Source organism: Salmo trutta, chromosome 6, assembly GCF_901001165.1.
Source record: "Salmo trutta chromosome 6, fSalTru1.1, whole genome shotgun sequence".
NCBI classification, from domain to species: Eukaryota; Metazoa; Chordata; class Actinopteri; order Salmoniformes; family Salmonidae; genus Salmo; species Salmo trutta.
The window spans coordinates 40,877,555-41,021,733 of NC_042962.1; the positions used below are offsets into that span (position 1 = coordinate 40,877,555).

General features: G+C 43.6%; 6 protein-coding genes, 1 long non-coding RNA gene and 1 other non-coding gene across 11 annotated transcripts in view; 6 read left to right on the forward strand and 2 right to left on the reverse strand.

Moving 5' to 3' along the window:
• The first annotated feature begins 812 nt into the window (after positions 1–812).
• On the forward strand, positions 813–30,523 carry LOC115195912 (A disintegrin and metalloproteinase with thrombospondin motifs 5-like). Its single transcript, XM_029756258.1, has 8 exons — positions 813–2,815; positions 15,101–15,233; positions 15,890–16,057; positions 16,456–16,739; positions 23,746–23,929; positions 24,149–24,324; positions 26,231–26,406; positions 29,163–30,523. The coding sequence occupies exons 1-8, from the start codon at positions 1,721–1,723 to the stop codon at positions 29,830–29,832; spliced, it is 2,886 nt and encodes a 961-aa protein (XP_029612118.1). The 5' UTR covers positions 813–1,720; the 3' UTR covers positions 29,833–30,523.
• Positions 30,524–38,477: 7,954 nt separating this feature from the next.
• On the forward strand, positions 38,478–45,982 carry LOC115195914 (A disintegrin and metalloproteinase with thrombospondin motifs 1). The gene is made up of 8 exons (XM_029756259.1): positions 38,478–39,645; positions 40,746–41,089; positions 41,341–41,473; positions 41,625–42,082; positions 42,584–42,770; positions 43,090–43,268; positions 43,600–43,775; positions 44,030–45,982. Exons 1-8 carry the CDS (start codon positions 39,009–39,011, stop codon positions 44,766–44,768), a joined length of 2,853 nt encoding a protein of 950 aa, XP_029612119.1. The 5' UTR covers positions 38,478–39,008; the 3' UTR covers positions 44,769–45,982.
• A 2,076-nt stretch (positions 45,983–48,058) lies between these two features.
• LOC115195915 (cysteine and tyrosine-rich protein 1) lies at positions 48,059–63,362 on the forward strand. Its single transcript, XM_029756260.1, has 4 exons — positions 48,059–48,629; positions 52,003–52,102; positions 53,417–53,577; positions 62,814–63,362. Exons 1-4 carry the CDS (start codon positions 48,548–48,550, stop codon positions 62,945–62,947), a joined length of 477 nt encoding a protein of 158 aa, XP_029612120.1. The 5' UTR covers positions 48,059–48,547; the 3' UTR covers positions 62,948–63,362.
• A 7,570-nt stretch (positions 63,363–70,932) lies between these two features.
• On the forward strand, positions 70,933–71,004 carry trnae-uuc (transfer RNA glutamic acid (anticodon UUC)). Its single transcript has one exon. It is a non-coding gene; the product is annotated as a tRNA-Glu (tRNA).
• Positions 71,005–71,697: 693 nt separating this feature from the next.
• LOC115195917 (uncharacterized) lies at positions 71,698–74,362 on the reverse strand. Of its 2 annotated transcripts, none has more exons than XR_003878777.1 (2): positions 74,120–74,362; positions 71,698–72,458 (listed from the first exon to the last, which is right to left on the reverse strand). It is a non-coding gene; the product is annotated as an uncharacterized LOC115195917 (long non-coding RNA). The 2 variants fall into 2 exon arrangements; XR_003878776.1 differs by having other exon boundaries at positions 73,889–74,362.
• Positions 74,363–76,192: 1,830 nt separating this feature from the next.
• Positions 76,193–118,887, forward strand: LOC115195916 (amyloid-beta A4 protein). 3 transcript variants are annotated; one of them, XM_029756262.1, is made up of 16 exons: positions 76,193–76,374; positions 100,658–100,825; positions 103,402–103,531; positions 103,686–103,798; positions 105,441–105,625; positions 106,709–106,989; positions 107,412–107,579; positions 110,191–110,324; positions 110,653–110,727; positions 110,926–111,075; positions 111,349–111,477; positions 111,888–111,987; positions 114,854–115,078; positions 115,332–115,477; positions 116,004–116,150; positions 116,843–118,887. In XM_029756262.1, exons 1-16 carry the CDS (start codon positions 76,315–76,317, stop codon positions 116,942–116,944), a joined length of 2,313 nt encoding a protein of 770 aa, XP_029612122.1. In that variant the 5' UTR covers positions 76,193–76,314; the 3' UTR covers positions 116,945–118,887. The 3 variants fall into 3 exon arrangements, with proteins under 3 accessions (XP_029612122.1, XP_029612121.1, XP_029612124.1); XM_029756261.1 differs by having other exon boundaries at positions 76,194–76,374; positions 110,917–111,075; XM_029756264.1 differs by lacking the exon at positions 107,412–107,579 and having other exon boundaries at positions 76,194–76,374; positions 110,917–111,075.
• A 15,621-nt stretch (positions 118,888–134,508) lies between these two features.
• Positions 134,509–141,356, forward strand: LOC115195919 (ATP synthase-coupling factor 6, mitochondrial). The gene is made up of 4 exons (XM_029756266.1): positions 134,509–134,610; positions 135,068–135,238; positions 140,400–140,527; positions 141,233–141,356. Exons 2-4 carry the CDS (start codon positions 135,069–135,071, stop codon positions 141,259–141,261), a joined length of 327 nt encoding a protein of 108 aa, XP_029612126.1. The 5' UTR covers positions 134,509–134,610; position 135,068; the 3' UTR covers positions 141,262–141,356.
• A 189-nt stretch (positions 141,357–141,545) lies between these two features.
• Positions 141,546–144,179, reverse strand: part of LOC115195918 (junctional adhesion molecule B) — a 25,531-nt gene continuing 22,897 nt past the window's right edge. The window contains exons 6-10 of the mRNA XM_029756265.1: positions 143,705–143,812; positions 143,533–143,545; positions 142,950–143,021; positions 142,632–142,665; positions 141,546–142,375 (exon numbers count right to left, since the gene is read on the reverse strand). Of these exons, the coding sequence (XP_029612125.1) occupies positions 142,337–142,375; positions 142,632–142,665; positions 142,950–143,021; positions 143,533–143,545; positions 143,705–143,812 (266 nt within the window). The 3' untranslated portion in view covers positions 141,546–142,336. The remainder of the gene's footprint in view (positions 142,376–142,631; positions 142,666–142,949; positions 143,022–143,532; positions 143,546–143,704; positions 143,813–144,179) is intronic.

Genomic DNA, 144,179 nt, shown 5'->3' on the forward strand with positions numbered 1-144,179 from the left:
TCCTGTACTCCTTGTATACCCATGACTGCGTGGCCTTACACAGTTCCCACTCCATTATCAAGTTCGCTGACGACACGAGAGTAGTAGGCCTGATTACAAGCAACCACACGAGAGTAGTAGGCCTGATTGCCAACAACGAGACGGCTTACAGGGAGGAGGTAGGCACTCTGATGGCGTGGTGCCAGGTAAATCACCTCTCCCTCAACATCAGTAAAACAAAGGAACTGATTGTGAACGTGAGGAACCAGGCTGGGCACGCCCCCATCCTCATGAATGGGGCCGCCAAGGCGGTCAAAAACGTCAAGTTCCTCAGCGTACACATCTCAGAGGAGCGGAAATGGTCAAACCACCTGGACACCGTGGTGAAGAAGACACAACAGTGACTCTTCAACTTCAGGATGCTGAAGAAATTCCTCCCGCACACAAAGAGAAAGATGTGTTGTCAGCATTGTGAATATAGGACAGGACATACACACACACTTTTTCAGACAGTTGAACTGTGAAAACTTCTATTCTGAAAATGCCATAAATTATCCATCTCTACAGTTGTATAATTCTGACTTCAGACACTCTACAGCCCACTGTTACAATTGCCCCTTCAATTATTAAAAGAGACACACTTAGGAAGTTTAAAAATAACAGATAAGTGTTTAATACACCCATTCAAATGCTGAGATAAAGTCATTTTTCTATTTGGCCTACTATAACAAGAGCAGAAGCTTATGAGTTGTGGTGGTGGCTGGTGTTGTTGTTATAGTTGACATTGTGTGGCTGGTAGTAGTGATGATGAAATGAGCTCCAATAGACCCACACATCACCAGAGTGAATGCCCCTGCTCCCATCGCACAATAGCCGTTATTCTGTACAGTGAGTAGGCTAAACCCGCGGGCGACTGGGGTAGCTGGAGCGTTGTTTTATAGCGCTGGTTTTCCATAGCAGTACATAGAGTGACTGTAAATAACATAGCACTCCCTGTGACTGTAAATGACGGCACATTTTTTTTATATCGCCTTCCAAAACACGAGTGTATTTTTTTATATCTCACAAAGGAAGAAGATTTTGAGGGATGACCCCTTTGACGGATGACCCCCGAATTGTGCCCTTGCGCGCGCTGATATCTAGACTACACACACACGCTCGCGCACTTAAAAACGCACACAGATAGACTGCCACGCGCTTGCTGTCCCCACTAGTGGGAATGCTGAAGATATGGGTGACATTATTGAAAAATGCTTTGTTATAGTGCTCATTTACTCTTGTGTTTGCGTCTCGGCGCCGGGGATAGGACCAAAAAATGGAGTTGAGTGGGACGGCAGACTTGGAAGCCTCCAGCACTTGACTTTGCTTTGATTTTGGCAGACAAGAGAACGCAGCAGAGAGAGAGAAGAGGGGGGTAGAGTGGCGAGTGAGTGCAAAGGGGCAGGACTTTTTTTCTCTCCTCTATTAAGAGGAAACTTTTGTGTTTTGTTCTCCAAGTTCAGCTCGGTCCTCAAGCCCTGTTCTCCGCTGCTCCTTTCTTACATCTCCGCGGCGTCTTTTCTTCCATTCCCTCCGATGCCTTCATTTTTCTGAGTTTTTACACTTTTCATGGGAATTCTGGATATCGAGACCATGCGCATTCAAACGGGACCTGTTCTGAAAATTGTTTGTTCTTCGTTTCCATTACTGTTTTAGTTGGAATATAAATGTTTCGCCGTGCACTGCTTGTTTTGGGGTAAAGATGACCCGTGTATTTTGTGCTTTTGCTGGAGTCATGTTGGTGTTTCGGATTCTTTTGCTGTGCATCGTGGAGTTGCATACGGGCTGCGATGCGGTGCTCGCCGCCGGTCTCACCACTTTCAGGGCTTTCGCTCCACCTGCAAAAGAGGGTGTTGTGCGGACCGTCGATCGGATTTACCATGGAGGTGGGAAGGTTGGTTACCTACTCTACATGGACGGGAGAAGGTTTCAGTTAGATATGGAGAGGGATGAGTCAATTCTGTCACATCACTTCAGTCCGAAATATGTGATGGCCCTGATGGGAGCGGGAGAAAGCGCCGCGCCTCTGCACCGGGAGTGTGTGTACCGGGGAACCGTGGACTCCAACCCCAAGTCCCTGGCGGTTTTTAGCCTCTGTGGTGGGGGTCTACAGGGCTTTTTCGCTTTGAAACACGCACGCTACACAATCACACCCCTCATCCGAGCCATGGGACACGATAGCGACTTGCGTTCGCTGGATGACAAGGATGCAGAGAGCGCTCTCCACTACTTCACGCAGGAGAGTTTCAGCTTCGAAGCCATGCCTGTGAGCGAGAGCTGTGGGACCAAGGAAGGGCGCGGGCGCATGGATGCATCGAGGAAACACCGGCGTAAGGGCAGAGAGAACGGGAAACGCGACCCGCACGGTGTCACCCTGGACAGGGGCAAGGAGCGAAGCAGAGTGCACGGCAGAAGATGGTGGAAGCAATTCTCCAAACCTGCCTCTCCGCCCTCACTGGGAAGTCGGCGCAAGAGGTCAGTTTCGCGCGCCAGGCACGTGGAGCTTCTGCTGGTTGCTGACGAGTCCATGTCCAAGAAGTACGGCAAGGACCTGCACCACTACCTGCTCACGCTGGCCTCCATCGCTTCTAAGTTGTACGGCCATGCCAGCATCGAGAACCCCATCCGTCTGTCCGTTGTGAAGGTGACCATGGTCACGGAGAAGGAGAAGGGGTTGGAGGTGTCCAAGAACGCTGCCGCCACGCTCAAGAGCTTCTGCAAGTGGCAGAACCAGCAGAACCCACTGGACGACGACAACCAGCACCACCACGACGCCGCCATCTTCTTCACCAGGCAGGTAAACAAACAAACAACACCACAGAGTTCGACTCCCCCCCCCCCTGTCTCTCTATTTCTCTCTGTCTGTCTTGCACATCCTCCCTCCTCTGTGTGGGCTCTCACGCGTGTCTTTTAAAAACCCTAAAAAAGAGCGTTTCCTCCGCTTGTGTTTTTATGGGCAGTCTCCTCTGTCTCAGACTCTCCCAGTCCCCTGACAACCAATGTCTCGAGCCCGTGTGATCTCACGCACCCGCTGCGCACGCACATTCTTCCAGGGTTGAAGGGATGTACTTGAAATCAGCTGAAGGTTAGACTTCAGAATGTTTCTCTCACCCAGAAACTGCAGCCAAACTTCAGCCCTATGGTTTTTTAACTTCCAGTTCTCTTTTTTCCCCCTCCTACATTTTTTTTTCTGAGCAGAGCTGGGACTGTCAAAAACTCAAACACATATATCAAATCAAATTTTATTAGTCAAAGGTGTAGACCTTACAGTTAAATGCTTACTTACAAGCCCCTAACCAACAATGCAGTTTACAAAAAATGAATAAGAAATCAAATAAGTAGTTTTAAAGAGCAGCAGTAAAATAACAATAGCGAGACTAAACTCAGCAAAAAAATAAACATCCTCTCACTGTCAACTGTGTTTATTTTTAGCAAACTTAACATGTTATGTTCATACACAGACATGTGACTAACAGAAATTGAATAATGTGTCCCTGAACAAAGGGGGTCAAAATCGAATTGAACAGTTAGTATCTGGTGTGGCCACCAGCAGCATTAAGTACTGCAGTGCATCTCCTCCTCATGGACTGCACAAGATTTGCCAGTTCTTGCTGTGAGGTGTTACTCCACTCTTCCACCAAGGCACCTGCAAGTTCCCTTACATTTCTGGGGGGAATGGCCCTAGCCCTCACCCTCCGATCCAATAGGTCCCAGACGTGCTCAATGGGATTGAGATCCGGGCTCTTAGCTGGCCATGGCAGAACACTGGCATTCCTGTCCTGCAGGAAATCACGCACAGAACGAGCAGTATGGCTGGAGGCATTGTCATGCTAGAGGGTCATTTCAGGATGAGCCTGCAGGAAGGTTACCACATGAGGGAGGAGGATGTCTTCCCTGTAACGCACAGCGTTGAGATTGCCTGCAATGACAACAAGATCAGTCCGGTGATGCTGTGACACACCGCCCCAGACCATGACGGACCCTCCACCTCCAAATCAATCCTGCTCCAGAGTGCAGGCCTCGGTGTAACGCCCAATCCTTCGACAATAAACGCGAATCCGACCATCACCCCAGGGGAGACAAAACCGCAACTCGTCAGTGAAGAGCACTTTTTGCCAGTCCTGTCTGGTCCAGGGATGGTGGGTTTGTGCACATAGGTAACGTTGTTGCCGGTGATGTCTGGTGAGGACCTGCCTTACAACAGGCCTACAAGCCCTCAGTCCAGCCTCTCTCAGCCTATTGCAGACAGTCTGAACACTGATGGAGGGATTGTGCGTTCCTGGTGTAACTCAGGCAGTTGTTGTTGCCATCCTGTACCTGTCCCGCAGGTGTGATCCTGTGCAGGTGTTGTTACACGTGGTTTGCCACTTCGAGGACGATCAGCTGTCCGTCCTGTCTCCCTGTAGCGCTGTCTTAGGCGTCTCACTGTACGGACATTGCAATTTCTTGCCCTGGCCACATCTGCAGTCCTCATGCCTCCTTGCAGTATGCCTAAGGCACGTTCACGCAGTTGAGCAGGGACCCTGGGCATCTTTCTGTTGGTGTTTTTCAGAGAGTAGAAAACCCTCTTTAGTGTCCTAAGTTTTCATAACTGTGACCTTAATTGCCTACCGTCTGTAAGCTGTTAGTGTCTTAATGACCGTTCCGCAGGTGCATGTTCATTAATTGTTTATGTTTCATTGAACAAGCATGGAAAACAGTGTTTAAACCCTTTACAATAAAGATCTCTGAAGTTATTTGGATTTTTACGAACTATCATTGAAAGACAGGGTCAATGGGGCTTCTTGATTTGATTTTTGATTGTAAAATGATGGTCCGATTTGTCAAATGGAGGGCGAGGGAGAGCGAGGGAGAGATCTCTGTGTGTGGAGTAAAGGTGGTCTTGAGTTTTTTTTACCACTGCTTGCACATTTATCATGCTGATACAAGTTTGGTAAAACAGATTTAAGTTTCCCTGCATTAAGTCCCCGGCCACTAGGAGTGCCGCCTCTGGATGAGCGTTTTCCTGTTTGCTTATGGCAGAATACAGCTCATTGAGTGCGGTCTTAGTGCCAACATCGGTCTGTGGTGGTATGTAGACAGCTACGAAAATACAGATGAAAACTCTCAAGGTAGATAAGTGTGGTCTACATCTTATCATGAGATACTCTACCTCAGGCGAGCAAAACCTTGAGACTTCCTTAGATATCATGCACCAGCTGTTGTTTACATATATGCATAGTCCGCCACCCCTTGTCTTACCAGACGCCGCTGTTCTATCCTGCCGATACAGCGTATAACCAGCCAGCTGTATGTTGATAATGTCGTCATTCAGCCACGACTCCGTGAAGCATAAGATATTACAGTTTTTATTGTCCTGTTGGTAGTTTAATCTTCCTCATAGGTCGTCGATTTTATTTTCCAATGATTGCACGTTAGCTAGTAGAACTGAAGGCGGGGGTTTATTTGATCGCCTACGAATTCTCAGATGGCAGCCCAACCTCCGTCCTCTTTTTCTCCGTCGTCTCTTCACACAAATGACGGGGATTTGGGCCTGTTCCCGGGAAAACAGTATGTCGTTCAAGTCGGGCTCGTCGGACTCGTTAAAGGAAAAAAAAGGCTTCTGCCAGTTTGTGGTGAATAATCGCTGTTCTGATGTCCAGAAGTTATTTCTGGTCATAAGAGACGGTAGCAGCAACATTATGTACAAAATAAGTAAAAAATTAAGTTCGGCATGGCCAATTTCAAGTTTTCATAACAATCGGTAATCTTCCTTTTTGGACGTCGATTATGGCCGATTACAGGATGACCACCTGTTACGCGAGAGCAGCATCAAAAGGACCTTGTGGCTGCAAGGAGCCAAGCTTAGTTGCTATCTAGCATTAAACTTATAAAAAACAATCAATCTTCACATAATCACTAGTTAAGTACACATGGTTGATGATATTACTAGGTTAACTAGCTTGTCCTGCGTTGCATATAATCAAAGCGGTGCCTGTTAATTCATCATCGAATCACAGCCTACTTCAACTTCGCCAAACGGGTGATGATTTAACAAAAGCACATTCGCGAAAAAAAGCACAATTGTTGCACAAATGGTCCTATCCATAAACATCAATGCCTTTCTTAAAATCAATACACCGAAGTATATCTTTTTTTAACCTGCATATTTAGTTAAAATAAATGCATGTTAGCAGGAAATGTTAACTAGGGAATTTCTCTTGCGTTCAGTGCAAGCAGAGTCAGCGTATATGCAGTAGTTTGGGCCTCCTGGCTCGTTGCGAACTGTGTGAAGATTTCTTCCTAACATAGACCGTAATTAATGTGCCAGAATTTTACATAGTTATGACATAACATTGAAGGTTGTGCAATGTAACAGCAATATTTAGACTCTGTATTTCACTGAAAGAATAAACGTTTTGTTTTCGAAATGATAGTTTCCATATTTGACCACATTAATGACCAAAGGCTCATATTTCTTTGTTTATTATAATTAAATCTATTATTTCATATTTGATAGAGCAGTCTGACTGAGCGATGGTAGGCAGCAGCAGACTCGTAAGCATTCATTCAAACAGCACTTTACTGCGTTTGCCAGCAGCTCTTAGCAATGCTTGAAGCACAGCGCTGTTTATAACTTCAAGCCTATCAACTCCCGAGATTAGCCTGGCAATACTAAAGTGCCTATAAGAACATCCAATAGTCAAAGGTATTAGAAATACAAATGGTATAGAGAGAAATAGTCGACTGGTCATAATTCCTATAATAACTTTAACCTAAAACTTCTTAATTGGGAATATTGAAGACGCATGTTAAAAGGAACCACCAGCTTTCATATGTAAACATGTTCTGAGCAAGGAACTTAAACGTTAGCTTTTTTACATGGCACATCTTGCACTTTTACTATCTTCTCCAACACAGAGTTTTTGCATTATTTAAACCAAATTGAACATGTTTTGTTTTTTATTTGAGACTAAATTGATTTTATTTATGCATTATATTAAGTTAAAATAAGCGTTCATTGTTCATTCAGTATTGTTGTAATTGTCATTATTACAAATGAATGTAAAGAAAATTGGCAGATTAATCGGTATCGTCTTTTTTGGTCCTCCAATAATCGGTATTGGTATCGGTGATGAAAAATCATAATCGGTCGAACTCTAATTATGATGGTAATTGTGCTCACTGTTGCCCCTAGTGGCCGGTTGTGAAGGCATTTCCGGACATCCTCAGGACAAGGACAAACCTCCAATTTCTAAGTCAATCTTGTGCGGTCTGCCTGCGTTTATAGCACACACATTTCAAACCCACTAAGCTCTCTGCATTTTTCAGCCCTCTGGTGTGGTTTCTTGGTCTGTCGGCTGTGGTGTCAGGATTGTGGTGCATGTAACTAAGTCATGCAAGGTCTTGTTGTGCTGGAGACGGCAGCTAATACCAGGGAATACCGAGGTAACTTTTTTTGGCACCGGCGCCCAGGTGGATGCTGTTGGCAGAGCCACGTGAGCATACCTGGGCTTGGCAAGTTGGCGGAGCACGGTGTGCCAACTATTACCACCACCTCCTACATGGGCATGGACTTTCCACCCACTTGGCAGTGGTTTCCCTCTGTGTTACCGGCAGGGGGTAGGGTGACATGGTTGGTACAGTGGTTGGAACAACGGGCACGGAGATACCTGGCGCTGGCACTACCCAGGGGCAAGTGACAGGTCATAACAACAGTAACAACTCCATAGAATAACAACATTATAACACCTGCAAGGTGTTTGGAGTGGACCATGACTTATCAAAAGGTCAAAGGTCAGTGAATCCCCTCAGCCAATAGGATTTGAACTCTGATTCCATGATTGGCAGTAGTGTTAGATCACTGTATCTTTAAAACACAACCCTTCCATTCAGTTGTCTCTCATTGCTGTAGCTTGTCATCAAAGAAGTAAGTGTCGTAGCTTGGGTGAGTCACGCTCATTCAATAGAAGTCAAATCCATCATCAGACTGCATTCTCGCAGTCAGAGACAAGACCCATCCATTCTTTGGAGATGTAGAGGGGGGGGGAGTTTATTGGAACATGAGGTTATTCATGCATGGGTCCAATTACTCCGGTCCCAACACCCCCATGTCCTGAGTGAGCTGACCCGTGTGCCTGTGTCACCGGGCTCTGTGCATGCCGCACCAGGACAGAACAAGAGACACATTGAGGGGACTGTAATTTGTATGTGTGTGCATTTGTGTGATTGCGTGTGTGGGCATGCGCGTGTGTATGTGCGTGCCTGTGTGTGATTATTAGGGGTTACGTCACAGTGTGACCCGACGCATGACTGCTCTTGCCAGGGACCGGGACATTAAACAAAGCCTTACTGTGAGGAGAAGAGCTCTCTACTGACAGAACATAGAGCAGGGATCGTCGACTAGATTCAGCCACAGGCCTATTTTTTTTCTTGAGCAGATGATCAGGGGGCCGGCACATAATTATATATAATTTTTAGACTGCAATTTAACCGCAAGAAGCCCAAACAAATATTTGACTAAAACATAATCCTTTCAAGCATTGCTTACATTTGTATATGATCACATATATCTCTCTATTATGTGTGAGAATACTTTGAAACAGATTTCCAAAATTAAAATCACTTGGAGTTGATTTGTTGGTGTTTTTACGGTCTATGTCCAACAATAACAAAAGTAATTAAAAAAAACACTTTCGATTTTTTGCTCAGAAAACTTGCGGGACCAAATAAAATTGGGCCTCCAGTTAAGGAACCCTGACATAGAGAGAGACAAAGAGCCCAGAAATAATCAACTTGAAATAACCAAGAAAACATAATTAATTACATGAATATGCAGCATGGAAATATTCACCATAAATATTACATCCTCAATCAAATCAATCAATCAAATGTATTTATAACGCTCTTTTTACCTCAGCCGATGTCACAAAGTACGGTACAGAAACCCAGCCTAAAACCCCAAACAGCAAGCAATACAGACCTAGAAAGGCCAGAACCTAGGAAGAAACCTAGAGAGGAACCAGGCTCTGAGGGGTGGCCAGTCCTCTTCTGGCTGTGCCGGGTGGAGATTATAACAGAACATGGCCAAGATGTTCAAACGTTCATAGATGACCAGCAGGGTCAGATAATAATAATCACAGTGGTTGTAGAGGGTGCAACAGGTCAGCACCTCAGGAGTAAATGTCAGTTGTCTTTTCATAGCCAAACAGTGATTCATAACTAGGTCAATATCACCTTCTCTCATTACACTGTACTGTATGTCAATTGAGATGATCATGTTTATTGTAGTCTCTTTGATTGTTCCCTCGTGCACTAGGACATACGTGTTTAAGGTTTCCTTGTTGCCAGAGAGAGGTAGAGAGAGAAAGATAGAGGGGGCTAGAGTGATAGAGAGAGGATGCAGAGAAAGAGAGAAGAAGCGAGAGTGTGTGTGGACTCTGAGAAAGAGACGGGGAGAGAGAGAGGGACAGAGGGAGAACTCTGAGAACGAGAGGGTGTGTATGCAGAGAGCAAAGAAAGCATAGAAATGTTAGGCTACATCTCCTTTTTGTTGAAGGTTATGTATCTGTTGAAGGTTACGTATCTGTTGACGGTTAAGGGCACGTATTCGCGAAACGTCCCAAAGTAGGACTACTGATCTAGGATCAGATCCTCCCTCTTATTCATAATGAGAATTATTGTTGTTTCCATGTTAAAGTACAGTACCCTGCAGATGTCCCTGTTAGTTTCACCAGACTGACAGACATGTCACCCCAGTGAAGCGCAGGCCGATAGCTTTGCTCAAACCAATAACACCTAGGCCATTGTCACTTTATACACAAAACACACAATCACCTTATGCAGGTGCCGGGTCTGTGATGCAGAGTAGCCTATCACACACTCTTACTAGGCAGCTATGGCATATAACAAGATGTTCCTGACCAATCACATGGACCGAGTGATAGGTCGAAAGTTGAATGGCAGAGTTTATATAGGCATGAAATATAGGACCTGTGAAATACCCCAGTCTTATAACGAACAGAGGAGATATAGGCCTACCTATAGGAGGAGAGGACCGGGAAACTCACACACCTTAAACACATGCGCACATGTTCGCACACACACACACACACACACACACACACACACACACACACACACACACACACTATAAGCAGAAACACTGTACACCGACACATACTCACACATACACACTCAAAACAAATTTGAGCGAGGAGGAGAAGAGACAGGAGAGCACATAGGACACACTCTGTTCAAGTCAAATAATACACTTGCGTACATACTCAATTCTCCACGGCTCATATGATAGAGTGTGTGCATGTGCACTGGGGTTGGAATGATAGAGTATGGACATATGGATGTTTTGGAAGGGGGTCTGTCTGTTGCTATCTGATTTGTTTAGTAGACAAAACAATGCCATGAAGTTAAATGATCAACTGGCAGTTAAGGTCTGGGAGGATATTCACAAAGCATCTCAGAGTAGAACCGCTGCTCTAGGATTTTGCCTTTTTATATCCTACCTCTGGAATGACAATCACAGTCTCTCTGATAGTATCCTTCATATTCAATCATATCAGCCTATCATGTTATTGGACGAAGGTGTCATAGGCGTCGTAAGGATTGGACCAAGGCGCAGCGGGTAAAGTGCTCATCTTCTCAATTTATTTAAAGTAACGTGGACACTTAAACAAAACGACGAAACAGTTCCGTAAGGCACACAGGCTATACAGAAAAGAACCACCCACAAAACACAAGTGAAAACAAACCCAACTAAATATGGCCTCCAATTAGAGACAATGACAACCAGCTGCCTCTAATTGGAGGTCATTGCCAAAAACCCAACATAGAAATAGAAAACTAGATATACACATAGAAATAGAAAATATAGAACATAAACCAAAAACACACAAAACAAACACCCCCTGCCACGCTCTGACCAAACTACAATGACAAACAACTCCTTTTACTGGTCAGGACATGACAGTACAAAGGTGCAGACATCGAATGCACCTCAAAAACAAAAAACCCCACAAAAACAATCCCAAACTTAAAGGGAGGGAAGGGAAGGTGGCCACTGTCAACAACAGTCCCTGTGCTACACCCCCCCTTCCCAATCCTCCCACTACGGAGGTGGCTCTGGCTCTGGGCGTAACTCCCATTCAGAAGACTCTAGGCTGGGGAGCGTCGCCGGAGGCTCGGGGCTGAGGAGCGTCGCCGGAGGCTCCGGGCTAAGGAGCGTCGCCGGAGGCTGCAGACTGGAGAGCATCGGCGGAGGCTGCAGACTGGAGAGCGTCGCCGGAGGTTGCAGACTGGAGAGCGTCGCTGGAGGCCGAGTGCTCACAGCAGGCACTGGCTGTACCAGGTTATGGAGGCGCACTGGAGGATTAGTGTGGGGGCCAGGAACAGGACGTACTAATGGCAGAGTGCTCACAGCAGGCACTGGCTGTACCGGGTTATGGAGGCACACTGGAGGGTGAGTGCGCGGAGCAGGAACAGGACGTACTGGACTGGGCAGGCGCACTGGAAGCCTGGTGCGTGGGGCTGGCTTTGGAGGTGCCAGACTAGTAACACGCACCTCAGGGCGAGTGCAGGGAGCAGGAACAGGACATACTGGACTGGGCAGGCGCACTAGAGGCCTGGTGCGTGGGGCTGGCTTTGGAGGCGCCAGACTAGTAACGCACCTCAGGGCTAGTGCGGGGAGCATGAACAGGGTAAACTGGACCGAGGAGATGCACTGGTGGCCAGATGCGCTGCGCCTGCGCACTTCTCCCTGGCTGCCGGCCAACTCTCGCCCGGCAACGCTGTGGAGGCCTTATTGACCGCACCGGACTGTGCGTGCGTATGGGCGACACAGTGCGTATCTCCGCATAACAAGGTGCTTGCTTGATCCATCGCTCCCCATAATAAGCACGGGGAGTTGGCTCAGGTCTCCATCCTGACTCTGCAAAACTCCCCGTGTGCCCCCCCTAAAAAACTTTTTGGGGATGCCTCTCGGCCTCATGTAGCTCCCTTAATTCCCTCTCCCAGAAACATCGTTCTGCCCTTGCTACCTCCACTTCTTCCCATGGACGGCGATTCAATCCCTTCTGGATCTCCTCCCATGTCCAGGATCCCTTGCAGTCCAATATTTGCTCCCATGTCCATTCTTGCTGCTCCTTCTTCTGCTGCTTGGTCCTCTTTTGGTGGGTGGTTCTGTCGTAGGCGTCGTAAGGATTGGACCAAGGTGCAGCGGGTAAAGTGCTCATCTTCTTAATTTATTTAAAGTAACGTGAACACTTAAACAAAATAAACAAAACGACGAAACAGTTCCGTAAGGCACACAGGCTATACAGAAAATAACCACCCACAAAACACAAGTGAAAACAAACCCAACTAAATATGGCCTCCAATTAGAGACAACGACAACCAGCTGCCTCTAATTGGAGGTCATTGCCAAAAACCCAACATAGAAATAGAAAACTAGATATACACATAGAAATAGAAAAAATAGAACATAAACCAAAAACACCGAAACACACAAAACAAACACGCCCTGCCATGCCCTGACCAAACTACAATGACAAATAACCCCTTTTACTGGTCAGGACGTGACAGAAGGTAGCCGCTTAGATGTGTGTCATAGGTCACTGGGCCAGGAGTTTTGTCAGGGCCTGACCAGGAAAAGCTTTGAAGGGGCGGGCTCTAGCCTAGTACAATTGCCATTTAATAGGCTAATGTCACTCTCACCGATGATTGGCAGGCCATTCATTTCACGGTTAGTTGACGATTACATTGCTGACACTGATTTTTGAGTGACAAGTTGTTGTGGTGTTTGTGTGTGTGTGCATGCGCGCTAACGCCACCAACTGACTGTGTGTGTGTGTTGGTGTGTGTGTGTTTTTCGAACGAAGCTAGGGTGTGTTCCCCAGTTGACCCGAGACTCACACACCACACACACACACACACACACCACACACACACACACACACACACACACACACACACACACACACACACACACACACACACACACACGGGTCAACCGGGGAACACACCCTAGCTTTGTTCGAAAAACACAGTTCCACTCTGAGTAAAGGAGAGTGTCAATCACAGACACACACACACACACACACACACACACACACACACACACACACACACACTGTCAATTGGTGGTGTTAGCGCGCATGCACACACACACACACACACTCACACACACATACACATGTACACATACACATACACATGTACATGTACATGCAAACACAAACACAAACACACCCTAACTCTCTTTCTCACACACACCCTCAGCCTTCTTATATGATTGTCTACTGACCTAAATACCTTACCACTGGTGCTGAGGTTGTTTTTCTCAATGTTTCCATAACTGCCCATTCCCTCCATTCTTTCCTCCCCTCTTTTCATTTCCTCCATCCTCCCATCCCTTTCCCCAGGTGTCTGATTCCATAACTTTATTTCTCTTGCTCTCTCTTTCTCACCCTCCCTCTTTCTTTCTCTCGTTCACCCTCTCATATGTCTGTGAAAGCCCCTTAGGATAAAAAGGAAAATACCAAGCTGGAAAGACACTGAAGAGAGGGAGGGAGAGGAGAAGAAAAGAGAGACAGAGTGAAAGTGAGAAAGACACAGAGGGAACATGAGAGAGACAGGGACCGAATGTAAGGGGGAGTGGTAGGCAGAGCGAGTTGGGGACAACAAGTTCAAGTGAACAAGAGAGTGAAAACCAACACATCTATGGTGAACATGTTGGTTTCTACAATGTCCCTCCCGATTGGCTAGGGAGATTAAAACCGTTTCCACAATGTCCTCCCAATTGGCTAGTTCATCTGATAGTGACAACAAGGAGTTCAAAACATGTCATGTCTATTCTCTCCATCTACACACACATCAGCGGGCAAAATCTGAACAATGACCAACACAACGCATTTAGTGAAATGGAATTGGACTGGACTGTATTTGACTTTGTTTTTATTTCTCCTTTAGTAAGTAGGAGACTTTCTCTTTTAAGAGTTTCTGTCTAAAGCAAGAGTGTGTCCGAAATGGCACCCTATTCACTACATAGTGCATTACTTTTGACCAGAGCCCTAAGATGTTCACTATATAGGGTAAATGGGATACCACACTAGGGCTACGGCCGAAATGGCACTAATGGCCCTATGGACCCTGGTCAAAAGTAGTGCACTATGTAGGGAATTGGATGCCATTTCGGACAGAGCCAGAGTTTGTGTCTAGAGTAAGTGTATGAGGCGTTCCACCCTGTTGGTCATGTGTTGGAGAGCCCAGAACAGAACATAGACGGGTTTGTTCCTGAAGTGTTCCATCTGAGACAAGTAAATACACACCCCAGAGTCTCTCACAAATGGCACAGCGAGCCTGTCAACACCTCTTAACAAGGGTTTCATCCTGTCCCCAGGATGTGTGTGGGAGGGGGGCCTCGGGTGGCAGGGGGAGTGGAGTGTGTGTCTGTGCCCTTATCTCATTCATACATGACACATGCACTTTTACAGTTAATAATGCACACACTGTATGTATACTGTGAGAGTGTGTGTGTTTATGTGTGTGCATGCCTATGTGTGTCTGTGTGTGCATGCATACTTGTGTCTCCATGTGTGTGTCCGTGTGCGTGCATGTGTGTATGTGTTTCGGACAACGAGACAGTCGATTGCATAGGGACACAGTGTTTGATTGACTGATTGATTCCTCTACACAGCAGAGTAGCTTCAAGCCCTCTGGGCATCATCTGTATCGATCTGTGTGGGAGCTGGAACACTGGTCAATACACAGTTCCCTATGAGTGACTGAGTGACTGAGTGAATATAGTGAACTCAATAGCATCAACAATTATGGGTCAAATAAGGTCTATTGACATATGATCTTCTTTCATTTCTCATCTGTAATCTATCCGGCTTGTCCTTGCATTGTCTGTGTTTTGGTGTGAGTGTGTGAGTCCTGCAGTATATATGTGTGCCCTAACTTTACACTAACTTAAAATCAATCTCAGGTGATGGACAAAGTAAAGCAATATGTAAAGCAATGTGCAGGCATGTATTTTTATGTAATATCACCCTTTCCACCAACCCATTTGCTTGTGCCCCCTGTATAGGACCTGTGTGGGCACCACTCGTGTGACACACTGGGTATGGCCGACGTTGGCACCATCTGCTCACCAGAGAGGAGCTGTGCCGTCATAGAGGACGACGGACTCCATGCCGCCTTCACCGTGGCACACGAGATAGGTGGGCACCGCTCACACACCTGCATACAAACATACACACACACACACTCAATTACCTGCCAATACATACATTCACACTCACATTCCCACACATTTTTTTATGTACGCAAGCACATGCAAACACACATCCAAACTCTATTGCTATCACTGTCACCAGGGGTCTCTTCATAGTCCCCAAATCCAGAACAGACTCTGGAAAACACACAGTACTACATAGACCCATGATTACATGGAACTCTATTCCACATCAAGTAACTCAAGCGAGCAGTAAAATCTGATGAAAAAAACAGATGCAATTACAGGTTATGGAATGAAGCGGACTGTGAAGAGACACAAACACAGGCACACACACGCATTCGCAGACACACGCTAACACACGTACTTTGTAATGTTGCAATATTGTTGTATTGCGGTATTATACATTTTGTATTGTCAATATGTAATGGTAGAGTAGTGGTGTAATAATGTGTTGTATGTTGTACTGTTTTTTATTTATTTTGCCTTAATCTTGTTTGGACTCCAGGAAGAGTAAATACATTATCTTAATAAATACAAATACACACTTTCAAGAACACAATGCTCACTGTGTAACAAACACCCACCAAAAATAATTTGAATTTCTGTCTGCCTGTCCGTCTCTCTGTCTGTGAACCAAAGGTCACTTGCTGGGCCTGTCCCACGACGACTCCAAGTTCTGCGAAGAGCGTTTCGGAGCCAGCGCGGACAAGCGTCTCATGTCGTCCATCCTGACCTCCATCGACGCCTCCAAACCCTGGAGCCGCTGCACCTCAGCTACCATCACTGACTTCTTTGACGATGGCAATGGTAAGACATGAAGAGGGAGATGAGTGGAGGAGAGCAGGGAAGAATGGCAGGATAGGATAGAGGGGGGATGAGAAGAGGAGAGAGGAGAGGAGAGAATGAAATCCAGAAGTATTTTGGCACTCCAGGCCTAGAGTTGACTAGCCATGAACTAACAGTAAGGGAGGTAACCAAGCCTTTATTGTAAATGTCAGGAGAATACCTCAATGACTTACTTGGTTAAACAATGAGGGTTGGGCTCACCTACTGTACATAGTTAATGTGCTGTTGTCTTTGCCAAATTGAATCCAATGTCCCTTCACACCTATCGAGTGGCAGAGTAGAATGATCGGAGCTTTGACAAACCAGACACACAAACAGCCTTTGGCATTGGACACCATGTCCACCTTTCTCCTCTACAGCCGAGTGTCTCCTGGACCCTCCTCGCCAGCCCATGCTCGGCTCAGAGGAGCTGCCCGGCCAGAGCTACGACGCCGTGCGCCAGTGCCGCCTGGCATTTGGGCCTGAGTACACGGTCTGCCCGGGCATGGACGTGTGTGCCCGCCTGTGGTGTGCAGTGATACGCCAGGGCCAGATGGTGTGCCTTACCAAGAAGCTGCCCGCCGTGGAGGGCACGCCGTGTGGCAAGGGCCGCATCTGCCTCCAGGGCAAGTGCGTGGACAAGACCCGCAAGAGACACTACTCGGTAAGGACAGGGCGGAGGGAGAGAGGGAGGGAGGGGAGGAGAGGGAATTGGGAAGCAACAACGCAATAGGCTGACAGCATAGACAGAGTCGAAGATAGTGAAAGAGCGGAGTACTACTTTATTATGATGTATTATTCTCTAGAGAGGGAAGGAGGGGGGAAGGAAAGGAGGGGATGGGAAGGAGAGGAAGAGTGCTGAGAGAGGGAACGGGAAGCAACAATGCAAAAATGATAAATAAAATGTATTGTCACAAACACCAGATAGGTGCAGTGAAATGTGTTGTTTTACAGGATCAGCCATAGTAGTATGGCACCCCTGGAGCACATTAGGATTAAGTACCTTGCTCAAGGGCACATCAACAGATTTTCACCTTGCCGGCTCGGGTATTCAAACCAGCGACCTTTCGATTACTCACCCAACGCTATAACCGCTAGGCTACCTCCTGCCCAATAGGGTGACAACATCTCAAATTATACTACTTGGTGAGAGGAATGGAAGGTGGGAGAGAGGGAGGAGTGTAGGGAGAGTGGTAGTAGAGGGGGGCGGGTGGACTGTGGAGTAGGGTGAGTAGGGTGAGAGTGCCAACAATCACATTGAGAGACACTATAAAACAAGGAGAGGAGGAATGAGGGAGGGAGTATAGAGAGAGGGAGAGAGAGAATGAGAGGCAGGGATGGAGTTAGGGAAAGTGTGGACAAGAGCCACAGGAAATATACACTGAGTGTACAAAACATTAAGGACACCTGCTCTTTCAATGACATCGGTTGACCAGGTGAAAGCTATGATCCCTTATGTATGTCACTTGTTAAATCCACTTCAATCAGTGTAGATGAAGGGGGGGAGACAGGTTAAAGAAGGATTTTTAAGCCTTGAGACAGTTGAGACGTGGATTGTGTACATGTGTCATTCAGAGGGTGAATGGGTAAGACGAACGGGGTATGTTATGATGGGCCAGGTGTAGGGCTGTGGCGGTCATAAAATTTTGTCAGCCGGTGATTGTCAAGCAAATAACTGCCAGTCTCACGGTAATTGACCCTAATTACCATAAACACATTTATCATCTCCTAGCTTCCACGCATAGCCTACAAGCCACTGATGCAGACCTTTGGAACATCTACATTTTAAGTCTAATAAATCCATAGGCTACACCATCACAGTAAATCCATTATTTATTTTAGACAGGTCTAAGGAAACATGATTTGAAGAAAATGTAGTCTATTTCCGAAGAACAGAATAGCATACTCTGAGTTGTCCTTATGTTAGGTCCTGATGTGGCTATGCCATATGGCTGTGGGCTACACTAGTTCATTTAGTAGACAAGATTTGCTTAGAATTCCATGGCAGTATTTTATATTATTTTATAGTATGAAGAATAGAATTGAAAATAACTGAATATAGTAGAAAGGATATTCTGCGGCTAGTCTCTGTTGAGCGGGTAACAAACACAGTACTCCTATATGCTTAATTTAGAGATATTTATGTAACTTTAGTTGTGATATAAATGTTGGGCTATATGTTTTGATTTTTAATACATTCTAAGGCTTCATGATGTGACTCTAATGATGATTTGAAAAAAGTTGCATGAAAGGCATGAGCGCTGCTTTGTTTTTTAGAGCAGGCTGTACACACTTCATCAGTCTCTCATTCACAATTTGACAAGCACATGATATTGCCTCGAATTTCCCAGCTCCATCCCTTTTGTGTGGCCGTAATGCCCCCTAAAAAAGTCCATGCCAGTGGCCATTGTGCCCTTGGGCTGAATATAATCATTATAATTCCCTTCTCCCGGCTGCGTGACGAAGCATCTCTCATGGCTCTCCGTCATGTGATTGGGTCTTTCTCACAGGCTAGAAGTGAAGACAGACACATCGGGGATGCAACTGCATATGTCCTTATCCAATTCTGAGGTGCATATTGAAGATATTAGAAGAACTGTCCACATTTACTTTTTGTCAGCCAACAAGATGATTAGGCCTAACAAACAGCAAAAGCACTAGCCTACATCAATCTACTATCCCCCATAGTACAAAAGTTGACCTATTCTGAGCAAGAAATAAATATTCCAAACATAGTCTGGGACAATTGTGGGATCCCAAATTAATACAACCACTAGCATCAAAAAACCTGTTTAAGCAATGAGCCTGACACAACAGATTAGAACGTTTAGCTTGAAATGTTGATAAACTATTAGGCTATTTCTTCACATTATAAGCTCGGCAATGTGCACACAGCAGTAGGAATGAATGTTAACAAACACAGTACGTGTAAGTATGAATGTTCCATTAGCTGGAAATCACCATTTTCAATAGTGACCGCAAGTGCGATTATGCATGTAATGCTTATATTATAAAGGTGCATTTTTATGGTGAAAAAGTTCTTCCCCAAACTTGAAACTCACGCTCTGAGTATGTATGCCAGTTAGGTTGTACACCCGTTGTAAAGCGGATTAATGTGCTTAATTTTAAGAAGTTATTTGGCCACTTTAATGTCTTGACACAAACCTTGTCAAAATATATCGGCCTATGGGCTAGCCTACATGAGGTGTGTAAGTATGATTTAAAAAAGTATCCAAAAAAAGCAGCCACTGTTTCTTGCCTTAAACTGGGCATCATTCACAAGTGATAATATATCATTCACAAGTGGTAGGCTAATATTGTCACCCATCAGACTATTCTTGATTTAATCTAGTCTTTACATGTACAAGGTGTTCTTAATGTTTTGTACACTCAGTGTAGCGGTAGAGGTAGGGTAGGAGAGAGTTGGAAAGAATTAGAAGGTTTCCGTAACGTTTACTGCACATTGTAATTTATTTAGGCTTTACTGTCACAGACTCTCAATTCATCTAATTCCATTGAATTTGATTTGGAACAAGATTACCAGAGGAGTGACTGGGTGTGTTTTTGGCAGGTCGGAGAAGGAGGGAAAGAATGTTTCTTTTGTATGTGGGCATGCCTGTGTGTTTACTATGTCTCCCTCCTCTCAGACTGTTCTCTTAGCAGGCTGTTTCTATAGAGTCTTTTCAACTTCTGAGTCACTGAGTTTTCAGTCAGTCTTATGACAAGCAGCACAGAACTCACTACACTTTAATCGTCACCACCATTTTGGTTGTCTTTGTGTTGAAACATTACGTTCAAAAATGTTTCTTCTATTAGAGTTACGGTGTGAGTGTCACTTAATTTTGAATTATTAAAAGAGACATCCCACCAGAATCACTGTCAACTGTCATACAAAGCCTACTATATATGCTTTGGGCATTCATATTTTGACTTGAGGCTATTGACACTAATGATATGTCAGGCTATAGTCACCTAACTAGAATATAGTTCTAGACCAACTAGATATCTATATTCAGTGTTGGGGAGTAGGGAACTACATGTAGTGCAACTAGTAATTTAACTACATTTTACAGAAGCTTGTTTGTGTTTTCAGTAGTTAATTACTTTTTTGCCATGTAGTGGTGTAGCTAATTACTGGAAATATACACTACTTTGAAAAAAATATATGGTTGTTGGCAAGAATTCCCTTTCTTTTTCAGCAGCAAACCTGCCTAATTCTCACTTGAAACATTAGTTTGACTCGAGTGATCTGTTCTTGCAATTTCAGATTTAGTAACTTTAGTTAAGTAAACTATATTTTTCTTAAGGGTAGATTTAGTGTAGTTTAACTTCTTCCTGTTTGCAGTATTTGGTAGCTTGGTAAACTATATATTCAGAGTAGATTCCCAAACACTGTCTATATTGTATATCTAGACCAACTTGCTAGACATCTAACTAGAGTATACAGAAGATCTATCTAGACCAATGATCTATTTCAAAGTAATCACAAACAAAATGTTAAATGAAAATATGCATGTTTATTTTGGATGGGAAGAGGAGAGGGGAGGTGATGGGATGGGAGGATAGGTGAGGAGAGCATGGGAGAGGGCAGGAGGTTTCACACCTGCTAGAGGGGGGTCCCCCTAGGGGGCCTAAGGGTGAAGTGGAGGGGGGTACAACAACCCATTGAGAGCTGCAACAAAATAAAAACAGGACATAGGGGGGTTAGGTTAATCCTAGGATCAAAGGTGAGGGGTTACAGTACATTGTTAGTTTATTTATTATGTGTTGGGTTAGGGCTCTAAAATGTTCTACTCCTGACCTTAATGCTACATAGCAACTGTCCCTGTAGGATTTCATCTCTCTTTCATTCTCGACCATCCTACTCACCAGCCTCTGTCTCTCATTCACCAACGCCTCTCGCTCCTTCTTCCTCCTCTCCAACTCCTTCTTCATCCACTCCTTGTCTGCGATGTCCTTTTCTCTCTTCTCTATCTCTCCGTTCTTTATGTCCAGGATTTTGGCTTTATTTGCCAGAGTCCTCCTCTCTCCATCTCTTCAACATTGACTCCTGTCCCAGTCTATTCATTTTCATCCTCTCTCTCTCCATCTACACTCCGTTTCTTTCCACCTCCTCTCTTTCCTTCATCAGCCTCTCCTTCTCCATCTTCCTTGTCTTTCCCTCTGCCAACTCTTTCTCTTTCTCCAGCTGCGCTCTCAACCTCTCTACCTCCTCCACCTTCACCTTCACATCCTCTGCCCAGTTCTGAACATTCTCCTTCTCCTCCCTGACAGCCATCCTCTCTTCCATCAGCCACTTGCTTTTCAGAACAATCTGCCGCTTCTCTCTTTTCAGAATCTTCTCTTCTCTCCCTGCAGTCTTCTCCATCTTCTCCACCTGCATCTCCCTCTTCTCCACCTCCCTCCTTGCCACCTTGACCTCTTTTCTCTCTTCCACCACTTTCTTTCTCTCCTCTGCCACCTCCTTCCTCTCCTCCGCCACCTCCTTCCTTCTGCTCCGCCACCTCCTTCCTCTGCTCTGCCACCTCCTTCCTCTCCTCCGCCACCTCCTTCCTTCTGCTCCGCCACCTCCTTCCTCTGCTCCGCCACCTCCTTCCTCTCCTCCACCACCTCCTTCTTCTCCTCCACCACCTCCTTCTTCTCCTCTGCTACCTCCCTCCTTTCCACCATCACCTGCCCCTCCCTCTTCTCCACCTGCAGCTCCCTCTTCTCCACCTCCACCTCCCTCTTCTCCACCTCCTTCCTCTCCACCCGCCACTCCCTCTTCTCCATTACCTCCTCCCTCCTATTAAACTCCTCCTCCATCCTCCTTAACTCCTCCTCCTTCTTCTTCTGGTTGGACTCTGACCTTTTCTTATCCTCCTCCATGGCTTTGAGCTGAAGGACAGTCTGTAAGAATGATAATGATGTTAATTTTACAGCCTATTTCAGCCCAACAGTCAGTCGCTGGTCATGATGACCCACTCAGACCTGGGTTCAAATACTATATGAAATCTTTCAAATACTTTGAGCGTTGCTCTATTCTGCTTGGAGTGCCAGATGGGGGGGTTTACCGTTTTGGAACTATTCTATGGGTCCATTGAGCCAGGAAAGCTCAATCGACGACAAGGTCCTGAACCCAGGTCTGAACCCACTACAACTAACAACCCATAGAATAAGAATAAATAGAACCCATATAATAAACCAATAGAATGAAGTGTAGTGTGATAGAATATAGAATTATAATTAATTATTGTAATTATATAGGTTGTTAGTTGTAGTGGGATAGAATTAGAATGAATAGAACCCATAGAATGAATCATTCTAGTTCTTTGGGTTGATAGTTGTAGAAAGACAGAATTCAGAATTAGAATGAATAGAACCTGTAGAATGAATCCTTCTTATTCTATCTAACTACTGAACCTGAGTTTAAATCTGTGCTTGATTGAGCTTGCCTGGCGCATTGGAACCAATGGAATACTCCCAAAAGTGTGAACCCTGCCCATCTGGCACCTCAGACAGGCTTAAGCAATGCTCAAAGTATTACATATTTCCTTTGAAAATTTAGAATACTAGGCCTATTTGAACCCAGATCTACTAACAACATATCTTTCCATGATGAGGAACTTGTTACCATTAGTCTAATAATATCATGGATTAGTTTTTACTAACAGTTTATATACAGTCAAATACACAAAGTACATAAAATACATCAAGTAAAATACAGAAACTTGACACTCAATTTAGAGACTTGCAGCCTTCGTGACCTCCCCTTCATCGTCAAGACCAAAAATAATACAAAATACTATACAAATATATACAAAAAAAGCAAGAAAATCAACAAAGTCAAAGCAACAAATAAAACAAATAATATGAGGAAATATATAATGTACAAAAAATAGAGTACAAGAAAATAGAATTAGAGTAGGCTAAATAGTATGTTGAATATTTCGCAGGTGTTTGCAGCTAGTAGCAGATAGTGTTGGTACCAGTCCAAAAATAAATGGAATCCGATTTGTGCCTGGATGGCGTAACATTGGAATGTTTACACCATCCGTTTCCATGGTAAATGGTCATGTCATAGAGGTAAATCAGGATAGATGTATCTCTGGGATAAGAACAAACAAACAAAGAAGAATAGAGACAAATCGTAAAAAATCAAGACAGTTCAGATCAGCTTTCTCTCCCCCAATCCTAACCTTAACCATTAGTTGGGAAAATGCTAAACTAACCCAAGATCAGCATCTAGGGGCAACTTCACCCTATACCCTCAAGATGTTGTAGGCTAGCATGTGAGCTAGCATAGCACAATGCAACAGTCTGACTTTGCCTTGAAGTACTGGGTCGCCTTCGAACATTACTTTCATTTCTATCATCATGCCGCCCCACAACCCTCTCAATGTATTCAACTTGCACAGACAATCACGTGCATGCAGATACACAAATGGATCACACACACACACATAAACACATGCATCACACATGCAGAGACAAATGCATCACACACACACACAGACACACATTTTACATGTGGCTTGGCTGCCGGCCAATCCAACTTTTAACGTGCTCACTAGGCAACTGTAACAGTACTCGCTATCTCTCTCTCAATCTCTTTCCTATCACCTCCATCTCTCCTGTCTCCTCTTTCTCTTTCATCTTCCCACTCTCCTCTCCTCATTCTCCTCTCCAAGGCATCTAACCATGGTAGTTGGAGTTCGTGGGGTCCATGGGGGGCATGTTCGAGGACGTGTGGTGGAGGGGTGCAGTTTGCCCAGCGTCTATGTAACAACCCGCCGCCCCGAAACAATGGGCGCTACTGCACCGGCAAGCGAGCCATCTACAGGTCCTGCAGTGCCAACCCGTGCCCCTCGCCCAGTGAGTGTAGTACTGCAGATTGACTAGCTGACGTGTGTGATCACATAGTGGTATAGACACGCATAAGCACACACAAGTATACATTTGCTCAGGTAAATACACAGGCTTACAATAGATCAATGAATGGTAAATATTTTGACTCTCGCTCTCTCACAAACACACACAGTCTGAAATTCTAATGTTCCCACTCTAACATGTGGTGTAACTTTCCTCCTCTAGGTAAGAGTTTCCGCCAGGAGCAGTGTGAGGTGCGGAACGGCCCCCAGACAGACCCTAAGGGGATGAAGACCTTTGTGGAGTGGGTACCCAAGTTCGCAGGAGTGCTCCCCAAAGATGTGTGCAAGCTGACATGCCGGGCCAAGGGCACAGGCTACTATGTGGTGTTCTTGCAGAGGGTGAGTGAATAAGAGAAGGGCACTGGGGAGTGAAAGAGTGTGAGTGAGGGTACAGTACTTTGGAGTGCTGTCTTCCACTACCACTAGTCCACTACCTATGTTAGCAAGACTTGTAGTGTCCGTTATGCTAGTATGATAATGATGATGATGATATTGATATAGCCATGATAATGATATATACGTACAGTGCCTTCAGAAAGTATTCACACCCCTTGACTTTTCCCACATTTTGTTGTGTTACAAAGTGGGATTGAAATTGACTTAATTGTCATTTTTGGTCAACAATCTACACAAAATAGTCTGTAATGTCAAAGTGGAAGAAAAATTTTAACATGTATAAAATATAACAATAAAAAAAACACTAATATATCTTGATTAGATAAGTATTCACTACCTTGAGACAGAACATGTTAGAAACACCTTTGGCAGCGATTACAGCTGAGGCTTTTTGGGTTAGTCTCTCTCTGAGCTTTGCACACCTGAATTGTACAATATTTGCAAATGTTTCTTATTCTTCAAGCGCTGTCAAAACTGTAACTAGACCACACAGGAACATTCAATGTCGTCTTGGAAAGCAACTCCAGTGTAGATTTGGCCTTGTGTTTTAGGTTATTGTCCTGCTCAATTGTGAATTCGTCTCCTAGTGTCTGTTGGAAAGAAGACTGAACCAGGTTTTCCTCTAGGATTTTGCCTGTGCTTAGCTGTATTCCATTTCTTTTTATCCTAAAAAACTCCCTGGTCCTTGCCGATGACAAGCACACCCATAACATGATGCAGCCACCACCATGCTTGAAAATATGAAGAGTGGTACTAAGTGATGTGTTGTGTTGGTTTACCCCATACATAACGCTTTGTATTCAGGACAAAAAGTAAAGCCACATTTTTTGGAGGATTACTTAAGTGCCTTGTTGCAAACAGGATGCATGTTTTGGAATATGTTTTATTCAGTACATGCTTGGTGTACAGGCATGGTGAAATCCTTCCTCTCCAGCAACTGAGTTGGGAAGGACGCCTGTATCTTTGTAGTGACTGGGTGTATTGATACACCATCTAAAGTGTAATTAATAACTTCACCATGCTCAAAAGGCTATTCCACATCTGCTTTTTTTTGTTTTTGCACGTCTATCAATCGGTGCCCTTCTTTTGCTTGAAATTCATTACTCGATTGAGGGACCTTAACAGATAATTGTATGTTTGGGGTACAGTGATGGGGTAGTCATTCAAAAGTCATGTTAACCACTATGCAACGTATTATGTGTTTTAAGCAATTTTTTACTCCTGAACTTATTTCGGCTTGCCATAACAAAGTGGTTGAATACTTATAGACCCAAGACATTTCAGCTTTTAATTTTATTAATTTCAAAAATGTTCTACTAACAAAATTCCACTTTGACATTATGGGGTATTGTGTGTGATCAGGCTGTAACACAACAAAACATTTAAAAAGTCAAGGGGTGTGAATACTTTCTGAAGGCACTGTATATGATAATATACCCATGATGATGATGAATATGATAGATTTATTTTATGTACCGCAGAATCTCAAAGGCGTTTTAAAAATATATATTTTAGGGAGATGGTCTTCCACAGATAAATAATGATGCAGTTCAGTAAAGTAGAGTTGAGTGCAGGTGGCGTCGGTAGTTCATCATACAGCCAGCGAGAAAAATAACAGTCAGACGGTCAGACTCTTCATCAGGCACCTCTGTCATTGAAGTTCACAGCTACTCCTCCTTTGTAGGTAGGCTAGAACATCTACCACCAAATCTGTAGCACCCACCCGGGTAATGCTTCGGCAGAGACCACCGCACCTCGGCAGTAATCAGCAACAATCTCCTACGAGGCATAGCCTCTATGATGATGAAGACTACAACAACAACAAATATGATAATATCTCCTTCTCCAGGTGGTGGACGGGACAGAATGTCGGCCGTACAGCAGCTCAGTGTGTGTGAAGGGCAAGTGTGTGCGTACCGGCTGTGACGGCATCATCGGCTCCAAGCTGCAGTTTGACAAGTGTGGCATCTGTGGAGGGGACAGCACTGGCTGCATCAGAGTGATAGGCAACTTCACCAAGAAGAGGTAAGGGAACCCACATACACACACTGAAATTTAAAAAACATTTGGTGTTTACATGTGCATTTGTCCGATGCACAGCACCAAGAAAAGACAAATCAAAACTGAGCTTTTTCACATCAAAGTCAAAAAATAGATCTATAGATTGTCTTCCTCTCCAGCTTTCATTCGACACATTCTTCTTAAAGATATCAATTTCTCACACTCACTCTTTCACTCCCTCTCACATTCACCCTTCTCCCTCATCTCTCTATACAGTGGCAAGAAAAAGTATTAACCCTTTGGAAATACCTGGATTTCTGTATACCATTTGTCAAAATATGATCTGATCTTCATCTAGGTCACAACAATAGACAAACACAGTCTGCTTCAACTAATAATACACAAACAATTATATGGCTTCATGTCTTTATTGAACACACCGTGTAAACATTCACAGTGCAGGGAGGGAAAAGTATGTGAACCCTTGGATTTAATAACTGGTTGACCCTCCTTTGGCAGCAATAACCTCAACCAAACGTTTTCTGTAGTTGCGGATCAGACCTGCACAACGGTCAGGAGGAATTTTGGACCATTCCTCTTTACAAAACTGTTTCAGTTCAGCAATATTCTTGGGATGTCTGGTGTGAACTGTTCTCTTGAGGTCATGCCACAGCATCTCAATCGGGTTGAGGTCAGGACTCTGACTGGGCCGCTCCAGAAGGCGTATTTTCTTCTGTTGAAGCCATTCTGTTGTTGATTTATTTCTGTGTTTTGGGTCATTGTCCTGTTGCAACTTCTGTCGAGCTTCAATTGGCGGACAGATAGGCTAACATTGTCCTGCAAAATGTCTTGATAAACTTTGGAATTAATTTTTAGCAAGCTGTCCAGGCCCTGAGGCAGCAAAGCAGCCCCAAACCATGATGCTCCCTCCACCATACTTTACAGCTGGGATGAGGTTTTGATGTTGGTGTGCTGTGCCTTTTTTCTCCACACATAGTGGTGTGTGTTCCTTCCAAGCAATTCAACTATAGTTTCATCTGCACACAGAATATTTTGCCAGTAGCGCTGTGGAACATCCAGGTGCACATTTTGCAAACTTCAGACGTGCAGTAATGTTTTTTTTAGGACAGCAGTGGCTTCATTTACATTTACATTTAAGTCATTTAGCAGACGCTCTTATCCAGAGCGACTTACAAATTGGTGCATTCACCTTATGATATCCAGTGGAACAACCACTTTACAATAGTGCATCTAAATCTTTTAGGGGGGGGGGGTTAGGATTACTTTATCCTATCCCAGGTATTCCTTAAAGAGGTGGGGTTTCAGGTGTCTCCGGAAGGTGGTGATTGACTCCGCTGTCCTGGCGTCGTGAGGGAGCTTGTTCCACCATTGGGGTGCCAGAGCAGCGAACAGTTTTGACTGGGCTGAGCGGGAACTGTGCTTCCTCAGAGGTAGGGAGGTGAGCAGGCCAGAGGTAGATGAACGCAGTGCCCTTGTTTGGGTGTAGGGCCTGATCAGAGCCTGAAGGTACGGAGGTGCCGTTCCCCTCACAGCTCCGTAGGCAAGCACCATGGACTTGTAGCGGATGCGAGCTTCAACTGGAAGCCAGTGGAGAGAGCGGAGGAGCAGGGTGACGTGAGAGAACTTGGGAAGGTTGAACACCAGACGGGCTGCGGCGTTCTGGATGAGTTGTAGGGGTTTAATGGCACAGGCAGGGAGCCCAGCCAACAGCGAGTTGCAGTAATCCAGACGGGAGATGACAAGTGCCTGGACTTCTTCCGTGGTGTCCTCCCATGAGCACCATTCTTGTTTAGTGTTATACGTATCATAGACGTCAACAGAGATGTTAGCATGTTCCAGAGGTTTCTGTAAGTATTTAGCTGACACTAGGATTCTTCTTAACCTTACTGAGCATTTTGCGTTGTGCTCTTGCAGTCATCTTTGCAGGACGGCCACTCCTAGGGAGAGTAGCAACAGTGCTGAACTTTGTCCATTTATAGACAATTTGACTTAACGTAGACTGATGAACATCAAGGCTTTTAGAGAAACTTTTGTAACCCTTTCCAGCTTTATGAAAGTCAACAATTCGTAATCTGAGGTCTTCTGAGATCTCTTTTGTTTGAGGCATGGTTCATATCAGGCAAAACTCAAATTTTGTGAGTGTTTTTTATAGGGCAAGGCAGCTCTAACCAACATCTCCAATCTCGTCTCATTGATTGGACTCCAGGTTAGCGCACTCCTGACTCCAATTAGCTTTTGGAGAAGTCATTAGCCTAGGGGTTCACATACTTTTTCCAACCTACACTGTGAATGTTTAAATTATGTATACAATATAGACAATAAAAACACAATCATTTGTGTCTTATTAGTTTAAGCACACTATGTTTGTCTATTGTTGTGACTTAGATGAAGTTCAGATCAAATTTAATTCCAAAGGGTTCTCATACTTTTTCTTTCCACTGTACGTCATGAGTTTGTAATTCTAAATCACACCTTCTAATGGTGAAGATAGACATACACTATATATACACCCCTTCAAATGAGTGGATTCTGCTATTTCAACCACACCCGTTGCTGACAAGTTTATAAAATTGAGCACACCGCTATGCAATCTCCATAGACAAACATTGGCAGTAGAATGGCCATACTGAAGAGTTCAGTGACTTTCAACGTGGCACCATCATAGGATGCCACCTTTCCAACAAGTCAAGTTTGTAAAATTCTCTCCTGTAAACGCTCTCCTGTAACTGCTTTCTCCCCTCTCTCCCTCCCCCATGCAGTAAGGGCTACACAGATGTTGTGAAGATCCCAGTGGGCTCCACCCACATCAAGGTTCGCCAGCACAAGCCCAAGGATCAGCCCCAGTACACAGCCTACCTGGCCTTGCGTCGTCCCGGTGGCGACTACCTCCTCAACGGCAAGTTCATGATCTCTACCTCAGAGACAGTCATCCCCCTCAATGGCTCAGTGCTCAACTACAGTGGCTGGAGCCAGCGGGATGAGTGGCTACACAGCATGGGCCCTGGGGCCCTCAGAGAGGCCCTTACAGTTCAGATTCTGGCCACGGACGCCAAGAGGCCCCTGGATATCCGCTACAGCTTCTTCATGCCCCGTCGGGTTTCGGCTCCACCACCTCCATCTCCCCCTCACACCTCCACAACCACATCCACCACCACTACTACTACAACAACCACCTCTACAAGATCAAGCAGTAGAACCACATCGGCCCCGTTTTCGGCCATGGCTCTCTCTACAGCCCCAGGGGTGTTGACAGCGGCCTCTGGGCCCCAGTGGGTGACTGGCCCCTGGATGATCTGCTCCAGGACTTGTGACATGGGCTGGCAGAGCCGCACGGTGCAGTGCAAGGACCCGCAGGCCAAGCTGGTCAAGGGTTGCCCTCTGGGGGACCGCCCCTCCGCCTTCAAACAATGCCTAGTGAAAAAGTGTTGAAAGGACCAGAAACTAGACTCCCCTGAAAGTAGGAGGTACACACAGACAGAGACACTGGTTATTGACAGTCAACCCCTCCTCTTCCTTACCCCCCAACCTACTATGCCAGGCCCTGCTTGGCACAGCTACAGACATACGAGGGATACATGTGGACACTTCCGAATAGTGCAGCCGCCCAATCAACAACCACCCACTTGCCAAATCCCTCCTCTATCTGAAGGTTTCGTTTGTATTCCTCTGTTAATGACACATTTTGTTTGCTTTTCTGTATGTTCTTGCTACTGTGGGTTTTTCATGATTGTCCGCTTTGTCTCTTTGTCTTGTGTGACTGCACACCTCTGGACAATGGGCCTCCGTACTAGTCTGATGAGTGGCACTTTTTCTCCACTTCCCTTCGGGGTCCCCTTTTTCTTCTTGCTCCTCCCACGGCCGATTCTCCACATACGATTGGTCTATCCAACTGCCTGTTTGGATTGCGGACCAGGAAGTAGGCTGGGGGCACAAGCAAGAGCAACCAATCCGTACTGTAACCAGTCCAGAAATGGGATGGAAATGCACTGCAAACATCCTAGGTCAGAAAATGGACATACAGTGATGGAGTGAGTTGGGGCAGAGTTGTGTCTTACAGCTAGTGCTGAGCGATTAACCTAAATTGTGTTTATTATTTTGGTTTTTAAACAACTAATTGACAGACTTCGTTTCAATTATTTGAATTTCATTTAGTTATGGTTTTTTCTGTGAACTCAATGCGCACATTAGTTTCTCTAGAAATAAATCAACTGAATCCCGAACTGTGCGATGTAGTTGTAGGGAGTTGTAGTTTCCAACAGGCCAATATTCAAAATAATTTAGTGCAGAAAACATGCTAATTAACTACAATGATCATAATCGATTGCGTGCGTACTTGTCAAGGTCTGTGTCTTTCTTTTATGCCTGCTACATTAGGTTAGTACAGAAGAATGCGCGATCAAATCAAATCAAAGTTTATTTGTCACGTGCGCCGAATACAACATGTGTAGACCTTACAGTGAAATGGTTACTTACAGGCTCTAACCAATAGTGCGAAAAAAAGGTGTGTGTGTGTGTGTGTGTGTGTGTGTGTGTGTGTGTGTGTGTGTGTGTGTGTGTGTGTGTGTGTGTGTGTGTGTGTGTAGGTAAGTAAAGAAATAGAACAACAGTAAAAAGACATTTGAAAATAAGAGTAGCAAGGCTATATACAGACACCGGTTAGTCAGGCTTATTGAGTTAGTATGTACATGTAGGTATGGTTAAAGTGACTATGCATATATGATGAACAGAGAGTAGCAATAGCGTAAAAAGAGGGGTTGGCGGGTGGTGGGACACAATGCAGATAGCCCGGTTAGCCAATGTGCGGGAGCACTGGTTGGTCGGGCCAATTGAGGTAGTATGTACATGAATGTATAGTTAAAGTGACTATGCATATAAGATAAACAGAGAGTAGCAGCAGCGTAGAAGAGAGGTTGGGGGGGGCACACAATGCAAATAGTCTGGGTAACCATTTGGTTACCTGTTCGGGAATCTACTGCCTTGGGGGTAAAAACTTTTGAGAAGCCTGTTTGTCCTAGACTTGGCACTCTGGTACCGCTTGCCATGCGGTAGTAGAGAGAACAGTCTATGACTGGGGTGGCTGGGGTCTTTGACCATTTTTAGGGCCTTCCTCTGACACCGCCTGGTGTAGAGGTCCTGAATGGCAGGCATCTTAGCCCCAGGGATGTACTGGGCCGTACGCACTACCCTCTGAAGTGCCTTGCGGTCGGAGGCCGAGCAATTGCCGTACCAGGCAGTGATGCAATCGGTCAGGATGCTCTTGATGTTGCAGCTGTAGAACCTTTTGAGGATCTCAGGACCCAAGCCAAATCTTTTTAGTTTCCTGAGGGGGAATAGGCTTTGTCGTGCCCTCTTCACGACTGTCTTGGTGTGTTTGGACCATTCTAGTTTGTAGTTGATGTGGACACCAAGGAATTTGAAGCTCTCAACCTGCTCCACTACAGCCCCGTCGATGAGAATGGGGACATGCTCGGTGCTCCTTTTCCTGTAGTCCACAATCATCTCCTTAGTCTTGGTTACGTTGAGGGATAGGTTGTTATTCTGGCACCACCTGGCCAGGTCTCTGACCTCGTCCCTATAGGCTGTCTCGTCGTTGTCGGTGATCAGGCCTACCACTGTTGTGTCGTCAGCAAACTTAATGATGGTGTTGGAGTCGTGCCTGGCCATGCAGTCGTGGGTGAACAGGGAGTACAGGAGGGGACTGAGCACGCACCCCTGGGGAGCTCCAGTGTTGAGGATCAGCATGGCAGATGTGTTGCTACCTACCCTCACCACCTGGGGGCGGCCCGTCAGGAAGTCCAGGATCCAGTTGCAGAGGGAGGTGTTTAGTCCCACGTTCCTTAGCTTAGTGATGAGCTTTGAGGCTACTATGGTGTTGAATGCTGAGCAGTAGTCAATGAGTAGCATTCTCACATAGGTGTTCCTTTTGTCCAGGTGGGAAAGGGCAGTGTGGAGTGCAATAGAGATTGCATCATCTGTGGATCTGTTTTGGCGGTAAGCAAATTGGAGTGGGTCTAGGGTTTCTGGGATAATGGTGTTGATGTGAGCCATTACCAGCCTTTCAAAGCACTTCATGGCTACGGACATTAGTGCTACTGGTCTGTAGTCATTTAGGCAGGTTGCTTTTGTGTTCTTGGGCACAGGGACTATGGTGGTCTGCTTGAAGCATGTTGGTATTACAGACTCAATCAAGGACATGTCAGTGAAGACACCTGTCAGTTGATCAGCACATGCCCGGAACACACGCCCTGGTAATCCATCTGGCCCCGCAGCCTTGTGTATGTTGACCTGTTTAAAGGTCTCACTCATGTCGGCTACGGAGAGCGTGATCACACAGTCGTCTGGAACAGCTGATGCTCTCATGCATGCCTCAGTGTTGCTTGCCTCGAAGCGAGCATAGAAGTGATTTAGCTCGTCTGGTAGGCTCGTGTCACTGGGCAGCTCGCGGCTGTGCTTCCCTTTGTAGTTTGTAATAGTTTGCAAGCCCTGCCACGTCCGACGAGCGTCGGAGCCGGTGTAGTATGATTCAATCTTAGCCCTGTATTGATGCTTTGCCTATTTGATGGTTCGTCGCAGGGCATAGCGGGATTTCTTGTAAGCTTCCGGGTTAGAGTCCCGCACCTTGAAAGCGGCATCTCTACCCTTTAGCTCAGGGTTGGGGTATGTACGTACAGTCACTGTGTGGACGACGTCCTCAATGCACTTATTGATAAAGCCAGTGACTGATGTGGTGTATTCCTCAATGTCATCGGAAGAATCCCGGAACATGTTCCAGTCTGTGATAGCAAAACAGTCCTGTAGTTTAGCATCTGCTTCATCTGAAAATGTTTTTATAGACCAATGGAGAGGGATAGAGAGCAGTTACTTTGTGAAGTACCTCTACCTGAAAATGCGTAATCTTAGTGGTTGATAGTTGGTATTCAGCAGCCTATTTTACTTTTAATAACTTTTGTCAGACAGCATAGGTAGCAGCTCAATAAAAATAACTTGGAATTAAATAATAAAATCATCAATTTAAACAAATGTAATATACACAACAGAAATATTTTATTAAAGTAATGTGAATAAATGTTCTTACAACATTCAACCCACATAATGCATAGTGCATTTAATATATTTTTTTTTAATATTGATATTTTAATAATCGAACCGAAACCGAACCGACCTCAAAAAGCACTAATCGCTCAGCACTACCAACTGCCAATGCCCAGTGGCCCATATAGAGTGACTCTGGGCCAAAAGACCATGGTGACCCTTCAACTCTGACCTTTGTGGAGGTTAAAGGTTGTAATGTTATGGGATTACATAATGTGTGGGGCTAAGCTTGACGTGTGTGTGTGTGTGTGTGTGTGTGTGTGTGTGTGTGTGTGTGTGTGTGTGTGTGTGTGTGTGTGTGTGTGTGTGTGTGTGTGTGTGTGTGTGTGTGTGTGTATTGTGAACATACAAGTATGAACATATAGTGTTTTTGTCATACTCAGTGTCCTAAACTCTTTTAATGGACTTTAACCCTCAGTTCCATTTGTATCACTATGCGGGTGCTAGAGGGTCGCTACCATTATGTCACTGTGTTTCTTTGGCTCTGTCTGTCTGTCTGTCTGTCTGTCTGTCTGTCTGTCTGTCTGTCTGTCTGTCTGTCTGTCTGTCTGTCTGTCTGTCTCTGTCTGTCTGTCTGTCTGTCTGTCTGTCTGACTGACTGACTGACTGACTGACTGACTGACTGACTGACTGACTGACTGACTGACTGACTGACTGACTGACTGACTGACTGACTGACTAGGAAAAAAGCAATTATTGCTAGTATGACAATGTGCGCACTGGATACTCGCAAATACAGCAAGAGGGAAACTAACCCAGTCATACCTGACCAAATACACTCCTACGGCTCGCTCGCTCTTTCTCTCTCTGACTCGCTCACCCTCTCCCTCCCTCCATCTCTCATTCAACATATTGACACATTCTTGTTTAAGCTATCCATTTCTCACACTCAGTCTTTCACTCACTCTCACATCCACTACCATCCATTCTCCGTCATCCCTCTGTCCCTCATGAGCTTGTATTGCTAAACCACACACCTTTTCAAGGGTGATGATAGACATGCATTATACTGGATACATATGGGCTCTTGCCACATCGGCACAAGTCACTATTTCTCATACACAGACACACATTCACATAAAGAATACACAACACCCCCAAATTACTTAATTACGAGTATTTTCACTGTATTAGGCTCACATTAACGCATAATACACACATATGTATACACACATTTTAACTCACACACTACAATACACATTTAGATATAAACACCAATATCACATATGTACAGAATACATTTTGCACACACACATAAATATGTAAAGAAAATTAAACCACACGCATACAAACACACACACAAATATACTGTATATGTATTACTGTTTGACTCTTCCCATGGGAAAAGACCCTTTCGTTGAACGACAGAAACACAGCACTGAACTTGTAATTTATTGTTTGTACAACTGGTATGTGAAAAAAAGTTATGAATGTATTTATTATTATGGCAATGTTGTATCATATTTACTATTTAACTAAGAATATGACTGTGCAGAATAATTCATTTTTAATAAGATTGTTTTTTCTAGTCATCTACATGAATATATGTACATTAAATGTATATATTTAAAAGCTCTGTCTGTTTCATTCATTTGTTGGACGTGTTCAGAACTTTTTTTTATTTTACTAGGAAAGACCCTTGGGGTACGAAACCTCTTTTGAAAGGGCGACTTGAATTAAAGTAGCAAAGTATTCTCTCTATCTCGCGCTCTCTCTCTCTCTCGCTCTCGCTCTCTCTCGCTCTCTCTCGCTCTCTCTCTCAGCCTTTTTACATTACATACAAGAGGATAAAGCCTTGTTGCCAGATCTTATTAGATTGTGGTCATGAAACCATGCATACAGCTGTTACAGTGAAAGTTGTGCCCCATCACAATGTGATCAAAACTACTCCTGTTAGAGCATGTGACAATGGACTCAGGTCAAATGGAACGTACGGTAATCAGTCCATTCAGGAATTTATTTAAAATCCCAGTTCAATCATTAAAAAATCTTAATTGGCAATGAATGGCATTTTAATTTTGTGAATTGGAATTTTGAGCACGATGGAGACGGACAGCCAGACTACACCGATCTACAACAGTATAACAGCTAGGAGAGAAAACCTCAAAGGCCATTTCCACTCTTTGTGAAGAAGAGAGAAAACAATTGATTCACAGCAAAAGTCACAGTTAAGAAAGGCAACATAAAAACCTAGTTGGCTATTGTTTAGTGTCACCCTCACCTCATGGAGTTCAGGGAAGACCATACCCTTGCTCTTCCCTTCTCATTATTCAATGGCTGTACCTCATATACCTGCATTTACTAAGGCGTTGTCTTTAACTTGTTCACTACACGATTGATGATGATTACGATGATGATAGATCATTGTACCACAATCCCAGGTCAGATGAGAGTAGTAGTCTGTGCGTGTGTGCAGTGCTGGCATGCATGCGTGCGTTTACCCTGTTGCTATTAGGAAGACATCAAAAGGGCACAGGGACTACTGTATGAACTACTCCACGATGAGTAGCAGCGGATGGAGTTTGATATGCAAAAGTGCAAACGTCCGATTTGACGCACACACCACTACACACACACTAGAATGTAGTAACATTCATTCCTTTTTATAGCATATGGATATGTAGTGTACTTAACCTTCACGCCCTCATGTAAATGAATATGTGTGCTAAATGTTGTGTAGTAGACTCCAGCTCTCCGTATGACATGTCCGCTAAGATAGCGTAATAACTGTTACTCCCTTAAGAAACTGATATGTGTACAAGAATCATGGTGTAGCTGCATATGCTATTATGTAATAGCCCTAACTCCCTTTACAGAGGCAATATGGGGTTCAGTGATCACTCATTTAAAAGTTGAAGAATTGATGTAGCAATCCCAGATTGCCCCTTTAAGGGCTGATATGTTCACTAAGTTCTAGTGTAATTTATTGCTCCTTTCTAGGGACTAGTAAGAATGCTGTAGAGTCACTGTAAGTCCCTATGTGGCCTGTAGAGTATGAATTGATGGAAGTTGCAGTCCTGTGGTACTGAAGTCAGAACATTGAGGTCAAATGTGATGTTGTGCTGCCATCTGCAGGCTATAGGGCTTTTGTAACCAATAAATTATCTCCACATACACAATAATACTACATGACTACGCCTTGCAAACCCTTTTCTGTGCCTAAATGTAATACCCAATAAAAACAAAAGCAACAACAACAACCTATTGCCTTCACTTGTGTTCCCAAAATAACATTGGACCTCAGAATAAGTCATTTGGAGACAGCAGAGGCGTCCATTGAAATATATGCCATTGAGCAGACACTTTTATCCTTAGCAGTTTATAGTTAGTTATGTATGCATACATTTTTCATATGGGTGGCCCTGGGAATTGAACCCAAAATCCTGCTGTTGCAAGTGCCATGCTCTACCAACTGAGCCATACAGGACAAGATGTTATTCATAATACATAATTAATTCAAAGATATTGGATTTAGGCAATCAATAACCCTTCAACAAAAAAATGGGACTAAATGCCCTTCTATGCCACAGAAGTGTACAGTTGAGGCTGGTATCATGGCCCTGTTCATTTTGTGGCCCTTTTGGACATGATTTAGAATCCCTAATGCCTCCATACCTGGGTTAATATAGATAGAAGTTATGATCTTACATACAGCCAATTAATATTTTCGTCCCTTACATGTGTGACATGCAATGCACACAAATAGCATGTCCCATGTATTGGATTTATGGCAGTAGTAGAGCCATAGCCATGGTCCTTTGATACTTTTTCCACGGTCCATGTCTGACATCTGTTGGAGAACTATGTCACTACAACTATTCCCTCTCCCCGACCTGTTGCGCTTAAGGTGGCCCATCACAATTCTCCCCTCGAAATGGTAAGTTAAATTCGCACGATGGACTCCAACTAAATGCGTTAAAAACGCATTTAGTGAATTGATTATAAATGCTTCCCTCATATACTCTACTTGCCAGGCCATATTCATAACAGACTCGCAGTTCACTAAGAGGTTGAGAACACCGTGTATGGCACTTTATCCATCTTATCTCTTGATCTTTATCTCTTGGCTATTGGTGTTCCTGCACTGTACATGTGACGTCTCGTTTTGTTCCCATACCACTTGTCTGTCCTGTCATCTGGGTGAATAGACTAGAATGTACATGTAAATAAACTTACCATACAAAGACACGGTTGGGTTTTGTATTTTATTGGTGTGTCATGTATCATTATTCAAACGTGATATATAATACTTAGAAAATAAATACTCGGTCACCAGTGGCGGTTCTAGACCATTTCAACTGGGGTTGTCCCCTCCCACCCGCTAATGTCGGTCACTAGGAGGGGGCGAGTAATCGCCATACTGATTTTGGGAAGGTTCCAGAGTACTGGATTTACACAAGTGATGCGGTTTGCACCGTATGTTTGAGAAGATGAGCTGAAAAGACGAGCGCGGGGAGGGGGTGTCCGCCCAAGGAGAGGGGCCACGGCATCGGAGAGCTGAGTGGAGAAGGAGATGCTTCCAAGGGACTATTCCACCTTAAGAACTCACCGGCCCCTCTGCGCTCCCTCTCCCCGAAGAGCTACGGAATCCCACCAGGCCGCCACGGCGCACAGCTCGCTTGACACTGCAGCTATGCAAACGACTCCTAGCTCCGGGTCTCGAGCCCCGGTGCGATGGATGCCATGTCTGACCTGCTATCCCCAGATCTCCAGTTTGACAGACACCACAACCCTGCCACAGATAAACCACTGCCACCCTCATGAAGTATAATTTACATTCAACGTGTGGGTATAGCCTATAGGCTATATGAGCACAGCGTTAAAGTAGCCGGGGCGAAAAGTATGAGTTTTTTGTGTAAATGATGAGAACATTTAGGGTGAGGACGGGGTATTGGGAGAGGAGTGAGGGCTATAGTCCCGCCTACAAGCGGAGCAGGGGAAAAAAAGTTTCCTGGGCCAAACGCGTCCCACTCCACATTGATTGATTATTATGGCACGTCTCTATGTCTGCGTTTTGTTGCGCACGAGATTTCGCCTCTAAAAGATCAAAGCGGCTTCAGGAAGGGGTGGTCCCGAGTTTGGGGGTATATAGGGAGCCGGGGTCTGTCCGTCTTTAAGGCGAAATCTGAGCAGAAACTAGACGGCCCAGTAGAAAAAAAACCTGCCCCGAAGTCACTTAGAAACTCAAACAGCTGTTGAGTATTCAAGAGAGGGCTGAAAGAAACACCAACGTTCCGAATAGTTGGAATTGATCTATTTCTGAGCTTTTTTGAGTAAGAGAATATAAGAAGACTCGAGCTTGAAGCAACAAGATATGAAGTCTGAGCTGTAGCATATTTTGAATCGGTTTTGCACTGGATTTGTTTGCGTTTTAGTTGTTTTTTTTACACTTCATTTCTGGAAGTGTTTTAGTTCTTGGACTGATGTTTTTTAGTTATTAGTGGAGTCTTTTACGGATTTTACTTGCTTCCGCCAGACACTTCAATATAATTGTCTCTTTGAGTTAGAAGGGTATGACACGGAATATGATGTCGTTCGTTTGCGTCTCGTTCAGTTTGATTACGGCTCTGTGCGTGAGAGCGGCGCACGGCACATGGGAGGAAAGTACAGTTGTACCGGTCAGACTCGACCCGGTTTGGCCCGAGAGGGAAGCCGAGCAGGGCCGGACCCTTTCGGTAGAGGAGCGAGAAAAGGAGTCGGAGATGCGGGTCTACCGGTTGGACGTATTTGGCAAACGACTGGTCTTGAAGCTAGAGCCGGATCAGACCTTCCTGGCACCTGGGTTTGTGTTCCATGTGGTGGGGAGCCCCGAGTCGCAGGGGCAGCGGGAATCTGACAGCAGCGCAGCCGAGACTCAGTGCTTCTTCTCGGGCACGGTGAACCGGGAGGAGGACTCCGCAGCTGCTCTCAACCTGTGCCACGGACTACGGGGCGGCTTCTACCTCCAAGGTGAAGAGTACTTCATTCATCCCAATAATTCGAGTGATGCACAGCCTGTGGATGGGGACCTCCACCTCATTCGCCGGAGAGGTCGGGAATATTTTGCAGAGGAGAGCAGCTCAAAGTGCGGGGTCAACGAGGACGAGGACAGGTTGCCAGAGAATCAGGAGACAAAAGTAAACCATGGAACCATTAACCCCGACCACCCAGGTATGCATCAACACTTGTAAAACCTTTGACTTGAATCCATTTAGGAATATGCTTACTTTAAATCATATGCATAGGCCTACGTCTTTTAGTAAGAAAAACAATAAGCTAAGCTGTTCCACATAGTCACTTAGTTGTGTTATGTGTCTACATCATGTATGGAAAACGAAATGGACTCTGGCCCATTTCCTGTACCAGCGGTGGAACGGAGGATTTGTCTATCCAAACTACCTCAACTTCTGTCTTGGAGTGATCCGTAAAATACCCCTTTTACGCAAACATCTGAGCCTCTAATAATTACACAGCGCAGGCTATATATTTAAATGTTGAGGTAAGAGTGGATAAGTCGATAATTTGACCGGTGCACAGCGAGTGTTAACGGGGAATGGGCTCAGCTTTGACAGTATACTCAGGCAAGAAGGGGGAGGGTAAGGCTCGGAGGAAGTGAGCGGGGAGTGACGGAGGGAGGGAGGTACGGGACGGCGGCTGGTGGGGGTGAGACGTGGAAACTAGTCTCGCCGCCTCCTGGTACTGCACGTTACAGGTCAGCACTGTCAGACATTTTCCCAGATTTTTTTTTCTTCCCCCTCACACATAATTTCCGCCCAGTGAAGGTCAATTTGGGAATGTAGTCATTAGGAAGAGGGCCTCTGATGGTAAGACACCCGTGAAATTTCACATGTGAACTCATGTAAAAACATGTGTTTTTGGAACACTTCACATGTAATAATCACATGTGAAATGCATGTGGTTTTTCGTAAGGGGCTGCTGAGTCACCAAGTGAGAGCCGCTGGAGCTGCTCCAGACACATCTGGAGAGGTCGATCTGCTCCGTGCTCAGTAACTCTTCATCTGCCCTAGAAAATACACATTTGTAACCTACAAAACCCGTGATTGGCCTGTAGTATCACATGGTACAACTCACATAAAATCTCTTGTGACTACTCAGATATTTGCAATAAGCAATTTGACATTTCATATTTAAGTCTAACAGTTCATCAATTTAAACCAGAGAAACCAGGCTCTCACAAGAGAGCTGTATTAAAAGTCTGATTCTAGGCCAGTTTGTCTGACCTCTCTCCCTTCTTCTCTCTTTCCATCCAGCCCACCACCAGCGGTCCAAGCGCTTCGTGTCCACGCCTCGCTTCGTGGAGATCATGATCGTGGCCGATCAGTCCATGGCCGAGTTCCACGGTGCCGGCCTCAAGCCCTACCTGCTGACCATCATGGCGGTGGCATCGCGCCTCTACCGCCACCCCACCATCCACAACTCCATCAGCCTAGCCGTGGTCAAGCTCCTGGTGGTTTACGAGGAGGAGAGTGGCCCCCAGGTGTCGTCTAACGCTGCCCTGACCCTCCGCAACTTCTGCCAGTGGCAGCGACAGCACAACCCGCCCAGCGACCGCCACCCAGAGCACTACGACACGGCCGTGCTCTTCACACGAACGGTATGTTGCTTTTGCATTTTAGCACTGTTTTCACAATGTTTTTACACCAGTGTTTACTGTGGTAACAGGCAACACCTTCACAACTACTAGGGTTGATTCTGCTTTCCAAATGGCACCCTATTCACTATGTAGTGCACTACTTTTGATTTGAAACAGAGTTCTGCTATATGATATGGGTTTTGTGTCTGTGACTGTATGTGGGAAAGCAGTGAGTTTGACAGATGTGTTTTGTCCCTTCTCACCCCATGTAGGACCTGTGCGGCGCCCACTCCTGTGACACGCTAGGCATGGCGGATGTGGGCACGGTGTGCGATCCGGAGAGGAGCTGCTCCATCATCGAGGACGACGGGCTGCAGGCGGCATTCACTGTGGCACACGAACTCGGTAAGATGCCACCATGATGCCAAGCTGACACATATCCACCATACATTCCCATCTCTGTCACTAGCCACACACAGTACACATCTCCTCTCTCAGTCCCAAACCAACCCCTTGTCTCCCCTCTCTCCATTCCCCCCTCTCTTTTGCGCTCTAGGCCATGTGTTCAACATGCCCCACGACGATTCCAAGCAGTGTGCCAGCATCAACGGCGACCATTGGGGCTCGCACATGATGGCGTCCACCCTGTCCAACCTGGACCAACTCCAGCCCTGGTCGCCTTGCTCCGCCCTCATGGTCACCTCCTTCATGGACAACGGACACGGCCAGTGCCTATTGGACAAGCCCCACAAGCCCCAGTCGCTCCCTGCCACGCTACCCGGAAACGTGTACGATGCCGACCGCCAATGTCGCCTGACGTTCGGGGAGGAGTCACAGCACTGTCCCGACCTGAGTACCAGATGTGTGGCACTCTGGTGCACAGTGACCACAACCAACGGACTTCTGGTCTGTCAGACCAAGAACTTCCCGTGGGCGGATGGGACACTGTGTGGCCATGACAGCTTCTGCCTGGCGGGACAGTGTCTGAGCAAGACGGAGGCCGCTCGTCACCAGGTGGGTGTTAACACTGTTATAACACAGCCCTATGACAAAGTCTTAAAGTCAGTGGGAGTGATGGGATTGGTCCATTGGGGGGAAAGGAAGTATAATACAGCTTTGGGATTGGCTAGTGTTAGCTACATTGGATTAGGATTAGGTCCAATGTTATGTCTTTTTTAATATCAGGCTAGCTATTGGAGTGTTGAAATGGTATAGGGCCCTCAAACTCAAATCTGGACTTTGAAGCCAGTTCCACTGCATTTTTTCATTGTTCCCTTATTATCAGAGACTGATTTAGACCAGGGACACCAGATGTGTGCAATTCATTATCAGGTAGAACATAAAACCAGCAAGCTCCTTACCTCATAGGGTAAGAGTTGAGGACCCCTGCTATAGGGGCTAAAGTGTGTGTAACTATTAGCTTTTTAGCTATAGGACTACCTATAGGACTATTGAAATGTTATATGGGCTAGTGTGTGTGACTATGAATAACGATGATGTCCTCTCCTGTTGCAGACTCCAGTCAATGGTGCCTGGGGTGTATGGGGACCATGGGGTGACTGCTCCCGTACCTGCAGCGGAGGAGTGCAGTACTCCTTCAGGGACTGTGATAGCCCCCTGCCCAAAAACGGGGGCAAGTACTGCGAGGGCAAGAGGATCCAATATCGCTCCTGTAACACAGAGATCTGCCCTGAGAGCAACGGTAAGAGCCTCTACTAGCCTCACTTATTACATACTTAGTTCATGCTTATTGAATAGCTAATACACTAATTACTCTTATTACACACATATATGTATATATTTATACTTTGATATTATACATCCTTATTTAGGCACATAGGCCACTGACTTGCATATTGTACCCATACTTATACTTTCTACACATTCGAGAATAGCCATATTTGAATATCACAGCCTACTGTAAAGTAAACATAAGGCTCAAGCTAAACTAACAGCGAATATCACCTCTCTCTCTCTCTCTCTCTCTCTCTCTCTCTCTCTTCATCCCTCTTTCTCTAAAGGTCTGTCGTTCCGCGAGGAGCAGTGTCTGGCCCACAACGATATTTCATCACAGGTGTCGTTCGGTTCGGGAGAGGGCGTGGAGTGGGTTCCCAAATATGCCGGCGTCTCACCCAAAGACCGCTGCAAGCTGGTGTGCCAGGCCAAGGGCACGGGCTACTACTTCATTCTGAAACCAAAGGTTAGTCAGGTCACACCACAGACACTTTGTCTACATTACGGAAAAATGTAGACAAACACTATCTAGGCTACCTAGACTAGCTAACACTTTCTAGGCTAACTAGGCTAATACTGTCTAGGCTAACTAGGCTAACACTGTCTCTAGGCTAACTAGGCTAAGCTAATGCTGTCTAGGCAAACAAGGCTAACATTTTCTAGGATAACTAGGCTATCACTGTCTAGGCTAACTAGGCTAACACTGTCTAGGCTAACTAGGCTAACACTGTCTAGGCTAACTAGGCTAACACTGTCTAGGCTAACTAAGCTAACATCTGTTTCTCTGCAACTGTCAGGTGGCTGACGGTACTCCCTGCAGCCCGGACTCCACCTCAGTGTGTGTGCAGGGTCAGTGTGTGAAGGCGGGCTGTGACCGAATCATCGGCTCCAGCCGTCGCTTCGACAAGTGCAGCGTGTGCGGAGGCAACGGCTCCACCTGCAAGAAAGTGTCGGGTGCCCTGGAGCATGCCAGGTGAGAACAATGACCTATGACCTCAAAACAGCCATCTTTGACTTGAAATTACTGTTTTCTAGTTGAACCCATTTACTATCTTTTACTACAGTCTGTAGAATCCTATTTTTCTCTAATGAATCTATCTCTATCACACCTCTTAGCACTGCCACATATTTTTTACTCAGTCTCTTACTCTTAGACTTAACTCTTACACTCATGCATAACTTTTTACCCTTGGCTATGTTTGACCCTTGTGTGTTTCTGTCCCTCAGGCCTGGTTACCAGAACGTTGTGACCATCCCCGCTGGCGCCACTCACCTGGACGTGAAGCAACGTGCCCCCGGCGGGGGTCGCCATGACAACAGCTACCTGGCAGTGTTGCGCCAGGACGGCACCTACCTCCTGAACGGCGACTACAAGCTGAGTACTCTCGAATCAGACATCGCCCTCAAGGGGGCGTTGCTACGATACAGCGGTAGCTCCGCCTCCCTGGAGCGTCTACGCAGCTTCTCGCCCCTCCCCGAGGCCCTGACCATCCAGGTGTTGTCTGTAGGCGACTCACCCCGCCCCCGTGTCAAATACAGCTACTTTGCGCCGAGACCCGTTTTGACGTCACCTAGTGGCGGAACGGTGGCACGCCGCCAGTCCATCAATGCCATCCGGGAGCTGGGGGAAGCTGAGTGGACCCTGCGGGAGTGGGGCCCATGCTCTCAGAGCTGTGGGGGCGGTACTCAACAGAGGGAGGTGCTGTGTCTGGATCCCCAGGGGAGGCCATCGCGAGAGTGCCCAGAGGAGCTGCGCCCGTTGGCTTCGTGCCCCTGCGCCCCACACCCCTGTCCTTCGTGGTTCCTGGGGGAGTGGTCGGTGTGCTCCAAGAGCTGTGGCCGCGGGTTCCGCAAGCGGCCGCTACGCTGCGTGGGACACAACGGGCGTACACTCGCCCACGAGAGCTGCGACCACAAAGACAGGCCTCGACCACTGCTGGACTTGTGCAACCAGAGCGCCTGCTAAGTTTGTCAGCTCACCTCATTATTACATCCCTAAAGAACAACTCATGAAAGAAAGAAACTAAAACAACCATATCGTCATGAGCTTTGCGTCTGAAAACACATTGACCTATCATGAGAATGTTTACATCCCAAGCAGAGTGCTTTCGTGGGTGTTTTCTGGGGTCCAAGGGGTCCAAAGTGGCCGACTGATTGACTGACACTGCAGAGCCAACAACATCTCTCTCAACTCCCTCCAGCCACTTTGAGGGTAGACTTTAGTGTTGTTTGGGTCTGCTCCGTGGCCCTGCCACCCCTAGAACACCGCATAGACTTGGTGCAGCTGCCTGCTGGGCTGGCACGGGGGCACATTGCAGGCACTCTGCGCCCTTCTCCCTCCCTCCACCCCCCACCCATGTCAGTTTAAATTGACACTTCCCTTTCGAAAAAGCATGCTGCTTTAGGTGCCAATGACATGCTTGTGTGTGTGTGTGTGTGTGTGTGTGTGTGTGTGTGTGTGTGGGCTGTCTGTCCTAGCTGGACTGGACAGACATCTTGGGGGGACTATATGTATCACTGTACAGAATTGGTTACCTTGGGGTGAGGATGTATGTATATGTATTAGAAACAAATTAATGGTCTCACTGCCACACATTCCACTCCCTGTATCGGTTGGAGGCACTTCCTGTTTCAAAGGGTGCGGAACAAAAGACAATCCGGCTTGTCCCTTCTAATCCATACGACTTTGTATGCAACCAAACTAACTCAATACAGTTCATTTCAATCAACTTTGCTCATTCCTGAACAAGTTGATATGTGCTGCTAACATTCCAGTAGAATCTCCCAATAGACTCATTTCAATAGACTTATTATTCAATATGCATCCTGGACTGAACAAAACCAATTTCAAAGCCATATCACTGCCCCGTCCTAGACCAAAGAGGTGTGTGAGCAACGAACGCGTGTGTGTGTGTGTGGTTTCTCTCCTGCTACTACTTTATAAGTAAGTCTCTCCTGCCTTCCGAGAAGGTTTTTTTTTTATGATGACGTTTTGTACAGAATATCCAAACATTATTTATTTTTGTTAAGTATAATCTTGTTGCTTTTTATTATTATTGTTGTATTTTTATTTGTTATTATATTGAAATAACAGAAGGATGTAGAGTATATAGAGTATTTATACAGTATTATATATATGGTCCTAGGTTTATGAATAATAAAGTATCACGTTGACCTATACACTGTTGTCATGAGTGTGGTGTGTCTTGGTATTCTTACACATCTATACACACACACACCTCAATATATTTGACTCTATACACACACCTCAATCTTTTCCACTCTATGCGCGTGCACACACACTCACACACGTGCAAACATACTCACAAACATGGCCCTCGTCAGCAAATATATGGTGGATTTGTGTAATAAACCTAATCCCATTATATACTCAATTGTCTGATCACATTTCTCTTATGGACAGTGTGTAATAAACATATCATCCACTGGATGGCAGTGTTTCAGTGGCCCCTCCTGACTTCCTCTGGGTCTCAGGATAGGAATGCTGATCTCAAATCAGTCCCCCCTGTCCATGTAATCTTATGCATTATGATCCCAGAACTCCTATACAGGCTCTGATGTAGTATCAGTTTAGCCTTTTAGTCTATAATGAATTAATAGATAACATAGACAGCAGGAACCTGATCCTAGATCAGTACACTTATTCTGAGAAGCTTTATAAATATGGCCCTTGGATATAGGATTTGCAAAAAAAATGGTCCATAATGAATAAGATTATATAGACAGCAGAGACCAGATCCTAGATCAGCACTCCTACTTTAAGACACTTTGTGATTATGGGCCAAGACTCAAAGGAAGTCATTACGCTGTAATTATGGGAGAAGAAGACTCCAACATCACTGTAATTTGGGTAACACCATAATGGTTCTCATCTCAAATGGCAAACCATTCCCTATATAGTGCACTACTTTTGATTGACCAGGGCCCATATGGCTCTGGTCAATAGTATTGCACTATAATGGGAATAGGGTACCATTTGGGACGCACACAATGTGTCAGCAGATTCTGTAAACAACATGTTTGCAGAACAGAAAAAGAATGTCCTGGATCTGTATTCCCTCTAAATTTAGCTTATGCTGACTATAAGAAAAAAAAGAGCCAAAGAAAGGAAATGAAAAGAGAAGACCAAACCGTTACAGCTCAATGCTAACTTGTCCACATTACAGTGATATACCGTTTCAACCACTGAAAAGACTGACTTACAATTTATTTAAAGAGCATTGAAAATATACTACAACCGAGTCTGTATAGGACTAGATATATTAAATGCTGTGGTCTTCCCATAAGCACTGTGGAGTTGCCACCGAGTTAGCCTACCACAGTGGTGTTGCTGTTGTTGCCAATGGAAAATGCTTCTTTCCTTGGGAACTGGGACTTTCTTTATAGAATACAATTACACTATTGTTGTACTTCTGTTTAGTTTTCTCATCTCTGCCTGCCGGTGCAAGATAAAACCAAAAACTCCCACCAACCCACACTTAATTAATTAACTGCCAAAAACCCCTGACATCTGTGAGCAATTATGAATGGGTGGCATTTCTGTAAAAGGTCACGGTTCCCTATGAAGTTAAGAATGAGGGTGAAGTTGCCCCTAAACTATGGTCGTGGGTCAGTTTTGCATTTCCCCCACTAATGGTTAAGGTTATGATTGGGGGTGTTGAAGCTGATCCTAGATCTGCACCTAGAGGAAACTTTAACTATAACGAATGCATTACATTTTAGAATGAATCTATCTATGTATCCAAGCTCTCTTTTCGTGCATCATGGCAAAGCCAAAACCGCGATTCAAGCTTATTCTGTCTTTATTAGAATTAGGATATATATTCGTAATAAAGAGATACTGGACTGTTCTCACATAAAACAATTAGTATTTTATGCAGAATGAGTGGCCCTATATTAAGGCATAACCATGTTTGACTGTCACACAAGGTAAATAGGCCTAGGTTGATTAAAGATGGTGTTTGAGAGGGGGGTCATTCAATTCTACAAGCTTGAGCAACCCATTTAGCCTACATTTTACAATACGAAATAGTTTAGTTCTAAGTTATATCAAACAAACTTCGTGCTCCTTGAACATTTAAAATAGAGGTTCATGGATGTTTTATAGGACATATTGAGAGGGGCGGGTGGATATGGTTTGGTTTATGACTAGGGACGTTGGTAAACAGAGTTTTTAAAAAAGAACATTTCCTCTCAAAATGATCGTGAGGTGTGTGTGCACGACATAGACCAATATATATATATATTTCATTTTCAAAGTAGTCGTGATAGTGGGGGCGGCGGCGTCCTTTATGTCGGAGAAATGCAAATGTTATCGAGGTACTTCCATCCCTTTTCCCACTCAGTCAACAGAGTAATTTGAGAAAATAGCTGCTGCGGGGGAGGGGAAGCGTTAGGACCCACTCCAGGGGAAAAGGGAACAGAAGAAAACAACGAGGAAAGACTGAAGGAAACACTTTTAGAGATACGAACACACGGAAGAAGAAACGAATGAGACTTTTCATTCTGATTTAAGCATTTTTATGACTGGAGCAAATATCCATTAATTTGCGTTCATGGCTCTCTTCGATGGAACTTTTTAGAGAACTCAATTGATTGCGCATATCAGCGATGTTTCGGCGAGCGACTATATCCCATAGTCTTCTTCGTGGGCGCATATGAATGGAAAACACGTACGTTATGGTTTGGGAATAACTGTGCGCAACATTTAGAACAAGTAGGCCTATGTTATCAGTCGATATGGAAAGAACGGAGGCAGCGGGATGGAAATTCCTACGGGACTCTCTCCTACTTTGTGTTTTTGCCGGTAAGAGTTCGTTCATTTGTCCCTGGTTCTCTAGGATGCTTTATCGTCTTCAACGTGCGCAAATGTTTTATTATCAGCAGAAGTGTTCCTTTAACAATGGTTTACTTTTTTATTAGGCTAATTGTGAATGTGAACTCAACAACCCAATACATGGAAGGTTTCACAACGTAAACGAACGGTAGCTATATATATATATAAAAACAGTGCTTTAATGTAGTCGATCATTAACTTAGACATACTACCGTTATTGTACTCAATGGTAAAAGAGTCCGTCGATAAATAAAAGTACTGTAGCTTACCAAATGTATCGCCACCTCTACAATAACAAAAAAAATGCTAAATTGAGTTTTAATCTCGTAAATGTAACCCAACAATATGCATAAAACCTTACATCAAAACTCTGAAGCGATCTACATAGGAGAAGAAAAAGTGTGTGCGAGCTTGTGGGGGGGGGGGGGGGGGGGGGGGTGTACAAGCCTTGCTCAGCACTAGTCGCAGAACTATACTGCCATTGTCCCCAGCGTAAAAAGCGACAGGACCCGGAGGTAAGGAGCTAGACCTCAAGGGACCACCCAAATAGACTCCCATCGTTGGATGACACGCACATCAAAGTAGTTACACTTCACAGGGAGAAATATGTTTGCAGCTCAAATGGCTGTGGTCAAAAGTAGCGCACTACTGTATATAGGGAAGAGGGATGTACCCAAATTATGTCCACTCTGTTTCAAGACTACTATTGTAGGCCCACACACTCCTTTTCGGGGTTGGAAAACACAATCTGCCATCTGTTTGTGAGGGATCTGTTGAAAATACACCAGCTTTTGAACAAAGTGAGAATAAAGCTGGAATGAAGATGAAAATCATTGAACACACACACACACACACACCAGTAATTTGTGGCAGTATGCTTGAAGGTTGAGAAAAAGCAGGGCTGTGTCTGGGTTAAATTATGTGGTTGTTGAGGAGGGCAAACACTGAGATATAGGACACACCACCTTTAGACAGACCCTGTGTGTTCAAATACTCTATAAATAATAATCAAATACAAAACCACAAGTAGTGTCTCCAAATGTACTTTATTTCAAGTGCTTTCTCATTTTGAGACCCCTCTCCCTTAGCCATCCCCTTCATTTCAAGTTGTCACATATCCGTGTGTCTCCACTGAAGGACTCTCACCACCAGCTCTCCAAAGCCTCAGAGTGGCTGTAACCTTCAGTGCTTCATCTTTGTCGTGCTCACATACACATTTTTAGATTACATTTGAGTAATTTAGCAGATTCTCTTATCCAGAGCAACTTACAATGAGTGCATTCACCTTAAGATACTGTAGCTAGGAGAGACAACACATCACAATCGTATCAGGTAGTTTCCCTCAACAAAGTATTTATCAGCAAAGTCAGTTCTAGTGAGAAAAGAGAAGTGCCTTTTTTACACTCACTCACACACACACACACACATATATATATATATATATATATATATACATGTATTATATATATTATATATATATATACACACACACACAGAGAAGATTTACACACACACAATCCCCACCCAACCAAGGCCAGTTAAACCACTGAAAAACAAGGTATACAAAGGGAAAAGCTTTGGCGAGAGAGAGGTATCTGCAGGTTTAGACTAGTGCAGAGAGAAATGACACAGAGGTGAAGTTAGTGAATAGTGTAGTTGACTAAAAGTATACCCTTTCATATAAAGAAAATATTTTCTGAAATTTCTTGTATGATCCCTATTCACCTAGGCATGTTGTCACACAACTCATCTTATTGTTATAACCCTTTTTGATGTGTCGTGTTGTGTGCTTATCGGTTTAGGGTTAGGTCCCACTCTACAGGATGAATACCTTTTAAGGCTTAATGAAGCCTTCATAAACCCTCCATAAGGTCTATATATTTCCACTTACAGTTGAAGTCGGAAGTTTACATACACTTAGTCATTAAAACTCGTTTTTCAACCACTCCACACATTTCTTGTTAACAAACTATAGTTTTGGCAAATCGGTTAGGACATCTACTTTGTGCATGACACAAGTCATTTTTCCAACAATTGTTTACAGACAGATTATTTCACTTATAATTCACTGTATCACAATTCCAGTGGGTCAGAAGTTTACATACACTAAGTTGACTGTGCCTTTAAACAGCTTGGAAAATTCCAGAAAATGATGTCATGGCTTTGGAAGCTTCTGATAGGCTAATTTACATAATTTGAGTCAATTTGAGGTGTACCTGTGGATGTATTTCAAGGCCTACCTTCAAACTCAGTGCCTCTTTGCTTGACATCATGGGAAAATCAAAAGAAATCAGCCAAGACCTCAGAAAAAAATGGTAGACCTCCACAAGTCTGCTTCATCCTTGAGAGCAATGTCCAAACGCCTGAAGGTACCACATTCATCTGTACAAACAATAGTTGGTAAGTATAAACACCATGGGACCACGCAGCCATCATGCCGCTCAGGAAGGAGACGCGTTCTGTCTCTTAGTGATGAACGCACTTTGGTGCGAAAAGTGCAAATCAATCCCAGAACAACAGCAAAGGACCTTGTGAAGATGCTGGAGGAAACAGGTACAAAAGTATCTATATCCACAGTAAAACGAGTCCTATATCGGCATAACCTGAAAGGCCACTCAGCAAGGAAGAAGCCACTGCTCCAAAACCGTTATAAAAAAGCTAGACTACGGTTTGCAACTGCACATCGGGACAAAGATTGTACTTTTTGGAGAAATGTCCTCTGTTCTGATGAAACAAAAATAGAACTATTTGGCCATAATATACCATCATTTTGTTTGGAGGAAAAAGGGGGAGGCTTGCAAGCCGAAGAACATCATCCCAACCGTGAAGCACGTGGGTGGCAGCATCATGTTGTGGGGGTGCTTTGCTGCAGGAGGGACTGGTGCATTTCACAAAATAGATGGCATCATGAGGAAGGAAAATTATGTGGATATATTGAAGCAACATCTCAAGACATCAGTCAGGAAGTTAAATTCTTGTTTTGTGAGTTTAAGTGCAAAATGGTTGTTTTGCTCTAGTGAAAACTCTTAAGTTACTCTTTAAAAAGCCTTGATTTTAGTGACATTTCCATATTTAGGAAAGGTTCAATTAAGCGAAAGACAAAGTTTTAAGTGTATCTGCCGTAGCTGCTCTCCATTATGTTTTTAACCTTTTGTAATATGAACATAGCATTGTGATTTTGTCCTTTTAAAGGGTTTTGGAAATCTTGATTCCAAAGGGCACACTCTACCTTTCTCTCAGCATGTTAGATGCAGAGAGTGTGTGTGAGTGTGTGCATGTGTCCGTAGTAGAGGTAGGTGTGTGTGTATGCGTCTCCATATAATGTATTGCATCTCTCCTGCAGGTCACAGTGAGGCCCAGTGTGATGGCTGTGTGGAGTACTGCTGTGAAGGCTCTCCCCCTTTCTGCTGCTCCTACTACGCCTATATGGGAGATGTCCTCTCGTAAGTACACACACACACAATGTCACCTTCTATACATACACACATGCTCAGTCACCCTCAATCTATAAACACACACTCACCAACTACACACACACACAAAATCACTTCTCTACCAATTCACCACCTGCCCTTTCCACATGCAGCGTATGACCCCTCTGAGAGTTTTGACCTTCGTCATTTGGCTCAAGACAGCTGGCCTCTCACTTTCTCTGTCCTCTTCCTCACCAGAGTATAACACATGCTACCTGCTACAGTCCACCAATGAAAATAATAATGATATTAAAGTGTTGTGTATGCATGCAACATTAATTCATGTCGCCGTTCAAATTCCCAAATTCACAGTTTTTGATTCATAAAGTTGATACTAAATAAGTGGGGGTTTCACAAAAAAAGTGCTATTGAATAGGCCCATTGAATGTGGACTCGTTTTATCTATCCATATAATGTAGCTCTTTCAAGGCCATGGTTGTCATAAGGTAATGGGGAGGAATAATGGTTCCTTGTTTCAGGAGAGATATCTCATCTCATTCTACAGCTTCTCCACAGCCTTTTAAATGGAGTTTGACCACATACATAAACAAAAGCACACGTATATGTACACACACACACACACACACACAGGTCTGAGTCATATAATCAGATGTTTGAGCAGATCTCCATGGTTGCCCACAGACATGTTTGGTCCGGTGTATGTTATAGGCAGCTGCTCCCAGCCTTTTTTCTCAGCCCTAGATGGCCCTATCCCAAAATGCACTGCTTCTCTATAGAGCAGGGTTGTATTCATTGGAGCACACTGTAGCAAAACATTTAGCAACAAAAACTGAAATGTTTCATATTGCATGTGTCCAGGTAGACCCTCCCTGTTTCAGTTTGTTTTCTTTCATTTGGTGTCTAGTGAATATGACCCGAACTTGGGGTCAATTCACTTTTCAATTAAGTCACATCATACATTTACATTTGAGTAATTTAGAAAACACTCTTATCCTGAGCGACTTAAATTAATGCATTCATCTTAAGATAGCTAGGTGAGACAACAACATATCACAATCTTAGCAAGTACGTTTTCCCTCAACAAAGTCGTTTTCAACAAAATAGCCTTTTTGGGGGGGATGGGTGACCGTGGGATTTATTTAAGATACTCTTTAAAGAGGTAGGGAGGTGAATTGAAATTCCATGCAGAATTGATTTGTGAGAAGATGAATTGGATGAGATGACTTACCAGCAGCCACAAACTAGAATGAAAAGGGGAGCATTCAGTCAAAATGGCAAACGTGTGTTTGTGTATGCATGCATGTGTGTGTGTGCTTTTTCTAGGGGCACGGCGATCTCGGGCATCGTGTTTGGTGTGGTGTTTCTGATGGGAGCGCTGGCGGCCTTCTTCCTGTGTGTGTGCATGTGTGTGAAGAACGGGCGAGGGGCCCGGGTGGACGTGTTCAACACCTCGTACATCAACACTGTGTCCCAGGGCTACCCAGGTAAGACTGATCTAGGATCAGGTCCCCCCTGTCCATATAATCTTATTCATTTTGATCGAAAAGGCTAAACTGATCCTAGGCCAGCTCTGAGCCCATATAGTTTCAAGTTTTATTAGTCACATGCACAAGTACAGTGAAATGCTTAAAGGTCCAATGCAGTCATTTTTATCTCAATATCAAATAATATCCAGGTAACAATTAAGTACCTTACTGTGATTATTTTCCATTCAAATGGCAAAAAATAAACAAGATTAGCTTCTTAGCAAAGAGCAATTTCTCAAGCAAGAATTTTGCTAGGACTGTCTGGGAGTGGTCTAAGTGGGGAGGGGAAAACTGAAAACGATCCGTTATTGTCAGAGAGGTTTGGAACTCTCTTTCTTATTGGTCTATTAACTACACTGAACAAAAATATAAACACAACATGTAAAGTGTTGGTCCCATGCTTCTTGAGCTGAAATAAAAAATCACAGAAATGTCACTCTAAAAGGGAATTATCATAATTTCCACAATTTCACAGTATTATTCCAAACTCATAGTGTGGAAATATATATAAAACACAAAAAAATCTCATTTTTGACTGCACTGGTCCTTTAACCCCTTACACTTGTGGAAATTGGCCAATATGGATAGGGCCATATATATATATATATATATATATATATATATATATATACATATTTATATATTTATTTAAGAATAACTATAAAAAGCATATGCATGGTAGCAATTGAAATAGAACACTTTGGAGATTATGGGGAAATTATCAGACCAAAGGTGAGGACAAAACAGTTCACCTTACACGAGACTGATTCCAAACATTACACTGTTCAATCAATCAATCAAATGTATTTATAGAACCCTTCTTACATCAGCTGATGTCACAAAGTGCTGTACAGAATCCCAGCCTAAAACCCCAAACAGCAAGCAATGCAGGTGTAGAATCACGGTGGCTAGGAAAAACTCCCTAGAAAGGCCGGAACCTAGGAAGAAACCTAGAGAGGAACCAGGCTATGAGGAGTGGCCTCTTCTGGCTGTGCCAGGTGGAGATTATAACAGAACATAGCCAAGATGTTCAAATGTTCATAGATGACCAGCAGGGTCAAATAATAATAATCACAGTGGTTGTAGAGGGTGCAACAGGTCAGCACCACAGGAGTAAATGTCAGTTGGCTTTTCATAGCATCTCTACCACTCTTGCTGTCTCTAGAGAGTTCAAAACAGCAGGTCTGGGACAAGGTAGCACGTCTGGTGAACAGGTCAGGGTTCCATAGCCGCAGGCAGAACAGTTGAAACTGGAGCAGCAGCACGACCAGGTGGACTGGGGACAGCAAGGAGTCATCAGGCCAGGTAGTCCTGAGGCATGGTCCTAGGGCTCAGGTCCTCCGAGAGAAAGAAAGAAAGAATGAAAGAGATAATTAGAGAGAGCATACTTAAATTCACACAGGACACCGGATAAGACAGGAGAAATACTCCAGATATAACAGACTGTCCCTAGCCCCCCGACACAAACTATTGCAGCATAAATACTAGAGGCTGAGACAGGAGGGGTCGGGAGACACTGTGGCCCTGTCCGACAATACCCCCGGACAGGGCGAAACAGGCAGGATATAACCCCACCCACTTTGCCAAAGCACAGCCCACACCACTGGAGGGAAGACTTCAACCACCATCCTGAGACAAGGCCGAGTATAGCCAACGAAGATCTCCCCCACAGCACGAACTCAAAGGGGGGTGCCAACCCGGACAGGAAGATCACATCAGTGAATCAACCCAGTAAAGTGACGCACCCCTCCTAGGGACGGCAAGGAAGAGCACCAGTAAGCCAGGTGACTCAGCCCCTTTAATAGGGTTTGAGGCAGAGAATCCCAGTGGAGAGAGGGGAACTGGCCAGGCAGAGACAGCATTGGCGGTTCGTTGCTCCAGTGCCTTTCCGTTCACCTTCGCACTCCTGGGCCAGACTACACTCAATCATAGGACCTACTGAAGAGATGAGTCTTCAATAAAGACTTAAAGGTCGAGACCGAGTTTGCATCTCTCACATGGATAGGCAGACCATTTGCATAAAAATTGAGCTCTATAGGAGAAAGCCCTGTCTCCAGCTGTTTGCTTAGAAATTCTAGGGACAGTAAGGAGGCCTGTGTCTTGTGACCGTAGCGTATGTGTAGGTATGTACGGCAAGACTAAATCGGAAAGATAGGTAGGTGCAAGCCCATGTAATGCTTTGTAGGTTAGCAGTAAAACCTTGAAATCAGCCCTTGCCTTAACAGGAAGCCAGTGTAGGGAGGCTAGCACTGGGGTAATATGATCACATTTTTTGGTTCTAGTCAAGATTCTAGCAGCCATGTTTAGCACTAACTGAAGTTTATTTGGTGCTTTGTCCGGGTAGCCGGAAAGTAGAGCATTGCAGAAGTCTAACCTAGAAGTGACAAAAGCATGGATTAATTTTTCTGCATCTTTGAACAGAAAGTTTCTTATTTTTACAATGTTACGTAGATGAAAGCTGTCCTTGAAACAGTCTTGATTATGTTCGTCAAAAGAGAGATCAGGGGTCCAGAGTAATGCTGAGGTCCTTCAGTTTTATTTGAGACGACTGTACAACCATCAAGATTAATTGTCAGATTCAACAGAAGATGTCTTTGTTTCTTGGGACCTAGAACTAGCATCCCTGTTTTGTCCGAGTTTAACCTCTTATGGCTAGGGGGCAGTATTTTCACGGCTGGATAAAAAACGTACCCGATTTAATCTGATTATTAGTCCTGCCCAGAAACTAGAATATGCATATAATTATTAGCTTTGGAGAGAAAACACTCCACAGTTTCTGAAACTGTTTGAATGGTGTCTGTGAGTATAACAGAACTCCTATGGCAGGCAAAAACCTGAGATGCTTCTGTTCAGGAAGTACCCTGTCAGACCTTTTATTTTCTTTCTTTGACATCCCTTCCAAAAACTAAGGATCTCTGCTGTTACGTGACACTTCCCACGTCTCCAATGGAGTCTCAGAGCCCGGGAAAAACAGGAATGACGTAATTCAAAGCCCTGGCTGAAACAAAGGAGAGCAAAAGCTAAGTGGTCACTCAGTGGACTAAGCCTTACGCTCGCGACCCGCCCCGCCCCCGGCTTTCGGTTTTTCCCTCAGTATACAGACAGGCAGATTCCCGGTCGGAATATTATCGCTTTTCTACTAGATAAATTGCATAAAAATTGGTTTTAAACAGCGGTTGACATGCTTCGAAGTACGGTAATGGAACATTTAGAATTTTTTTGTCACATTCTGCGCCATGCTCGTGGCCGAGATTTAGCGTTGGGATAGTGTCTAGAACGCACGAACAAAACGTCTTGATGGAACATAACGATGGATTATTTGGGACCAAACCTACATTTGTTATTGAAGTAGAAGGCCTGGGACTACATTCTGATGAAGAACAGGAAAGATAAGAACATTTTTCTTATAGGAAATGTAATTTTGATGAAGGCTAAACTGGTTGGGTGTCTAAATAGCTAGCCCGTGATGGCTGGGCTATGTACTTAGATTATTGCAAAATGTGCTTCATCCGAAAAGCTATTTTAAAATCGGACATATCGAGTGCATAGAGGAGTTCTGTATCTATAATTCTTAAAATAATTGTTATGCTTTTTGTGAACGTTTATCGTGAGTAATTTAGTAAAATCACCGGAAGTGTTCGGTGGGAATGCTAGTTCTGAACGTCACATGCTAATGTAAAAAGCTGGTTTTTGATATAAATATGAACTTGATTGAACAGACATGCATGTATTGTATAACATAATGTCCTAGGTGTGTCATCTGATGAAGATCATAAAAGGTTAGTGCTGCATTTAGCTGTGGTTTGGGTTTATGTGACATGATATGCTAGCTTGAAAAATGGGTGTCTGATTATTTCTGGCTGGGTACTCTGCTGACATAATCTAATGTTTTGCTTTCGCTGTAAAGCCTTTTTGAAATCGGACAGTGTGGTTAGATAAAGGAGAGTCTTGTCTTTAAATAGCTGTAAAATAGTCATATGTTTGAAAAGTGGAAGTTTTCGGATTTTAGAGGAGTTTGTATTTCGCGCCCCGCCCATCATTGGATATTGGAGCAGACGTTCCGCTAGCGGAACGTGTAGATGTAAGAGGTTTTAAAAGTAGAACATTTGCCGCCATCCACTTCCTTATGTCTGAAACACAGGATTCCAGTGAGACCAATTTTGGGGCTTCACCATGGTTCATTGAAATGTACAGCTGTGTGTCGTCCGCATAGCAGTTAACATTATGTTTCCGAATGACATCACCAAGAGGTAAAATATATAGTGAAAACAATAGTGGTCCTAAAATGGAGCCTTGAGGAACTCCGAAATTTACAGTTGATTTGTCAGAGGATAAACCATCTACAGAGACAAACTGGTATCTTTCCGACAGATAAGATGTAAACCAAGCCAGAACTTGTCCGTGTAGATCTATTTGGGTTTCCAATCTCTCCAAAAGAATGTGGTGATCGATGGTATCAAAAGCAGCACTAAGGTCTAGGAGCTTGAGGACAGATGCAGAGCCTCAGTCTGACGCCATTTAAAAGTTAATTTACCATCTTCACAAGTACAGTCTCAGTGCTATGATGGGGTCTAAAACCAGACTGAAGCGTTTCGTATATATTGTTTGTCTTCAGGAAGGCAGTGAGTTGCTGCGCAACAGCTTTTTCTAAAATGTTTAAGAGAAATGGGACATTCGATATAGGCCAATAGTTTTTGATATTTTCTGCGTCAAGGTTTGGCCACTTTTAGTGAGTTTGGTACACATCCGGTGGATAGAGAGCTGTTTATTATGTTCAACATAGGAGGGCCAAGCACAGGTAGCAGCTTTTTCAGTAGTTTAGTTGGAATAGGGTCCAGTATGCAGCTTGAAGGTTTAGAGGTCGTGATTATTTTCATCAATGTGTCAAGAGATATACTATTAAAAAACTTCAGTGTCTCCCTTGATCCTAGGTCCTGGCAGTGTTGTGCAGACTTTGGAGGAATACGCAGATTTAAAGAGGAGTCCGTAATTTGCTTTCTAATGATCATGATCTTTTTGTCAAAGAAGTGAAAGCCATCCTCTCTTGGGGAATACTGCTTTTTAGTTAGCTTTGCGACAGTATCAAAAATACATTTTGGATTGTTCTTATTTTCCTCAATTAAGTTGGAAAAATAGGATGATTGAGCAGCAGTGATGGCTCTTTGATACTGCACGGTACTGTCTTTCCAAGCTAGTCGGAAGACTTCCAGTTTGGTGTAGCTCCATTTCCGTTCGGGTATTTTCTGTATACCAGGGAGCTAGTTTCTTATGACAAATGTTTTTTTGTTTTTAGGAGTGCGACTGCATCTAGGGTATTACGCAACGTTAAATTGAGTTCCTCAGTTAGGTGATTAACTGATTTTTGTACTCTGATGGCCTTGGGTAGGTGGAGGGAGTCTGGAAGGGCATCTAGGAATCTTTGGGTTGTCCAAGAATATATAGCACTGCTTTTGAGGATCGTTGGTTGGGGTCTGAGCAGATTATTTGTTGCGATGGCAAACGTAATAAAATGTTGGTCCAGTAGTCCAGGATTATGAGGAAAAACATTAAGATCCACAACATTTATTCCATGAGACAAAACTAGGTCCAGAGTATGACTGTGGCAGTGAGTAGGTCCGGAGACATGTTGGACAAAACCCACTGAGACGATGTTGATTTTATGTGCATCTTACATTTTCTTTGCTTTCATTGAAATGGCATGGAAACAACATTGATTCAACCAGTGTGTGCCCCGTCATTAGCTAAGTTATAAAATACAATATTACAGTGTCGGGCTTTCAAAAGGCACTTCAGACAAACAGATTGTAATTTTGATGCACATAGAGTGGAGTCATTAGCGCATTCAAGTGCATGTTTAACTGACACTAAAATGCCTGTTTGCCTAAGACTGATGCCATGCAAGCGCCTGTATGCACGTACTCATGCATACACACACTCGCATTCAAACGAACACACATGCACAGACACAGGGACACACACATACACAAATGTAAATAGTGCCACACATGCACACAAACGCATAGAGTTGGCCTTGCTGTAATGATTTTTGTTGTCTTTGATGTCTTTTGTTTTTGCGTTGTTGTTTTGCTTTGTTTTTTCTCTCTTTTGTTCTTTTTGTTGATTGTTGGCACATTGGGTCGGTGGTGGTTTTGGTTGAGTTGGATTGTGGCTTAGGGGGGTAGAGATGGGGGGTGGGGAGGTTTTTTCAGGGGGACTTATGAGGGGTTTCTTGGATGGTTGAGGGGAAGCTCTCGAGGGGATCTGTGGGGGGATCTTGGATGGTTGGAGGCCTGGCATTTGGGAGCTTGGGCCGGTGGCCGAGAGGTTGCTGGTTCGGGTCCCCGACTTGACTGGGTGGGGATCTATTCTTGTGCCATTGGGCGGGGCGCTTGACCCTGATTGCTCCTGTGGGTCGCTCTGGATGGGAGTGTCTGCTAGATGACTGAAAGTAATGTAAATGTTGAGCGGCTTCACTGCAGGTAGATTGTATGTTAAAAAAGGTGCATGTTCTGTGGATATTTTTTTATATAATATGACAAACATAGGCTCAATCTGTTCAGGACAACCCAGGGTTTAATGCATGTCATCCTTGTAACTGTGGATCAAACATAGTGATCACAAATGTTGATACTGTAAATTACATGAGTTTCCAAATATGGAAAAATGAAGTGCACATTTGGACTCACGGGTGTGTGGTTTGCTTGTATGACATCAAAGCCGTATTTATTATAATCCTCAATGTCTCATCTTTCAGAACACATCCACTCCTCTCTATTTACAGCGTTTCCCTCACATAGACAACAACAAATGTGCAAAAGTAGCACAATTAGAGGGAGGGATGGGAGGATCCTGTCGCGCGCAGTGCTCAAGTTTATAACCGCTGTCTGTCAAAACCCATACAGCGCTGTGAAGCGGAGAACCTGAGCTCTGGCGTCATGTATAGCATGTTACTGTACAGCCACTGCGTTCCAATTTAGGCGCCTATCAATGCCATTTTCAACCCGTATACAGGATGACAGGGGCTATGAGTGGAAAGGGTTACTACCTTGCAAGCCCAGTGCAGTATTCAGTATCAAAATACTATAACAAAAAAACGTGAGAAATAAGAAAGGAATAAAAAAAACATAAGACTGTAAGCTATATACAGGGTCAGTGCCAGTACCAAATGTACAATGTGCAGGGATAATGGAGTAGTTGATGTAGATATGTACATGTAGGCAGGGATTACGAGAAAGTGACTGGTAGCAGGATAAATAATAATAATAATAATAATAGTAACCAATATAGCAACAGCATGAGTGGTGGGTGGGTGTGTGCATGATGGTGAGTGTGTATGTGGTTGTTAGTGTGTGTGCAAGCGTGTCAGTGCAGGCGTGTGTGTGCGTGTGGGTAGAGACCTGTGAGTGTGCATACAGTACCAGTCACAAGTTTGGACACACCTACTCATTCAAAGACCAAGTCCATATTATGGCAAGAACAGCTCAGATAAGCAAAGAGAAACAACAGTCCATCCCTATTTTAAGACATGAAGGTCCGTCAAATAGGAACATTTCAATAACTTTGAAAGTTTCTTCAAGTGCAGTCGCAAAAACCATCAAGGGCTATGATGAAACTGGCTCTCATTAGGCCCGCCACAGGAAAGGAAAATCCAGAGTTACCTCTGCTGCAGAGGATAAGTTCATTAGAGTTACCAGCTTCAGAAATTGCAGCCCAAATAAATGCTTCACAGAGTTCAAGTAACAGACACATCTCAACATCAACTGTTCAGAGGAGACTGCGTGAATCAGGCCTTCATCGTTGATTTGCTGCAAAGAAACCACTACTAAAGGATACCAATAAGAAGAAGAGACTTGCTTGGGCCAAGAAACATGCGCAATGGACATCAGACCGGTGGAAATCTATTCTTTGGTCTGATGAGTCCAAATTTGAGATTTTTGTTGATGGAGTGCTGCATCAGATGACCTGGCCTCCACACACCTAACCTCAACCCAATTGAGATGGTTTGGGATGAGTTGGACTGCAGAGTGAATGAAAAGCAGCCAACAAGTGCTCAGAATATGTGGGGACTCCTTCAAGGCTGTTGGAAAAGCATTCCAGGTAAGGCTTGTTGAGAGAATGCCAAGAGTGTGCAAAGCTGTCATCAAGGCAAAGGGTGGCTACTTTGAAGAATCTAAAATATATTTTGATTTGTTTAACACTTTTTTGGTTACTACATGATTCCATGTTATTTTGTAGATTTGATGTCTTCACTATTATTCTACAATGTAGAAAATAGTAAAAAATAAATAAAAACCCTTGAATGAGTAGGTGTGTCCAAACTTTTGACTGGTACTCTACCTTCAGCGCATATAGTCCTTGGTGGGGGTGGGCAGCTATTGTCTATCTGTGTAGAAGTCTCATTACTTGGTGGTATAAACTGTCTCGGAGCCTGTTGGTACGAGACCTGATACTCTGGTACCGCCTGCCGGATGGAAGAAGAGAGAACGGGTGGCTGGAGACTTGGTAATTTTTCAGGCCTTCCTCAGACACTGCTTGGTTTGTATGTCCTAATCTTATTCATTATGGTCTAAAAGGGCAAACTGATCCTAGCTCAGCACTCCTACTATGACTCTTTATGAATACATGCCTTAACCACTGCGCCTCCACTAACCGGCTGAACCCGAAAACCAATGTACCCGTTTCCCTGCAGTGCAATGATTCCATCACTAGAGGACATTGCTCCTCCACCAATGACCAACTAATACTGGTCTAGAATGTTTCTACCAGTGGAGGCTGCTTGGGGGAGAGCGGCTCATAATAATGGCTGGAATGGAGACAATGGAATCGTATCGAAACGTCGTTTCCATTGGTTGATACCATTCCATTGACTCCAGTGGAGTCTGGTGTTTTTTTTACGTGTTTGATACTCTTCCAGAAACTCCATTCCAGCCATTACAATGAGCCTGTCCTCCTATAGCTCCTCCCACCAGCCTCCTCTGACACCATTCCAGTCTTTACTATGAGCCATCTTCTCCTCAGCAGTCTCCACTGGTTTCTAAAGCCCATCAAAACAGATACAATGACATGGCAGGGTCTGTTGTACTTGTATCTTGTATGTGTGTATTGGCATAATCTTTATTTATCCAGCAACTACTGATAACAAACATACACTTTTCTCTCTCTGTGTCTGTCTGCCTCTCTCTCTCTTTCTGCAGGACCCCCACCTCCCTACACCTATGACTATGAGATGTACCCTTCGGCCATGCGCCCCCCTCCCTACACCCCCACCCCACCCAGGATAGACAGCTACTCACCTCCCCCTCCGTATCCGGGCTGTAATCGCAAATGACTTGAAGACAAATGGAGAATCCTGACCAGGCTACTTGCCCTTCTGAAGGAGCACATCTTGGATTAAGTTTATGCAGTGTTCTAGCAGAGAAAGATGAGACTGTAAGCATTGCCTTTCGAACCTCTGGATCACTTAAAATGACTGCATGTGGACTGGACCACTTTGACCTTTTCTTGTGGGTGTGATTGGGTCAATTGAACTGACTGGTGTTTTGGGTGGGTGGGGGGTGAAAACCTCTGAATCACTTAAAATGACTGTGTGGACTGGTCTACTTTTGACAATTTGATGTGGGGGTGGTGGACAATCCAACTGATCAGCTTTTCGTGGGTGAAAACCACTTTAGGTGTATTTGACTCATATATTTTATGGCAATGAATATGAGTGAGGGGACAAAGTACATAACTTTATTTGAAGATGTGGATCTCTCTTGTACCATTTCTCTGGTAGAGATGCCTGTTAGCTGATTTTCCTTCAGGTCGGTGCTCTTCCCTATCTTATTTCTACAAGGCAAAGGAGAGAACTGTAGCCTCGTCCTAGATATGTTTGTGCTGTATTGCCAATTGCTTCATGTGGAAATGACCTGAGGACATGGCGAGACAGCACAAACAAATCTGGGACCAGGCTAGGAAAACTGGGTAAAACTATGAATTGTACCATAGAAATAGGATGGTAAACATACGTGTCCGGGGTGAAGTTTCCCCTAGGTACAGATCTAGTATCAGCTTCCCCCTCCCCCCAATCCTATCCTTAACTATTAGTGGAGATAGTACAAAACTGACCCAAGATCTAAAATCTAAATCAAACTTTTTGTCACATGCGCCGAATACAACCTTACCATGAAATGCTTACTTACAAGCCCTTAACCAACAATGCAGTTCAAGGAAGAAAATATATTTACCAAATAAATTAAAGTAAAAAATTATAAAAAGTAACACAATAAAATAACAATAAGGAGGCTATATATGGGGGGTACCGGTACTGACCACCTCCTATAGGCTGTCTCATAACCGTTGGTAATCAGGCCTACCACTGTTGTGTCATCAGCAAACTTAATGATGGTGTCGTGTTTTGCTGTATCTGTTGGGGTGTTAGGCACATTGGAGTGGGTCTAGGGTGTCCGGGAGGATGCTGTTGATGTGAGCCATGACCAGCCTTCAAAGCACTTCATGGCTACCAACATGAGCGCTACAGGCGGTAATCATTTAGGCAGGTTACCTTCGCTTCCCTGGGCACAGGGACTATGGCAGTCTGTTTGAAACATGTAAGTATTACAGACTCGGTCAGGGAGAGGTTGAAAACGTCAGTGAAGACACTTGCCAGTTGGTCCGAGCATGCTTTGAGTACACGTCCTGGTAATCCGTCTGGCCCCGCAGCTTTGTGAATCTTGACCTGTTTAAATGTCTTGCTCACATCGGCTACTGAGAGCATTATCACAGTCTTCCGGAACAGCTGGTGCTCTCATGCATGCTTCAGTGTTGCTTGGCTCGAAGCGAGCATAACAGGCATTTAGCTCGTCTGGTAGGCTTGTGTTACTGGGCAGCTCACGGCTAGGTTTCCCTTTGTAGTCCATAATAGTTTTCAAGCCCTGCCACATCCGACGAGCGTCAGAGCTGGTGTAGTAGGATTCAATTTTAATCCTGTATTGACACTTTGCCTGTTTGATGAATCATCTGAGGGCATAGCGCGATTTCTTATAAGTTTCCGGATTAGTGTCCCACTCCTTGAAAGCGGCTGCTCTAGCGTTTAGCTCAATGCAGATGTTGCTGGTTGGGATATGGTTGGTTGGGATATGTACATTACCGTTCAAAAGTTTGAGGTCACTTAGAAATGTTCTTGTTTATTAAAGCAAATTACATTTTATTGTCCATTAAAATAACATCAAATTGATCAGAAATACAGTATAGACATTGTTAATGTTGTGAATGACTATTGTAGCTGGAAACGGCAGATTTTTTAGGAATATCTACATAGGCGTACAGAGGCCATTATCAGCAACCATCACTCCTGTGTTCCAATGGGATGTTGTGTTAGCTAATCCAAGTTTATAATTTTAAAAGGCTAATTGATCATTAGAAAACCCTTGTGCAATTATGTTAGAACAGCTGAAAACTATTGTTCTGATTAAAGAAGCAATAAAACTGGCCTTCTTTAGACTAGTTGAATATCTGGAGCATCAGCATTTGTGGGTTCAATTACAGGCTCAAAATGGCCGTAAACAAATAACTTTCTTCTGAAACTCGTCAGTCTATTCATGTTCTGAGAAATGAAGGCTATTCCATGCGAGAAATTGCCAAGAAACTGAAGATCTCGTACAACGCTGTTTACTACACCCTTCACCGAACAGCGCAAACTGGCTCTAACCAGAATATAAAGAGCAGTGGGAGGCCCCGGTGCACAACTGAGCAAGAGGACAAGTACATTAGTGTCTAGTTTGAGAAACAGATGCCTCAAAAGTCCTCAACTGGCAGCTTCATTAAATGGCACCTGCAAAACACCAGTCTCAACGTCAACAGTGAAGAGGCGACTCCAGGATGCTGGCCTTCTGAGTTGCAAAGAAAAATACATATCTCAGACTGGCCAATAAAAAGAAAAGATGAATATGGGCAAAAGAACACTGACACTGGACAGAGGAAGATGGGAAAAAGTGTTATGGACAGACTAATTGAAGTTTGAGTCACAAAGAATAACATTCGTGAGACGCATAAACAACTGAAAAGATGCTGGAGGAGTACTTGACGCCATCTGTCAAGCATGGTGGAGGAAATGTGATGGTCTGGGGGTGCTTTGGTGGTGGTAAAGTGGGAGATTTGTGCAGGGTAAAAGGGATCTTGAAGAATGAAGCCTATCACTCCATTTTGCAACGCCATGCCATACACTGCGGACTGCGCTTAATTGGAGCCAATCTCCTCCTACAACAGGGAGGTGCTTCAGGAAGCATGGGGTGAAATCTCTTCAGATTACCTCAACAAATTGACAACTACAATGCCAAAGGTCTGCAAGGCTGTAATTGCTGCAAATGGATACACACCCCCGCCCCTCGTCTTACCAGACGTAGCTTCTCTGTCCTGCCAATGCAGTTTTTAATGTCCCGTTGGTAGGAAAGTCTTGATCGTATATATTCCGTTTTGTTTTCCAATGATTGCACGTTGGCCAATAGAACGGATGGTAGTGGAGGTTTACTCACTCGTCTATGAATTCTCAGAAGGCAGCCCAACCTCCGCCCCTTTTTTCTCTGTCTTTTCTTCATCCAAATGACAGGGATTTGGGCCCATTCCCGAGAAAGCAGTATATATTTCATGTCAGACTCATTAAAGAAAAAATCTTTGTCCAGTTCGAGGTGAGTAATCGCTGTTCTGATGTCCAGAAGTTATTTTCAGTCATAAGAGATGGTAGCAGCAACATTATCCACAAAATAAGTTACAAACAATGCGAAAAAACTAATATTTGGTTAGGAGCCCGTAAAACGGCAGCCATCCCCTCCGGCGCCATTGTCCAGATCAGCGTCTAGGGGCAACTTCACCCTACACTGATCAAGGCTGCCTGTAGGTGCACAGTGAAGACAGGTCTTGACCTGCTCTCGGAGGACTGGGGAATGATGAGTTAATGACAAAATGTGATGGAGATGTTTCTCAACAATCTTTCAGTGTTGTTTATATGTTGTCGCTATGAACATGTGCAGGATGAAAGTTAAATTAAAGTTTCCAAATCGTATTGTCAACTCTGCCTCAATAAATACCGAAGAAAACATCTAAAGTCAGTACACCAGTCGATAAGGAAGTACTCCAAGCCCTCTTGTTGTTAGTAAAGTCTAATTGTGCCTACTTGAATTTGCACCATGAGCTGTCCATTGATTGTGCCTGGTCTGCTGCTTCAAGGTTCAGCACCACAATGTAAATTACTCAAATCTGGCTTATTGTGAGGTCAATAACTAATAAATACATAATGTGGCAGAAACATTTATTTTTTTAATAAATTCAATTATGGTAGTAGCAAACTATCAAAGTGGACCTCCGGTTCTCATTCTCATCTTCGCGCTCTCCTCAAACTAAATAGAACATAGTTAAAAAAAAATTATAGGCCTAATCAAAAATAATTTTCGGAACAAACCTTTGACTCTTGAACTGCCAACGTAGTGGTTAAGCAGTGAGTAATACAGCCACGGTTTATTTACACCATTCTGGCATCTATCTTAGAAATATAACTTTGCTGTGTGCTTCTCCAAGCATGCACTTCCTAGTCTATAGCCTATAGGCTATGGATCATTGGATTGAGACCACACTAAATAGCCTATCGGCGCAATTGATATTGCACACCCAATGGAGAATCAGAGATTTTTTTGATTTTGCCTTTATTTAACTAGGCAAGTCAGTTAAGAACAAATTCTTATTTTCAATGACGGCCTAGGAACAGTGGGTTAACTGCCTTGTTCAGGGGCAGAACGACAGATTTTTACCTTGTCAGCTCAGGGATTCAATTTTGCAACCTTTCGGTTACCGGTCCAACGCTCTAACCACTAGGCTACCTGCCGCCCCATAGATGAGGCACACATCGATATATAGCCTAATAAGCAACACATTCTAAAACATTGAGAAATATTGAAATGTAATCAATTATAAATTACATGACCCTCCCCTGGACTAGATTTAAAACATACTAAACCCTCCACTTGACTGACATTTAAAAAGCATGACCCTCCCCCATTTTCCTCCAGGTAACCATTCTGTAAATTTTGATGTATCCCTAACTCATACGCATTTAGCTACTGAAAATAATAATGGGAATACCTGTGTAAATAGTTAGTTTATAGATCATTTGTAAATAAATAATTCATCAGACCAAATAAGAAAGAATGATTCATTACATATAAACTAGTATCTATATCCCACTTATACGAAGTTGTATAAACCCTAAAGATAGGTCTTAAAAAAGTTATGTCCTTGTTTCATGGTAGGTAGCCAACCCCTAACTTTTCTCAAATTTCTCTCAGAGAGGAGATAATGAACAATCAATTAAATTGCATAACAAGGCAATGTACACAGCTAGTCACCAAATGTAGGCTAGGCTACCATTTGGTTACCATCTGCCTTTGCTAGGCCTCTTTGTAAATGTTTTGCATGTAAATCTATGTGGTTGCTGACGTGTCTGTCACAAGGTGGAAATGTAATAGGTTCTAGGGTTGGTCTGGGTTGAGCAGGGAGACTGAAGCAGAGGCAGACAACAAACAGGACAGTTTTCAACATTTATTTTCACAAGGCATGGTTTCGTTTCTGTAATCAAGTTTCAACACATTCTCAACTCATTTTCACAATTCACTTAGAATGCTTAATTTCTGTATACCATTTTTCTCTTTGAGAAGGAGGTGAGGAGAGAGGACATGGGGAGTATGCAATTGGAGTTCTCCTTTGGGCAAACTCTGTCCTCAGTGAGCCGGAAACCGAAAAGTGGTCAAGGAATGTTTCAGTTCATTAGTGGAAAAACGGAAGACGGTCCCTTCCTCAATTGCCTGCTTTTGGCGAGGAAGCACAACCTGAGTCCTTCACGAAAGAGTTTGGAAATTGTTTACAGCCTTTGAAATCAGCTATTGTTTACTCGAAGTAGAAAAGCATGCAAACATTTAAAAAAAACTATATGCTAATGAACCTTTTATCTATAAAATGTCTTGTACAACTATCTAAATTAGTTTTCTATCACTTTATAAATTTATGACACACGATTGGAAAAAGAGAGTCTGATTTCATACAACCGCATCTTCGTTCACTATCCCTCTCCTAGCTACATCTCTTCAATTAGCTTTGACCTTTTTCAAAAGGACGTTAGAGAGGACAGGGGAGAGCGGATGCAGAAGTTGACCGAATCTATTTCAGAAAAGGGCATTGAGATTCTCCCAGTCATACAGCACAGACCCTGCGGCAAGGTAAAGTGACTAAGGGGACAGTTGAAATCGGTGAGGGGGACACACTTTTGGGGGGATTCTTGCATTGGAAATCTATTGAATTCTAATTATATCATGCTATACCACAATAAACATAAAGTTAAAATGCCAAAACTCTGAGACCATTGAGTGCTTTTGAAGTGACAGGTTGGCACGAAATCTATAAACCCATCTCCGCTGCACTGTATCAGCACAATGGACAGCGCCTTACGCAGTAAAGCAAGGCCTCTTTGGCAATGAATATAGGCTACAAGATAGATGGGGTAAATCACCTATTACAAACAGCCTAAATGAATGCGACCGAATACAATTAGTTTTTCTTTCCACAGTGCAGTGCATTTCAAATGCTCCATGCTTGATGCGTGCCTAGCGAATCCTATTGGTTTCATCAAAAGCTTGCTTCTAGTTAGAATACCCGCTTTGGGTGAAGGCCTTGTCTGCATTAGCAATGGACCCAATACTGAACTTTCGACATTGGAACCAAAATGCAGCATCTGCAGTAACTGAGTATTCCAGCCACTCTCCTCCTATGAAGCAGTTGATATTAAATTCATGTTTTTGGACAGAAAACATGCGGTTATGGTAGGATTCTAGGCTAACCTGGGCTGGCTCTTCCAATATCGTCAGGAACAGTCAGTGGTGGAGGGGACTGTGGAGCCATTATCCTGGTGGCATATGTGAATGGGGGGGGGGGGGCTCTGGAGCTCAGCATATGGAGCCCAGCACCATCATTGCTGCTGGGCTTGGCGGCATCCTCAATGGTTTGATTTCTGATATCCATCGTGGCAGTGGCAGATTAGCTGGTTAGCGCTAAATAGGCTAATAACACTAACACCTTTTACAGCTAACTAAGAAGGTAACTAAACTCTGTAGTGGTGGGGCGTGAGGCAGAGTTGATTGAAGCTGCTTCAACTCTAAACTTGACCCCGTCCTTTTAAATAAACAAATATGACAGGCTGAGGCTTATCTCGTTATTCATAGCCTACCACATTATTCACTAAGCAGTGTTTTTTTCACACTTTCTATGGAAACCCAAAGAGTCATATCTAACTGCCCAGTGGCTTTCCATAGCCCCCCTACATATCATTTTGTTTAATGTTATTTAACCAGGCAAGTCAGTTAAGAACAAATTCTTATTTACAATGACAGCCTACCAGGGAACAGTGGGTTAACTGCCTTGTTCAGGGGTAGAACAACAGATCTTTAGCTCGGGGATTTGATCCAGCAACCTTTTGGTTACTGGCCCAATGCTCTAACAACTAGGCTACCTGCCGCCCCAAAACACACACACACTCCGCAGCACACCCTGTCCATGGTGCTGATATAGTGCAGCGCTGATTCAGATTTCGCGCCAATCTGTCACTCAATCATTTGAAAATGTCTGCTATTTTTATATGGGGACATAAAACTAAAACACAAGTTTCAATTTAGGGGGCTTAAGCCTCCTAGTGGAGCCATGCCTGATACAGAGCAAAGTCCATTTGCCATGTGCTCTTATCGAACATTTCAGCCTTAATTTGGTATATTATTAGGATCCCCATTACCTGTTGCGAAAGCAGCTGCTACTCTTCCTGGGGTCCACACAAAACATAGCATAATAAAGAACATTTATTGACAAAAACAGCTCAACGACAGAACTACATACATTTAAAAACGGCACAGATAGCCTATATATCAATACATACACACAATTTCTAGGTCAAAAGGGGGAGAGGAGTTGCTTTATCAGTTTTTTAAAACTAGGTTTGCTGTTCATTTGAGCAATATTAGATGGAAGGGAGTTCCATGCAATAACGGCTTTATATAATACAGTAAGCTTTCTTGAATTTGTTCTGGATTTGGGGACTTTGAAAAGACCCCTGGTGGCATGTCTGGTGGGGTAAATGAATGTGTCAGAGCTGTGTGTAAGTTGATTATGCAAACAATTTTCACGTTTCTTATAAAAAAATAATTGACACAGTCAGTCTCTCCTCAACTCTTAGCCAATAGAGACTGGTATGCATAGTATTTATATTAGCCCTCTGATTACAATGAAGAGCAAGACATGATTGGTTCCCATATGGTCTAGCGGTCAGGATTCCTGGTTTTCACCCAGGCGGCCCAGGTTCGACTCTCGGTATGGGAATTAACTGTTCTAATATTGGGCTCCCGAGTGACGCAGTGGTCAAAGGCACCACATCTCAATGCTGGAGGGGTCACTGCAGATACCCTGGTTCAAATCCAGGCTGTAACACAACCAGTGTTGTTTGGGAGTCCCGTAGGGTGGTGCACAGTTGGCTGGTGTAGGCTGTCATTGTAAATAAGAATTTGTTCTTAACTGACTTGCCTAGTTAAAAAAAAAACATGGCACTATGTTCTCGGCCAGCTGCAGCTCAACTAGGTCTTTCTTTGCAGCACTTGACCACATGACTGGACAATAATCAAGATAAGCCAAAACTAGAGCCTGCAGGACTTGCTTTTTTGAGTGTGGTGTCAAAAAAGCAGAGCATCTCTTTATTATGGACAGACCTCTCTCCATCGTTACAACCATTGAATCTATATGTTTTGATCATGACAGTTTACAATCTAAGGTAACACCAAGTAATTTAGACTCCTCAACTTGTTCAACAGCCACACCATTCATTACCAGATTCAGTTGAGGTCTAGAACTTAGGGAATGATTTGTACCAAATACAATGCTGTTAGTTTAGGGATGTTCAGGACCAGTTTATTACTGGCCACCCATTCCAAAACTGACTGCAACTCCTTGTTAAGAGTTTCAGTGACTTCATTAGCTGTGGTTGCTGACACCTATATGGTTGAATCATCAGCATGCATGTACACACAGGCTTTGTTTAATGCCAGTGGCAGGTCATAAGCTCTGTTGCAACAAGGATCACCATGCCTCTGGACTACATCCCTTCCTGTGGGGAAGGGGGATTTAAATACACAATTCAATCACTTGATACGTTAACCATCCAATAGGAATGCTTGATTGTTGCACATGTAAAGTAGTGACTCCTGTGACATTCTCACCCACTTTAAAATGAGTGTTTCCTCGCAGAGTGAGTGAAAACACTGCAAAATGACACACGTGCAATATTATGTTTCACACACCGATTAGCAAAACCACTTTTTTAAATAAACCCCCCATATTTACTCAAAACAAACAACAAAGTCCCCTTGAACATAAAGGTCTCCAATACCTTCTAGCTAGCAGCTCTCCCACATGGTGTCCTAGGACACCATTCTTGTTATCGTCTCCACTGTTTCCTCTCTCCTGGTAGACCTGGGGCATCAGGTGGCCCCATCTTGGTCGCTTCAGCCCCATCGCTCACCTACTTTGAGTGGACCATTCCATCCAGCTCTCTGCGGGCCCCCATGGCAGTGTTATCCTGTCCTCTTAACTGGAACTTCCACCTCAGCTTCATCAGACCACACACATCCTTCAGCCATGTCCACAGAGCTGCTCAGTCTTCACTTATAGGGTACCTTAACACGCCAGGCCAGTTAGGTCGCACAAAGTCTCATAGACCAGCAGGGGTGGCTTCCTCTTCTGCCCCAGCTGCGTCCAGACCACCACGGGAGAGACTGCAGAACCTGGGAGGACACAGAAACACAAGACAGTAAAAGCAAAACAACTGCCCCTTCAATGGCCCAGACCCTGCACTTGTTCAGCCAAGTCTCACAAGGTAGAAAAGTGACGGGTAGAAAAGGTAGAAAAGGTTTTATAGGGACTGGGTTGAGCAAGCAGAGGCAAACAACTAACAGGACAGTTTTCAACATTTATTTTCATAAGGCTTGGTTTTCAAGTCACTGTTTCAGTAATCAAGTTAACATTCTAATTACATTTTCACAATTCAGTTAGAATGCTTAATTTCCATATACCATTTCCTCTTTACTTTTAACTTAATAACCATGCTACTTAAAATCATTAGAAAAACATACAAACTAAACCAAAGAAACAAAGGGGCACAGGAAGCAAAGCAGCCAGAAGGCAGGTGGCCATTTTTTCTAAAAAACGTTGTCATAAAGTGCTAAGTCCATTTGCCATGTGCTCTCAAACATTTCAGCCTTAAAGGGGAACTGCACCTGCTGATTTGGCCTCTTTTTTTGGCTTGCTCCTCAAGAAATACTGGCGACCATGACAGAAACCAAACGTGAGTTGACTTGGGGATGTGGTTTGATGTGGGTGTTTCTTGGGTGTGTCCTTGCCACCTCCATGACACACCCATCAGTCAGAACCTTACCTGCAGCGTTTTCCACCACTCAGTCACAACAAACAAATCTCCTGCAATGTTGAGTTCTACAGGCAGATGTATGGTGAGATTCCGGGGGAAGCTTTGGGCTTTATTAAATCCACATTGCAGAAGTTCAGCTAAGTGTGATTGAAATTTAAAGGCAATGTTCCCGCTTTAGTGGAGACTGCGTTTATGATAAACGCTGCATATGTCAGCTCAATCAATTTTGCTCTCAAGTGGCACAGCGGTCTAAGGCACTGCATCTCAGTGCTAGAGGCATCACTACAGACCCTGGTTCGATTCCAGGCTGTATCACAACTGACCATGATTGGGAGTCCCATAGGGCGGCGGACAATTGGCCCACCGTCATCCGGGTTAGGGTTTGGCCGGGGTAGGCCGTCATTGTAAATAAGAATTTGTTCTTAACTGACTTGCCTAGTTAAATAAAGGTAAATTGTTTATTTTTTTCAAGTCTGGCACCCAACTATGTACTTTGTCTAACAGAAAAACAGGGTCAACGATTGTCATCATCCCTCAATTATACATTTAGCTAGAGAAATAACAATCTCATTTGGAAGCTAATTCTATGGTTTACAGATGGCCGGTGACACCGTTACGCTATGCAACCAACTGTGACATGTTTTGCTATGGCCCTGGGTTGGTTTCAGTTTGTTGCTGCCAGTTAGTACAGTGTTGTAGTCAGACATGAGTTAGCTATTAACACGATAGCCGCATCCAATATTTATTTGTGTCCTAGTAGGCTGGACAATAGAACGAGTCAAAACTCACCCAAGGCTTAAAAATGGCCAAAGAACGTTAGTTGAGCTGCAACACCAGCGCGAGGCCATAGCAAATTAATTGATACGAACCATCGCTGAGCCTCTACTGACTGGAGTGATCCTTAGAATTCCATTTCCCTAAATGGCACCAAAAAGTGTCTACCTTGTATTTTACAACTACAATCTGTCTTTAGGATTAAGCTGAAAAATAACAACTTGTGTAGAAATTTAACATCCGCACCTTTATGTTGCCAAGTGTGCTTTTGTCGGCATAACAAAGAGGTAGAGAAAAAAAAGCTTTTGTGGCGCGAAGTTGTTGATGTGTGCAAAGGGTCCCTGGTTCAAGCCCAGGTTGGGGCGAGGAGAGGGACGGAAGCTAAACTGTTACACCAGCATGGCTCTCCATAGGAAAACAATGGGGGAGCTGTGTTCTGGGGCTAGCATTTCATGACAATGGAGTACGCTGCCCAGCCTTACATCGTTACAAAGAGGAGATTCTCATTATTAAAATGGTGTCCGACTTGAAAAAATATAAATATACACATTGCGAGATACTTGGCGAAATAGACTGGCATTTCCTTATTTCCCCAAAACAATGGCAGTCTGAAAGTTCTAAGAGCAGTCTTTTTTATATAATTAACTAAATGTATGGTGTTTTTGGTTTGTCAGTTTCATTGTTTATTGTTATGTTATAAATTGTTATTTAATGTTTTTAACTGATAAAATGAACTACAGCATTTTATATTTTGGAATTTTTAGTAATTACGACATTGGTAAGTATATACACTTATTCTGTATTACTACAATTAATAAATTATTCCAATAGATGGCAGCATAAAGACAATGAATGACATTTTGGAAGATTAGTTATCTCCCTGGATACACCACTCCCACACACAAGAAAACTCCTGCACACGTTTTTTTCTGTACCTTTCCACCTGCTAATGCAAGAGGAAGGACTGAAAAAGCATTTAACAGATTACTGTGAATTAATATAATGATCAGGGGTGTAACGTTGGTTTTAGAAGTGGGGGGGGGGGATATCCAGTTGAAGTGGAGTGTTTATCCAGTCAGATAAACACTCCAAACAACCTACCCTACCGATCGGAGGCGTGTGCATCACATTCCAATGATAAAACTGGGGGGGACAAAAATGCAATTTCAGAATGTGGGGGAAGAAGTAAGAAGAAGAGACTTGCTTGGGCCAAGAAACACGAGCAATGGACATTAGACCGGTGGAAATCGGTCCTTTGGTCTGATGAGTCCAAATTTGAAATCTTTGGTTCCAACCGCCGTGTCTTTGTGAGACGCAGAGTAAGTGAACGGATGATCTCCTTATGTGTGGTTCCCCAATGTGAAGCATGGAGGAGGTGTGATGGTGTGGGGGTGCTTTGCTGGTGACACTGTCTGTGATTTATTTAGTGTTCAAGGCACACTTAACCAGCATTGCTACCACAGTTTTCTGCAGCGATACGCCATCCCATCTGGTTTGCGCTTAGTGGAACATTCATTTGTTTATCAACAGGACAATGACCCAACACACCTCCAGGCTGTGTAAGGGCTATTTGACCAAGAAGGAGAGTGATGGAGTGCTGCATCAGATGCCCTGGCCTCCACAATCACCCGACCTTAACTCGATTGAGATGGTTTGGGATGAGTTGGACCGCTGAGTGAAGGAAAAGCAGCCAACAAGGGTTCAGCATATGTTGGAACTCCTTCAAGACTGTTGGAAAAGCAGTCCAGGTGAAGCTGGTTAAGAGATTGCCAAGAGCGTGCAAAGCTGTCATCAAGGCAAAGGGTGGCTACTTTGAAGAATCTCAAATATAAAATATATTTGTATTTGTTTAACACTGGTTACTACATGATTCCATATGTGTTATTTCATAGTTTTGATGTCTTCACTATTATTCTACAATGTAGAAAATAGTACAAATAAAGAAAAACCCTTGAATGAGGAGATGTGTCCAGACTTTTGACTGGTACTGTGTATATATATATATATATATATATATATATATATATATATATATATATATATATATATTAGTACCAGTCAATATATTTATTTATTTATTTTTACATAGAATTAAGCATAATCATTATGGCTCCAGATTGCAGGAAAAAAACTGTTTCAGGTGTTTGAAAAATGCTAAATTCAGGACACAGCCCCCCTCGGGACCAGCCCCAAACCATCCTCAGGTACTGTGCCCCTCTGATTTTTTGGGAGCATGGCGCCCCTGCACATACACGCACATACATACATACACCCCCCTCCCCCGGTCAGGTGACCTGGCACTCGAGCAGCTGTGCAGCCTCATTATCGTTCTCCATTAAACCAACACAGTCAGCCGCACAGCCACGGAAACGAGCTCTGAATACATACCGACGGAACATAGAATAAACCATACATAGGACGCGTTGTGACAATAATACGCCATGTGGGACCGTATGGCTTTGTTGCTGCTGGTTGTTGCGACCACGGCGCTAGCAGTTGAGGTAAGAAACCGGGGAAAGAAAGACGGGATAAGGCTGAGCTCCATGCCTATTCTTCTTCTCTTCCGCTGCTATTGATGGAGGGAGCAGCCGGGTGATTCCAAACCATGGGGGCTAATTACGCATGACTAGAACAAAATTAAACCAGTTATTCAGCAAGGCTGTGAACATATTCCACGCCTGAATACATGCTGGACAGCTTTTTATCTAATTTAGTCTGACTCGAAATGATAGTAGACTAGCCGGTGTTCAGATCCCTTGTTCTTTTTGCTCAGTGCTGTTATAAACTGCTCTGTCATTGCTTGAATTGAAATCTAGTTGTATAGCCTTTGGATAAGTTTTACTTTTAATAATTCAATGTGAGAAATAATTACATTTATTTTACACAAAGTAAGGCCTGATGAAGCTTTCCAATCTGTAGGCTACGGCTGAGATTCCTGTGTAGCCTATGTAAACGAACGTGATTTTGTTTCTGTGCATAATTGCGCTTCAACACAGCCTAGTCCAAACAGGTTTCTGTAGTGGCAATATTGATTATTGTATCCGGAGTTTATGGGTAATATGATCACCATTTTGTAGCCACTTGTGTAGTGTTTTTTTTCTTCTTCATGGCTCGAATATATATGAGGTGGTGGGCGTGAAAATAAACATCTACAATGGGTTATTCTTTACCTTAGATTGAGCTTTCTGTAGCCTAAAGACATAAATTACTCCCCCAAAAAAGAGCCGAAGAGTAGACCTATGACCCATTAATTCTGCACATTGCGTCCTTGGATAAGGGTAAAATCGCCTGTTTTCCCTACGTCAACCTGTTTCATGTAAGCTAGAGAATAAAGATAATGTTGTGAGACAGAAGTAAGATGGCGGCGGTGCACTGCAGCATTCCATGAACACAGGCAGAGATTTTGCACATAATCACCGATCATCCGTCTCTCTCAGGCGATATGCCATGTTGGTGTGAATTTGGCCTTGTAAAGAGAGAGACCACATTTGTTCTCTTACGACAGTCTTAGTGTTACACAAACGTTACACTGCAATTGCGGCTGAGTTGCTCCATTTGGTATGTCTGAGTGTGGGAACTGCGGTTTGAATTTAACAAATTATTGCAGGCAGTAGCGGATACATTTGATGTGGATGATGCTTGTAACAGGTCGATGCGGGTCTGTGGGCTAGCTAGGCTAACCACACAAACATTACTCTTCACCCACCTCAAGTTCAAGATGTCAATGTCACTCAGGTTTTACTAGGCCTTTTCACCTCCAGACAGCTTACATAGCTAGTTGTTGTATGTATTACCCCTAGTGTTTCTGACTATGTATCAATTGTTCTTAATCTTAGTTCAGTATAGCCAAAGGGTGTTGGTGATATTTCAACATATTAAGATATTTTAAATCAATTAAATGCCAAATAGGCTATGAAGTTGATGCTCAAACTTCCCAATACAGAAGTTCACAGTTAGTTGGTATTTCCCTATATTGTGGGTTGTCAATAATTGACATTTCATGATTATTTATTTTTTTGCAAAAAGAAAGCTGACTTAGGCTATAATGCTTTATTGCTTGGTATACACGTATAAGCCACACATTGAACAGTCTAAGGACACAGAGGGCAGGGCTCTCATGTTAATCCGGCCTTTATACAGACTGGAGTGTACGGTGTGGGAGCTGAATTCCAGTTTCCCATCCTTGAAAAATTGGTCGAAGACCAACCCAGGCAGTCTGTCAATGCACTGCAGTCATTCAAGCCCAAAGCAACACAGCCTCACGCCCATTAGCGTACATTATAACCATTGTCTCCCTTTGGCATCCACTGCTCATGTTGCAGCTTCGTCCAACCATCCATTTAAAGCGCCAGTTTCCAATAGCGCTTTAAAGGGACAATTAGCTCTATGTTGCAGTCTCTACAATTCCTACCCTTGTAATGGTTAGTTGTTGTGTGCCAATCACTGTCTCTGTTTTGGGATGTTTCTCATGCCATGCCAACCATCCTCCATCTTAAGCCTCTTTTTATGTTTTGGTGGCGGTGCCTCTTTTTCTGCCTGCCAGACAGAAATTCCTGGCCCTTTATGGTGTTGTCATGTTATGTTTGTGTTGTTTGGGCTGTTGTGTTCTCCCCACGTTGGGATGTTCCTCCCCTTTCAGGATTTGTATTTTGGACCCTCTCTCTCCCATGTCGCCACACTGGACATCCTCACCTTTAACCTGTTGAGGACAGACGTTCCGCTAGCGGAACCCCGTTCCGTCTGCGGAACCCCTAGCCAACAGCCAATGGCATCGCACGGCGCGAAATACAAAACCAACTAAAATACCAAAATTCAATTTTCTCAAACAATCAACTATTTTACACCATTTTAAAGATAAGACTCTCGTTAATCTAACCACATTGTCCGATTTCAAAAAGGCTTTACAGCGAAAGCAAAACATTAGATTATGTTAGGAGAGTACATAGACACAAATAATCACACAGCCATTTTCCAAGCAAGCATATATGTCACATAAACCCAAACCACAGCTAAATGCAGCACTAACCTTTGATCTTCATCAGATGACACTCCTAGGACATTATGTTATACAATACATGCATGTTTTGTTCAATCAAGTTCATATATCAAAAAACAGCTTTTTACATTAGCATGTGATGTTCAGAACTAGCATACCCACCGAAAAACTTCCGGTGAATTTACTAAATTACTCATGATAAATGTTGACAAAATACATAACAATTATTTTAAGAATTATAGATACAGAACTCCTTTATGCAATCGCTATGTCTGCTTTTAAAATAGCTTTTCGGCGAAAGCACATTTTGCAATATTCTGAGTACATAGCTCGGCCATCCGCCAACTTCGGGGTCACCTAAACTCAGAATTAGTATTAGAAAAATTGGATTACCTTTGCTGTTCTTTGTCAGAATGCACTCCCAGGACTTCTACTTAAACAACAAATGTTGTTTTGGTTCCAAATAATCCATAGTTATATCCAAATACCTCTGGGTTTTTTCATGCGTTCAGGTCACTATCCGAAGGGAAACGCGCGAGCGCATTTCGTGACAAAAAAATGCTAAATATTCCATTACCGTACTTAGAAGCATGTCAAACGCTGTTTAAAATCAATTTTTATGCAATTTTTCGCGTAAAATGGCAATAATATTCCAATCGGGCAACGTTGTATTCATTCAAAGAGAGAAAGAATAACATGGCGAGTTCTCGTGACCGCGCATCTCCAGTCTCACTGTCCCCAGGCTGACCACTTACAAACTCTGCTCCTATACTTTGCCCAGAGACAGCAGACACCCCATTCCACTTTCTGATGACTTTAGAGAGCCAATGGAAGCCTTAGAAAGTGTTACGTTACAGCACAGATGCTGTAATTTCGATAGAGATGTAACAGAAGGACAACAAATTGTCAGACAGGGCACTTCCTGCATGGAATCTTCTCAGGTTTTGGCCTGCCATATGAGTTCTGTTATACTCAGACACCATTCAAACAGTTTTAGAAACTTTAGTGTTTTCTATCCAAATCTACTAATTATATGCATATTCTAGTTTCTGGGCAGGAGTAGTAACCAGGTTAAATCGGGTACGTTTTTTTATCCGGCCGTGAAAATACTGCCCCCTATCCCAAAGAAGTTAAGTAATGTGTTTGTCTGAAACGGTCATGTCACCTATCCCTTTAATGGCATAGAAGGTTTTCAGGGGAGCTGATCTCAGTGAAAACACCTGGCATGGCGGTGTAAGACCGGCTTTGTGCGCTGTAACCTGGCCTTTCACATAGCATACATGGCTGGTTATCTCTTGCTAGCCCTGGGCCGTGTTCAGTTGGCATGAAATGGAGTGAAACAGGGAGTGACTTCCTGTACTTGTCCAATAAGAGATGTTTGTTTTCACGTTGCAAAACATTTTGCGACGGTGTGTCCTAATGAACACAACCCTGAAGAGCTTCACAGAGCAAATATATCATGGTCTCATCTGATATGAATTGTGCAGCAGTCTCTGGTGCAGACCACATTTAGAGGATCTCACAACATCAGGATGGGCTCCATTGAGAAGCGACTCAAGCCCACTCTTCACAATCCCTCATCTATACAGATCGGTGGTTCTGTGCAGGTGCTGTTCCATTCCAATGCTTCCCAATGAAACCTGGATGAGTTATCAGGGACCCCACCTCCAACCAGGAGAGAATGGGTGTGTTCCAGGTCATCTTTTTGCAGTCACGCTGCACACCTCATCATAATAAAGTAGCTCCTGAATCGTTAAACGCTTCTCCAGGCTTTGTGAGTTCGGTCATCTGCAATAATGATGACCTGGAACGCGCCCTATAGCCCTGCTGCTATGACAACCCCAGTGGATCACGTCTTAACTGTCAGTGTCACCGTCATGGCAGCTGCGTGACTGAAGTGGCGTGTCATGTGTATGTGTGACCTTCACGTCCGCACATACAAACCTGGAACTTGATAATCTGAGCGACCAAGCGCAGTCAAAGAGCCTGGTGGAAACTAATCAAGCTGTGATGGTTGTTTGTGGTGATTTCTGTTTTTAGGGGGCTGACTTACTGTGGCTTATAGTTTTATTGAATGAGTCCCAAATGGCACCCTATTCCTTATGTCGCCTTTCCAATAGGGCTCTGGTCAAAGTAGCGCACTACATAAGGAGTACAGTGCCATTTGGGACGTAGACATAGTCCACCGTTAACATATAGCCACAGAGTAAGAGCGAGATGGAGAGAAAAAAATAGGGAGGGCAGTAAGGTCAATATGATGTACATCGATGTATGGGACAGTGATCTGTCTGATCCGTTGATTGAGCGTACGTGGATATATTAATTAATAATACATCCGATGGCAAAATGCTCCTGACATACACGCAGACAGTTACACACATCACACTCGCTCTACATAACGCCAATACACAATCACACAAACGCAGCAGCATGTGTCTTAGGAATTATGCTGCGCACTTGTCCCTCTGACTACAAAATGGCCACTTCTTCTTCAGCCTCCTTTATTCTTGATTGATTTGACCAAATGTCTCCCAAAGCAATCAAATAAATACTCTAAAACATGTATTTTCTGAATTTCAAATCGACCCCTAGCCCCTACCGTGTACAGGCTACACACTCATGTAGATCTGACTGTTTCTGAAAGAATTTGGTAGGTATTGGTAATAGCTTACTTTTACCTTCATTTAGCTAGGGTGTAAATATCGCCATGTTGATTCCACCGATCTAACCATCCAATCCTCTCAGATCGACAGGAGTGGATAGGGAGTAGGGGGCTATTCCTTCCATCATTTATCCCTCCTTCTCCCATGTTGTTGGGTCTCTTTTTGAAATGATTGAGCTGCCCACCTCCCTCCTTCTCCTGTGTTTTGGTGGCGGCAGTGCCCTCCCCGGTCGCCTGGCACCCTTGCTATAATTAGAGCGCCGCCTCCCAGAGATATTCCTGTCTCTTCTCTCTCATGCTTTCTTCCTTTCATTCCTTCCTTTTACTTAAGTCTTTTTTTTCACTGCCTTTTTCTTCAGAATGAGCAGGCCTATGTCTTCCCTCGTTCAATATCTGCTCTTGCTCCCATTCCTCCCTTTTCATTCCCACCTTATCTCTTTTTACTGCCTTTTTCTCCAAGACAGGCCAATGCTTCCCTCGCTCAACCCTGACCAGGGTCCCTCTGTATGTTGGCCTTATGTATATTTATTGCTACATGTACTGTGAAGGGAGTTATTATATGCGTATCACTTTACAAAACTTTCAGTCAACTATGACCTGACATTTGCAGAATCGAATCATTGCTGGTCTAAATGTTGATTTAAGCTTCGACTTAATGCGGTTGCTCAAAATTGCGTTGTTGATTATAGTCTGCTGTTTTAAAATGTCTATCTCTAAAAGGTCCTCTTTGTTTCATGAACTAAATTACTTAGCAGAACTGTGAGTAGCATTGTGTGTGTGTGTGGCGTCAAGGAGTGGGATATTTTTGGCTGTGCCCTGCTATTCTCACTTCCTGTTTCCTTGTCCCCACCATTACCTGGGATGGGTTTCCTGTATTTGTGTGATGCATGAGACATACAGCCTACTGTCTGCATGACAGTAATGGAACATGGGTGTGTGTTTACATTTGAGTTTGTGTGTGCGGGCGTATTTGTCTCGCACTTGATTAGTTTTCTGTGTGTATCTCCCGTGGGTGTGCATTTAAATTTTACTTGATTTAATTTGTGTTTGTTCAGTGCCCCACTAAGATATGTGGGACGGGTAAGCAAAGCATCACTGCAAAGGTATGCTGCTGACCCCATGCATTACCTTAATTCTCAGTATGGGGAGCTAGTTCTTGGAAACATGCAAACATATATCATACTCTCATACATTGAGACTTCACATAGTAGACTCGTTCCATTGTCCTAGGCTTAGGCGGTATCCAGAATGTTATACCTTCATTCCGACACTGAACACAAGGGGTGCTGTTATCAAACCCCTCTGATACTCTGTAATTCGAAGGTTAGCAATGCTAACAAGTACATGTAAAATCCCATAGAGATCGCATTGCAAACATTTTATACAGTTTCTGACCTAAACTATGCAAGTGACTCAAAAATGCTACACAGTTTGCTGCACACACAAAACAACTATTAGCCAGCAAGGTCTCTTGATCCAAAAGGGGTTTCTCTGCTGTTACCAAGCCTCCCGAGTGGGGCAGTGGTCTAAGGCACTGCATCTCAGTGCTAGAGGCATCACTACAGACCCTGGTTTGATCCCGGGCTGTAACACAACCGGCTGTGATGGGAGTCCCATTTGGCCTAGCGTCATCCGGGTTAGGGGATGGTTTGGCCAGTGTAGGCCCTCATTGTAAATAAGAATTTGTTCTTAACCTCTTATGGCTAGGGGGCAGTATTTTCACGGCTGGATAAAAAACGTACCCGATTTAATCTGATTATTAGTCCTGCCCAGAAACTAGAATATGCATATAATTATTAGCTTTGGAGAGAACACTCCACAGTTTCTGAAACTGTTTGAATGGTGTCTGTGAGTATAACAGAACTCCTATGGCAGGCAAAAACCTGAGATGCTTCTGTTCAGGAAGTACCCTGTCAGACCTTTTATTTTCTTTGTTTGACATCTCTCCCAAAAACTAAGGATCTCTGCTGTTACGTGACACTTCGCACGTCTCCAATGGAGTCTCAGAGCCCGGGAAAAACAGGAATGACGTAATTCAAAGCCCTGGCTGAAACAAAGGAGAGCAAAAGCTAAGTGGTCACTCAGTGGACTAAGCCTTACGCTCGCGACCCGCCCCGCCCCCGGCTTTCGGTTTTTCCCTCAGTATACAGACAGGCAGATTCCCGGTCGGAATATTATCGCTTTTCTACGAGATAAATTGCATAAAAATTGGTTTTAAACAGCGGTTGACATGCTTCGAAGTACGGTAATGGAATATTTAGAATTTTTTTGTCACATTCTGCGTCATGCTCGTGGCCGAGATTTAGCGTTGGGATAGTGTCTAGAACGCACGAACAAAACGTCTTGATGGAACATAACGATGGATTATTTGGGACCAAACCTACATTTGTTATTGAAGTAGAACTCCTGGGACTGCATTCTGATGAAGAACAGGAAAGGTAAGAACATTTTTCTTATAGGAAATGTGATTTTGGTGAAGGCTAAACTGGTTGGGTGTCTAAATAGCTAGCCCGTGATGGCTGGGCTATGTACTTAGATTATTGCAAAATGTGCTTCATCCGAAAAGCTATTTTAAAATCGGACATATCGAGTGCATAGAGGAGTTCTGTATCTATAATTCTTAAAATAATTGTTATGCTTTTTGTGAACGTTTATCGTGAGTAATTTAGTAAATTGTTAGTAAATTCGCCGGAAGTTTGCGAGGGGTATGCTAGTTCTGAACGTCACATGCTAATGTAAAAAGCTGGTTTTTTATATAAATATGAACTTGATTGAACAAAACATGCATGTATTGTATAACATAATGTCCTAGGTGTGTCATCTGATGATCATCAAAGGTTAGTGCTGCATTTCGCTGTCTTCTGGGTTTTTGTGACATTATATGCTAGCTTGAAAAATGGGTGTCTGATTATTTCTGGCTGGGTACTCTGCTGACATAATCTAATGTTTTGCTTTCGTTGTAAAGCCTTTTTGAAATCGGACAGTGTGGTTAGATTAATGAGAGTCTTGTCTTTAAATAGCTGTAAAATAGTCATATGTTTGAGAAATTGAAGTAATAGCATTTCAAAGGTATTTGAATATCGCGCCACAGGATTCAACTGGCTGTTACGTAGGTGGGACGAATTCATCCCGCCGGTCCTAGAGAGGTTTAAATAAAGGTTAAATTAAAAAAGTGAATGCTTGATTTTGGAAGAAGCTAACCACTTACAGTACCTAGATAGCTACTAAATCAGCAAACCAAATACGTAACTGCAAAGCATTTAGCACATTTTAGACAGTTAACATAATTGTTATGAATTGCATACTGTAATTAGATCACCTGGCGCATGCTGCACAAAAGTGAGTGATTCAAAAGGCTCCCGTCTCTTGTTGTTGTGTGCTTGTAAACAAACACCAGGTGACTGGGGACTACTGTAACATTATTATGAATCTGACTGGTGAAATGAAGAACACAATGTTCATCTCGTAGCATATTGCACAAGTTGACTGCAGGCATTTACTTTAGTAGCTACAAATATTTATTTATAAAAAAATGCTTTTTTTCAAACACCCCGGTACACTGTATACCGCCCAAGCCTAGCTTGTACACACACACACACACACTAGGGCTGTCCCAGACTAAAAAAAAAATTTAAAAAAAAGTTGGTCAACCAAAAGTCGTCTGTTCTTTTGACCAATTGACTGGACGAATTAAAAAATAATAATAATTTTTTTACATGTAGAGAACCCTATGTGTTAATAAAATCAACTATATGCATTGAGCTTGTCTGATGCTTTAAGCGCACTGTTTGATGAAATAAGACACATGACTTGGGAGCCAGATATCTGAATAGCCATGAGAAGAAAAAAAAACTTAACCTGACCCAACCATTCTCTTGCTGACTTTTGCAGATTCTTACTCTCCGAAAGTGACCGGTAATAGGCTACATGAGGATTCGTCATGTGGAATGCAAATTTATCTTACAATTTCTACAGATCTGCGTGCCAGTTCTGGTTTTCATATTCATTTCGTACAACAGATTAATTTCATTTATAATAACGTCTTCATATCTCAATCATTGTCGTGGTTAATCAAAATTCTATGCAAATCTGAATGAAAATGATACAAACCTAAAAAGTCATTTCTGGCGCAGTGGTCTAAGGCACTGCATCGCAGTGCTTGAGGCATCACTATAAAAAATAAAAACCCTTGAATGAGTAGATGTGTCCAGACTTTTGACTGATACTGCATAAATGTGTGTGTATATGTATATATATATATATAGCGCGCATTCAGAAAGTAATCAGACCCCTTGACCTTTTCCACACTTTGTTACAACCTTGTTCTAAAATTGATTAAATAACAATCTACACACAATACCCCATAATCACAAAGCGAAACAGGTTTTTAGACATTTTTGCAAATACAAAACAAAGACATTATTGTAAATAAGTATTCAGACCCTTTGCTATGAGACTGAATTGAGCTCAGGTGCATCCTGTTTCCATTTTTTCAGAATCTACAGGGAACGCTAAGCAGTTCAAGACCCCTTGGGTGCTGCCATAGATTTAGATTAAAAGTGCCCATATCCAAGAAGGCTCAAGAATGCCACAGACAAAATGACACCAAATCACATATCTAACATAGCTTTGATTGGACTGATCATGTCAACATTGAAGCTTTTTAATCTTAGCTAGCAAGCAGTCATCATGAAACATATCGACAATCTATTGTCAAATCCTTTTCAATCCCTGTCTAAGAGAAATTATAGATAAAAACGTATCGGTGCTCATCAGCCAATGGTCATATACATTACACAAAAAGTTGGATCTCGCAAATTCAACAATGAGTGTTTGGAAAGAATCAGTGTCTAACTGCAAGCGTTGCAAAGCAAACCCTATTTTGCTTCCCTGCCTGCTTGTCGGTGGAGAGGGTGTATAGTCCAAGTCTGAGTAAGGATTTAAATCTCTTTGGAAGTATTCAGACCCCTTGACTTTTTCCACATTTTGTTACATTCCAGCCTTATTCTAAAATGAATTAAATTGTTTCCCCCCCATCAATCTACACACACACACTACCCCATAATGACAAAGTAAAAACAGGTTTTTGCTAATTTATAAGTATTCAGACCCTTTACTCAGTACTTTGTTGAAGCACCTTTGGCAGCGATTACACCATGGAGTCTTCTTGGGTATGATGCTACAAGCATGGCACACCTGTATTTGGGGAGTTTCTCCCATTCTTCTCTGCAGATCCTCTCAAGCTCTGTCAGGTTAGATGGGGAGAATTGCGACTGGGAGACCCATGAGGTAGCGAACAATTGTCCCAGTGTCGTCCGGGTTGGGAGGGTTTGGCCGGCCGGGATGTCCTTGTCACGTTGCTCTCTAGCGACACCTCTGGCGGGCCGGGTGCATGCACGCTGACATGATCACCAATTGTAGGATATTTTCTCCGACACATTTGTGTGGTTGGCTTCCGTGTTAAGCGAGCAGTGTGTAAACCTGTTTCGCTTTGTGATTATAGGGTATTGTGTGTTCTAAAATTGATTAAATAACAAAGTGTGGAAAAGGTCAAGGGGTCTGATTATTTTCTGAGTGCACTGTGTGTGTCTATATACACACGCATTTATGCAGTACCAGTCAAAAGTCTGGACACATCTACTCATTCAAGGGTTTTTATTTTTTTATATGAAATAACACATGGAATCATGTAGCTTGGCATTCTCTCAACCAGCTTCACCTGGAATTGTTTTCCAACAGTTATTCATATGTGGAGTTCCCACATGCCCACTTGTTGGCTGCTTTTTCTTCACTCTGCGGTCCAACTCATCCCAAACCATCTCAATTGGGTTGAGGTCGGGTGATTGTGGGGGCAAGGTCATTTGATGCAGCACTCATCACTCTCCTTGGTCAAATAGCCCTTACACAGCCTCGAAGTGAATTGGGTCATTGTCCTGTTGATAAACAAACAAATTATAGTACTATTAACCTCTCTGGGAAATGTGGGACGCTAGTGTCCCACCCCGCCAACTACCAGTGAAATAGCAGAGCGCCAAATTCAAAACAAAAATCTCATAATTCAAATTTCTCACATAAAAGTATTATACACCATTTTAAAGAGACTTCTCGTTAATCCAACCAGTGTCCGATTTCAAGAAAGCTTTACGGCGAAAGCATAGCATTAGATTGTTAGGACAGCACCTACACAAGAAAAACCACACAGCCATTTTCCAAGCAAGGAGAGGCGTCACAGAAATACAGCTAAAATTAATCACTAACATTGATCTTCATCAGATGGCACTCATAGGACTTCATGTTACACAATACATGTATGTTTTGCTGAATAAAGTTTATATTTATATCCAAAACCCCATTTTACATTGGCGTGTAATGTTCAGAAATGTTTTGCCTCCAAAACTTCCGGTGAATGAGCACATCAATTTCCAGAAATACTCAAACTTTGATAAAAGATACAAGTGTTATGTACAGAATTATAGATACACTTCTCCTTAATGCAACTGCTGTCTCAGATTTCAAAAAAAGCTTTACGGCGAAAGCACACTTTGCAATAATCTGAGTACAGCGCTCAGCCACCATAACAAGCCATACAGATACCCGCCATGTTGTGGAGTCAACAGAAGTCAGAAATAACATTATAAATATTCACTTACCTTTGATCTTCATCGGAATGCACTCCCAGGAATCCCAGTTCCACAATAACTGTTCGATAAAGTTCATCTTTGACCAAATACCTCCATTTGGTTTGTGCGTTTAGTCCAGACAAAGTCAAAATAGTTACATTACAGTTCGTAGAAACATGTCAAACGATGTATAGAATCAATCTTTAGGCTGTTTTTATCATGAATATTCCAACCGGACAATTCCTTTGTCTTTAGAATTGAAAAGAAAGGCAGCTCGCTTTCATGGCTGCGAGCATGATTGAGCTCATGCCAATTTTCCAGACACCTGATACAATCAGCTCTTATTCTCTCCCCATTCATAGTAGAAGCCTGAAACAATGTTCTAAAGACTGACATCTAGTGGAAGCCTTAGGAAGTGCAATATGACCCCACACACTGTATATTGGAGAGGCAATCACTTGAAAAACTACGAACCTCAGATTTCCCACTTCCTGGTTGGATTTTTTTTCTCAGGTTTTTGCCTGCCATATGAGTTCTGTTATACTCAGACATCATTCAAACAGTTTTAGAAACTTCAGTGTTTTCTATCCAAATCATATTCATATTCTAGCTTTTGGGCCTGAGTAGCAGGTATTTTACTTTGGGCACGCTTTTCATCCAAGCTACTCAATACTGCCCCCCCCTTTCCCAGAGAAGTTAAGCGCAAACCAGATGGGAAAAGGTATCGCTGCAGAATGCTGTGGTAGCCATGCTGGTTAAGCGTGCCTTGAATTCTAAATAAATCACCGACAGTGTCACCAGCAAAGCCCCCCCACACCATCACACCTCCTCCATGCTTTACAGTGGTAACCACACATGCAGAGATCATCCGTTCAGCTACTCTGCGTCTCACAAAGACACGGCAGTTGGAACCAGAAATCTCAAATTTAGACTCATCAGACCAAAGGACATATTTCGACTGGTCTAATGTCCATTGCTCGTGTTTCTTGGCCCAAGCAAGTCTCTTGTTATTGGTGTCCTTTAGTAGTGGTTTATTTGCAGAAATTTGACCAGAAAGGCCTGCTTTCAAGCAGTCTCCTCTGAACAGTTGATGTCTGTTTTTTGAACTCTGAAGCATTTATTTGGGCTGCAATTTATGAGGCTGGTAACTCTAATGAACTTATCCTCTGCAGTGAAGGTAACTCTGGGTCTTCCTTTCCTGTGGCGGCCCTCATGAGTGCCAGTTTCATCATAGCGCTTGATGGTTTTTGCAAAAAAAAAAAAATTCTTACATTGCCCTAAAGTAATGGACTGTCTTTTCTCTTTGCTTATTTGAGCTGTTCTTGTCATAATATGGACTTGGTCTTTTACCAAATAGGGCTATCTTCTGTATACCACCCCTACCTTGTCACAACACAACTGGTTGGCTCAAACGCATTAATATGGAAAAGAATTGCATAGATAAATTTAACAAGGCACACCTGTTAATTGAAATGCATTCCAGGTGACTACCTCATGAAGCTGGTTGAGAGAATGCCAAGAGCGTGCAAAGCTGTCAAGGCGGCTACTTTGAAGAATCTCAAATCTAAGATGTATTGTGATTTAACACTTTTGTTTTGGTTACGACATGATTCCATGTGTTATTTCATAGTTTTGATGTCTTCACAATTATTCTACAATGTAGAAAATAGTTTCAAAAAATACAAAAAAAATTGAATGTGTAGGTGTCAACTTTTGACTAGTACTGTGTGTGTGTGTGTACCAGGGGTAGGCTGTCATTGTAACTAAGAATTTGTTATTAACTGACTTTCCTAGTTAAATACAGTGCATTTGGAAAGTATTCAGACCCCTGACTTTTTCCAGATTTTGTTACGTTACAGCAGTCTTATTGCTTGCCGACGAGGTTGTCAACTGTCATCATAGGGACACAGTAGCACATCTCGACCAGATGGGAATAGACGTCATGGCGATGGCCACTGCAACCAGTCTTCCGTTGCAGGGTGTAATTGGAATGTTGGCAGGCAGGGCGTGAGGGAAACGAGGGGCTGACTGCCCTCTAATCACTGTAACACACTCACACCCAACCCACCCGAGGATCCGGTCCCAGAGACTAGCAGATAGACTTACACAAACGCACGCACACACAGCCACACACTCCAAAGACCAAGCACATGTACCATTATACACTCTCATGCATGGAGTGTCTCTCTCACTCACACACGCTCTCACACACACACACACACACACACACACTGATAGGGTTCAAAGATGAGCTCAGGCCAGGGGTTTAAGTCACAGCAGGCCCTGCTTGGCAAGTGATTAGTGGATGTCTGTGTGCTTGCCTGTTCACGTTTCTCTGTGTAATTCTGCCGTATGTCATTCGGTCACCTCTCCGGCCTTATCTAATTAAGTCGTGACTGATTTCCTTCCTAACTAGTTTCCCATGGTGTCCAACCGGTATTTCAAACAGAATAAGGCTCTGTCCTCCAGGGCAGTGGTGGGAAAAAGTACTAAATTGTCATACTTGAGTAAAAGTTAAGATAACTTTATAGAAAATGACTCCACTGAAAGTGAGTCAACCAGTAAAATACTACTTGAGTAGAAGTATCTGGTTTTTAAGGTACTTAAGTATACTGGTGGAAAAAGTACTCCAATTGTCAGACTTAAGTAAAAGTTTAAAGTAATGCTATTCATCAAATTCCTTATAATACAAACCAGATGGCACAATTTACATTTTTTTCCTTTTGATATAAGGACAGCCAGGGGCACATTCAGACACAATTGACATACGCAATATTTGTGTTTAGTGTCCAACAGATCAGAGGCAGTAGAGATAGGTGTGTGAATTGGACCATATTGCTCTCCTACCTGAGCATTCAAAATGTAAGGAATGTAGTGGAGTAAAAGTAGTTAAAAATAACTACTAAAGTAGTAAGTTCGAAGTATTTTTACTTATAAAAAAAAAAGTTGTCTTTTTATACAAGGCCTCTGGCTATTTCTCGTTCCTCCCCAGTCATTGTTGACGTGTGTCTGTCTACTCAGTATCTGTCTGTCATTCTTATCGATCTGTTTATGGTCTGTTTCTATACTGCCTGGCTGCATCTACAATGGCATCTTATTCCCTTTAGAGTGCACAACTTTTGACCAGAGCACATTTCAAACACAGCCAGGGAGCTAGACAGTGTTGAACTAGTAGTGCACTACATGGGGAATAGGGTGCCATTTTAGACGCAGCCGGTGTCTCTGGTGGGTAGAGACAGGCAGAGGACACTCTCCAGACATTATAGCTGATCTCAGGCGACACTCGCACCGCCAGGGGGTCTCCCTAGGTCTGAAAGCTGATCCCAGATCCCAATGGCAGGCCTGGGACACAGATAACAGCTCACCGCAACAGAGCCACAATTAATGCCGCCCCGGGACTTTGGGACTGGTTCACAGAACGGGGCCCGTGAGGATTAAATTAAATCTATATTATACACTTGGTCTTTGTGTGTGCGCGTTTATGTACAACACTGCACGTTATGCATATGAGTGCGGGCGTGCATCTTCATGCTAATGTGAATAGAATGACTAGGGAGAGGGTGGACCCAGCCAGAAGAAGATTTAACCCCTGGTCAAAACCCACAAGATCCCCATGCAAACTGATGGGAAGCACCCTATACCCATTGGTAGAGCTAGAGGAACCGTCAGTGCCCCACCAATAATGGCATAAAGACACACACACAGAGACGCATTCTCACTGGACAATAGGTACCAGGCAAGTTTTCTGTTTAACCAAACGAGTCAATACTGACTCAATGTTTGTGGCTCTTAGACACAATATGGAGCAAAGATCATGTGTGCGTAAAGATGTGTGATCGAGACCTGGTATGTTTGTCTGGTTTCAATATAGGTCACCGAATGAGGTCACCCGACTGAAATGCGGCCATGATCCAATTAAAAAAAAAAAACTTTATTTGACCCCATTTTGTCGACTGGTAATGTTTTTAGTCGCAGTTTATTTTTTTACGGTATGTGTTTATTGACACCTTTTCTCAGTGGACTAATCCATTGCGGAGGCCGCGGAGATGGCTCACCAGTAGTACATTTACCATTAATTCCCATAATTTCAAATCTACAATGTTTGTTTGGTTACCGTAATTTCTGTTAATGCAATATACCCAGGTCTGCTTCCCTTACACACTGTCCTAGAGAAACTATCAATGTGGCTTCTTCTCTCTGTGTTATGGTGGATATGTAAGCATGTTGACAGTACGTTCCTACTAGCACCAGCTGGCTAGGCGCATTCCAAACGTGGGTTTAGGATTGACTGACTTTATTTTCAGAAACGGACACTGTCTGTTTCATGGCCTACATTTTAGGATGAGGCAAATCTTCCCTGTGTTTTCAGGCGGTGGTCGGCTCTATTGTAATGATGTGTTCTAGTTTCCATGGCATCAACTTTTTGTTGGTGGATCTGTGTGCAACTGGGATCATTAACCAATGCAATGCATCAGGGCCAAAGGCATGATTGATTAGAGTTCTCCACCAGTGCTGTGCTAGTAAGGCTAGTACCACTACCAAGCTTTGGATTAAGGTCGATTTTACATTGTGGAGTGCTGAGTAGACTTGGCCGCATGTCGAATGCCTTTCTACCCAATTCTCCCAGAGTCACCCGATGTGCTATCACTTTTCATTTGGTGTGGTTGACCATTAATTGCACAGGTATAAATTGTTTGTTGGCTGTGTGGGGGGAAAACTCTGTTGCGAGCTGACTGTTATTCCCATATTTTCCTGATTTTTAAATGAAACTTAAATCAACTGTATTAGCCTTTTACTGTGTACTTACGACAACAGTACATAGGTCTGTGTTACCTCCAATATCGTCCTATATGGGGTACTTTACATTAAATATCTAGTTGGATGGAACAGTATCTTGTTGTGACAGCAGCAGGAGGGTACCATGAGTGGTATCAGTGTGGATTGGGACCACTGTGAGATATCTCAGCCAGGCAGCTCGGCGTAATCCCCCACCCAGATTACTGCTGGCAGGCTGGCCAGCCGATAGATGAGATTGCAATGCTGGCGAGGCGATGGATGAGAGTGGGCAGAGGCGAGGGAGCAGGTGGCTCAGGGAAAGCTCTGTCTCCTCTCATAATGTCCACTACTCCTCTGTTCTCTCTTTCTCTCTCGCTTTCTCTCTCCCATCTTTCTTTCCTCTCTCACTTATGTTTTGAACCCTGCACCTAGGAAACTATTACTGTTAAACCTCTCCCGACTGTTTTGTGCTCCAGGGTGAAGTTTTCCCTAGGTACATATCTAGGATCTGCTTTCCCTCCCCCAATCCTAACCTTAAATGTTGGGTCAGCTTTGTATTTCCTGTACTAAGATCAGGGTCTAGGGGCAACTTCACCCTACTCCACTGGGGCTCATAGTTTATACACCTTACGTACATCACCTTACTTGAACCTCATACGCACAAAGCCTCATTGTCCATTTATATTCCGCCCTCTTTCGTCTCTCACTTTGTTGCTTTCTCTCTTTCTAACCTTTCCATTCCAAACAGTCTGATTTATAAGACTGCAGTGGGATTTGGCTGCTCCCCAGGACCCCCCCCCCCCCCCCAACTGTTTGCAGCAGGATGGAGGAGGGAATAGAGGAAGGACATTATTTACAAGGCAAAAACAGATGAGGTGATTTTGAATACTGGAAAAGTGGTTGAGTGCAAGGGAGGGAGAGCAATTTCCCTTTAGTGTTCACACATCAGAGCAGCGGGTAGGTCTAAAAGCAATATGGGGATTGCTCCACGTAGGCCTCCATTCCAATTTCTTCACGGTTAAGACACTTAACATCTAAGTGATAAGTAGGGGGTGGGGTGCTGACATGGAACTGGGTCAAATTTCAAACACTTATTCTAAAGTCCTTTTTACATCAGCAGTTGTCACAAAGTGGAATTGGGTCATTGTAGTCTTTCTATAACAATAACCTTTTTCAAACTCGTGTCAACCTGAACTGTGCTCTTTTGGATCGCTTTCCAGTGAGTACTGACTGGGATGATGGCCAGCCTGCTTCTTTCCAGCATGATTTGAATGGGGCATGGCAAGCTAACTATGCCTCTATTCACTTTGGGCTGGAAATGGATATGTTATGGGGCCAGCTCAGCTTGCTTTTAGCGGCTGGACCTAGCCAGGTGAAAAGAAAATATCCAAGCAATACGGTTTGGGTTGGGACGATAATGTGGGTATAGGAGCATCATGTCATATCTGAACTTATCTACTCCAGGGTTCTACAACTCCAGTCATTGTTGTGCATACTTTCGATCCAGCCCTGCAGTAATGCACATTATTCAAATGTTAAACTAATGAAGGTTGTCTCTCTGGAACTGAATTAGCTGAATCAAGTTTGTCAGTAACAGGGGTGGATCAAAAGTTGGAAAACCCTGTTCTACACCATTGATTTCTTGTAAAGCAGAACTAAGACTCTCTGATCTTGCACACATATCACAAGGGAGGTATATACAGAAGAAAATGATATGACTGACAAGTAGATGTTTCCTCTAACTGCATATCTACCCACTGGGCAAAGACATCAGTTCAACGGCTGGTTTTGATTTACATTTGATTGAGTTCAATGTGAAATCGACAAATGTTAACCATGAAATTGGATTTAGTCTTAACCTCTCTAGGGCCGGCGGGACGAAATCGTCCCACCTACGTAACAGCCAGTGGAATCCTGTGGCGCGTTATTCAAATACCTTAGAAATGCTATTACTTCAATTTCTCAAACATATGACTATTTTACAGCATTTTAAAGACAAGACTCTCGTTAATCTAACCACACTGTCCGATTTCAAAAAGGCTTTACAACGAAAGCAAAACATTAGATTATGTCAGCAGAGTACCCAGCCAGAAATAATCAGACACCCATTTTTCAAGCTAGCATATAATGTCACATAAACCCAGAAGACAGCTAAATGCAGCACTAACCTTTGATGATCTTCATCAGATGACAACCCTAGGACATTATGTTATACAATACATGCATGTTTTGTTCAATCAAGTTCATATTTATATCAAAAACCAGCTTTTTACATTAGCATGTGACGTTCAGAACTAGCATACCCCCCCGCAAACTTCCGGCGAATTTACTAACAATTTACTAAATTACTCACGATAAACGTTCACAAAAAGCATAACAATTATTTTAAGAATTATAGATACATTACTCCTCTATGCACTCGATATGTCCGATTTTAAAATAGCTTTTCGGTGAAAGCACATTTTGCAATATTCTAAGTAGATAGCCCGGCATCACAGGGCTAGCTATTTAGACACCCACCAAGTTTAGCCTTCACAAGTCAGATTTACTATTAAAAAAGTTTGATTACCTTTGGTGTTCTTCGTCAGAATGCACTCCCAGGACTTCTACTTCAATAACAAATGTTGGTTTGGTCCCAAATAATCCATAGTTATGTTCAAACAGCGGCGTTTTGTTTGTGCGTTCAAGACACTATCAGAATGCTAAATAAGGGTCACGCACAGGGCGCATTTCGTGACAAAAAAATTCTAAATATTCCATTACCGTACTTCGAAGCATGTCAACCGCTGTTTAAAATCAATTTTTATGCCATTTTTCTCGTAAAAAAGCGATAATATTCCGACCGGGAATCTGCAATTAAGTAAACAGACGAAAGAAAATAAAGCACTAGGGTCGACTCGGGCACGCGCCTAAGCCCATTGTCCAGGTTAACCTGTTAGGGCTAGGGGGCAGTATTTACACGGCCGGATAAAAAAACCTACCCGTTTTTTTTTTTTTTTTTTTTTTTTTTTTAAATCTGGTTACTACTCCTGCCCAGTAACTAGAATATGCATATAATTGGCTTTGGATAGAAAACACCCTAAAGTTTCTAAAACGTATGTATGTATGTATGTATGTCACACTACCATTCAAAAGTTTGGGGTCACTTAGAAATGTCCTTGTTTTTGAAAGAAAATTACTTTTTTTTTTGTCAATAAAAAAAAAAAAATAACATCAATTTGATCAGAAATACAGTGTAGACAATTGTTTAGGTTGTAAATTACTATTGTTGCTGGAAACGGGTGATAAAACATTTTAATTTTAATGGAATATCTACATAGGTGTACAGAGGCCCATTATCAGCAACCATCCGTCCTGTGTTCCAATGGCACATTGTGTTAGCTAATCCAAGTTTATCATTTTAAATGGCTAATTGATCATTAGAAAACCCTTTTGCATTATGTTAGCACAGCTGAAAACTGTTGTGCTGATTAACCTCTCTAGGGGGTGTGAGACGCTAGCAGTGAAATTGCAGAGCGCCAAATTCAAAAACAGAAATACTCATTATAAAAATTCATGAAACATACAAGTGTTTTACATGGGTTTAAAGAGAAACTTCTTGTTAATCCAACCACAGTGTCAGATTTCAAAAAGGCTTTATGGCAAAAGCATACCATGCGATTATCTGAGAACAGCCCCAACAGACAAATCATTACAAACAGTAACAAGCCAAGTAGAGGAGTTGCATAAGTCAGAAATAGTGATAAATATAATCATTTACCTTTGATCTTCATGTTTGCACTCACAAGACTCCCATTTACTCAAATGTTTGTTTTGTTAGGTAAAGTCCATGTTTATATCCAAAAACCTCAGTTTTGTTCAATAATCCACTGTCTCAAACAACATCCGGTGAAATTGCAGAGGGTGAAACTCAACAAAACAGAAATTCTCATAATAAACATGCATAAAAGATACAAATGTTATACACCAGCTTAAAGAAACTTCTTGTTAATCCAACCGCTATGTCAGATTTCAAAAAGGCTTTACGGCGAAAGCAAACCATGCGATTATCTGAGAACAGTGCCCAGCAGACAAATCATTACAAACAGTTAGCAGCCAAGAAAAGGAGTAACTAAAGTCAGAAATGGTGATAAAATGTATCACTTACCTTTGATCTTCATATGGTTGCACTCCGAAGACTCCATGTTACACAAATGTTAGTTTTGTTCGGTAATGTCCCTCTTTATGTCCAAAAACCTCAGTTTTGTTGGTGTGTTTTGTTCAGCAATCCATTGGAACAAAGCGCGGTCACAACACAGATGACAAAATCAAAAAAGTACCATCAAAAAAGTACCCCCCCCCTTTCTTCAGGGACACATTATTCCATTTCTGTTAGTCACGTGTCTGTGGAACTTCTTTTCAATTTCTCAGTTGAATCTTATGTTCATACAAAAATGTACACATGTTAAGTTTGCTGAAGATAAACGCAGTTGACAGTGAGGACGTTTTCTTTTTTTTTTTGCTGAGTTTATATATAGCTTTGAAAGGCTATATTTTTATTTAACTAGGCAAGTCAGTTAAACTAATTCTTATTTGCACTAACCCGGACGACACTGGGCCAATTGTGCTCCGCCCTATAGGACTCCTGATTACGGCCGGTTGTGATACAGTCTGGGATCGAACCAGGGTCTAGTGACGCCTCTAGCACTTAGATGCAGTGTCTTAGAACGCTGCACCACTCAGGAGCCTCCACCCAGCTTTGGAGTAGTTGGAAGGTCTATTACCCGACACTGGCTATTGTACCGGGAGACTTCTAGCAATTGCCCTAATCTAGTGATATGCTAACTTCAATCATCTCCAAACTGCATGCAGAGACACAAAAATGGTATTCATGAGTTTCTCTAAGTAGAAAAACGACCTGAATCTTGCAGAATCCCTTTAACCCTGCACTTTGAGAGTTGTGTGGGGAGTTGATTCTCCACCCCTCTCCGGCTCCCAGATGGCACTGTAGGAGTTGGGTTGCGGTCCCCATGTCACCTCCCTCACATCCTCTGCGGGATCGGTAAACAACTAGATCCCGGTTTTCAGTAGAAATGGAAATAGCGCCTGTGACGTGACTTCCGCTTTTGGACATTAGCAAGGCAACACTCCATCTTAACTCCTCCTCCACATTTACTGGATTGGTTGAACAGTGCAGAACAGAATCTCTCCCAACAGGAGTTTTTTTCTCTCATCAGGAGCTGAAAGGAACACCGCTCAGGCATTTTATGTTACACCTGCTACGTTAGGTTACTTCCCTCATTACAGTCTGTATTTCAAAACACCCCGGTATCTATGATTTTCAACACTGTTAAAAAATAATATGTGTATATACTTTTTTTGGGGGGGGGCCCATCACTACTTAGAACTATAAGTTAAGTATAAATCTAAGATGTGTCAAATGTTATCCGGTTTGCTAAGGGGCTAGATGTCAAGATCAAGCTTCTTGGTTATAGCAGAGACATTCAATCCCCTCCTGGAACAAGATCCCTGTTTCCTAAATAGCTTTGTGGGTTGCATTTTTCTTTTTTAAATAGCGACCCTTGTGTGCACATTCGGTAATGAAACGGTATGACTGAAAATCTAGATACCGCCCAACCCTAGTTTACTGTACACATGGACGAATACATTCACACACGCTAATCTTTTAACTTGTTTGTTGGTTTTATAACAATCTGGCCTTAAATGGCCATGTACTCTTATCTCCACCCAGCACAGCCAGAAGAGGACTGGCCACCCCTCAGAGCCTGGTTCCTCTCTAGGTCTCTTCCTAGGTTCCTGCCTTTCTAGGTAGTTCTTCCTAGCCACCGTGTTTCTGCATTGCTTGCTGTTTGAGGTTTTAGGCTGGGTTTCTGTATAGCACTTTGACCTTTGCGGATGTAAAAAGGGCTTTATAAATACATTTGATTGATAGAAGACACTAACACACGTGATTTCACGTGGTTTTTCTACTGATTCCGTATGAGCGACCGTGTGGGATTTACAGATTTTTATGGCGCTAGGGCATGTGGCCTTGAACTTAACTTCTTTAGGCGACACATCCGTCCCTCATAGAACTACACTGCAATCTGATCTGTCTGAGTTTGTTTGTGCGTATAGACGTGCATGCCAGAATGTGTGCATGCACAGTGTACTGAGTGCGCATGCATATGAATGGACGTGTGTGCGCGAGTGTCTGAATGAATGTGCGTATGCATGTGTATGAATGTGTGTGCATGCGTCTCAATGAATGTGCGTGCACTGTGTGTGGATAAGGATTACATTGTGCATTAGCTCGTAAGAGAATCAAGTCCATTCACAGTACGTCATCCTCTACTTCACAAACATTTGTTTTACTGCCAAACCACTAACAAGATTATAGAAAAACACAATGCAATCGGTCTCTCTTTCTCTCCTCTCGCTCTCCTTCTTTTTCCTCCCTCGTTCCCTAGTACAATGCTGTCTTTCAGTCTTTTGTTTGTCCCCACCTCCCTTACAGGATTCTCATTACAAAACCTCCTTATGCAGTAGCAATGGACACACTCACATACTCTCAGAGATAGCTGTACACACGTATACAGTTACATAATATAATTAGTACCCGTGAATAGGCACCGGATGGACAACAAAGGCGCGCACACACACGTAAGCCAAGCATGAAAACCCCTTGGCAGGCTGGCATACTACAGTATGTATTCTTTCTCAATGCTGCCACCTGTGGGATATCTAGGATGTGTGAGTTTGTGTGTGCATGCTATCCAATATGTTTGCGTGCGTGCGTGTGTAAAAGCTTGATAGGTTTGGGAAGGTTTCGTAAGAGTCTGCAGTGGTGCTATGGGTTTGTCAATCACAATTCAGTAGGAATGTCTTCAGTAGGAATGTCTACAGTAGCAATCTTTTCTCTCACCATCAAAGATCCTCAAAGCTTCTTCTTTTACCATTGATGGGTGGGTGTAGTGTGAATTTTCCCCTAGGACGCTGATCTTGGATCAGTATTGCATTTCCCACACATCGTTAAGGTTAGGATTGGGGGAGGGGAAGCTGATCCTAGACCTGTACTAAGGGGAAAACTCACACCGGAGCCTCGTTGATGTAACAAGTCAATTCCTGAAACGGCACCCAAACTCTAATTTGTGCCTCTATCCCAAAGGGCACTCAATTGGGCCCTGGTCAAAAGTATTTTACTAATAAAGGGCCTATATCTCCTCCCTCAACCCTTTTGTCTTTTCCCCACTTACACCTCAAGCCATCTTCCCCCTATTTCTCCATCTTTGTTCTCCTCTTATTCCTGCCTCTCCCGCTTTTTTTTCTTTAATCATTGCCCCGTTCTCTCCCTTTCTTACACATTTGTAGTTTTTTTTTCCAATCTTCCATCTGTCTGTCCTGTCCATCCCTTCTCTACATCATTATGACGTTTTACGAAAATGCATTTTTAAACATTCTTTATTATATTGTTCTACGTGTCATGTATGGTCAATTCTTTGTGGAGCATCTGTTAAACTGCTGCCATCTTGAACAGGTCTCCCTGGCAAACAACAATGACAGTAACCTGTAGAAATGAAAGGAACCTATTTAGTAAAATGTTGTATCAAGTCTTTGCTGCTGACCATTTGGGTTTCTTACTTCTCACACATGCCTGCCTGTATAGGTGCCATTGGCACATTGTAATACTACAGAAGGAGAGTAAATTAACGTCTCTTTTTGTCTCCCCTCCCTCCCTCCCTCCTCTCAAGGTGCCGACAGATGGTGGGATGGGCCTGCTGGCGGAGCCCCAGGTGGCCATGTTCTGTGGGAAGCTCAACATGCACGTGGATGTCCAGAGCGGCAAGTGGGAGTCAGACCCTTCCGGCACCAAGAGCTGTATCGGCACCAAGGAGGGCATCCTGCAGTACTGTCAGGAGGTATGTAGATTGGGGTTGGATACAATATGATACGATACAATAACTAACTTAATATACACTTCCGGTCAAAAGTAGAACACTTAATAATTTAAGGGTTTTTCTTTATTTTTACTATTTTCTACATTGTAGAATAATAGTGAAGACATCTAAACAATGAAATAACACATGGAATCATGTAGTAACCAAAAAAATCTATAGCCACCCTTTGCCTTGATGACAGCTTTGCACACTCTTGGCATTCTCTCAACCAGCTTCACCTGGAATGCTTTTTCAACAGGAGTTTCCACATATGCTGATCACTTGTTGACTGCTTTTCCTTCACTCTGCAGTCTGACTCATCCCAAACCATCTCAATTTGGTTGAGGTTGGGTGATTTCTGAGGCCAGGGCATCTGTTGCAGCACTCCATCACTCTCCTTCTTGGTCAAATAGCCCTTACACAGCCTGGAGGTGTGTTGGGTCATTGTCCTGTTGATAAACAAGTGATAGTCCCACTAAGCCCAAACCAGATGGGATGGCGTATCGCTGCAGAATGCTGTGGTAGCCATGCTGGTTAAGTGTGCATTGAATTCTAAATAAATCAGACAGTGTCACCAACGAAGCACCGCCACACCATCACACCTCCTCCGTGCTTTACAGTGCAAACTACACATGCTGAGATCATCCGTTCACCCACACTGCGTCTCACAGAGACACGGTGGTTGGAACCAGAAATCTCCAATTTGGACTCCACACCAAAGGACACATTTCCACTGGTCTAATGTCCATTGCTCAGGTTTCTTGGCCCAAGCAAGTCTCTTCTTATTGGTGTCCTTTAGTAGTGGTTTCTTTGCAGCAATTCGACCATGAACAACTGATTCACACAGTCTCCTCTGAACAGTTGATGTTGATGTCTGTTACTTGAACTGTGTTTAGCATTTATTTGGGCTGCAATTTCTGAGGCTGGTAACTCTAATGAACTTATCCTCTGCAACAGCGGTAACTCTGGGTCTTCGATTCCTGTGGCAGTCCTCATGAGAGCCAGTTTCATCATATCGCTTGATGGTTTTTGCTGCTGCACTTGAAGAAACTTTCAAAGTTCTTAATTTTTCGTAATAACTGACCTTCATGTCTTAAAGTAATGATGGACTGTCGTTTCTCTTTGCATATTTGAGCAGTTCTTGCCATAATATGGACTTGGTCTTTTACCAAATATGGCTATCTTCTGTATATCCCCCTACCTTGTCACAACACAAGTGATTGGCTCAAACACATTAAGAAGGAAAGAAATTCCACAAATTAACTTTTAACAAGGCACACCTGTTAATTGAAATGCATTCCAGGTGACTACCTCATGAAGCTGGTTGAGAGAATGCCAAGACTGTGCAAAGCTGTCATCAATGCAAAGGGTAGCGATTTGAAGAATCACATTTTTTTTAATATTTGAATTTGCTTTTTTTTTTGGTTACATAGTTTTGATGTCTTCACTATTATTGTACAATGTAAAAAATAAAGAAAAACCCTTAATGAGTAGGTGTTCTAAAACTTTTGACTGGTAGTGTTTAATAATAAAATGTATTCCATTTCGCGGACGCTTTTATTCAAAGGTGACTTAGTCAAGCGTGCATACATTTTAGCAGATACCCATAGACTTCCATTCATTGCGCTACACGCTAGTCAGTATTAGCTTGCGAAACTACCCCTAACTTCCTTCATACTGGACACAGAGACATAATGTTACCCACGAGTTCATCTGACTCTAGAGAAGTAGATAAAGTGGCCTCGTTGGCAAAATCCCAAAGTATCCCTTTAAGAGTGTTGGGCCAGTAACCAAAAGGTCGCTGGTTTGAATCCCTGAGCCGACTCTGTGAAAAATCTGACGTGCCCTTGAGCAAAGCACTTAACCCTAATTGCTCCAGGGTCACTGTCAGTAATGGCACTCTCCGAGGGCATCTCAGGGGGAGTGGAATATGCAAAAAACGAATTTCCAATTCACACATGCGTATAATACACACTTGCACGCGTATGAAATGGGACAATTGTAAGCACCAACATTATTATTATTAGTAGTAAAAGTATTCTGCCATTGCAAGTGCCATGCTCTACCAACTAAGCTACAGAGGACCAACTATAATATCCATAGAAATACATTTTGTTAGGTCACCATACTAAATACACATGTCATTTAGCAGACAATCTTATCCAGAGGGACTTACAGTAGTGAGTGCATACATTTTCATATTTGTTCGTACTAGTTCCTCATGGGAATCGAACCCACAACCCAGGCGTTGCAAGTGCCATGCTCTACCAACTGAGCCACACGGGACCTACGCACAATATCAATACACTATATAATGGGGAGGGGGAGAGAGGCATTGGTAGTAAGTGAGAAAGAGGGCTGTGACTGGATGGTAGGGACAGATGGGAGGATGTAGACGAATAGTGATTGGGAGAGAGCGAAAGAGTGCTCACCGCCCTGTGAATGGCTGGTGGGACAGATGGGTGGTGACGTGGGAGAGAGGGAGAGATCAATCATAGATGGATGGGGGGGTGTAAGGAGATAATGATAGACAGACTCCGTGTTTTTTCTTCTCCCAGGTATACCCTGAGCTGCAGATCACCAACGTGGTGGAGGCCAACCAGCCAGTCAGCGTCCAGAACTGGTGCAAGAAGGGCCGCAAGCAGTGCCGCAGCCACCTGCACATTGTGGTGCCCTACCGATGCCTAGGTATAAATGCGGGATAAATTGAGATTTATGTGTGCGTTTGTACTATTTGAGTTCCATCCCTTAGTAAAAAGTGGTTATTTTGTTGTTGGCTTTTTTTTTTTTCTGTTTTTTTCTTTTTCTTATGTCTGTATATTTGGCTCTGTGTATGTTGTAGTGGGGGAGTTTGTCAGTGATGCCCTGCTGGTTCCTGATAAGTGCAAGTTCCTGCACCAGGAGCGCATGGACATGTGTGAGAGCCACCTGCACTGGCACACTGTGGCCAAAGAGGTGAGATCACGCGTACACACATACATGCTACACATTTTACAGAAAGCCACTCCATCTGCAGTAGGGACAGGGGCGCACCCACAAGTGTTGCCCCTCTGTCTGTCTTGATTGTTTGTATGTCTGTTTGTCTTACAGGGTAAAATAAGAAAATGTTTTCTTATCTTTTATCTTAGTTGGATACAGAGTACTTACTAGTTCATGTAGGCCATATACTATCCCCATATACACCACCCTGAAGTGCATAAAACAAAAACATCTATGAAATTAGTGTATAGTTATACAAAAGTATGTGGACCCTTTTTTAAATTAGTGGATTCTGCTATTTCTGCCACACCTGTTGCTGACAGGTATATAAAATCAAGTATACAGCCATGCAATCTCCCTAGACAAACATTGGCCTTAATGAAGAGCTCAGTGACTTTCAACACGGCACTGTCTTAGATACCACCTTTCCAACAAGTCAGTTCGTAAAATTTATGCCCTGCTAGAACTGCCCCGGTCAACTATAAGTGTTATTATTGTGAAGGGAAACGTCTAGGAGCAACAACGGCTCAGTCGCGAAGTGTTAGGCAATACAAGCTTACTGAATGACCCCCGCCGAGTGCTGAAGTGCGTAGCGTGTCAAAATCATCTGTCCTCGGTTGCAACACTTACTACCGAGTTTCAAACTGCCTCTGGAAGCAAGGTCAGCACAACAACTGTTCGTCGGGAGCTTCATGGGCCAAGCAGCCGCACACAAGCCTAAGATCACCATGCGCAATGCCAAGTGTTGGCTGGAGTGGTGTAAAGCTCGCCGCCGTTGGACTCTGGAGCAGTGGAAACGTGTTCTGCGGAGTAATGAATCAAGCTTCACCATCTGGCAGCCCAACGGACTAATCTGGGTTTGGCGGATGCCTGGAGAACGTTACATGCCCCAATGCGTAGTACCAACTGTAAAGTTTGGTGGAAGAGGAATAATGGTCTGGGGCTGTTTTTCATGGTTCGGCCTAGGCCCCTTAGTTCCGGTGACGGGAAATCGTAATGCTACAACATTCTAGACAATTCTGTGCTTCCAACTTTGTAGCAACAGTTTGGGGAAGGCTCTTTCCTGTTTCAGCATGACAATGCCCCGTGCATAAAGCGATGGCCATACAGAAATGGATTGTCGAGATTGGTGTGGAAGAACTTGATTGGCCTGCACAAAGCCCTGACTTCAACCCCATTGAACACCTTTGGGATGAATTGGAACGCTGACTGCAAGCCAGGCCTAATCGCCCAACGTCAGTGTCCAACCTCACTAATGCTCTTGTGGCTGAATGTAAGCAAGTCCCCGCTGCAATGTTCCGACATCTAGTGGAAAGCCTTTCCATAAGAGTGGAGGCTGTTTATAGCAGCAAAGGGGGGACCAACTCCATGTTAATGCCCATGATTTTGTAATGAGATGTTTGTCAAGCAGGTGTCCACATACTTCTGGTCATGTAGTGTATAATTAACAAAACCTGGAGCCGTATGGATCAATTATCTCAGTACCGATTTAGGATCAGTTTTGCCTTTTACATCACCATGAATGACATGGACAGGGGGGGAACTGATCCTAGATCAGCACTCCTACTCTTGAAACACGCAACCCTTGATTTAACTGCCCCATCCCTCTCTCACCCAGTCCTGTGGAGACCGCACTTTAAATCTCCACGACTACGGGATGCTGTTGCCGTGCGGCATCGACCGTTTCCGGGGGGTGGAGTTTGTGTGCTGTCCGTCAGACAGGGAGACCGACAGCACTGAGCAGGACGAGGATGACTCGGATGTGTGGTGGGGAGGAGCCGAGACTGACTACACTGACAACAGGTACACACAGGAGCTCATACGCTACTCACTTACATTCATACTTATACTGTCCTCGTCCCCAGGCTATTGCGCGCAGTGCATATCAGCCTGGGATATCAACGATTTCAAAGTTGGCCTTAGTGGGACAGACCATAAAACTCTATGGGAGTGACCTACTGAGTAAAGTATTTATTTAATTTTAGCTAATCACACGACTGCGAGGCGCAACATAAACAGAAGTGCTCAAGACACATACAGGGGAGAGCTAGGGGGAAGGTGATATGGGAGATGATTGGTCATTAAGCCAATGCATATGCGCCTCGAGTTTCTACCAGTCTTTCTGTGTTGGCTAACAGCGGCCAAGTTTGACAAGCTGGTCCACCAGACGTTTTGCCCATTTAGGCGAAAGTGTCTAGGAACGAGATTCTACTTATACTAGCACTCACACTGTCACGAGAATTCTGTTCCCAATGTTCATAAACTGACCTTCAATTAAACTACTCAGTCTGCACCCCAGAGTTTAAGATTCTGTTTAAATGACAGACGGCGGTACAGCTTACAATAGTCAACAATGTTTATTCACGAGGGCTCTGAATCTCATACAATGTACACAGCCTTTTATACCTGACATTTGGTCATATCAATGCCCCTCCTCCTCTCTAACACTGTTGCTGTTTACAAGTTTTCTACCACATATACATTGCTTATCATATTCTGCACATGTTACATAATCTACTGTAAGCCTAAAGGTTTGGGGAGACCTTCCTGTTATCAGTTTCAGTGGTCACAAGTTGTCTGCTGTCAGTTAACAGTTCTTCTTTACCTTGAATGTCTCACTTACATTGCTAAATGGTAAAGTCTTAGCTTGTCCTATACACACAGTTATAGAATTAGTCTTATAATCACTCAGTTATACATTTTCAGGGTGGAATCATTTAGTCAACCTTAAAATAATTTATATGTTTATCACACACGTACACTCACTCATAACATTACTCACACATCCTCACCCCCCCCTATTTCGCTCCATCCTCACCCCCCCTATTTCGCTCCCTCTCTCCACCTACCTCCATCCCTCTCTCCCTCCCTCCAACCCTCTCTCAGTATGGCAAGGGGGGCAGCAGAGCCAGCTGAATCCACGCCCCAGCAGCAACAGGAGGAAGAGGAGGAGGAGCCGGCCCCTGCCATGTTAGAGGAAGATGATGAGGTGCTGGACAACGACCAGGATGGAGACGGGGACGAGGACGACGATGAGGAGGAGGAGGAGGATGATGATGATGACGACGACGTCATTGACGAGCGCGACGATAGCGAGCCCACCACCAACATCGCCATGACTACCACGACAACTACTACCACTGAGTCCGTGGAGGAAGTGGTCAGAGGTGAGAGGAACTGGGAAGGCCAGGGGCCGTGTGTGTACATCATTTACTGTCCATTTACTCTGCTTGTCTATTTAAAGGTTGAGTGAGTGTATGCAGGGGTGGAATTGGGGGGAGCCAATCTAGAAACTTACCACTGTAAATCAGTAGGAATTCAGCAAAATCCCCCCCCCCCATATTTCACCCGAGTGTATGACATTACAGTAGTGTGTGTAAGTTCACACACCATTGGTATGCTCATGCCTGTAAGATTATAAGTATGCTTTCCAAATGGCACCTTATTCCCTATATAGTCCACTACTTTTTGACCAGGTCCCATAGTGCACTACTTTTGACCAGAGGCCTATGTAGGGAATAGGCCGGGTGCCATTTGGGACTCACCCTGTGTGTGTGCGTATGCTTACGGCTCCTCGCCCCCCCACCAGAGGTGTGTTGGTCGAATGCGGAGACGGGCCCATGCCGTGCCATGCTTGCACGCTGGTACTTTGACCACGAGGAGGGCCGCTGTGCCCAGTTCATCTATGGCGGCTGCGGTGGCAACCGCAATAACTTTGAGTCGGAGGAGTACTGCCTGTCTATATGCAGCAACGTCAGTAAGTCAGTCACAGACAGCATCCTGTCTACCTGTCTGTCTGCGTGTCCACGTCTGAAAGCTAGCCTCTGCCGTTAGCCCTCTGGCTAGCTAGCTGCTAACCACGCTAATACTACTTCACGTTACATGCTAACCTCTGGTCTCACTAACCACCACTTGTACTGCCTGGCTGCACTGTTAGTAAGTCAGTCACACAGACTACTTGTCTGTCTGCGTGTAGTGTCCATGCCGGCTAGTTATCTCTGACTAGCTAGCTGTTAACCACGCTAGTTCTCACTAACCTGTGGTCTCACTTAGCTACATCTTGTTCTACTGTCTCTGTCTGCAGCATCATCAGTAAGTCAGTCACACGGACAGCAGAGCTTCTTGCCTAATTGTCTGTCTGTGTGTAGCACAGTTAGTGTTCACATCTGCTAGCTAGTTTCTGCTTAGCCATCAAGCTAGCATCTGGCCATAGCCATCTGGCTACCTTGGTGCTAACTGCAATAACCATGTCTGCTAGTCGCTAACCATGCTCGCTAACCACTCAAGCATTGTGTGTTTACTGTAGGCTTGGGCGATATACCGTATACAGGGGTATTTTGAAATACAGTTTCTTTTTATTTCCGTTAAAAATAATATGTGTGTGTATATACTATACCCCTGTCTCGTGGGGTTGTGTGCTACGCCACTGCTTATAACCAACCATAAGTTAAGTACAAATATAACAAATCTGAGATGTGTCAAATAAATGTTATCCGGTTTGCTAACTGCTAGCTAAGGGGCTAGATGTAAAGATGAAGCTTGTTACCTAAATTTTTGTGTGTTGCTTTAAAAAAAAAATACAACCCCTTGTGTGCATATTCAGTAATACTGTATACCCCGGTATGGTACAGAAACGGTATGACTGAAAATCTAGATACAGCCCAACCCTAGTTTACTGTACACATGGACGAATACATTCACACACACACTAATCTTTTAACCTGTTTGTGGGTTTTAGAAGAGACTAACACAAGTGATTTCACCTGTTTTTCCACTGATTCCGTATGAGCGAACACTGTGTGGGTTTCCCTCACGCTGATTTGAGTGTTGTGGGAGGCAGTGTGTGTGTGTGTGTGTGAACGAGAACATATGATCCAACCAGCGACGCTTCACTCTCGCCTCCTCCCCCTACTTTCTATCTTTCTATACAGTCTCTTATCTCTCACTAATCCAGTTTTTCACTCCATCTCACCTTCTCTGTAGCAGCCTCTGAAATTCTGTGCGGGTATGCACGCGTGTGTGAGATTTCCACTTGGTTGAACATATTGGAGGTGTGAAAGACAGTTCTGTAGTATGGGAACAAGACTACAGCTTGTGTTTCTAGCAACCCTCTACCCTCACACACTCCCTCGCACCCTCACCTTTCACATGGTCGTTGAGCGGTCACTGCATGATCAACAAGCGTTCAGTGGGGTCAAAGCCAAGGGATCACACTGCGGTCAGACTAAAGACGGGACTCCCTTGTTTAGGCTTAGCTTGTATGACTGTATCCATTAATTACATCACTATTGAGTGTCTGTGAAATGAAGTCATGTGCTAATCTCTGGGAGACAAACTAAAAACAAGCTTAACACACACACACACACACACACACACACAGGTTCCGAAGTATCAAATCAATGCTTAATTTATGTATATATGTAAGAAATAATACATTTATGCAGTTTCATGTTAAATTAAGGACTTTAACCAAGGACTGATGATGGGTATGTCACGTAATGTTATACACACACATACATACCCTCAGGTTAAACTGTATTTCACAACATCGTTACACTCAGAATGATATTACATAAATGAAAGCGATTTACTTTTTAATGTCAAACAGATAGATACAGGTCATGCAAGGTATCCCAGCCTTAAGGCATAACAGCTTTTTAGCAGGTTCTTCTGTAGTATAATAAATAAGGGAATTGCTAAAGTAACTATATTCTAGAGAGGGTTTTAATCACACATCCAAATGACTTGGAATGTCTATGGCAGTCACATTAATGGAAGAGACTAGGATTAAAAGAATTCTGGTAACTACCCAAAAAGGTTTTTCAGAAATCACGGTTGTAAGATTCCCAGAATAAGGAGGGAATAGGCAGGAAATCTGGAGTCCTCCAACCAGGACAGAGACACCCAAACCACCCTTCAAACGCACACCTCTGCTTTTTTTTTTACTCTGTATTGTTTACTCTCGTTCACTCGCTCGATGAATCACTAACCAACCTGTTGTTGCTAAAGTTATTATTGATCATCTAGCTTTAGTGTCTGCTATTATGGAGCTGCTATATAGTGTTGGTAGTTTGGAACTTCTTTGTTTATTGGTATTTATTGGCCTCCGGTTCCTTATTGCAATCAAATCAAGTAATCTGAAGGCACTTATTGTAAATCACTCTGGGAAAAGGTCTGGATTTTGAAGAAGAAAGCAATGAAAGAAGAAACATAGAAAAAAGGAATGGGGGGAGGTGAAGGAATGATGGGGATATCTGAAGACCATATTATAGGAATAATTTTCTAAATTTCTCTCCATCTCTCTCAATTACACCCTCACCCTTACCCCTCTCCTCCATGTCCATCTACCCTGCTCCTCCACCACCCAGTGCCCACCGCCGCCCCCAGCTCTCCCGACGCTGTGGACCGTTATCTGGAGACGCCCGGGGATGACAACGAACACGCCCACTTCGCCAAGGCCAAGGAGAGCCTGGAGGCCAAACACCGAGAGAGGATGTCCCAGGTAAGATGGAGGGAGCGGGAAGTGTAAGGGCAGAGAAGAGAAGTGGTGGGGGTGGGGGGGGGGGCAGGCAAAGGTGGAGGGTGGAATAACGGGGGAAAGGGGGAGGGAAGGAGAGGTTGAGAGTGGAAGGGGGATGGAGAAGGGGTGAGGTTGGGGAGGGTCGAGAGTGAGGAAGGGAGAGGGAAGGATGGAAGCGAAGACACTGTCGAGGTGAAAATACATACATGGAAGGAAGGAAGGAAGGAAGGAAAGAGAAGGGTAGGGAGAGGAAGGGAGAGGAAGGGGTTAGATACAGCAGTAACCTGTCTTTCTTCTTGCATGTGTGTAGGTGATGAGGGAGTGGGAGGAGGCAGAGAGGGAGGCCAAGAGTCTACCTCGTGCTGATAAGAAGGCTGTCATCCAGGTCAGACACACACAGAGGATACTCAAACGTATTAATAAATGCTAAATCAGTGACTGTCAATGTCCATAGGTGTTGTGTTTCTGAATATTTGATAATAGCGTGGTGGTGTTACGGATTCTTACTGTCTATCATTTTTATTTGTGTGTGTATCATATACGATGTGTGTCTTATCGTGAACCTATCACACAGCGTTTCCAGGAGAAGGTGGAGGCCCTGGAGCAGGAGGCAGCCAGTGAGAGGCAGCAGCTGGTTGAGACTCACATGGCCCGGGTTGAGGCCCTGCTCAATGACCATCGCCGCCTGGCCCTGGAGAGCTACCTGACCTCCCTGCAGGCCGAACCACCCAGGGTAGGTAGAGCGTACAGAGTATAAACACACAGGTAGAGAGTACAGACACACATTGTTGCCTGGCCCTGTAGAGCCAGCTAACCGCCCTGCAGTCCCAGCCACCCACCCAGGGTAGGGACACACACTATACAGACACATACAGTAGATATGGATCATCCTACCATTGTCTTACTCCTCCCACACAGACCGACGTTCTGACTCATATCTCGCTCTCCCTCTCACTTTTTCCCTTCTCGCCTTCTCTCTCCCTCTACCCCCCCCCCTTCTCTCTAGCCTCGTCATGTGTTCAGCCTATTGAAGAAGTATGTCCGTGCAGAGCAGAAGGACAGACAGCACACCCTTAAACACTTTGAGCACGTCCGCATGGTCGACCCCAAGAAGGCCGCACAGATCCGACCCCAGGTAATAAGCCCACTAAGGCCCCTTTTTTTTTAAACACATTTTAATGTGTTTTACATGGTGACAGTAATTTTGTTGTCATTCTCATGAAGGTCAGTGAAGGCCGAAACGATTTGATTTGAGCTTGAATTAGATGAATAAAGATTTTTATTGACGCTCTTACTTTTTGCATGCACCTCGTCTCACGTTGCTTGAGCGCCTTCTACTCCTCTCCAGTGCAGAAACAACAAAATATTAGCCATTTGTACCAAATAAAATAATAAACCTAGAAACAACAGTTCTCATCCACTCCCAATGCCAAATGTGCTCACACACATAAACACCTATACACCACTGAAGGGTATTTTGGTAACTTCCTGACATGTAAGGCTCACAGAGAAGTTTTATTAAATAGCATTCAAATATACTTGTAGGTACTGACCCACCTGCGTGTGATTGAGGAGAGGATGAACCAGTCCCTGGGTCTGCTCTACAAGGTGCCCGGAGTGGCCGACGATATCCAGGACCAAGTTGGTGAGTGTTTATTTTGAGTCTCATCTCCTTCATTAACCAGGTAAAGGTTGACCAGGTCTGTGTGCAAGCATTAACTGATATGAACCAGTAACCTGCCCTCATCCACACTGTCACCAACCACTATCCATAGTTTATATCCACAAAACCCTCATCCATTTTTACTGTCATTCGTGATGCAGATAATCATATAACATCATGACATCTCTCAATTTTCACCTACACCTCCATCAAATCAATAACTATAACTTCTCCTTCCCCCTCCCTCCCTCCCTGTTTGTGTGGGTCTTGAGTTGTGTGCGTCACCGAACCATCTGTGTCTGAGTCAGTCTCAGACTCTGTCTAGTTTCCCCTCTCAGGCTGCTCCCTTGCCCTCTGCGCACACACACACTGCCTCCCAGCAACACAGACGTTGGTTTGCTTTTCTCCTTTCATTAAAACAAATGAGAACAGAGTGTGACATTGTGTTTCAAGTGAAGTGCCTGAGGAAGACTTAAAGTGTGGGTCCCAAATGGTACCCTATTCCCTATATAGTGCACTGCTTTTGACCAGGGCCCATAAGGTACCTACAGAGCATTCTGAAAGTATTCAGAGCCCTTGACTTTTTGTGTAAAAATGGCTTATTCTAAAATGGATTAAATCGTTTTTCCCCCTCATCAATCTACACCAATACCCCGTAATGACAAAGCAAAAATAGTTTTTTATACATTTTACAAATGTATAAAATAAAAAAATCACAATTTCATAAGTAGTCAGAGCCTTTACTCAGTACTTTGTTGAAGCACCTTTGGCAGCGATTAGACTTGAGTCTTCCTGGGTATGACGCTACAAGCTTTGCACACCTGGATTTGGGGAGTTTCTTTCAATCTTCTTTGCAGATTCTCTCAAGCTCTGTCAGGTTGGATGGGGAGCGTCACTGCACAGCTATCTTTCAGGCCTCTCCAGAGATGTTCGATCGGGTTCAAGTCCGGGCTCTGGCTGGGCCACTCAAGGACATTCAGAGACTTGTCTCAAAGCCACTGCTGCGTTGTCTTCAAATCAAATGTTATTTGTCACATGCACCGAATACAACAGGTGTAGACCTTACAGTGAAATGTTTACTTACAAGCCCTTAACCAACAATGCAATTTAAAAAATAAACAAAAGTAAAAAAATAAGACAAATAGAAAAATAACTAATAATTGAGGAGCAACAATAAAAATAACAGTAGCGAGATGCTATATATAGGGGGTACCGGTACAGAGTCAATGTGCAGGGGCACCGGTTAGTCGATGTAATTAAGGTAATATGTAGGTAGAGGTAAAGTGACTATGCACGGATAGTAAGCAGAGATTACCAGCAGCGTAATAATGGAGATGGGGACAATGCAAATAGTCCGGGTAGCCATTTGATTAGCTGTTCAGGAGTCTTATGGCTTGTAGGTAGAAGCTGTTAAGAAGCCTTTTGGAGCTGGACTTGGTGCTCTGGTACCGTTTGCCATGCGGTAGCAGAGAGAACAGTCTATGACAGAGAAGCTACGTCTGGTAAGACGAGGGGTGGGGGTGTGTGTCTTTTTTTGTCAATAACAGCTGGTGCGCGATGTCTAATATTAAAGAAGTCTAGAGGTATTGCTCGCCTGAGGTAGAGTACCCTATGATAAGCTGTAGACCACACTATCTACCAAGAGTTCTCATCTGTATTATTCGTAGCTGTCTATTTACCACCAAAGACCTATGCTGGCACAAAGCGCTCACTCAACCAACTCTATAAGGCCATAAGCAAACAAGAAAATGCTCACCCAGAAGCATCGCTCCTGGTGGCCAGGGACTTTAATGCAGGCAAACTTAAATCAGTTTTACCACATTTTTACCAGCATGTCACATGTGCAACCAGAGGAAAAGAAACTCTAGACAGCCTTTACTCCACACACAGATGCATACAAAGCTCTTCCCTGCCCTCCATTTGGCAAAACCAACCATAATTCTATCCTCCTGCTTACAAGAAAAAACTAAAGCAGGAAGTACCAGTGACTTGCTCAATACGGAAGTGGTCAGATGGAGCGGACTGTTTTGCTATCAAACAAGCAAAGCGTCAATACAGGATTAAGATTGAATCCTACTACACTGGCTCTGACGCTCATTGGCTGTGGCAGGGCTTAAACTATTACGGACTACAAAGGGAAACCCATACGCGAGCTGCCCAGTGACACAAGCCTACCAGATGAACTAAATGCCTTTTTTATGCACACTTCGAGGCAAGCAACACTGAAGCATTTGAGAGCACCAGCTGTTCTGGATGACTGTGTGATAACGCTCTCGGTAGCCGATGTGAATAAAACCTTTAAACAGGTCAACATTCACAAAGCCGCGGGGCCAGATGGATTACCAGGACATGTACTCAAAGCATGCGCGGACCAACTGGCAAGTGTCTTCACTGACATATTCAACCTCTCCCTGACTGAGCCTGTAATACCTACATGTTTCAAGCAGACCACCATAGTCCCTGAGGCTATAACGTAACAAAACATGGAAAATTGTAAAGGGGTCTGAATACTTTCCATATGCGCTGTATATAGGAAATGGTGGCCATTTGGGACTTATCCATATTCTAGTGATCCTATTTTATTGTTGTCTTTGTATGTACTAATAAATAATTGTAATTGTTCAGTTAGTCATTTACCACTCTACTGCAACATTGTTTTCTCTCCTTTTCTCTCTACCCTGGTTTTCCTTGTTTCTTACACCTTCCATCCTCCCCTTTCTATTCTTATCTCTCTCTTCATCCTCTCTCTGCTGCTGTCTTTCACCCTTTTTCTATTTTCTTTCTCCCACCTTATTCTCTTCCTTTTCCTCCATCTCCTCTTCCCCTCCCTCTCTCCTTCCCTCTCCAGAGTTGTTGCAGAAGGAGCAGGCAGATATGGCCCAGCAGCTGTCCAACCTGCAGAGTGACGTGCGGGTGAGCTACGGCAATGACGCCCTGATGCCCAACAGTCTTCCAGACAGCACCAGGGCTACCCTGGACCTGCTGCCCCAGGAAGAAGACCTGGACATGGGCCTGGACGGACTGGGCTTCATCCACCCCGAGAGCTTCAACCAGGTCAACACAGATATCCAGGGTAGGTGTACCTAAAGCTATGATCAATACACCCAGAATCAGGGTAGGTATAGTACAGACTACCAGGGTATACACCCAGAATCAGGGTGGGAACAGACAGAACCAGGGTAGGTGTACTATACATAGAACCATGTTATGCATCGGATCCATAACTGATTGTAGACAGCTGTCAGGGTCTTGACAGGGATGAGATCAAAGTGAAACTATATTAAGAAAATACTCATCCTCCCTTTTCACTTTCGCTCTCTCCCTAGTTGAACCTGTGGATGCCGGCCCTATTCCTGATAGAGGCTTTCCAACACGACCAGTGTCTGGTCTGAAGCCAGAGGAGATCCCTGAGCTCAGGATGGAGGCAGAGGAGAGGCACAGCACTGGATTCGAAGTGCACCACCAGAAACTGGTATGTGTATGTATGTATGTATGTATGTATGTATATATGTATATGTGTATATATAAGCATCATGGAGTTATCCCAGACATATCCATGCCCATATGGGTATATCCATATGTATTGGCTGACCAAGGCCTGCCGAGACAACCAGGGTTGGTAACTGGCGTCTGCGATGCCAGGATGTTAGTTTCACACCAGCGCTAATTTATAATTGTCCTCAGATGAACACTGTCTGAAATTGAAAACGCGACACACACACATTCACACTTCCAAATATGAGTTTCGTGCCCAATTAAATCTCTTATACATTTATAATTTTCCTCATTAAATAAGGAAAAAACCTTAATCATGTCTTTTTGTATTCTGTCCAAACCCCAAATTATTCTTACTCTCCAACTTAATTTCATCTTAATGCCTTGAACTCCTGACCCCAGACCTGTCTCCATAAATCCAGTCAGTATTTGTGATTGGTTGTGCAGTGTGATTTACAGTCCCTCTTTTTCTCACTCTCCCTCTGTTTCTCTCCTCTCTCTAGGTATTCTTCGCCGAGGATGTCGGCTCTAACAAGGGCGCCATCATAGGGCTGATGGTGGGAGGCGTCGTCATAGCGACCGTCATCGTCATCACCCTGGTGATGCTGAGGAAGAAGCAGTACACATCCATCCACCACGGAGTCGTCGAGGTGAGGGGTAGAGGAGATGTGTGTGTGGACTTGTATTACTATCCTAGTGGGTACCGGAAATCCCCTAAACGTCCCCACAAGGATAGTGAAACAAGGGAAATTCTCCCACGAGAAGAAAGGCTAGGGTTAGGAGGTAGGGTTAGGTTTGTGATTAGGACAAAAGGATTTTGAATGGACATCAATTTTAGGTCTCCACAAGGATAGTAAAATATATGCTATGCATGCATGTACTGTTTTTGACTTTGGCTCAGTGTTTCCTGTCTCTTTCTGTTTATGAGTTTGTTTGAGACTTGAATCTAAAGTCTGTGTAGAAGGTAAACAGTGCACATGTACCGTGTCAGCATGGGTACGAATCCATCCTACTGCATCAGTAAACATGTAAGGAGTGGGAACCGCCCCCACTCGTTTAACAACAACAACAACAACAAAAAAATGGCAATAGTGTATGACACGTGTCAAACTCATTCCACGGAGAGACAACTGTCTGTGGGTTTTCGCTCCACCCTTGTACTTGATTGATGAATTACGGTCCCTAATTAATTAGTAAGGAACTTCCCTCACCTGGTTGTCTTAATTGAACTGAAAAAACAAAAACCCGCAGACACTTTGCCCTCCGTGGAATGACTTTGACACCCCTGGTGTACGAGGACATACCATATTTTGTGTGTAACACATCTCTCTCTGTTCTGCAGGTGGATGCAGCAGTCACCCCTGAGGAGCGCCACCTGTCCAAGATGCAGCAGAACGGCTATGAGAACCCCACCTACAAGTTTTTTGAGCAGATGCAGAACTAAGGAATGACAAACCCCCTCACCCCTTTGACCTCTACCCAACCCCTCTAACCTCTACCCAACCCCTCTAACCCTCCACACCCCTACGCCCTTAACACTATCCCCACTCCAAACCAACCCTATCCTACCCTCAAGCAGTGCAGGTTGGAACCAGGCACCACTATCACTCCTGGTGTAGATGGAGACTGTCCCCTTCAACACTGGTCCAGAGTCAGTTTTTAGTTTGACTTGAAATTAGTTGAGTAATGGACTTCGGTAGGGAGATCTGACTCCAGACCAGTTATTTAAGGGTGCATTCTCTGGCTGTAGTGCCAGCCACACTGTCCCCAACCCTACACTACTGCATTCTCTCTATACACTGGGGAATAGGTGAGGTCTATGGGTCAATGAAGCCTCCTCCTATCCTTCCTCCCTCCCGCTTTCCTTCTCTGTGCATTCATACGACAGCTGTGCTGTGTTAGGTCACACAAGGCTAAAATGATAATGGTGATGATGATGTACTCTGAATGAGCTCTTTATTTTAGTTATTCTATCGTTTCCAGTTTTGTTTTTCAAAAAATAAATGAAAATTAGAAGAAAAAAATCATATGTAAAGAGAAAAAAAGTCTTTTTTTAAAATTGTGTGTAATGTAACAAAGTAGCTGTTCCTATTTAGTGCATGATGGCAAAAATTACGACGGGGTTATTATTGGTAAATAAAAAAGATCTTTCTGCGTCTCTAGAGATTCTCACATAGAGATTCTCATTCTAGCAGGATTGTACATTTATCTTTCTCGTGATCACGTGACTTAAATGACGTTGGATAAAAAATATATATGAATCTCGGTGAATGGGCTCTGCTTGGATATCATGTTAAATACACTGTAAGAGATCTGTGATTTTTGGATTTGAAAGTTTCTTCCTTTTTTTTTTCAACCATGCTATGTTCCTAAAACTGCGGGGGGCTGGCTAGATCCGTATTTGTATATTATTATTAGATTTATGATTATCTTTAGTTTATTGCGTTGGCATCCTATTGCGTTTTGCAGCCCTATTTAATTTTGTATTTCTTTTTTTGATTCCATGTTGTCGTGTTTTTTTTTGTTTTTTTTTTAAGATGTGGCGGGGAGGCCGGTTCCAGCCGGGAGAAGGGAGGGAGGGGGGTGGATGATTCTGTGTGTGTTCTCCAGTCTAGTTAGTGTTCTGGTTCTATGTTTCTGCAGAAATAAACAACGCTCTTCTCTGTACATTGTTTGTGATATACAAGAACAACCCAATACCATTTTGGGCTTACTTACTCTTCCCAATCTGTTCCTTTCTTCCTTCGGCTCATCTTTCTCTCTCTTCTGAGACTATAAACAGAGCAGGTTCAGTGCCTGGGGGGGTGTGCATGTGAAAGATTGAGAGAAGGAAGAATTGCGGTAGAGGGCATTACTAGCTGTTCCAGATGGATAGTCAGACAATCAGTCTGTAAAATTAATTTCCAACCACCCTCCTCCCGTCTTTCCCATACTTCACGTATGCTACTCACCTCTCTCAAGCACTTGTCTAGAGCCAGCCATACGACGACCTCTACCATTGCCTATAAGGCCACTTTTAGGGGGTAGCAGGGCCATCAATAATTGGGATGGACTACAGTTTCAGTGAGGAGTAGTGCAAAATATCGGCCGGGGATAGGGTGCCATTTTGCGACACAGTACTAGAGGTAGGCAGTGTTGTGGTGGTGTGTAAAGCTGTGCATCACACACTGCTGCAGGTGGGTCAGTCCTTTGCTTGGGTTTTCAGAGGATGCATTACCTCACTATAGCCAGAATAAGGCAGTATGGAATTAGAGGGAGCAGGGTTTCTTTCTTTTTATTTCTCTGTGGCTTTATTTCCACTGTGTGTAATTGTGCAAGCCATTTGCTTTGACTGGAAAAATGCTTTCTACACTGTATTCCATAAATAAAGTTTTGAATCTACATACAGCTCTCACTGAGTCATGGCTCCTAAGTCTTGGGGGTTGGATATTTTCACTGCCGTCAAAGCCCATTAGAATTATAGTGTGTGTTTATGAATTATGCACTACCTCCTTTTAAAGCACAGGACCAAATGATTCCCTGATCTAGATTTTGTTTTCTACTGATACTTAAGGTACCAAAGGAGAAAAAATAAGTGTTGTCCCCTAGTGGATACACAAAGACCACACCTTAATTACCCATGTGTGTGGATTCACAATCACACACTTAACATTCAATTCATTCTGGTCACTGCAGTCCAAATGTCGGCAGGCACTGTTGAAACACACGGTTAGGGTACAGTATTGTTCCCTGGGTTACAAAAGATCAATATACGCAATGTACCTTCGAAGGTACATTTCTGCTTCCCAGGGTGGACGTGGGGGTGTAGCTTTCAGTCATTTGTTTTTCACCAACCTTGAATGGATGTGTTGTACCAGTTTTTAAAGTGGTGTATTGTTATATTAAAGTTTGAGCATGTCTGGTGCCAGTTCGGAAGTCTTTCTAAAGGCTTACATAAGAGCATGTGACAAAGAACTAATTTAATATTGTAGCGACCTCTTGGTTGTAATGGTTAGGGTATTAGCTTGACAATTGCAGTGCCCAGGTTTGAGTCCTGGACTGGGCTTCTCCCTGAATTTGCTTCGTTGGTGTCAAAATTGGTATAGCAAAGAGGCGTGTACATGTGAGGGACTTGATATAGAGAAGAGGTACATTTTTGCCACTTAAAAGGAACAAATGGCTTTATCACTGTGGTGGTACCCTAAAAAGGCAAAAGTGTATATTTTCTAAACGTACAATTTTATACCTGTGGACTATATGGTACACTATTGGCTCCTTTTAAGGTATATAAGCACCCTATGTACTGCAAAGTACCATAATTGCGGACAGTCCTGAATTAATCATGAATAATGAGTGAGAAAGTTACAGATAAACAAATGTTATACCCAGTGGTGACCCATCATTCAGGGCAGGTGGGGAAGAGCACCAACTGTTTAGCTAAAATAAACTTTTTTTTGCGTGCTTTGCATGTATTAATGCCCAAATAACGTGTCACATATCAGTTTGCAACAAAAAATTTAGTTAATAGTTTACTTTTTGCTTTCTTGAGTAAGGCAGCTCCAAAATGCAGGTGTTTCAGCCTAGCTCAGTGCTTTCTGTGATGGTGGGGCAACCAGCGGAAAATACGGAGCATAAGGGATGGTAATCTTCTGTAGTTGTGCTGTGATTGGCTCAGTGTTCTGTCACTCATGGGGACTCTACAGTACGTCACAGCAAAATCTACAGAGCTCGAAATTTTAAGCACCTGGGGTGCTGATATAGATTTCAATCCAGCACGACTTCTGCCACGTTCAAACAACTGGAAACTTGGAACTGGGAAATCTCAGACTTCAGTCAGTTCAAGACAACTGGGAACTCCCAAAAAAATGAGCTCCAACTCGGTCATACAACTCGGAATTCCAAGTCGGGAACTCGGGCCTCTTTCTAGAGCTCCGACCTGAAGATCACTGATGCCATGATTCGACCTTGTTGTCATTCCCAGTTGTCTTGAAAGCACCAAAAATCCAGAGAATGCCAGACATTGATGACAAAGTTTGCTACCTTCCTTCTTAAGTGAGCACAGCACAACAAGTTGAGTCCAAAAATGTAATACTAAGTGTATGTTGTGTAGTAAGCTGTTATTAGCCCTTGTGCCTCACCCTAATAATTTGGTCCCTTTCCCCTCATAACTTAGCCTACTGTTCTGCACATGTAGCCTATAGCATGTTTTAGAGAAATGTAATCATTGAATATTGTAAGAACTTTCATTGTCTGCTTCTATACCCCCTTTATTTATCTTACGGTTCTGACTTGTTGTACAGGGAGAAAACTGTAAGAATGGCCCATGTTCTCAATTCTGTCGCTGTACATTTCAAAAGTGCTGAACGAATAGTTAGAGTTGAAGTCGGAAGTTTACATACATTTATGTTGGAGTCATTAAAACTCGTTTTTCAACCACTCCAAAAATTTCTTGTTAACAAACTATAGTTTTGGCAAGTCAGTTAGGACATCTACTTTGTGCATGACACAAGTCATTTTTCCAACAATTGTTTACAGACAGATTATTTCACTTATAATTCACTGTATCACAATTCCAGTGGGTCAGAAGTTTACATACACTAAGTTGACTGTGCCTTTAAACAGCTTGGAAAATTCCAGAAAATGATGTCATGGCTTTAGAAGCTTCTGATAGGCTAATTGACATCACATGAGTCAATTGGAGGTGTACCTGTGGATGTATTTCCTACCTTCAAACTCAGTGCCTCTTTGCTTGACATAATGTCAAAATCAAAAGAAATCAGCCAAGACCTATATACACTGCTCAAAAAAATAAAGGGAACACTTAAACAACACAATGTAACTCCCAAGTCAATCACACTTCTGTGAAATCAAACTGTCCACTTAGGAAGCAACACTGATTGACAATAAATTTCACATGCTGTTGTGCAAATGGAATAGACAACAGGTGGAAATTATAGGCAATTAGCAAGACACCCCCAATAAAGGAGTGGTTCTGCAGGTGGGGACCACAGACCACTTCTCAGTTCCTATGCTTCCTGGTAGATGTTTTGGTCACTTTTGAATGCTGGCGGTGCTTTCACTCTAGTGGTAGCATGAGACGGAGTCTACAACCCACACAAGTGGCTCAGGTAGTGCAGCTCATCCAGGATGGCACATCAATGCGAGCTGTGGCAAGAAGGTTTGCTGTGTCTGTCAGCGTAGTGTCCAGAGCATGGAGGCGCTACCAGGAGACAGGCCAGTACATCAGGAGACGTGGAGGAGGCCGTAGGAGGGCAACAACCCAGCAGCAGGACCGCTACCTCCGCCTTTGTGCAAGGAGGAGCAGGAGAAGCACTGCCAGAGCCCTGCAAAATGACCTCCAGCAGGCCACAAATGTGCATGTGTCTGCTCAAACGGTCAGAAACAGACTCCATGAGGGTGGTATGAGGGCCCGACGTCCACAGGTGGGGGTTGTGCTTACAGCCCAACATCGTGCAGGACGTTTGGCATTTGCCAGAGAACACCAAGATTGGCAAATTCGCCACTGGTGCCCTGTGCTCTTCACAGATGAAAGCAGGTTCACACTGAGCACGTGACAGACGTGACAGAGTCTGGAGACGCCGTGGAGAACGTTCTGCTGCCTGCAACATCCTCCAGCATGACCGGTTTGGCGGTGGGTCAGTCATGGTGTGGGGTGGCATTTCTTTGGGGGGCCACACAGCCCTTCATGTGCTCGCCAGAGGTAGCCTGACTGCCATTAGGTACCGAGATGAGATCCTCAGACCCCTTGTGAGACCATATGCTGGTGCGGTTGGCCCTGGGTTCCTCCTAATGCAAGACAATGCCTGACCTCATGTGGCTGGAGTGTGTCAGCAGTTCCGGCAAGAGGAAGGCATTGATGCTATGGACTGGCCAGCCCGTTCCCCAGACCTGAATCCAATTGAGCACATCTGGGACATCATGTTTAGCTCCATCCACCAATGCCACGTTGCACCACAGACTGTCCAGGAGTTGGCAGATGCTTTAGTCCAGGTCTGGGAGGAGATCCCTCAGGAGACCATCCGCCACCTCATCAGGAGCATGCCCAGGCGTTGTAGGGAGGTCATACAGGCACATGGAGGCCACACACACTACTGAGCCTCATTTTGACTTGTTTTAAGGACATTACATCAAAGTTGGATCAGCCTGTAGTGTGGTTTTCCACTTTAATTTTGAGTGTGACTCCAAATCCAGACCTCCATGGGTTGATAAATTGGATTCCCATTGATTATTTTTGTGTGATTTTGTTGTCAGCACATTCAACTATGTAAAGAAAAAAGTATTTAATAAGATTATTTCTTTCATTCAGATCTAGGATGTGTTGTTTAAGTGTTCCCTTTATTTTTTTGAGCAGTATATATTGAAGCAACATCTCAAGCCATCAGTCAGGAAGGTAAAGCTTGGTTGCAAATGGGTCTTCCAAATGGACAATGACCCCAAGCATACTTCCAAAGTTGTGGCAAAATGGCTTAAGGACAACAAAGTCAAGGTATTAGAGTGGCCATCACAAAGCCCTGACCTCAATCCTATAGAAAATGTGTGGGCAGAACTGAAAAAGTGTGTGAGAGCAAGGAGGCCTAAAAACCCAACTCAGTTACACCAGCTCTGTCAGGAGGAATGGGCAAAAATTCACCCAATTTATTGTGGAAAACTTGTGGAAGGCTACCCGGAATGTTTGACCCAAGATAAACAATTTAAAGGCAATGCTACAAAATACTAATTGAATGTATGTAAACTTCTGATCCACTGGGAATGTGATGAAAGAAATAAAAGCTGAAATAAATCATTATCTCTACTATTATTCTGACATTTCACATTCTTAAAATAAAGTGGTGATGCTGACTGACCTAAGACAGGGAATTTTTACTATGATGAAATGCCAGGAATTGTGAAAATTGAGTTTAAATGTATTTGGCTAAGGTCTGACTTCAACTGTATCAGCGGGAATAAGAGTGTATAAAATCGCAATGAAATCCATCAGATATCCAAATAGTTTTTTTAAGTGGTTTAAAAGTGATATGCTCAATGCTGGATACAAATCTGGGCGGGACAGCTTGTTCCTCCGAATCATGGATTTCAGAGATGGAATGTCCACCGACCTGAGGGTAAACCTGCGCCCCAGAACAGCCATCCTCTCCTCTACTGTTCTCAAGCCTGAAAGTTAATGTATTTAGTGTGTGTTTGTGTACGTGGCGAGTCTGTCTGCCATCTTGATGTCAAGGTTTTGAATGGTCTGAAGTTTTCTGACATGAGACCTCCCTACGATACACCAGGCTGGTGTAGCATTCTCAAAGAGCGGCCGGGTGTATCTCTGGTAGAGGTCGACCGATTATGATTTTTCAACGCTGATACTGATACCGATTATTGGAGGACCAAAAAAAGCCGATACCGATTAATCGGACTATTTTTATATATATATTTGTAATAATGACAATTACAACAATACTGAATGAACACTTTTATTTTAACTTTATATAATACAAAAATAAAATCAATTTTGTCTCAAATAAATAATGAAACGTTCAGTTTGGTTTAAATACTGCAAAAACACAGTGTTGGAGAAAAAAGTGCAATATGTGCCATGTAAAAAAGCTAACGTTTAAGTTCTTTGCTCAGAACATGAGAACATATGAAAGCTGGTGCTTCCTTTTAACATGAGTCTTCAATATTCCCAGTTAAGAAGTTTTAGGTTGTAGTTATTATAGGAATTATAGGACTATTTCTCTCTATACAATTTGTATGTCATATACCTTTGACTATTGGATGTTCTTATAGGCACTATAGTATTGCCAGCCTAATCTCGTGAGTTGATAGGCTTGAAGTCATAAACAGTGCTGTGCTTCAAGCGTTGCGAAGAGCTGCTGGCAAACACAAGAAAGTGCTGTTTGAATGAATGCATCAAGCCTGCTGCTGCCTACCATCGCTCAGTCAGACCGCTCTATCAGATATCAAATCATAGACTTAATTATAATAAAATAAACACAGGTCATTAATATGGTCAAATCCGGAAACTATAATTTCGAAAACAAAATGTTAATTCTTTCAGTGAAATACGGAACCGTTACGTATTTTATCGAACGGGTGGCATCCCTAAGTCTAAATATTGCTGTTACATTGCGCAACCTTCAATGTTATGTCATAATTATGTAAAATTCTGGCAAATGAATTACGGTCTTTGTTAGGAAGAAATGGTCTTCACACAGTTTGCAACGAGCCAGGCGGCCCGAACTGCTCCATATACCCTGACGAGAATGCACTTTTGTTAAATCATCACCCGTTTGGCGAAGTAGGCTGTGATTCGGTGATAAATTAACAGGCACCGCATTGATTATATGCAACGCAGGACAAGCTAGTTAAACTAGTAATATCATCAACCATGTGTTGTTAACTAGTGATTATGTTAATAAGATTATTTTTTTTTATAAGTTTAATGCTAGCTAGCAACTTACCTTGGCTCCTTGCTGCACTCGCCTAACAGGTGGTCAGCCTGCTACGCAGTCTCTTCGTGGATTGCAATGTAATCGGCCTTAATCGGTGTCCAAAAATGCCGATTACTGATTGTTATGAAAACTTGAAATTTGCCCTAATTAATCGGCCATGCCGATTAATCAGTCGACCTCTAATCTCTGGTACTCTCTGATGACTGTTCCGGGCGTTGCTCCTCCTTTTCTTCTGCAGAGCACCCTCAGGTGGTTCATTCGCTTCCTTCCCTCTTTCTCCAGGCATTCTATGTGGGCACTCCCGGACATATTTTCTTGAAATGTGACTCCGGGGAACTTAACTATTGGGGTCGTCTGGAGTGCCTGTATATACAGTTTAAGGTGCACTTGCTTGGTTCTTTTGGGGTTTCTGGAGAAGAGTAAGCACTGGGTCATCAAGGGGTTGAGCTTGAGCCACCACAGATTGGCCCAGTTCTCGATCTCTGTTATGCTCCTCTGTAGCTTTTTTCCAGCATGGGCAAAGGCCCAATAATAGAGGCCCAATAATAGAGATCTGCTGCGAACTGGGCCACTTGTCCCGCTCTTGTATGGGGGTAATAAATATCACAGATGTACATTAAAAACAGTAGAGGACTGAGGTAAAGCCAACTAGGAGAGGAGAGGTAATGCCAATTTACGCTTGCTCTGGCAATGCAACCCAGAGGTTCCATACGGAGGGTGACGCAACACCAAATCAAGCTTTGTACCGCATCGCCACCCAAATTTTGTAACAATGAGGAGGGCTCCGCATAGCTGCGTATAGCAGAAAATGAGTTTGAACTCCTGGAAAGAGATCGGGGAAATATATGGAAATGTCTGCTCTACTCAAAATTACAACCAACTAATTGCAGCATTACCGCAAAAATGGAAAAGGCAAGTAGAAGGGGGAGAAAGTAAGGAACTTGTCTGTCGGGACCTGCATTAAAGACCAAAATTGGCTAAAGAAAATTGTGATAAATAAAAAAGTATACCAGTTTCATTTAAGGACCCCAAAAAATGACAGCTGTGCCACATAGATTGCAAAATAGTTGGGAAGAGATTTTTGATGTACCGATTCCATGACACATGGAACTGATACACAAAACGAAGCCGGATTCAAAACGTAGAGATTTTCAATTTAAATTATTATACAAAATTCTTGCAAACAATAGAATGTTATATAGATACAACCATCCCAGCTCTGCAGATCTTGCTGCAACGAGACAGAATCATTAGATAATTTGTTTTGGTACTGTCCATATGTAGTTTTATGTTTTTGGTCGCAAATTCAGGAATGGCTGAAGAATTGCAACATTTCCCTGGCGCTTACTCTGCAAATAGCACTGCTGGGTGATTTAAAAAGTCATAGTCAATCGATTAATAATATGATAATACTCTTAGTAAAAATGTTTATCTTTAATTTACAATATGTACAATCTATGAGAATATAAATGTTCTAAACTTTTGTGAAACATAAGAGTACAGTTGACAAATATATAGTAAATCAAAAAAGCAGCCAACAAGTGCTCAGCATATGTGGGAATTCCTTCAAGACGGCTGGAAAAGCATTCCAGGTGAAGCAGATTGAGAGAATGCCAAGATTGTGCAAAGCTGTCATCCGAAGGCAAAGGGTGGCTACTTTGAAGAATCTCAAATATAAAATATTTTTTTATTTGTTTAACACTTTTTTGGTTACTACATGATTCCATATGTGTTATTTCATAGTTGATGTCTTCACTATTATTCTACAATGTAGAAAATAGTACAAACAAACAAAAACCCTGGAATGAGTGGGTGTGTCCAAACTTTTGACTGGTACTGTATATTTACAACAAAAAATTGAAGGGACTGGAAACAATGCAGACAATTAGATTGATGGAAGGCACAATCTATCTGCATTATTAAAGCTGATCTACCCCTAATACATTTTTTTTTTTACAAAAAAGAGATCGGGGAGGTAATGAGGATAGGTGCGGTGAAGAAGTCAATGGAATGCAGACCGTGGGGTTAGAAGGATTGGCACACGTTCAATAAATCTGATCTAACAAAGTGGATATTTGTCAAATCCTAATGATTGATGTATTGTAACAGGCCCACAATGTAGTTACAAAAAATCAGATTTGGATATAGTCTGCTGTTTTCGCTGCATAACATTTAGAAGTTGTCCTTTTCAGGTACATTTTTTTTGTCAAATTCGTTTTTAACTGTATGGTAATGCAGTTAATTGATGACAATGACATGGCACCCATTCAAGACTTGACATCCATACAAGTATTATACTCCAATTTTTACCTCAACATAGTGTTAAATACACATACAGTATAAACAATAGCCTAAATGTAGGCACATTTTGCTGTGGTGAAATGGGGAGATTTGGGATGGAGATGCAGGTGGGACAACGGTGAAGTTTTTTTTTACTTCATGCTATCTTTGCTGAGCTCCTGTGTCAAGCACCGGGAAACGGAGTCCAACATCTCAGATGAGGTAAGGTGTTATCTTTTTTGTTTAGCCAATTGCTTGTAATTACCTGGATGGGTATAGAGATTAGCCCTGAATCACTACGAGTGGTGTGGATGCCTATGATAGCTCCCCGAAGCGCCAGAAGTATGAACGCTCTGACTTCTCGCTCCTTGCCGCATCGCTGTGCGCTTCCCAACTGTTTTAACAATGCGGAAGGGCTCTGTATAGCTCCGCATTTACATTATAGGTTGACGGTAGGTGGGGCAGGAGGTCCTACATAAACACAAGCTCACTTCCTTACCAAATTCTTTCAAAACAGTTCTGCGAAGCGCAAGAGATATGAATGCTCTGACTTCTGCGGAGGCCCCATCACACTAAATGCTGAACGACGACCGTTTACAAATAATCTACGGGACAATTTTTTAAATTTGTTAATCAAATAAACGTGTATTTATCATATGCGCTGAATACAAGTGGGGCAGACTTTACAGTCAAATGTTTGCTTACGAACCTTTCCCAACAATGCAGAGTTTAAACATAATAAAACATGTAATAGTAACACAATAAAATACACTACCTTCGGAAAGTATTCAGACCCCTTGACTTTTTCCACATTTTGTTATGCTACAGCCTTATTCTACATTTTTTTTATTTTGTAAATCCTCAACAATCTACACACAATACCCCATAATGACAAAGCAAAAACATTTGCTAAAAAAAAAAGTTCAATAAAAGGCTGAAATATCACATTTACATAAGTATTCAGACCCTTTACTCAGTACTTTGTTGAAGCACCTTTGGCAGCGATTACAGCCTTGTGCCCACCAGTCACCAGTATTTGGGGAGTTCCTCACATACTTCTCTGCAGATCCCCTCAAGCTCTGACAGGTTGGATGGGGAGCGTCGGTGCACAGCTATTTTCAGGTCTCTCCAGAGATTGTTCGATCAGGTTAAAGTCCGAGCTCTGGCTGGGCCACTCAGGGACATTCAGAGACTTGTCCCGAAACCACTCCTGCGTTGTCTTGGTTGTGTGCTTAGTGTCGTTGTCCTATTGGAAGGTAAACCTTTGACCCAGTCTGATGTCCTAAGCGCTCTGGAGCAGGTTTTCATTGAGGATCTCTCTGTACTTTGCTCTGTTCATCATTCCCTCGATCCTGACTAGTCTACCAGTCCCTGCCATTGAAAAACATCCCCACAGCATGATGCTGCCACCACCATGAGATGGTGCTAGGTTTCCTCCAGACGTGACGATTGGCATTCAGGCCCAGAGTTCAATCTTGGTTTCATCAGACCAGAGAATCGTGTTTCTCATGGTCTGAGAGTCTTTCTGTGCCTTTTTGGAAACTCTAAGCAGGCTGTCATGTGCCTTTAACTGAGGAGTGGCTTCCGTCTGGCAACTCTACCATAAAGGCCTGATTGGTGGAGTGCTGCAGAGATGATTGTCCTTCTGGAAGATTCTCCCAGCTCTATAGAGGGACTCTGAAGCTCCTTCAGAGTGACCATCGGGTTCTTGGTCACCTCCCTGACCAAGGCCCTTCTGCCCCGATTGCTCAGTTTGGCCGGACGGCCAGCTCTAGGAAGAGTCTTGATGGTTCCTGTCATAAACGTTGTAAGGATAGGACCAAGGCGCAGCGGGTAAAGTGCTCATCTTCTTAATTTATTTAAAGAAAACACTTAGACAAAATAAACAAATGACGAAAACAGTTCCATAAGGCTCCCAGGCTATACAGAAAATAACCACTCACAAAACACAAGTGAAAACAAACCCAACTAAATATGGCCCCCAATTAGAGACAACGACAACCAGCTGCCTCTTATTTAATGTCATTGCCAAAAACCCAACATAGAAATAGAAAATATAGAACATAAACCAAAAACACCGAAACACACAAAACAAACACCCCCTGCCACGCCCTGACCAAACTACAATGACAAATAACCCCTTTTACTGGTCAGGACGTGACAGTACCCCCCCCAAGGTGCAAACCCCGAATGCACCTCAAAAACAAAAAAAAACACAAAAACAACCCCAAACAACCCCCGCTTCCCAATCCTTCCACTACGGAGGTGGCTCTGGCTCTGGGCGTAGCTCCCGTTCAGAAAACTCTGGGCTGCGGGCTGAAGGTGTTGCTGAAGGCACCTGGCTGAGGGGCGTCGCTGGATACTCCGGGCTGAGAGGCGTCACTCGAGGCTACGGGCTGAGAGGCGTCGCTGGAGGCTCCGGGCTGAGAGGCGTCGCTGGAGGATCCGGGCTGAGAGGCGTCGCTGGAGGCTCCGGGCTGAGAGGCGTCGCTGGAGGCTCCGGGCTGAGAGGCGTCGCTGGAGGCTCCGGGCTGAGAGGCGTCGCTGGAGGCTCCGGGCTGAGGAGCGTCGCTGGAGACTCCGGGCTGAGGAGCGTCGCTGGAGACTCCGGGCTGAGGAGCGTCGCTGGAGACTCCGGGCTGAGGGGCGTCGCTGGAGACTCCTGGCTGAGGGGCGTCGCTGGATGCTCCGGGCTGAGAGGCGTCGCTCGAGGCTCCGGGCTGAGAGGCGTCGCTGGAGGCTCCGGGCTGAGAGGCGTCGCTGGAGGCTCCGGGCTGAGAGGCGTCGCTGGAGGCTCCGGGCTGAGAGGCGTCGCTGGAGACTCCGGGCTGAGAGGCGTCGCTGGAGACTCCGGGCTGAGGAGCGTCGCTGGAGACTCCGGGCTGAGGAGCGTCGCTGGAGACTCCTGGCTGAGGAGCGTCGCTGGAGACTCAGGGCTGAGGAGGCGCATTGGAGGCCTGATGCGTGGGACTGGCATAGGAGGCGCCAGACTATTAACACGCACCTCAGGGCGAGTGCAGAGAGCAGGAACAGGACGCCCTGGACTCGGCAGGCGCACTGGAGGCCTGATGAGTGGGGCTGGCTTTGGAGGCGCCAGAGTATTAACACGCACCTCTGGAGCGCACGGCCTGCACAACCCGTCCTGGCTGGATGGTCACTGTAGCCCGGCAGCGCTGCGGAGCCCGTATCAACCGCACCGTACTGTGCGTGCGGATGGGCGAGATAGTGCGCACTACCCCGTAATGCATTTCTCGCCCTTCTGTCCGCCAGCTTCGTAGTGCCCTTTCCGCCAGCACCATTCTCTGGAATCTCGCTTCAAACTCCTCGCTTGACTCCTTGACTGGCTCCGGTTTGATCCATGGCTCTCTCCTGTACGCCCGGGAAGTTAGGTCAGGGCTGCCCCCTGACTTAGCTAAACTCCCCGGCTGCCTCTCCACCTTCTGAAATGGAGGATACAATGCCTCGTACCTCCGTGGTTCCCTCTTTGCTTCCTCCAGTTCCTCCTTCGGGCGCTGGTACTCCCCAGCCTGGCTCCATGGACCCTTGCCATCAAGGATCTCCTCCTACGTCCATGACTCCAAATACTTCTCCTGCCGCTCCTTCTTCCGCTGCTTGGTCCTTTGGAGGCGGGTGGTTCTGTCATAAACGTTGTAAGGATAGGACCAAGGCGCAGCGGGTATAGTGCTCATCTTCTTAATTTATTTAAAGAAGACACTTAAACAAAATAAACAAACGACGAAAACAGTTCCATAAGGCTCCCAGGCTATACAGAAAATAACCACCCACAAAACACAAGTGAAAACAAACCCAACTAAATATGGCCTCCAATTAGAGACAACGACAACCAGCTGCCTCTAATTGGAGGTCATTGCCAAAAACCCAACATAGAAATAGAAAACTAGATATACACATAGAAATAGAAAATATAGAACATAAACCAAAAACACCGAAACACACAAAACAAACACCTCCTGCCCCGCCCTGACCAAACTACAATGACAAATAACCCCTTTTACTGGTCAGGACGTGACAGTTCCAAACTTCTTCCATTTAAGAATGATGGAGGTCACTATGTTCTTGGGGACCTTCAATGATAGAGATATTTTTTGGTGCTCTTCCCCAGATCTGTGCCTCAACACAATCCTGTCTTGGACATCTATGGACAATTCCTTTGACCTCATGGTTTGGCTTTTGCTCTGACATGCAATGTCAACTGTGGGACCTTATATAGACGTGTGTGCGTTTCCAAATCATGTCCAATCAATTGAATTTACCACAGGTGGACTCCAATGAAGTTGTAGAAACATCTCAGGGATAATCAATGGAAACAGGATGCACCTAAGCTCAATTTCCAGTCTCATAACTACCGAGGTCCTGGATGGCCTGGAGCTCGGCCCCAATGATGTACTGGGCTGTCCGCACCACACTTTCTAGCGCTTTTATGATCAAGGGTGGTGTAATTGCCATACCAAGTGGTGATGAAACCAGCCAAGATGCTCATGATTGTGCAGCTGTAGAATTTTCTGAGGATCTGAGGGCCCATGCCAAATCTATTCAGCCTTCTGAGGTGAAAGAGGCATTGCCGTGCCCTGTTCATGACTGTGCGTGTGTGTGTGTGGACCATGTTAAGTCCTTAGTGATGTGTACGCCAAGGAGCTTGAAGCTCCTAACTTGCCCCACAACATCCCTGTCGATGTGGATGAGGGCGTGCTGTCCCCTCTTTCTCCTATAGTCTACTATCAGCTCATTGGTCAAACTGACGTTGAAGGAGAGATTGTTGGAGAGATTGTTGTCCACTACACTGCTAAGTCATTGACATTCTCCCTAAGTAGTCTCTGACTGCTCACTCCCACCCGCTGCATGAAAAATGCAGACTGCGCCGCAATGATGTCTGTCAGGTCCCGCAGGTATCACATGGGAATGCAGCCCTCTAGTTTGTACCCATTTAAGTAGGCCTAGACTAGGCTACAATTATGTACCTCTTTTTTTGAGAGAGTAGGAAGGTATGTAATTGAAAAGACATGTATGTTTTCGTCCTGTTTGATTTTGCTTTGATCAACACCACATGATTGCTCATCCCCCTCTTCAAAGGGGGAGACACTCTAGACCCAAACTGTTATAGACCTATATTCATCCTGCCCTGCCTTTCTAAAATCTTCGAAAGCCAAGTTAACAAACAGATCACTGACCATTTCGAATACCTTCTCCACTATACAATCTAGTTCCCAAGCTGGTCATGGGTGCACCTCAGCCACGCTCAAGGTCCTAAACGATATCATAGCCGCCATTGATAAAAGACAGTACTGTGCAGCCGTTTTCAACGACCTGGCCAAGGCTTTCGACTCTGTCAATCACCGCATTCTTATCGGCAGACTCAATAGCCTTGGTTTCTCAAATGACTGCCTCGCCTGGTTCACCAACTACTTCTCAGACAGAGTTCAGTGTGTCAAATGGGAGGGCCTGTTGTCCGTACCTCTGGCAGTCTCTATGGGGGGGCCACATGGTTCAATTCTCGGGCCGACTCTTTTCTCTGTATATATCAATGATGTCACTCTTGCTGCTGGTGATTCTCTGATCCACCTCTACGCAGACGATACCATTCTCTTCATATCTGGCCCTTCTTTGGACACTGTGTTAACAAACCTCCAAACGAGCTTCAATGCCAGGTTCTGATTTAGAATATGTGGACAACTGCATATACCTAAGTGTCTGGTTAGACTGTAAACTCTCCTTCCAGACTCACATTAAGCATCTCCAATCCAAAATTAAATCTAGAATTGGCTTCCTATTTTGCAACAAAGCCTCCTTCATTCATGCTGCCAAACATACCCTCGTAAAATTGACTATCCTACTGATCCTTGACTTTGGCGATGTCATTTACAAAATAGCCTCCAACACTCTACTCAGCAAATTGGATGTAGTCTATCACAGTGCCATCCGTTTTGTCACCAAAGCCCCATATACTACCCACCACTGTGACAGGTATGCTCTCGTTGGCTGGCCCTCGCTACCTATTCGTTGGCAAACCCACTGGCTCCAGGTCATCTATAAGTCTTTGCTAGGTAAAGCCCCACCTTATCTCAGCTCACTGGCCACCATAGCAACACCCACCCGTAGCACGCGCTCCAACAGGTATATTTCACTGGTCATCCCCAAAGCCAACACCTATTTTGGCTGCCTTTCCTTCCAGTTCACTGCTGCCAATGACTGGAACAAATTGCAAAAATCACTGAAGCTGGAGACTTTTATCTCCCTCTCTAACTTTAAGCATCAGCTGTCAGAGCAGCTTACCGATCACTGTACCTGTACACAGCCCATCTGTAAATAGCACACCCAACTACCTCATCCCCATATTATTATATATATTATTTTGCTTTTTGCACCTGTGGCTCTACTTGCACATCATCATCTGCACATCTATCATTCCAGTGTTATTGCTAAATTGTAATTATTTTGCCTCTATGGCCTATTTATTGCCTTACCTCCCTAATCTTACTACATTTGCACACACTGTACATAGATTTTTCTGATGTGTTATTGACTGTACGTTTGTTTATGTGTAACTCTGTGTTGTTGTTTTTGTCGCACTGCTTTGCTTTATCTTGGCCAGGTCGCAGTTGTAAATGAGAACTTGTTCTCAACTGCAGTGGCGGTTCTAGACCATTTCAACTGGGGGGGCCAAGCTGGGGCCAGTTGTACTGTTAGAGGGGCCAGATACATTAGACGTTATTGTTGTCATATCGTTTTCTTCAATGCATTGCAGGCATTAGCAGGCAAAAGACCATGTTCATAATCATCATCGTTGCCACTGTCTAATAATGCATGTAAAAAAAGAACGACAGCAAAAATTTGTTCTGTAAAAATGATTTCATACTCCACATTTAGGGGGGCCACAAGGGGGTCCAAAAATGTTGTCATGGGGGCAGTAGGAGATCATATAAAATCAGATTCATGAGATTAATACAATCAGTAGATTACTGCACATCCAAATTTCAATAGCCTAAAGAAAAACAAAACAGATTTAGAGGACTGTACAAAGAAGTTGAGGGAAAGATGAAATCAGTTGTGTAAATCCAGCAAGTATGTTTTTTTTGTGTGACAGTTGTTGCTTTGCCACAAAGACATGCAAGGCATTGACTAGTTTGATTTTCATTTCAGAAATAAAATACCAAATAAGATAGCAAATAAAGCATAATTATTATGTCAGTGGTATGAAAGCTGTGCACATTGCTATGATAAAAAATGTGTAGTGCTGAAAAGAACATCGCTGTAGAGATGTGCAGCCAGGACGCACGTTGATGTTCGAAAACACGACCGATTGAAAAATACCCACAATGCAAATCGGCTTATCACATTGGAAGTAATCACTCTGTGAACGAGTGTCAAATTCAAGGTGAGTGGTGTTTTTCAGCAGAGTTAAACGCATTCTAATCCTTTTCATTGTATTAACGACAAATCTTACATGTTCGTCATCTTCATGTTAATACAAGTTATAGCTAGCTGGTAAGAGACACATGATAACGCGAGTGCTAAGCTAGCTAGGGAACGTTATCAAGGGTCGACTAATACTGTAACTTCACCAAATACTGTTAAGTTAGCTAGTGTCATGTCTTTTGTTGTTGCTTCAGATGCATGTATGGAAGATATGCACAGTGTTGGGTTTCCACAGCCACGTTACCACCGTCAGCTATCTACAGTAGCTAGTTAGGAACCGTTAACTTCAGCTAACTACTGTACATGCACTGTTTAGCATCCGCCGGTAATATAACGTTCCATGTTCAGTTTAACTAGTTTGGTAGCGTTACTGTCAAATTTAACTGTTGTAATTTGTCCTTCTCTCTGTTTGACAGTATGGCGCTTCATAAACTATTCCGTCTGTCCTCGCTGTTCCGCTCCGCCGTGTCATTGACACTGCGCAGGAATGTTGGCCTGTCTGCTGTTCTCTTTAACCGGGCCAAGGACTTGGACCCTATCCAGAAACTATTCCTAGATAAGATCCGCGACTACAGCACCAAGAGCAAGTGAGTGCAATAAATAACCGCACTATTTGTCCTACTGTCCTACTCTAATTGACATGTTTCTTCATGTTGGTAGGCTAAAAGTTAGCTAGGCTTTAAGTGGAATGACCCGTGATGTCATGACAAATGGTGGCAGGGAGTCTGCACTTCCTTTTAGCACTGCAGAGCTATTTGCAGAAGGCTGGGCCATATGTTCAGTAGGTGAACGTTGTGGGACGTTGCAAATAGAAATGTCAGGAACAGAGCTGGCACACTTGATTCTTGATTACACAGTACATGTCAGAATAGTGTTTATTCTACATAATATATTTATATCTGAACGTTCCACAATGCTGTGCCCCTTCTGAACCCGGCCCTATATGTCTAGATGGCAAGATTCATGAAACACATAGGATGCTGAAGGTGTGTTTATAGGGTATACATGTCTGACTCATTATAGGGTATTATAATTATAGGGCTGACTACTTATGTGGTTTCTTGAGCTCACCCAGTGCAACAACAGTAGGGCTGCCCCCCCCCCAAAAAAAATTATTGGTCGACCAAGATTCGTCTGTTCTGTGTTTTAGTCAAATCAACTATATTCATTGAGCTAGTCTGACGCTTTAATCACACTGTTTGATTAGGCCGGGATGTGTTAAAAAAAAGACTGAGTGACTGACAATCACCTGTTGTCTCTCTCTCCTACCTTCTGCAATGACCACCACAGAACATCAGTGTTTATCGTGCTGACCGTGTTGCTTAAGCTGCAACATAGTTACAGCCATTTCTGACCAAAAAGTTCTGTTACCGAAATCCCTCATTTGTTTAGAAAAAACATTCCCTCAACACTTGCTCTCTTTACATGACACATGTATGCATCGCATGCACGTGACCTATAGGGCCTGACCTATAGCATATCATAATCACGTCGATAAATAGGTTAGAACAAATTCCGAACACCATGACAGCAAAATGGATGCAGAGGATGTGACAAACGCAAAAAGGGGGAATGTTTACTGGTTGCTCATGAGGTAAAGGGGAAGTCAGATGTGTGGAATAAATTTGATTAGTTGTTGGGAAATACTGGAGATCAAGAAAAATAAGGTAAGGAGCAAGCGCTACGTGCATATTATGTATGCCAAACAGGTGCTGTATAGATTACAATATAATTTTCCGGAACATTTGGAACAGCGTAAACAACACTTAATACATTATAAGCGTACCGGAGTCTGTTATTTTTTTGTTGTTAAGCCTTTATTACAGCAAAGACTAAAGAGTCGCATTCATTCTTGAATGCAATTTCCGAAATGGAACGTTTTATTTACTGTTCAAGCGAATTATTCAAGACAAGTGTAAAGCAAAGATTAAAAATAGCCGAATTTGTGAAGTTGTTTCCTTGACATGTCGTTGTGATGCTTGGTGCTCACGGAATAAGTAGGCTATTAAACAAACACTCAACAGAAGCAAACACTCAACTTTTTCCACATTTTGTTACGCTACAGCCTTTTTTAAAAAATGGATTACATTTTTTTTAAATCCTCATCAATATACACACAATACCCCATAAAAGCGAAAACGGGTTTGTAGAAATCTTTGAAAATGTATTAAAAACAGACACCTTATTTACATAAGCATTCACACCCTTTGCAATGAGACTCGAAATTGAGCTCAAGTGCATCCTGTTTCCATTGATCATCCTTGAGATGTTTCTACAACTTCACTGGAGTCCACCTGTGGTAAATTCAATTGATTGGACATGATTTGTAAAGGCACACCTGTCTATATAAGGTCCCACAGTTGACAGTGCATGTCAGAGCGAAAACCAAGCCATTAGCTTGAAGGAATTGTCAGTAGAGCTCCGTGACAGGATTGTGTCAAGGCACAGATCTTGGGAAGGGTACCAAAACATTTCTGCAGCATTGAAGGTCCCCAAGAACACGGTGGCCTCCATCATTCTTAAATGGAAGAAGTTTGAAACCACCAAGACTCTTCCTAAAGCTGGCTGCCCAGCCAAACTGAGTAATCGGGGGAGATGGGCCTTGGTCAGGGAGGTGACCAAGAACTCGATGGTCACTCTGACAGAGCTCCAGAGTTCCTCTGTGGAGATGGGAGAACCTTTCAGAAAGACAATCATCTCTGCAGCACTCCACTAACCAGGCCTTTATGGTTGAGTGGCCAGACAGAAGCCACTCCTCAGTAAAAGGCAATTGACAGCCTGCTTGGAGTTTGCCAAAAGGCACTAAAGGACTCTCAGACCATGACAAACAAGACTCTCTGGTCTGATGAAACCAAGATTGAACTCTGGGCCTGAATTCCAAGTGTCACATCTGGAGGAAACCTGGCACCATCCCTACGGTGAAGCATGGTGGTGGCAGCATCATGCTGCGGGAATGTTTTTCTGCGGCAGGGACTGGGAGACTGGTCAGGATTGAGGGAAAGATGAACTGGGCAAAGTAAAAAGATCCTTGATGAAAACCAGCTCCCAAGTGAAGGGGTCTGAATACTTTCCAAATGCAACTGTATATGCATGATTCATAAAGCCAGGCACATTTTAATAGTTAGGCTACTGATTTATAGACCTAATTAAGTTAGTTTCCTCACTTCTCTTAGACAATAAGGCAAGGGCTGTTTTCTCGTCTCCTCATTCTGCTGATGCCTCCGCTGAATTGTTCAACACCAATATGCTGGTTAACTTTGCTATTATGCTGTTAGGTTCTTATTTTTCCAGAGTAAGTAACTCACGGACACTAGAGAAGCTTAACCAAGTTTAATTCTTACCAAAGGGTTGACACAGCTGTATTCAGACCAAAAAAAAACATTTCTCACCATCACAGGTATATACCTCACTTTAGACACTCCTTATTCTTTCCAACCCTCTTTCTGTGGAACCATAAGATGTAACAGGATAATAAACCCTTATTACTCCCTTCAGGGGATCTGACCTCCTGACCTCAACCCCTCCTTCGCCTAATCCACAGATATCCATCTGCTTCCCCTATAGCAATCCTGTGATCTCCTCCCGTCCACCCAGCACATTCCACAGACCCTTTGTCTTTCTACAGCTCTCACTCCTTTATATACTATGTGTCTGATCTATCATGTCTTTAATATCTCAATGTTCAAAGTTTAGGATCCAACAATATACATAGCAACATGGTCTAGGAAAAGGTGCCAATTCAACAGCGCACTGATGTGTTTCAGAACCGCGGACAGCGACCACTAGCCAACGTGGGAGAAAGCGAATGTTATAAAATATTATTGTTGCACCATTGTTCTTATATATAATATAACCATATACAATTTCAGTAGCACATGTGTTAGAGTGATGGACTGTGCCATCCCGAAGGCCTCCACAATGGATTAGTCCACACAGGGGCAAATCAGACAGGTGTCTTGTACACAACAATATATACAGTTGAAGTCGGAAGTTTACATGCACTTAGGTTGGAGTCATTTAAAACTCGTTTTTCAACCACTCCACACATTTCTTGTTGACAAACTATAGTTTTGGCAAGTCGGTTAGGACATCTACTTTGTGCATGACAAAAGTAATTTTTCCAACAATTGTTTACAGACAGATTATTTCACTTATAATTCACTGTATCACAATTCCAGTGGGTCACAAGTTTACATACACTAAGTTGACTGTGCCTTTAAACAGCTTGGAAAATTCCAGAAAATTTTGTCATGGCTTTAGAAGATTCTGATAGGCTAATTGACATAATTTGAGTCAATTGGAGGTGTACCTGTGGATGTATTTCAAGGCCTACCTTCAAACTCGGTGCCTCTTTTCTTGACATCATGGGAAAATCAAATGAAATCAGCCAAGACCTCAGAAAAATAATGGTAGACCTCCACATGTCTGGTTCATCCTTGGGAGCAATTTACAAACGCCTGAAGGTACCACGTTCATCTGTACAGACAATAGTACGCAAGTAGAAACACCATGGGACCACGCAGCTGTATTACCGCTCAGGAAGGCAATGCGTTCTGTCTCCTAGAGATGAGTGTACTTTGACGCAAAAAGTGCAAATCAATCCCAGAACAACAGCAAAGGACCTTGTGAAGATGCTGGAGGAAACCGGTACAAAAATATCTATCCACAGTAATACAAGTCCTATGTCGACATAACCTGAAAGGCTGCTCAGCAAGGAAGAAGCCACTGCTCCAAAACCTCCATTAAAAAAAAAAGCCAGACTATGGTTTGCCACTGCACATGGGGACAAAGATTGTACTTTTTGGAGAAATGTTCTCTGTTCTGATGAAACAAAAATAGAACTGTTTGGCCATAATGACCATTGTTATGTTTGGAGGAAAAGGGGGAGGCTTGCAAGCCGAAGAGCACCATCCCAACTGTGAAGCACAGGGGTGGTAGCATCATGTTGTGGGGGTGCTTTGCTGCAGGAAGGACTGGTGCTCTTCACAAAATAGATGCCATCATGAGGGAAGAACATTATGTGGCTATATTGAAGCAACATCTCAAGACATCAGTCAGGAAGTTAAAGCTTGGTCGCAAATGGGTCTTCCAAATGGACAATGACCCCAAGCATACTTCCAAAGTTGTGGCAAAATGGCTTAAGGACAACAGTCAAGGTATTGGAGTGGCCATGACAAAGCCCTGACCTCAATCCCATAGATAATTTGTGGGCAGAACTGAAAAAGCGTGTGCAAGCAAGGAGGCCTACAAACCTGACTCGGTTACACCAGCTCTGTCAGGAGGAATGGGCCAAAATTCATCCAACTTATTGTGGGAAGCTTGTGGAAGGCTACCTGAAACGTTTGACCCAAGTTAAACAATTTAAAGGCAATGCTACCGAATACTAATTAAGTGTATGTAAACTTCTCATCCACTGGGAATGTGATGAAAGAAATAAAAGTTGAAATAAATCATTCTCTCTACTATTATTCTGACATTTCACATTCTTAAAATAAAGTGGTGATCCTAACTGACCTAAGACAGAGAATTTCTACTATGATTAAATGTCAGGGATTGTGAAAAACTGAGTTTAAATGTATTTGGCTAAGGTGTATGTAACTTCTGACTTCAACTGTGTGTGTAATTAAAAAAAATATTTTTTTGCTACTGCTCAACTAAAGAAATATCGCTCGACTAAATGGGGTCAGCCCTCACTATGCTACAGTGTTGTTTTTTAAGGTTAATTCCTCATCTTTCTCTTTCCTCCAGGGCTGCAGCAGGTGGGATTGTTGATGCAGGCCCCTCTTACGAAAAGGGTGTCTCAGAGGAGATCACCAAACTGCAGAGGTTATACGGGACCGGTGACCTCACCAAATTCCCTGACTTCAAATTTACAGGTTCGTTAAAGCTTCAGTATAGAGCTGGGACGATAAACTGAAAATGATCAGACATTTTACTGATATCATTAATAATGATAAGTTGCCTACAGTAGAGGTGATTTTTGAAATATGGGACAATAGACAGCTACGAAATTTATTGTAGTTTAAAGGGTACTATAAAAAGTAACTGGGGTGTAAGTTCATTTTAATGTATTGTTTGATTTCTCGTTATTGTGATATGGATTTTGTCCATGTCGCCCAGCTCTACTGTAGTAGTAGCATTTAGTGGTAGCTCAGTTAGACTAAATTGTAATACCACCATCTCACCCTACATAGCTTACTCATTTTATGCTTAAAGCAGGGGTGTCAGTCATTCCATGGGGGGCCTAGTGTCTGTGTTTTAGTTTTTTCCCTTTCAATTAAGACCTAGACAACCAGTAAGGGAGTTCTTTGCTAATTAGTGACCTTAATTCATGAAGTACAAGGGAGGAGCGAAAACCCAGTCAGTCGTCCCTCCGTGGAATGAGTTTGACACAGGTGGTTCAAATGATTAATTGACCATCAACCAGGGTTGTATTCATTAGGGAACCAAACGAAGAAAATATATACAGCACATTAAAGGAACAATAAATGCTTTTTTTCGTTTTGTAAAGTGTTTTACTACAATATGCACTAATGAATACAACCCAGCATTACTTACAATCTCCCTTTTCTCTTCTCCAGAGCCCCAGCTGCAGGAAGTGGCCAAGTGAACACTGGCCATGATGACGTTGTCTCTGTCCTACATGTCACACCTATAATGTACTATTTAATAAATGTGAGAACATTGTTTTCTTATGCTAAATCAGTCAAGGGGTTATAGTGAGTGATTTTGCAAATCATGTTCAACCTTACATACTTGCATTTTTGATCATTTACTGATTTTGAATGATAACATATGACTTTACACTAGTCTCATTCGCCTGACTCATGGCGCCTCACCCTGTTCCAGCGGCTGTAGGAAAAGACTACGTGGTGAGAAATGATTGAACAAATCTTTGATAGAAAATCTTTAATACCGAGTAAACATCTTACAAAGAATACACTTACAGCAACCAATTCATCCATAGCCTAAGAAACATACTCTCTATAAGGAAAAAATGCAGTAGCACAATAATACTTTCTCTTAAACAAAAACACTTACAAAAGAGTCCCTAGATAGAATATGACAACTACTTTTGAAAGGCACTGGGCATATTCAGGTGAGCAGGGGTCCATGTCAAAGGTCACAATTCAATTAGTGTTGCCGAAGTTCAGTGATACTACAGTTCCTGGTTCAAATCCAGGCTGTAACGCCTCTTGCCCCTCCGGAGCCCTAACGTGATGGCTCCCTTGTGTTCACATCAATGCTTAGCCAATAGCCATCAGAAAATATGTACAGTATATTACACTCAGATGCCATGTTCAAGTCTTTGGTATGAAATAAGATTTAGGTAGTTAATATTTTGGCCAGTTGAGGGGGAGGTGAACATGTGTGGAACATAATTCCACGGGTCCGCCACAGGAGGGTGATATAGGCTGTAGTTTAACAACTTGGCCACCAGAGGGGAGTAGAGTACCATGTGACTAATATAATAGGCTTGCATTGAAGGCCCAGGTACAGCAAAACAGGAGGAATAAATTGCCTCTAAGCAGAGTTGTCTGCCCCTTCTTGCTATCCATGCACAAGGGTGAGGAGAGCAGGTTTGGTCAGTCCCCCAAAAATAAATTCTTAGAGCTGTTTATTTGGCTCGAATAAAACTACTCCAGTGTTGTGCTGGTGTCTTTTTTAGGGGGTTGTCGAGAGCCTCACAGCATGAAAGACTGGGTGTGTTTGAAGTCCGCAGGCTGAGAGAGAAAAAACAGTAGCATATTTTCATTCGGTCAGAACTACTGCAGTTCAGCTCTTTCTCTTCATTATTAGTAACCATTTGGAGAATTTTACTTACTACTGCCAAGCGAATTCTACTAGAAATGATCATATTGTCTTTTAATATGGTTAGAAAATGTTATGTGTAAGCGGTAATGCTCAAGTCAACATTTCCTGTGAATATAATACCCATCCATAAATACACCAACAACAGAAAATCGGAGAAAAACTCACATCTTGGGGCGGAGGGGTATAGCTGGCATTAGTCCTGGAAGACAGAGGCATTTATAAAGATACTAGATTGTTTGACACAGTGGAGGGAGCGAGAGGGAGTTTACTAAATGTGATGCAGCTGTGGTCTCAGTAAAAACATTGGCCTCGATCAAAGAACCCCACTACATCAAACACAGTCCTATGGAGCGTAAAGGGCAACTTTTTCTGTAAAGGACTCCTGGGAACACACGTCCACACAAGCACAGTATGTGCTTCTATGTAAAGTCCTGTTCATTGTCTACATTTAAATCTATTACTCTGTCTGTGGGTCAGACTCACTTGTCTTCTGTTCTGTGGAGGTTCTGGCTGCTGATGTGGGCCACACCATGACACTGAGGGATCCAAAAGGACCTGGGGGGGTCAAAGTTGAGTGAGGGGGTGATGAGGTTCACACACACCATGCTCAGGGTTACCAACACGACCACACGGAGGGGGTAAGTTAATCACAATACAGCAGGGAGGGGAGTTTATTAGCAGCCAGGGTTCACTTGAGAAAGATGTCAATCACAATGTGACTTCCCTAGATAAACAGTGATTATTATTATTTGTAATTAATTTAAAAAAAATCATGATAGTATTCTTAGTCATCTAACTGGCCTAATCTAGAGTCAGTCAAAATAACAAACTTAGTTGTTCAACCTGGGTCATGAAACACCTGTTTGTGTCTCTCTGTGAGAAGAGACAGGCTTGCACTGCTGGGCTCAATCACACCTGTCACTCTACTGAACTTACTCAGCACGTTAAAACGCGCACACCTCTATTAGTCAGTGGTAGTTACACAGCAATGCAGATGTATTCAGTGTCAGGGTGTCTACACTGTATTTTAATAATTGTTATTGGAATTAAGGAGACAAGCTCTTACCTTCCTTTATGTCCTGGAGATGGACAGAAATGAAGAGGAGAGTGGAGACAAAGTAAGAGGAAGTGAACACAAAAACTTTCACTAGAAAATTGTATTTACTAACAGACAGACTGACAGACAAACACATATTGTATGTACATGGACAGACAGAGAAAGGAACAGACAGACTCACTGCTGAAGTAGCCATTACGGTGTGCATAGTACCCTCCGAAGCCACAAATGGCGATGACAAGACAGATGACCACGACCGCAGCAACGACCCCTGCCGTGTTTACATCCTCTGAAAGAGTGAGAAAGTCATACTAGTTGGTTACAATACTAAGGACACCTCAAGTAACATTTCTCTAGAAGCAGATGACATTCTCCTCTATGTAACCAACCCTCAAGCCAGTATCTGAGATATCTTGGATCTGATTAATTTGTTTTGTACCTTCTCTGGCTACAGAATCAATTGGAATAAGAGTGAATTAATGCCTGTTTGAGTGCAGGACCCTTCTTGGTTTCCTCCAAAAAAATGAACCTACCCAGGGATTGAATTTACAAAACTGTACTCTTCCCTATTTAAAGCTAAAAACCCTGTCATGTTTTGGCTCAATGACACACCTGTGTCATCCTTTTGGCTTGACGTGGAGCATGAGGATTGCTAC

What these genes read in the sequence shown, in the direction of transcription:
- LOC115195915 (XM_029756260.1), top strand. Translation starts at nt 48,548, where the DNA reads ATGTTATCAGTCGATATGGAAAGAACGGAGGCAGCGGGATGGAAATTC. An exon ending in CCTACTTTGTGTTTTTGCCG is followed by an intron (nt 48,630 to 52,002) that starts GTAAGAGTTCGT and finishes TCTCTCCTGCAG; the next exon opens with GTCACAGTGAGGCCCAGTGT. An exon ending in TATATGGGAGATGTCCTCTC is followed by an intron (nt 52,103 to 53,416) that starts GTAAGTACACAC and finishes TGCTTTTTCTAG; the next exon opens with GGGCACGGCGATCTCGGGCA.
- LOC115195912 (XM_029756258.1), top strand. Translation starts at nt 1,721, where the DNA reads ATGACCCGTGTATTTTGTGCTTTTGCTGGAGTCATGTTGGTGTTTCGG. An exon ending in CCATCTTCTTCACCAGGCAG is followed by an intron (nt 2,816 to 15,100) that starts GTAAACAAACAA and finishes CCCCCTGTATAG; the next exon opens with GACCTGTGTGGGCACCACTC. An exon ending in ATGTGGTGTTCTTGCAGAGG is followed by an intron (nt 24,325 to 26,230) that starts GTGAGTGAATAA and finishes CTCCTTCTCCAG; the next exon opens with GTGGTGGACGGGACAGAATG.
- LOC115195919 (XM_029756266.1), top strand. Translation starts at nt 135,069, where the DNA reads ATGGCGCTTCATAAACTATTCCGTCTGTCCTCGCTGTTCCGCTCCGCC. An exon ending in GACTACAGCACCAAGAGCAA is followed by an intron (nt 135,239 to 140,399) that starts GTGAGTGCAATA and finishes TCTTTCCTCCAG; the next exon opens with GGCTGCAGCAGGTGGGATTG. An exon ending in CCCTGACTTCAAATTTACAG is followed by an intron (nt 140,528 to 141,232) that starts GTTCGTTAAAGC and finishes TCTCTTCTCCAG; the next exon opens with AGCCCCAGCTGCAGGAAGTG.
- LOC115195916 (XM_029756261.1), top strand. Translation starts at nt 76,315, where the DNA reads ATGTGGGACCGTATGGCTTTGTTGCTGCTGGTTGTTGCGACCACGGCG. An exon ending in TGCAGGCCGAACCACCCAGG is followed by an intron (nt 111,076 to 111,348) that starts GTAGGTAGAGCG and finishes CCTTCTCTCTAG; the next exon opens with CCTCGTCATGTGTTCAGCCT. An exon ending in GGTCAACACAGATATCCAGG is followed by an intron (nt 115,079 to 115,331) that starts GTAGGTGTACCT and finishes CTCTCTCCCTAG; the next exon opens with TTGAACCTGTGGATGCCGGC.
- LOC115195914 (XM_029756259.1), top strand. Translation starts at nt 39,009, where the DNA reads ATGACACGGAATATGATGTCGTTCGTTTGCGTCTCGTTCAGTTTGATT. An exon ending in CACTGTGGCACACGAACTCG is followed by an intron (nt 41,474 to 41,624) that starts GTAAGATGCCAC and finishes TTTGCGCTCTAG; the next exon opens with GCCATGTGTTCAACATGCCC. An exon ending in ACTTCATTCTGAAACCAAAG is followed by an intron (nt 43,269 to 43,599) that starts GTTAGTCAGGTC and finishes TGCAACTGTCAG; the next exon opens with GTGGCTGACGGTACTCCCTG.